Genomic DNA, 144,179 nt, shown 5'->3' on the forward strand with positions numbered 1-144,179 from the left:
AGAGGAATAGATATTTAAATCCATACTTGAACAATCTGCTAATGATCATAGTCGGGCGCGTTTGCGGAATGATACTTCTTGCGCCAAACCTGTTTTTAAAAATATTGAATGAAGTTGTGTAGTTGCCTATAGCTAAAATGATTAAACTAAGAAATTGGTTCCCTTGCATTTGAAAAATTACAATAATAATTTCATTGAATTTGAAATTAAAAAGGAGTGTTACAGGTGGCTTTTAATACCTGTTTCATTAATTTGCTTGCATGAAGGTTAAAAATGTTTGACACTAAGCTTACTTTACCATCCCGTGTTCTAAAAAACAAATTGATATAAACATTTCTAAGCGGCACGACTTTGACTTACTGAAACAAAACCTGCCTATTTTTTTACAGTGAGCACCTTTGAGGAATGTTTACCTAGGTAGAACTCACGTGACTATCAGTATTTTAAATAATTTATTCCACACATGGGTTCAACATGGGTCATACAGGTATATAGCTCTCACTTGCTATAGGAAAAACATTGTACTTTTTTTTTTTTATACATTTTTAATATTTTAAGTACGAGTCTAACCGTGTGCAAATTTCATACTTTCACACAAGTTTTATAAATGTATTATGCGTCTTTTGTCATTCGCACAAGTTTGCACAACGTTAGGCTCATAGTTAACAAAAGCTTTGAAATGAATGACCTTTCTCGATTTACTAAAGAAAATCACAAATGTCAGCTGACCACTACCACATTGTATAGTTTTGTTCTTTGTATATTCGTGGATTTCAGCGGTAAAATTTGTTGAATCGTATGGTTTAGATATTAATTAATGATTTGAGATGAAAAATTTTGCTTAATTTAATTGTTTATTTTTTCACATTTTACCGGGGACCATAAGTGCACTCGTTCTTTGTCAGTAAGATGCTGCTATTCCTTTTTAAGATTATTATTTAATGACGTATACTTTCAGGAAACAGTCTTCTTTATCACAATGGAATGAAATTTTCCACAAAAGACCAAGACAATGATCTCAGCAGTTATCATTGCGCGGCAGAATTTGAAGGAGGATGGTAGTATAAGAGTTGTCAATATTCCAATCTGAACGGAATCTATACTAAGTCTGCATTAAGTGCTGGAAGATACAATAGGTGGTATACCTGGTTTAACGAAGCACTGAAAAGATCAACAATGATGATAAGGCCATCAGTATAGAGAAACCTTCCACATGCAAATGTTTTTTTAAGAAGTAAATAAACTTCATGCAAACAATATTTTTAAAATCTTTTTAGATAACTTGCGTTCATTTACAATCTTTCATTTTCTATGTTCTTAAATGTTTTTTTCATGAAAACCAATCTGCCAAATGACGTAAGACGAGTGTTGAATTTAACAGTTTTGGATAGAGATCCGAGAAGCAAAGCAGATTTTTAAATGTTATTCGAATTTTTCAATATATGACCAACATAATCCAACCTGAAAGCTAAATATAAAAACATTGGAGTAACCTTCGCTGCAATAGAGAGAACATTTTCAAAGCTGAATATACATTTAAAAATATTCAATAAACTATGCACCAACAAAGCCCCTTAGCTTAAACCCTAGAGGTACAATTTTCAAACTTTTTATAGAATGTTCATTGCACATCATAATCATTCAATGTTTTGCCTTATAGATGTCAATGAATAGAGGAGAAGACTTTAAAAGACAAAAGGTATTTCTAGTCTTTGATTATCTAACCCTATTCTGGAGCCTAGGGCTTGCACCTTGAGGCCATAATTTCACAGTTTGGAATAGGGTTTCTGCTCATTATAATCATGTCAACATTTAAATTGACTAATATAAAGGAGTAAAGATTGTGATTTTGAAGTTCGTATTAATTTTATGGCTCTTGTTCCGCCCATAATTCCCTAGGGATGAAGAAATCAAAGAAATGTTCAACATATGCTCCCTTTACTCATAATTTCTAAGTACCAAAATTGGATAAAATGAATTGTTGTTCCAAAGAGGAAACTGAAAATAATCACAAGTTCACAACGACACATGTAGCACAACAAAAAAAGAGCAATTGCCTCACTTGAACTGAGCTACACATATGCTGATATACATTGATCAGTATCTTTGTTAAACACGAAAGTTTACAACAAAAACAGTAAGGCATTTCGTCATTAGTCTCTAGAGGTGAGCTTTTATCAAATGGTCATAAGACAGGATTTCCATGTATTGACTAATCCAATAGATGCCTGTTGAAATTGAAAACTAAAATCCTTTTGGTCGATATTGTAGCAGGCATACCGGGATTCCCTCTATTAAAATGCTTAACTTCGTTCATGAAAACTAGGCATGCGTGCATGACATGGAATTTGGAACCTCGAACACCCGTTGCCATGTATACGTATATTTTTATGTCCCTTAAATAAGGATTCATTCTAATGAAATAATCAAAATTATTTAACTGTTAAAGAGTTTATACATTTATGAGTAGTAATATTTCAAAGTGAATTATACAGGAATGGTGAACTATATTTAAAACAAAATAATTTGTATCTTCCAAATATCTGTAAAACACACAGACAAAATAACACTTCGTCACATTTTTTCTCCTTTTGAAAAAATGATATCTTTGGAGAGTTTGTGAACAAAACATGTAACATTTTTGTACTTCCCGCCTTCACCGAAATCAGTGGCGGACATCCTGGCTGCTACATCATTTAGTACATACAGGAAGTTGGTTCTATTTTTGTTTAGCCGACCTCCATTGTACTCAGTTATTACGGAATCGTATAAGTATTTCCACAAATAGCTGCCCGTTATTGTATTTCGAAATGCATAGTGTCCTGAAAAAGAATGAAATACTAGTATCTGATTTTGTTTCAACAAGAGGTCCATAGGTGCTGCTGGCCACCGGGTGCAGAAGTAAAAGAGGATACGATATACAGTAAAATAAAATTCATGAAATGAACAATTGAGCCCCCCCCCCTTTGGGAATTGTCCTCTTGTCTACGTTAATATTAAAAAAAAATCTTTGTAGAGGGTAACCTCCTCAATTAAATGCCGTGAACAATTATCCTGATACATGTGCAGGAGTTATAAAGATTTTCAAATTTGCTAATACAAAATGTAATCAATGACTCATTTGACCCCACACTGTTGCTTTAACCACAGAGCGGTCAAGTTGAGGTGTCTCGGGTGGTGGTGTCTGTGTGAACTTTATAAATTTAGATAGAGGCTTGACATATAAATGCTTTCCAGTAATTGCGCATCTAAGTCTTAATTTTGAGGCTAAACTCTGTAGCAGAGACATTAGTTTCAGTTTTGATAGAGGACATATTGCTCATCATAAATTAACATTAGCAAAAACTTTAACTGTTTCATGTTAAGGAGGAAGTGTAAGACATGGTCATATTGCTCATCATAATTTAACATTTGCAAACACTTTAACTGATTGATCATGTTGATGTCGGTAAAAAAACTGCCTTTGAATTTGAGTCGTGTTTTTATATATATGAATGAATATTGTAATTATTTTCTATAACTTGTAGTCTGACCTGCAGGAGAAGCAAACACGATCAGCATATCATTGTAACAGGGAACTGATGTGACGTGGAGTGCAGGTTGTGGTGGTAGATATCGAATGCCACGAGCAGGGTCTACGTCGTCACCGGATTCGTCTGTTTTGTCACCTGATTCCCGAGTATCTGTTTTGTCACCTGATTCCCGAGTATCTGTTTTGTCACCTGATTCCCGAGTATCTGCTTTGTCACCCGATTCCATTATTTCTGTTGCTGCTTGGGAGTCTGATAAAGCCTTTTCAGAACTAGTCCTGGTATCCCCTTTCTTATCGGCACCAGAGCGAGATGCCTAAATACAATGGGATAATCTACAAAAGCTAGAGCAGAGCTGTTAAATATATTTAAAGTCGAAAAAAAAATCCTTTTGAATTTGAGTCGTGTTTTTTTTTATACATATGAATGGATATTGTAATTATTTTCCATATTGGTAGCTTTATGTATAAACAAAATCATTTGAAAAACTTAATAAAAAAGGAAAGATTTTTTGCTCATGTTCCATTTTCGCAAGATTATGAAGATATAATATTCTGAAATAATTTTAAGACATCTTGTCTAAATGAAATAGAATATTCGGATAATTAATACATATTATAATATCAAATCTATGTTTCAAGGTGAACCGTTTTAACATAGACTCCATAATCATGAAAATTGCAACTAAGAAAAAAAAACTTTCAAGCAAATGTATTTTTTTTCTTTGATTACATTATGGTGATTCTGATATACACTTACTCAAAAGTCAGCGACCATGACTTATTTTATTACAAAAATTCTGCATACAAACAGCAAATAATTAAAATTCTCCTTAATTTTCTATGAAAACTTTTGAAACATTTTTTGATATGCTAACTAATTCATTTTAATGCAGTTAACTTTTGATGAACAATATATATATCCATGAAAAAAATGTTGAATTCCAAGTTTCAATTTAATTTGATTTTACAAAATTGCTGGGAATAAGGTTAATAAGGTTTCATTGACATTTATAGAGTTATTAATTTTCAACATTCGTTACGCATATCTAATGTTGTTTATATATCCATCATGGCTGTTTAAGAGTTCTTTTAAACGCCTTCTCATGCTGTGTAAATGTTTTATTTGGATGGAACTGTCGCCATTCCTTAGATATAGCATCTTTCAAGCCTTGTTACATCTTGGGGTTCTCTCATTCATTCTTAGACCACGATTACCAAGCACATGCAAATTTGGGTTCATATACATGGTGGGCCAAAGTAAAGTTTCAAAAACTTCATGTCGAAGAAAGTCCGTCACTATTCGGGCTCGGTTGGATTTATAGTGTTGTTAACCATTAAGCACAGACCGACTTGCTAGTGATTGATCATCCAAATGAGTAAAAAATAATGGGTTTAGAATGTTATCCCCGTCCTTTTCGCAGTCATGATACCATCAAGAATATATAGATCCAGGGAAACATCGCCGTTCTGCTTCATCACCTCCACAACAGTTCTTTGTTCCCAATATATTTGCTGTCTGTATGCAGAATTTGGATGTCTCGAAACTCCAACTCTGGCGTCTACAGGGTATAGCAAAAAAACTTTCATCTGAACACACAATGTTGTTTTGCCCAAACTAATCTTTCTCCTTTGTGTCCTGGGGATAACAGTAGACCTTTCATAGACAGACGTGATCGCATTCTGTCATTGTTTAGCCTTCTGCTAGCTGAGCTTCTGCTTATGGGTATTCCATATGCTTCTCAGCGTGTTTGCAGTGTCAATATGTGTTTTAATAGAGATACCGATGTAACATTATAAACAAATGTTCGATAAACTAAAACATCTGAAAATATTCGATAAAAAATATATTTTGAATTTTACATTAAAACTGGTGGCCCTTAACCTTTGAGGAAGTGTATCTTAGCATTCTAAAAAGTCACGAGAGAAATGTGCTTTTGATTATTGGTTTCTTACAGCATCAAACCCTGGAGTGCAATTCTGAAGTTGCACAGTTATAGCAGAAGTTATCGTGTTATTGACTGTGATAAGAAACCTACCATTGCAGTATCAGCAACATTAGTATCCATCGGTGATAAACTCTTTGGATCAGAATCTAAGTCTACAAAGAGAGTTTTCCTTTAAATTTATATCTACAGGAATGCATTTCACACAAAAACCTAACACACATCCTCTCCCACACCCTCTCAAAAGTTTTTTGATAAATAAATTCTGCTAAAAAATCTTCTCATTTTCGCTTTAAAATGTATACATGTACGTAATCTTTCTGTTTTGAACCTTCGCTTTTTAGGCCATTGAATTTAAGTCCATATGATATTGAAATTAACATTGTTTTTGAAACATCTATTTATGTAAAAGAAAATCCATTCAAAGTGATTTATAAGATGCGTTCCCCCTTTTCAAAATAACTTAACCTTGATTATCCGTCTTGTCAGGTTTTCTTTTCTTTTGAGGCGGTTCCGCGTGATCAACATGCACTGTGACACCTTCAGAAAATCCAAAACCCAGAGCCTTGTATATTTCAGAAGTCTTACTTATAGGAATTCTACAAGCCTAAAACACATGAAACTACAGTAATGCTATGGCCTCCGTTTCAAAGAAATTCAAAGGAAATATATCCATAAATGAAACATATCTTATTAGTAAAATACAAGTACATTTCTAAATGAATAGGCAATTTGCAAAGGTAAGGTACATACATGAATTTTCTCTTAATTTAAAAAAAATATATAGAACATTATCAACAAACAAAATACCCCTAAATGATTGAAGGTTTCCAAATTCAATTGATCGATTCGATTATTTACTTCACTTGGCTGTCTTTCAGGGCAATAACAGTAATGTCCGGTCCTGGCGACTTATTTTGTTTTGTTTTTTTTTTCATAAAAGGTTCCTTTCAATTTTAAAATAGATTTGTTCTGTACTTAAGATTAGTTTAAAGGCTATACCGTACCCCTATAAACATTCAGTGTTTTTTTTTTTCTTTTGAAATCCATTGGGAATCTAGAAAGTTCAAATATATAACACACGAAATCTTGTCACTTGGCGGTAGACTACATAAATATATATATTATTATAACAGTAACGAAGCGTCGAGTTTGATCTGATGATTTGCGCCTGTCAACGAGACGTGATACGACTCTTCGAATTCGGATCAAGATACTGTTATAATGATAAATTTATTATATACCCCCTTATAACAAGCAAATATAGCAGAATTAAACTTTAGAGATCAATTGTATAATATTTATACATAAAACAAAGCATCCGAAAATAAGATTCCAATGCTTTAGAGGATTCCAAAGAGTACTTGATTAAAAGATAATAATACTTATCAAAATTGGCAATAAAGCAATTGATTTCTGCAGTTTACAAATGAATACACGTAACTTCAATAAAATAAATAAACAACAGTAATTCAAAATAAGTAGCGCAAATACATTCCACGCCGATACCCATGATACAAAGTCAAGTGTAATGAATGTGAAGAATGTACCCTGGTGCTGGTGTCGTAGACATTAAAATTGAATATGGTGTATGCTTCATTATGAGTCGTTGGCAGCTTAAAACAATATAAGATCTCGGAGATTATCATCAAAGCCATCTATTTTTCTTAAAATTTCTTGTAAAATATCAAAGATACATAAGTGCTCTGAGAAAAAAAGTATATTAGTTTTATTACTTGGACGAAGAACATCTTTGGTTTAGCTTCCAGTGCTTTACAGTCCCTGAACTTTTCCAGAACTGTGGAGGTATAATAGTATTGGCCGTCATTCATTAGCAGGGCATGATGGTGGACTACAATATCATTCTCAACTTTCTCTTGTTCACACCCATGTGTACTGACTGCAAACACAAAGCTGTCATAATCTTTTAGTTTATCACCTGTAGCATCTACAAGAAAAATGTACCCTGAATTACATATGACATATTTTCTTTATTTCTTTTTAATTTAGAATTTTCATATCAGATATATGAAAGGATGTCTTAACATTCCTTTGATCATTTAGATTATCAATTCTAGTGAAGTGTGCCTTTTCGCATTGCATCACGAACTTTTTCACGCCTAGCGTGAGCAATTCAAGTCCCAGCTGTGTGATTGGTCAACTTATTTTATCAACATTGACACAAAATAGTCTGTTGCACGAGCGATCAATCAGATATAAGATGAAACTACCAGTCATAAAACTTGCGGTTAGGAGGCGTGTGCTATTTATCTCTAGAACAGCTGTCATCATAGGTAGTGATGTAATGCAAAATGGCACATTTAATTGGGATTGATAAATTTTAAGATAAATTTGAATCTTTAATAGGTTGCATAAAATGTGGAACATTATTATTTGAAAAGGAAGAAAATTCAAAACTACTTACATTTGACTACTACTTTGTTAAACTCTTTCTTGGTGAGATCTGTATAGATTTTAACTTTAAATCCCAGTAATTCGAACGTTATCCTAAGGTGCATAATTTCCTGTACGGAGCCACTTCTTTCCTTTGTAAAGTTTACAACCACCACTGCTAATCCCTGATACTTCCTATTAGGCCGAAACTTGTATTCATCAGAATCCATCATCCAAGTCAATATAAGAAATACCTACAAACACTAGCTACATTTATTAGGTAATTCACGGCAGAGAAGTCCATTGTGTCAGACACAGTGTAAGTAGATCGGAGAAGTTAAGTTAATTTGTGCATGATCCTGAAACTATAACTTTTTGTTCTTTTCAAATTGAAATAAGATGTGCTTGTAAAACACTGATGCCCCCGTATGGCAACATAGCAAAGATTAAGCTTTTCTTAAATGCAAATTTAATTAATTAGTATCAAAAGTAGGGTATTCTCACTGGAAAACAATTGTGAAATTTGAAAGTAAGCTAATGTTAAAGTTTTTTAAATACAAAAATCTCCAGGGTCAAGGTCAAAAGGTCAATGTAATTAGTATCAAATGAAAGGTCTTGCCATATAAAATACTTTTGTAGAGCATGAAAGCCCTAGCCCTAACCGTTCAGAAGGTATGGTCAACGTTCAATTTCTTAAAAAGTAGGTAAAACTCAAAGGTCAAGGTCAAAGGGTCAATGTTATTGCTATCAAATGAAAGGTCTTGTCATAATGATCAAATATGTTAAGTATGAAAGCACTAGCCCTATCTCTTTAAAAGTTATAGTCAAGGTTTGCTTTTTTAAAGTAGGTCAATCTCAAAGGTCAAGGTCAAAGGGTCAAAGTTCTTGGTATCCAATGAAAGACCTTCTCATAAGGATTACATGTCTGAAGCATGAAAGCCCTATCCCTTACCGTTCAAAAGTTATGGCCAAGGTTAAAGGTTTTCACAAGTAAGGAATTCTACAAGGTCAAGGTCAAAGGGTCAAGGTTGTTGTTATCCAGTGAAAGGTCTTTTCACAAACTTTTCTACAAACATTACATATGTGAAGTATAAATGTCCTGGTATCTACTGTTCAAAAAATATGGCCAAAGTAAAATTTTAAAATTTTCATGTAAAAGTGGGTCAAACTCCAAAGTCAAGGTCAAAAGGTCACATTTGGTGGTACCCAAAAAAAGGTCTTGTCATAAGGATCAAATATGTAAAGTATGAAAGCACTGGCCCTAACTCTTTAAAAGTTATAGTCAAGGTTTACTTTTTTAAAGTAGGTCAATCTCAAAGGTCAAGGTCAAAGGGTCAAAGTTCTTGGTATCCAATGAAAGGTCTTTTCACAAGAATTACATGTATGAAGTATGAAAGCCCCATCCTTTACCATACAAAAGTTATGTCCAAGGTTAAAGTTTTTTCACAAGTACGGAAATCTACAAGGTCAAGGTCAAAAGGTCAAAGTTGTTGTTATCCAGTGAAAGGTCTTTTAACAAACATTACATACCTGAAGTATAAATGTCCTGGTGTCTACAGTTCAAAAGATATGGACAAAGTAAAATTTTAAAAGTTTCATGTAAAAGTTGGTCAAACTCCAAGGTCAAGGTCAAAAGGTAAAATTTGGTAGTACCCAAAGAAAGGTCTTGTCACAAGGAATACACATATAAAATATGAAAGTCATAGCTCCACTAAATCAAAAGTTATGGGCAAGGTTAAAGTTTTTGCGGACAAACAGACAAACAGACAGAGAGACAGACAGACAGACGGACACGACAAAAACTATATGCCCCCGAAACTTCGTTTACGGGGGCATAATAAAAAAGAACTGTGAATATTATATATATTTTGAAGTATTTCTAGTTATGTTGAATATAATTTTAAGTTTTCATGAAATGTCAAAAAATTAATTTTTACAATAGCTTCAAATCTATGCGTGGTTTAAAAAGTTAAAACTTCTACAGTTTATGCATATTTCATTGATAAACTGATAGAACATATCTCTTGATATTAGATACTTTAAAAACTATTTATTGAAAAAAAAACTTTTCAAAAATGGATATAATTTTAAATGAACCTAATCCATTGGTTAGTTTTAGAGAAAGACATGTAACAGAAACAATAAACTAGTATCTTTATCAATAAAGGGTAAGTTGGACTTCGACAGCCTCTGGAAAGTTGTTTTCTCTCTATATTTTGTCAAAATGTTAAGATGTGAAACCTAATGTAAGTTGCAAATGGCGGATTTTATAGGGGTCTTGTCTTAACAATCATTGTTAATCGATGATATATTTATAAACTGTAAAAGATTTAACATTATAAACCACATAGATTTGGACTTATTGTAAAAAATAAATTTTGGACATGTAAACCTGAGATGAAACCTTAAGGCATTTTCAGTGAGATACAATATGTGTGCGTTCAGGTTTGGCGCTAGCGAGAGTGTTTGAATTAGTAATTTTTTCAGAAATTTCAGTCCTTTTACAGAATTTCTAGAATGTTTATAATCCAAAAACTGTTCATTTTTTTCGGGTATTATGGAAACTTTAAGGCTTATAACTTACTAAATGACCGATACACACCTTAAGGCTTTCTTATTGTCTGAAACCTTTTGACAGTTTTGCAGGATGTACGGCCCTGGAAAGAGGGTGTTGGCGTGCACATATTTTTTATGTAGTCGTTGCAATAATTGGAAAAGCCGTATCTTCTTTCCTGATCCAGTATTTTTATTGTCGTCAACGAATGAAATACTCAAATTCCCACATCAAGTTTAATGTTATTTTTAACATGAAACATCAAAGATGTGATCAGGTGCCAAGGAGGAGTGTGCATCCCCTGGCAACTGGTCAAACCTGCCGTGTGCTCCATGTCATAAAAGAAAAATAACGGGAAAATTCCGTCGTTTATTCGGTGTAAAATAATGGACTAATAAAAAGTATAAAAACAAGATGTGTTTGTAAAACACTGATGCCCCCGTATGGCAACATAGCAAAGATTAAGCTTTTATTAAATGCAAATTTAATTAAATTGGTACCAAAATTAGGGTATTCTCACTAGAAAACAATTGTGAAATTTGAAAGTAAGCTAATGTTAAAGGTTTTTAATAAGTACAAAAATCTCCAAGGTCAAGGTCAAAAGGTCAATGTAATTAGTATCAAATGAAAGGTCTTGCCACATAAAATACTTATGTAGAGCATGAAAGCCCTAGCCCTAACCGTTCAGAAGTTATGGTTAACGTTCAATTTCTTAAAAAGTAGGTCAAACTCCAAGGTCAAGGTCAAAGGGTCAAAGTTATTGTTATCAAATGAAAGGTCTTGTCATAAGGATCAAATATGTAAAGTATGAAAGGAACTAGCCCTAAGTCTTTAAAAGTTATGGTCAAGTTTGCTTTTTTAAAGTAGGTCAATCTCAAAGGTCAAAGGGTCAAGGATCTTCATATCCAATGAAGGGTCTTTTCACAAGGATTACATATATGAAGTATAAAAGCCCTATTTCTTACTGTTTAAAAGAAATGGCCAAGGTTAAAGTTTTTCACAAGTACGAAAATCTACAAGGTCAAGGTCAAAGGGTCAAGGTTGTTGGTATCCAGTGAAAGGTCTTTCTACAAACATTACATATGTGAAATATAAAAGTCCTGGTGTCTACAGTTCAAAAGATATGGCCAAAGTAAAATTTTAAAATTTTTCTTGAAAAGTAGGTCAAACTCCAAGGTCAAGGTCAAAAGGTCAAATCTGGTGGTACCCAAAGAAAGGTCTTGTCACAAGGAATACACATATGAAATATGAAAGTCATAGCTCCACTAAATCAAAAGTTATGGGCAAGGTTAAAGTTTTTGCGGACAAACAGACAAACAGAGAGACAGAGAGACAGAGAGACAGACAGACAGACACGACAAAAACTATATACCCCCGAAACTTCGTTTACGGGGGCATTAAAATTCACTCAGTATTTGACTAAATGATAATTGTGTATGTTTACAAGATCATTGTATCGACCAAAAAACCTATAAACTTATGACTTTTTTTTTGATTAACAATATTCATTTGGTTTTTGTAGACTTTGTCTTTCAACAAATATTTTGGAATTTCCGTGGGTACCAATTGCACTCCGTTATTAGCAGACCTTTTTGTATTTGTATGAAGCAGAGTTTGTGCAAATTCTTATGCGTGAAAAGAAAAAAAATACTTGCTGTGGCCTTCAACTCGACATATGCATTTAGATATATCGACGACGTATTGTCAATTAACAATGGTAATTCCTTTCATACGTTGATACGATTCATCCTGGTGAGCTTGAGATAAAAGATACCACCGAGTCCGACACATCTGTTTCATACTTGGATATTTTGCTTGAAAAAGAAATTAATTGTAATCTAACAACCAAGCTATAATATAAACGTGATGACTTTCACTTTTCTATCGTCAACTTCCCTTACTTATGTAGCAAATTAAATATACCTTCATTACCTGCATATATCATAAGTAGTGTAATATATATCTCTGTTGATTCGATACGCGAGAGCATGCTAAAACGAACTAAATTATTTACAATTAATTTGATAAAACAATAATATCGACAGCCTCTTTAAAGTCATCATTTCGTAAATTCTATGGTCGATACAATGAACTTGTCAGCAAATACAATTTATCATTGAGTCAAATGTTGACTGACGTTTTTCATACTTATTGTTAGTCCATTATTTATACATTGAATTGTAGACGGGGTTTTCCGTTATTTCTCGATCAGGGGCACACGGCGGGTGTGACCGGTCAGCAGGGGATTCTCACTCCTCCATATCTCGGCACCTTATCCCACCTCTGATGTTTCGGAGATCCGTGTTTGTTCTGCCCCTATTTTGTATTGTTTTATGGACCCTGATATTGAATGGTGTTCGTTATCTCCATATCCTTCATATATAAAATCCGTTTGCAGTTGATGAAGTTATACTGCTGCATAATAATCATGGCAAGTTGACCATTGAAAATTTATTTTTATAGAGCTTTGTTGTGAGATTGCTATTAATGTCTTTTTCAAGTAAAATATCCAGATTTCAGCCTAGTCTTCGTTAAAAGAATGTCATAAACCATTTTGTATTTTCAAACGTCTAGTTCAAATCTAGTCCAGTTCAAATGAAAACGTTAAAGATTTCGTCTATCTTAAAAACAGAACAAAATAATAAGCCCTTAGACAGTATAGAGTTTTTGTTGACATATTTCGCTTTCACATAAACTCTCATAAAATTTACCGAAGTTTTATAGTTAATGATTTATTGATCATGATTTATTATTATACCGTAGACATGAGTATGTAAAGCACCATGTCTACTTAATACGAACTGTTGTCAGGGTTTCATAAGAAGAAGGTATGAGTTAAACATTATAAGCGTAAACAGAATACCTCACCATTAAGTATGAAAAATATGCCGCTCTGGTCCTTTAAATACATTGTTTATTTGAACTCAATTATATGGAAGCAGGATCCCGTTTATCAATCGATCAGCATTTTTTATTTTCGAAAATTTCGAAATTTTTAACCGTTTAAAAATTGAATGAATACAGGGAACTTGATATCATTTCTGCAGAGGCTTTTCAAATACTTTATAATATTTAAACTTACATACTGAGTGGTATACTTGAAAATAAAATCTTACCTTGCTTGTAAATCCAGAAATTCTAATAAAGATATATTAAAAACTCTAGCCTTAATCTTCCTACTATATCCCTTACGTAATGGCTCCTCTATTGATTCGTTTCTCGGTAGAGACTCTAAAAAAACCCAGTTTCAAATTCGGAGAAATCAATTTCTGATCGGAATCCGTGACATCGTCGATTTCATGTTTGGGTTCATGTTTAAAATCCACACATACAAAAGAAACCTTTAAATATTTCGCTGAATAAGCATACAATTATGAAATTCTTTACCATAATTTACTATGCGATACCGGCAAATTCATCATGATAAAAGATATTGAAATCATTTCATAATTAAGCTTAGTTTACTCGATTTTAATGAGACAAAACATAAGTATATTTATCCTGCAACCCCCCTTGCAATGACCTTAAAAAGGTAACCTAATATACCAAAGCTTATTCGGTCACTGCCCTAATAAAGCCTTGTGGATGTATTCCGACGTTCTAAAAACATTGTGACGTCACGAATACTGTAATGTTTACGCCATGGCGTCTAAGTTTCTTCTGCAGAGATGTGCCTAAATCTTTCGAAAAAAGCTAGTTTTGGACATTCAAATGTAAAAAATATGTTGCAGGATAAACAAAATACATGATAACTGTCTTGAAATATAAGCGATATTTGGACCCGGGTTGAAAACGTAAGAGGGCTCGACAAGCCTCGCCCTCTATCACGTTTTCTTACCCTCGCCCAATATCGCTTATATTTCAAGACAGTAACCATGTTTTTTTTATATATATGCAGTAGAGTTTATAACAATTTACGAACAACTTCTTGTTCGTTGTCTTAATTAGCGATAATTATAAATTAACTATTTGGTAGTTTGGTAAATGTAGTTGGGCAAGTTGTTTTTTTTCTCCTCTCTGTCCTTTGTTTTTATTACTTCATAACTTTTTTCTTTGTCCTTGGGAAGGGACAGGACGTCCAAAGAATAAAACATATCATTTACTTTTTTATTTTTTTTTTTTATATTTATGTTATATTGGCTGTTTCGTTTAAAGTCATCATTTTGTAAGGTGCTCTTGAAAAGCGCTACGAAACTGGTCTCATACATGTATTTGTGAACATCATTTAGATTATATGATATATTTTGAGATACAGAACAATATTCAAGTTGAGAAGTCCAGAAACAATACAGAATAGGAGCAGAGCAAACAATTAAGGACCTCCAAAACATCAGAGGAGGGATAAGTGTCATTGATTATCGAGAATTTACCATTTAGTCAATTGCAGACTGACTTTTTTTATTGTAATTGTTTAAGGCCATTATTTACACACCTACTTGTCGACGGAATTTTCTAATATTACCCAATCATGACAAGGTGTATACAGCGGTTGTGACAGGTCAGCAGGGGGTGCTCACTCATCCATTGCTCCTGATCCAACGTCTGATGTTTTGGAAGTCCTCTTTTCCAATGTTGGATTGTTAAATGGACTTTTGAGATTGAATACTGTTCGTTATCTCTATGATTCTCATTGTTCTTCTTTTAGGTCAATTTTGGTGCTTTATATTAATTCATTTAATGACCTCATATAAAACAAAACTCAAGGCCTTTAACTATTTAAATTTCATGGAAATGCTTGATATAAGCTTTATTCCCCATATTATTGAATTGTTACTGACAACAACACCCCCCCCCCCCCCCCCCGCCCCACACTACAATAATGATACTCTGTACCTGTAAAGGTATGGTCGAAAATTGAAATACATTTAAAGCGCACCCTCACCCCGTTCTACATGTCTGATTTATATACGTGTATGCTCTGCTCCCATTTTGTATTATTTAGTTTAAGGACTTTTGAGCTTGAAAAATATTCGTTATTTCCATTTGTTTCATTTTCATGGAATACATAAATTGGCAAATTTTATTTCTAAATAGCTAAAATGTACACTTCTATTTTGGACAGGTTTTAAATTTGTTTTGTATAGGTCATGCAGATTAAGCTACGCCCACCACTCAATATATACTTGGTACGATTAACTTTGTAAAAGAAAACTTTATTGTATTCATATATAAAACACATACACACGTAAAATTTCCATACATATGTATGCAAATGAAATTATATATTTTGTGCACAAATCCGTACACTTCAATGTCCTTTAATAGGAAAGTTAGTTTACAAGAGAAATGAAAAATAAAGCAAAGTTTTCCCGAGGTTAGCATATTTTATTAATCAGAATGAATATACAAACACATATACATACAAATAATGTAATGGTTTATTGGTTTTATCAAAGAATCGATTTCTCTTGCATGAAAAGGGTATCATTTTTCAAAATAATGAATATATTGCCTTTTTTAACTTATGTATATAAAAGAACACCTATGAATGTACCGTGTAAAGGGCAATATGAAGTCTTTCATTCAGATAAGCTTGTGTGTTGTCGTTTTATTGGTTTACTCGAATGGCGATGAAGTTCCTCCGTCATTTCAAGGTAAATAATTAAAAAATTTTGTGTATTGTCGGTTACATTTTCATTACATTTATGCTTTTACTTGATTTTTACATGTTTTGTTGTTTTTATGTAATATAGCTTCTACAAAGTTCCAGCTTAAAAATTTAGCTTGTCAAAACTATGATAATGCTTTGGTAAGAAAAAGAGTACGCATAGCAAAGTAACGCACCTTTTTCGACTTGGTAGGTTGGAAATTCTGTGCTTACACGAATGTACTATGTATATCATGATTTGATATTAAGAGAACTTGATTTTTTTATAATTTTATTCGTTTTTAACCTAAGATATCTTCATTATACTATGGAGGGATGAGTTAAAAAAAAAAGACTTTTTTTCATTAAAAAAAAAAACTATGCCTATTTAAATTATATATTGAAAATTTATACTGCAAACCAACTTTTATTCGTGACGACTTTATTTCGCGATTCAGCATGGATAAACTAGTTTGCGACGATTAATTTTCGCGCTCAAGCCTTTTTGGATCTGTTATTTATAAACAAATAACACTCTAAGGGTCAGTTCGCGGCGAGAAATATTCGCGATGACGAGGCTCTCGCGAACTTCGCGAAAATTTCTCGCACGCGAATAAAAGTTGGTTTACAGTGAGTCATAATTAGAAAAAAATTCAATGTGAGGTATTTATATTTTTATTTTATTTTATTTTATTTTTATTTTTCAATATTTAAGAACTTTATCTGCTTGATTTGCAAGAGATAGTACTAGTCGTACATGAAAAAGTATTTTCACCTTAATGGAGTAATATATTTTGAAAATACCTAAACTTTTCTAAGTAATAACAGTAAAATATGTACATCTTTGCTTATAACTTCTGCTGTGAAAAAAAATTAAAAGTCGATGATTATTTTTTTTTTTGGGGGGGGGGGGGAGTGAGAGAAAAGCAAAATCTTAAGACGGCATATTTGGTGCAGCATAAAATAAAACAAGAGACTCGTTTCTTTGCTTCACACTTTGACTAATGCGGTACGAGATGATTGAGCTCTAAAGTGATTTTTTTTAGTTAGCTTAAAGTTACTAATATGTTTTCTAACTGACAAGAATACTTGTATTGGTTTGACAGACACTTTTGAAAATTTTTTTTAACTCCAACATTCAAATATTGCAGCTTTATTTTAAAATAATCATTTGTTTGAAATGTAATCTCAGCAATTTGTTTGTGTAAATATTGCAGCAAAACTTCATCAACATCTACAGCGTTCCCGCTGGTTTTGGAATTTGACCGGATCCCATATTAAGACTGTGCATCCTGTTTCCTTCAAAGTGGATGTTGTCTCTACATATAAAGTGACGAAAATGTCCAATGAATTTATTTCGAAAGGTAAATTAAGTCTTTAAAATATGGGTATTTGGTCTTTGTATCACAGAAATTTAAATGCTAGTTCGGAATAATAAATTGATATTCAATATCAACAATAATTGTTAAATTCTTTCTTCTAAGGTATACGATTATTTGTATAATGGCTTATTAAATTGTTCGATTCGGCATATCTACTGCACACGTTATAATTTTAAACAAAATAAGCACAAACGATTATGCAACAATTAAGATTATTTTCATTACCCAAGTTAAGTATAGGGACTGTGCACACGTTATAATTTTAAACAAAATAAGCACAAACGATTATGCAACAATTAAGATTATTTTCATTTCCCAATTTAAGTATAGGGACTGTGCAACCATACTAAAGAAAAATCTGGGTCGGAAAGGAAAGGATGGTGTATATACAATTTATCCGGATAGAAAACGAGAGAAGAAAGTTTACTGTGACACAAGTAACAGCTTTTTAAAAAGCTTGCCTGACTTAATCAATCAATATCTGCATGCGGAGTGATAAACTATTTGAGAAATACTGTCGGTTTAAAATATTTCCTTACTTTATATTTTGAGAACCTTGTGTAAATGAAATCTTGATATTATTTAACTTTTAGAAGAATATCATCTCTACACTGCATACTAAAGAGTTGTTATTCTGAGTGTGTGTGTGTGTGTGTGTGGGGGGGGGGGGTTCTGCAAGTGGAGTGATCTGCCCTTCGATCTAAATTGATTTCGAGTTTCATTGTAAAATCTGTTACCAAATCATGCCGCATTATCAACATTTTTAAAGATGGATATAATGAAATACTAGTACACATTTTGTTGAAGTGTATTTTCTCCACTGAAGTAAACATCAGTAATGTGTGTTCATTAATTTTTTTTCTTAAAAAAAAGGGGGGGGGGTAGTGCCACTATCATATATTGAGAATGAAATAAGTAAATTCAATACTTAGGCCTTTGTGGAAATAAAATTCCCAGATTTGCATTTGTTTCTTATTTATTGTATGCATCTGAACAGAGACGCATAATAGATCATGCATCTGGAGACAAGACTTGTTGAACTGCGTTGTTTATTATTATTGGACTAGTCCATTTATGGAATAAACCAACCGCGGGATCGGGAAGCAAATTAGAAAAATCATTTCTTTAGTGTTGTATGTCCGCATACTGATATATTATACGATATGTTGTTTAAAACAATGAGATAAAACATTAACTTGTAGAGAGAATTTCTGAAGCATTAGAAGGAGGTTAAAAGGATAAACTTTATTTAATTCGATGGAACTTGCTAGCACACCCATTCATACAATAGAACAATCCAAGGAAAAGGCGCGAAAAAAGCAGTGACATTTGGCGCGAAAATAGCGATTCACCCCTTTCGTAGAATGTAAATGGACTGATCCAGTAGTATAGAAATGCAGAAAAAAGGATGCACGGACATGTTGAAACGGTGAATCACATGGAATAATCTGTTCAATGCAAAAAGAGTAAAGGAAGTAAACACTGCAGTATTTTGCATCAGTAATATCATTCTCTTTTCTGAAATCTGTTTCTTTTAAAATGCAGGTAAAGAATTCCAATGTAAATCAGCTTGCATAAAATCTAGCTATCTAGGTATGATCGCATAGTTTCGGATTATGAAAATATCAATCCTTATACAGCCTGACGCCGTGACGTCAGGCAATGACTACAGAGGGAGGGGGATGGACGGTGGGGGATTAAGACTTAACTTTTCTTTAAATACATTACTTCTATCATAATACAACGTAATCTTATAAATGTATTTATCTTTTATTGTATTCATTAAAAGGTAATTCAAAAACGACTGAATTGGAGTACAAATTTCTATAGAACCTGGAACGAATATAAAGCTGGCTTTGGGGATCCTAGCAAAAACTATTGGATAGGTGAGAGATTTTTTGAAAAAATTAAAAATTTGAATCACATCTATATATAACCTCTTTCAAACATTGTAAAATAAGAAATATTGAGATAGTAATCAGTTAAAAATCTATTTAAACAGTATGAATAGGAAACAAAGGAATTAGATACCTGTTGAAAACATCAGAGTTGGGACCAGATGCCTCGAATAAGTATGCATCCCATGTAATCTGGTAAAACATGTTGACTACTTATTGTCAAGGTGGAACAAACGGGGAAAAAATATCCGTAAAGAACTCGGTGTTATAGTGATCAGCTTTTAAATTTCAATAACATTTTCAATCATATACTTGCAACCTATATGCAACATCCATGTCTCTCTGGGGGAAAAAATCTATATAAATTACAATGAAATTTCATTGATAAGATTAAGTACACTCTGATAAATGTTTTACTGCAATTATTTTTGATAACCTTAACTTTTCTATAGTCAACTTCCCTTACTTATGCAGTAATGGATATGTACTTAAGAGCTTGAATACGGTTCGTTTTCTCCCTTTATTAGTTCACCTGAGCCGAAGGCTCAAGTGAGCTTTTCTGATCAAAATTTGTCCGTTGTCGTTGTTGTTGTCGTCGTAAACCTTTTTACATTTTCATTTCCTTCTCAGGAACCACTTGGCCAATTTCAACCAAACTTGCTACAAAGTATCCTTTGATAAAAGGGATTCAAGTTTATTCAAATGAAGGACAATGCCCTTTCAAAGGGGAGATAATTATGAAATAGAGAAAAAAATATGTCATTTTTAGAACATCTTCTTCTCAAGAACCACTGGGCCAAGAAAGATGAAACTTATGTGGAATCATTCTAACGTAGCGTAGATTTAAATTGTTAAAATCATTACCCCTGAGGATAGGGTGGGACCAAAATGACTGATCAACATAGGAATAAACATGTATACGAAAAATATTTTAAAATCTTTTTCTCAAGAACAACTTGGCCAGGAACAATGAAACTCAAGTGGAATCATCATCAGGTAGTATTTATTCAAGTTTGTCAAAATCATGACCCCGAGGGTAGGGTAGGGGCCAAAATGAATAGGAAAAATCTTCAAAAATCTCCTCAAGAACCATTGGGTTAGGAAAGATGAAACTCATGTAAAATTATCCTCAAGTAGTGTAAATTCAAGTTTGTTCAAATCATGACCCCCGGGGCTAGGGTGGGGAGCAAAATGGCTGATTAAAGTTTTACATAGGTATATATAGGAAAAATTTTCTCAAGAACCATTGAGACAGGAAAGATGAAACTCATGATAAATTATCCTTAGGTAGAGTAGATTCAAATTTTCAAAAATCATGACCCCAGGAGTAGGGTCGGGTCAAAATGGTCGATCAAAGTTTTACATAGGAATATATAAGGAAAACGTTTAAAAATCTTCTTTTTTCAAATACTTCAAAGCTGCGATTAGTGATATTTATATGGAATCATACTCAACCTACGTATTGAATCCAAGTGATACACATGTAGCAGACCTGTTCTTGAAACTTCATATCGACTTTTTATTAATTAATATCATTTTCAATCGTACGTCTAACACACACACTGCACAGTTTTTTTTATTGGATCTGTTTCGTATTTGGATATTTATGGAGAAAGAAATTGATGGACAAATAAAGTGACGAGAATATCACCTATCCCACAATAGTAAATTCTACTTTTGACAAAAAAAACTTCTTTGTAAATATTATCCGTATTTGAGTCGAATATTGACTTACGTATACATATATATATATATTTAATTTTTGTTGTAATTTTTCAACAAACAGCTTTGACAAGATGTGACTATCCGACAGGAGATGCTTACTCTTATATGGCTTCTGATTCAGCTTCCGTTTTCAGAGGACCATTTTGATTCTTCTCGAAATTTGTATTATTTCAAATGGTCCCTAATCAAGATCACTGTTCGCTATCTTTACGTTTCATTTCAATTGACTTATAATAAGATTATATTTTCTTATATTTTCTCTACAGGAAACGACGCTTTACATTTACTCACAAAGAATGGAAAGCATGAGCTACGAGTGGATCTCCAGAGATTTAATGGTCAGAAAGGGTTCGCCAAGTACTCCAGTTTTGCTATTGGTGAGGAAGGAAGTAAATACAAACTCAGTGTGTCTGGGCACAGTGGCATAGGTAATGTAATTTATATATATATTTTTTTCATTTTATCCCTTACTTTAAAGCACTTTGAAATGTGTCCCCTTTCTAGACCGTTCATGGTAGCTCAGTAGGCAGAGCGTTTAATCCATGATCGGAATGTCGTGACTTCGAATATCGGCTGACCAAAATTGATAAAACTCTTCCATTGACGGTCGGCACTTTGAAGTAAAAGCTGTGGGTCCTTCGAATGAGACCTATAAAATCGAGGTCCCATGTCACGACAGGCGTTGGCTGAATAAAGATCCCTCACTGCTCAGTTGCCCTGGATGCCAAATGAAGGTAAAATAATAAATCTCTTTGCTGGTTTATTGTCACCTCTTGTATGGGACGTAAAACAACATACAATCACTAAATCAAATCACTTTCTAAAGTAAATACTCTGTTACTAAGATCGTGCTCAGCAGGCATGTTCACGATCTTACGATGTGTCCTAAGAACGTCTTAAGAAATCTCTTAGTCTTAAGTCAATTTCTCGAAGCTTTCCAAAGTTTAGGAACTTGCGTAAGTTTTCCCCAACTTTGGGACGACAAAACACTTCTCATAAGATCATCCTAAATTTGTTGTGATGCTTATGATTTTAAACATTGCAAGCGACAATTTCTTGTTTCTCTGCATTTCTTGTGTGAGCTGGTGTTTACACAAATAATTAAAAAAGGAAATGTTACCCAAAGGCCTCTTCTTTGCAACATTTTTGCATCGAGGTAGATCAGGGAGAGGTTAAATTTTTTGAGCTATAAATAAGTATAAATTAAGTATAAGTTGTTTGTTTCAATGCAATTTACAAGCGGTATTAAATATTTAATAATTTACAAAATGCTAAGATTAAAACATAATGAGGACACATGTACATTTAAATGGATTTCCTTTTTTAATGTTATGTGTTTTAAGAGGGGGGTGCTATAAATGTCTCCAAAATTATATATTTATCTATAAATGTTTTAGAATCAAGTGTTCACTGTAAGTTAGGATGTCCTAACTTAAGACGTTCCTAAGTTACCATCGAGATACATCTTATGATATGTCCTAAGTTGATCTTAGGATGTTCCCATCTCTCTTCCTAAGTCACATCTTAGGAATAATCTTAGGACTGATCTTAGGATCTTAGGATGCTCACTCCTCCATGGCACCTGATCCCACCTCTGATGTTTCGGAGGTCCGTGTTTGCTCTGCTCTTATTTTGTATATTGTTTAATGGACGTTGAGATTGAATACTGTTCGTTATTTCCATATCCTTCTTAGGGAAGTTTCATGAACATGCCTGCTGGTTTGGATTTCTTAGTAAGATACCGGTACGTCTATTGATTATAATGACATATATTTTCAGGTGACAGTCTCATTCATCACAGTGGAATGAGATTTACCACAAAAGATCAAGACAATGATCTTTACAGCTCTAACTGCGCGGTACTTTATAAAGAGGGATTGTGGTATAAGAGCTGTCATCATTCTGATCTGAACGGACTGTATGCTCAGTCGCCAATTCAGGATCCCAAATACAATACGTGGCGTGGTTGGTTTAATGAAGCACTGAAAAGATCAACAATGATGATGAGGCCATCAGTATAGAGAAGAAATTTATTCAAGGAGTAAATAAACTTATATATAAAGCAAATATATGTTTTCAAATCTTTTTAGATCACATATATCCATAAACGAGGATGAAGGTTACGGAGGTAAGGAAAAGTATTCAATATCAAAGTCCATAAAACAATACAAAATAGGAGCAGAGCAAACATTGACCTCTGAAACATCAGAGGTGGAAATCAGGTACCATGGATGAGTGAACATCCCCTGCTAACCAGTCACACCCGCCTTTGCTCCTTGTCATGATCGGGAAATAACGGAAAAAATCCGTCGTCAATTCAGTGTATAAATAATGGACTAACAGTTACATGTAGTATGAAAAACGTCAGTCAGTATTTGACTTAATGATAAATTGTATTTGCTGACAAGGTCATTGTATTGACCATGGAACTTACGAAATGATGACTTTAAACGAGAATGCTGATATTCATCAACTTGCTTGTCAATAATTTACCTCGTTCGAGAAAATTCTCATATATAGAGCATGCTCTTGCGTATCGAATCAACTGAGATAAAGTTTTCGTTTGCAAAACATTATTAACATTTTCTAATTTGAAAACATAGTATCACTAACATTTATCTATGATCATTCTAAATCTAATAATACTTCAATAATTCTGACAAAAACAATTCCGAAGAACTGTAAGATTCTGAGAACAGTACATAATTTGGTACTATTTTTTACTTTATTATGTGTTATTGAATTGAATACAAGAATTAAAAATGAGATGCCACGAATAGTTACCAAAAGTAATAAATCAACTTTGCTTTAATTCCCACGACACCCTGTTGTTATAAGAACTATGTTAGATTTCATATGAAGCAGAATTTAGTAGAAATACTGAGTAACTTTAAAGTGAAATGAAAGACGGAAACACTTGCCGTGCGCTCCAAATCCACATTTAGACGACAGATTCAACATTAACAATTAGTTACTTTCACTCATATGTGGAACTTGCTATATCACAGTGAGCTTGAAATGAAAAGTAACACACAAGCTGACACATTTGTTTCATATTTTGATATTTAACTGAAAAAGGGCGTTAATGATAAACTACCAGTCAAGCTTTATAACTATTGACTTCAACTTTCCCTTTTTATAATAATATACTCTTATTACATGTATAGGGTTAATGTCTATCAGTTTTTTTTTTAGCTCTACTGGTCAGAGACCAGAAGAGCTTATGCGATAGTAATGCGTCCGGCGTCCGTCCGTCTGTCTGTCTGTCTGTCCGTCTGTCTGTAAACAATTTTTTCAAAACGCTACTCCTCCTACAATTTTAGTCTGATTTCAATATTACTTGGCACACAAGTAGACTACACTAAGATACATAGAATAGTGCATCGGTTTTTAATTTCGATGAACGGTGTTGCCATGGTTAATAAAAATAGAATTTTCAGTGAAATATCTTAAAAACGCTACTCCTTCTACAGTTTTGGTTTGATTTCAATATAACTTGGCACACGATTAGACTTCACGAAGATACATAGAATAGTGCATCGGATTTTGATTTCGATGAACGGTGTTGTCACGGTTACTTAAAATAGAATTTTCTGTGAAATTCCTTTAAAACGCTACTCCTTCTACAGTTTTGGTCTGATTTCAATATAACTTGGCACACAAGTAGACTACACTAAGATACATAGAATAGTGCATCGGTTTTTGATTTCGATGAACGGTGTTGCCATGGTTACTAAAAATAGAATTCTCTGTGAAATTCCTTTAAAACGCAACTCCTTCTACAGTTTTGGTCTAAGTTGGCACACAAGTAGACTACACAAAGATACATAAAATAGTGCAATGGTTTTTGATAAGTACAAACCAGTAGAGCTACAGTCTAGACAGAGACTTCTGGTTTCAATACGCAGGAGCATCCTAAATTTCTTAAACGAGGCACGCTATTGTCAAACAAATTGAATGAAACAAGTATATCAACAGTCTCTTTTAAAGTAATCACGAATGACGTTTCAACCATATTAAACAGGTCTGGACGATTTCCAAATATGGAAATCAAGAAGGATAAACTAAAGTTGCTATAGATAAACATCGTGAAAACGCTATTATTTTTCCGTCCAATCAGAAAACAGCATTTTTACATATTCCAAAACCTAATTTAAAAGAACAAAAAGAAAACACGTGCTTTTGTTTTTTTCCCCACAAAAGCTTTTTTTTTAACAAAAAATCTTTAGAAGTAAGACGAAAGCATTTGAATAATAAGGTATTCCCCACATAGTTACCGTGAACAATCTTGATATTATTAACTCGGTAAAAAATGAGGCATCATACAATGTAATCGTTTTCGGAAGAATAAATCGCACCGGCAAGTTCTTATCAAATTCAATTATTTGCCGTTCACAGTAGCCTAATGGTAGAGCGTTCGCTTCGTGATCGGGAGGCCCGGGTTCGATTCTCGTTCGCGGCGCCGCGTCAAACCTAAGACGTAAAAATAGGTAGTGACTGTTCCTTCGCCAAGCGCTCGGTATCAGAAGTGAAAGTCACGGGTCTTCCGGATGTGACCTTAAAAACGTAGGTCCCGTGTCACGGTAGGCGCTGGTACAATAAAGAACCCTCGCTGCTCAATAGCCCTGAGTGCCGAGCATAGGTCTAAATTTGAAGCCCTTCACCGGCTTACGGTGACGTCTCCATATGAGTGAAAAATTCTCGAGAGGGACATTAAACAATATACAATTAATCAATCAAATTCAATTATAACATTTACCAGAATATACTATTTGTATATAAGTATAATTTTGCTAAGCCATCCGATTTTTGAGGGGTGTTCAATATTTTTTGTCCAAACCATATTACAGCAACAAAAACAAAATAGAAATTTAAATCTTTTATTGCATTCCCTCTAACTAATCTCCCTCGTATTTAATAAAGAGATGAAGTTGTTTAATCCAGTCAAAAAACACGTTTTTGAAAGTATTTTGAGGTATACCCCTTAAATACGGAAAAATAGCTGATCCCAGCGCTGACCGCTATTGAAAACGTCTTCCAGAGAGAGCTTTTTTAGGTTTTGGAAACAAGAAAAAGTCACAAGGCGAAAGATCAGGTGAATATGCAGGATGCGGAAGTTTGACAACTTTGTGACGCTGTAAATAGTCTCTAGTAACTTTTGCTTTATGGGCAGGAGCATTGTCATGCAGAATTTTTATTCCTCTCAAACATGTATTAGGTCGTCTTTTTGTAAAAAATTATAAAGTCCCGGAATTATACTTGAAGAATACATATTTCCAGTCACACTTCTGCACTGTAGTACTGCATATTGGACTACCAAGCCATTTAAAATAGTAAAAACACTGCCCGTTGAAATTCCTACACGTCTTGCTATTTCTTTGATGGTAAGTCGTGCATCTGTCTTAAGAATATCACGGATTTTAGAAACATTACTTTTGGTGACTGCTCTTGGTGGTCTTCCTGAATGCTTGTCGTCGGAAACACGTGTTCTACAACTCTTAAACTTGCTTACCCATCTGTAAACTGTCTTTTTTGAAATAATAGACCCAACATATATCCGAACAATTTCTTCATATATTTCATACCGTTCTATACCAATGTCACAACAAACAAGAATATACCTTCTTATTTCAAGTGACACCAAACTTCGTGTTTTACCTATAATTGATGTCCAGTGTATTCGGGTAGGTCAGTTGCAAATGTAAGTGTGTGTTTCAGAGTGCACGGACTTGTTCCAAATTTTGACACAATTTCAATAAAAGATATATTCATTCCTGGATGACCAGATCCCGAAACGACTGATCTAATTTATATTGAAATCCATAAGGGACAAAACATATTGAACGCCCCTCGTACTTTTAAACTATGTCTATAGATCCACCTCAAACAACGTTAATCGTATGGACTACATGCATGTAGTTTTAAAATATAACGGATTTCATGATCGCCGAATACAAAGATATGCAGACTTTAAATGGGCAGAAAGAAGTGCGTATAAAACGTTGAGAAAAGTCAATAATTAAACATGAAAGTGTTTAATCAAAATATCTTACCTCGCATGCCAAAAACTGTATGGACGGGTTTGTTATAAACACTCAAAAATAATGAATGCTTTTATCCATTCGATAAAATTTTTATGTCAGGCTCTACAAACTCAAACTTTTCCGTTTATATTAATTTTTTAACTTAATTTAAACTTTTGGGATTGCTACCTCCTGGTGACAGATTTTTAATCAAACTTAAAACGTTTTCTAAGCTTTCAAGTCGTGTTGTTCACGGTAGAATTGTCATAAATATTATATTATTCCTTGACTGGCTGAAATTTGTACAAAAATACATTCAAACTATAAACAAGAGGCCAAGGAGCCACATCGCTTACCTGAGCACATCGTCTAGGAAAAAGCACAGATCAGGTCAGAACTGAAAACTTTACTGAGGGTGGGGGGGGGGGGTGTCCTATCCTCCGTACCCTAAAGACCATGCCTTGATCAAATTTAAATCTTCAATACATGAGGATGCTTACATGTCAATATGACTTATCACAGCTTTCCTTTTCTTGGAATTTTTCCTTTATTTTATTTTCCCTTATTTTTCTAAGTAAAACTTTGATCGACCTTTGTGGCCCCACCTTTCCCGGGGGGGGGGGGATCATTAGCTTATGATTTGAGCAAACTAAAATCAACACTAAGGATGTTGATTCCATATAAATATCACTAATCATGGCTTTGAAGAACTTGAGAAGAAGATTTAAAAAGATTTCCCTACATATTCCTATGTAAAACTTTCATCGGCCATTGTGGCCCCGCCCTACCCCCAGGGGTCATTATTTGAACAAACTTGAATCTACACTACCTGAAGATGATTACACATGAGTTTCATTTTTTCCTGGCCCAGTGGTTCTTGAGAAAAAAACATTTTAAAGATTTTTCCTATAAACTCCTATGTGAAACTTTGATCGGCCATTGTGGCCCCACCCTACCCCCGGGGGTCATGATTTGAACAAACTTGAATCTGCACTACCTGAAGATTATTCCATATGAGTTTCATCTTTCATGGCCCTGTGGTTCTTGAGGAGAAGATTTTTTCTTTTCCTATATACTCCATGTAAAACTTTGATCGGCCATTGTGGCCCCACCCTACCACCGGGAGTCATGATTTGAACAAATTTGAATCTACACTACCAGAAGATGATTCCACATGAGTTTCATCTTTTCTAGCCCAGTGGTTCTTGAGAAGAAGATTTTTTAAAAAGTCCATTAAATTTTCACTTATTCATAATTATCTACCCTTGAAAGAGGGCATGGCTCTTCATTTGAACAAACTTGAATCCCTTTGACCAAAGGATACTTTGTAGCAAGTTTGGTTGAAATTGGCCCAGTGGTTCTTGAGAAGAAGATGAAAATGTAAAAAAAAAATTATGACAACGACAACAAAACAACGACAACGACAGACAACGGACAAATTTTGATCAGAAAATCTCACTTGAGCATTCGGCTCAGGTGAGCTAAAAGAAAAAATATTCTGACTGAGATTTCCACGATTTATATTTTGGTATACAGTTAGCATATATTTTTAGATATTTCTTTTCATTGTTTTAATTTTTTGCCAATCTTTCCAAAGGAACCCCTGCAGACTCCATACTGTCTGTTTTATTACGATCTTTTAGGATCAAATGCTGCGTATGTCGTATTTATTTTTTGATTATGTGATTAGTGCAAACATAAAGAACAAAAAACCATAGAAAAAATTAGAAATTTATCCTTTCAAAAAATGTTGGTCACAAATGGAACAAAATGTAAACACTTCTTCAAATGGCTTAAATACATAATATTTTGATCAAATTTTACGACTTTATGATAAAGATATATAAATAATAAATTAATGCATAATTAAATGCATGTTGTGTATATAATCTATACCTTTGCAGAAAAATGCTTTTGGAATGTTCCATAGAACTGTGCAGCTACAGAATTCGGCAGAGCCTTAAAAAAATCAACAAACAAAAAAAATGCAACTTGTGCTCTAATGTTCTCTCTACAACCATTTGTTGAGAAAATGTCTAATTTTGCACTTTTAAATGGTAATTTCAAGTTCAAAACAAGGTACTGTTGTCTTCAAAATGAGTGTAAAGAACCATTCATCTAGTTCATGGATAGCAGCACGTGGTCTATGTTTAGCACAAAATGCTTTTTGCCAGACCTCTTCTTAACATGGAGGTACATAATAATCTTAAAAAGTAGTACACAATTACAGTTGCAAATGTTTCAAATAATATGAACACTTTTAAAATAAGAATCGTTGATATTATAAAAAAAATCTTAAACTTTGATTGCAGGCAAGGAAAAATTAGTACCATCGAGGTTAAAAATTAAGAGTTTGTAAGTCTGACACATATAACGTACACTGAAAAAAACCACTTTTTTAAAACTATTTGCCCATGTTGTCAAAATTACAATTTTACGGAGTAAAGAAAAAAAATCAGCGTAATTAAATAATTTAGACCATCTTTAAAACGACGCTTGGTCAGTGGTCCTCCCAACTCAGGGAAAATTATTGGGCCCGTATTTATAGGTGAGAAAATGTTTTTCCTAAAGATTTAAATAATTTGTCGATAGAACAAAAAGGAAAAAAAATATCCTGTAATAACTAATAAGTTGTAAAGTAACATTGAGTTAGGCCATTTCTAGGCAGTAGGTCGCAAGGGAGGCAACCAAAAGCCAATTTTTTAAAAAGGTGGTCTTAACAATATAAGGCCAGTATATTTTCCATCACATACTTAGTGATGCAAAATTTCTGAAGCTTTAATTGGCACTTTTTTAAAAATATAAACATAGGTTTTTTCGGGGGGGGGGGGGGAGTGGTAGCATTCCACTTTTTATCGAAGATAGGCAATGGACCTTTCTTTGCAAACATTGTGCTCTCTTCTAATTTTGACAGAAACTCAAATATATTTTATCAAAATTCGTATGTTGGTGAGAGCTTACAACTTTGTCAACACAACTTTGTTACATGATGTGTTTTATGTCCAAACATATTACTACATACAATATGTGTGCCTTCCCAAACAATCTCTATTTATGTGATGCGTCTGAAGGAAATCCTATAACTGACTATTTTTCTATCTAACTGCTAAACAAAATTGACATACATGTATGTATACCAAGTTTTCGAATGTAATACATGTAATTACAATTTGTTTTCATGCACTGCATATTGTTTTACATTTTCAAATTAAAAGCTAAGCATCCTCCTTGCAGAGACCCATTTCAAAATAACTTCTATCGCCACAGAAAAGAGACCCGCCGTAAACACATACGAGGGTTGATCCAAAAGTTCGTGGAATTTTTTCATATTTTATTTATTTTTAAGTGGAACTGGTTGAAAATTACAAATAAAAATATAGACACTTGATGAATACTTGAAATTAAATAAAAAGTTTTTAATATCTTTGATAGTAACTTTATGGCAGTTGCCATAAAAACGCTTGTTTGGAAATGCGGGGGAGACATTAACGCTTTTATTTTCATATTAATTCTTAATAAGTGAAATAAGAATTAAACCGCCCTATGTTGTATAAAAAACGAAAATTACGTCATAAATTACGATTACTTGATCTTTTATAAACTTTGTGTGAAATTTTTACTGATTTTTCTGGATATTTAGTGTATGAGTTGATGATTTATTGTTCATCTTTAAGTTGTTTGACGACGTCAAATTTCGGTCAAGTCATACGTTTTGTGAAAATTCCGGGATCACCCTATCTTAAACGCGTATATCATTGGCAAAGGTTTGGGGGAAAATCCATTTAGTTACAGGTTTTCCAGTAACAAAAGAAACTTAAGAAAAAAGAACTTCCATGGACGTTGATTAAAGGTGTGGTCTTTTTTGGAGGCTCTGTTTTAAGTGCATATACCCTTAGACAAATTAAAAGCTTTAATGGACCTTGTCGGCTGCCGTTCTGTTCTTGACATTGCTACTGTGATTGGAACATCATATGGAAAGATGGGGAGTACTCGAGCTCTGAAATATGAGTGAAAAATGAAAATAAGTTGGTGCGAGAGGATACCCAGGCTTTTCTTGAGAAAAAAAAAATGGAGAAAAGAACAGCATTTAGTAGAATTATAATTCAAATTGGACATGAGGGTGAGTTGCTTCTATAACGTGACATGACGTATCTAACTTGACGTTACGTCGAAGTCTCTCGCGGGTTCACAACTATCCATTTTCAGAAAGCTCATGTGACTTCATTGGTAATTGGAAAGTGGTGAAATTTTCCATTCATGTTGCATTATGACTCTATATTATGAATATGCCTGTTGTATCCTTTCATCAAATCTCGATAAAATTTTAGAAAGAAATTCCACGAACTTTTGGATCAAACAACTTAAAGACGAACAATAAATCATCAACTCATAAACTAAATATCCAGTAAAATCAGTAAAAATTTCACACAAAGTTTATAAAAGATCAAGTAATCGTAATTTATGACGTAATTTTCGTTTTTTATACCACATAGGGCGGTTTAATTCTTATTTCACTTATTAAGAATTAATATGAAAATAAAAGCGTTAATGTCTCCCGCATTTCCAAACAACCGTTTTTATGGCAACTGCCATAAAGTTACTATCAAAGATATTTAAACTATTTTTTAATTTAAAGTATTCATCAAGTGTCTCTATTTTTATTTGTAATTTTCAACCAATTCCACTTAAAAATAAATAAGATATGAAAAAAATTCCACGAACGTTTGGATCAACCCTCGTATATATCAAATAAATTATAAACCAGTTTCGATAAGTAAAGTATATAATTCATTTGGTGGTGCGTTAGCAATTTTATCTAGTGTATTTTGAGACAACAAACAATATTCAAGCTTAGAAGTCCATAAACAATAGAAAATAGGAGCAGTGCAAACAAGGACCTCAAGACATCAGAGGTGGGATCAAGTGCCACGGAGGAGTGAGAATTTACCAATTAAGTTAAATGCAGACTGGTGACTTTTCTTTACTCTAATAAGGTCTTTATTTACACACTGAGTTGTCGCCAGATTTTTCAGTTATTTCCCGATCATGATAAGGAGCACAAAACGGGTGTTACCGGTCAGCAAGGGATTACCACTCCTTCCTTGGACCTGATTACACCTCTGATGATTTGGAGTTCTGTGATTCCTCTTTTCCAATGTTGTATTGTTAAATGGACTTTTGAGATTGAATACTGTTCGTTATATATATGATTTTCATTATTTTCTTTTTGGTCAATCAATTTCATCAATGACCTCATATATTTTATTTATACGCATTGCAAGTTCTTGGCACAGGGAATACATGAATGAAGTTTAAAAGCCAAATAGATATACCTGTTGAAAACATCAGAGTTGGGACCAGATGTCTCGAATAAGTATGCATCCTCATCCCCTGAAAACTGGTAAAACAAAAAATATCCGTAAAGAACTCGGTGTTATAGTGATCAGTTTTTAAATTTCCAAAACAGTCTCAATCATGTACTTGACAGTGTATGCATTAATGCAACCTCAGTGTATCTATGGGAAAAAAGAATCTATATAAGTTACAACGAAATTTCATTAATTTCATTGATAATATTAATTACAATCTGATGTATGTTTTAGTGCAATTATCTTTTGATGACTTTTAACTTTTCTATAGGACTTTTGAGCTTGAGTAGGTTTCGTTATCTCCCTATATTTAAGGTCAGACGAGACGTTCCTCAAAATCTGTTTTGTATATTTTCATAATCTATGAAAAATATTCAAAATTTTAATAACATTCTGGTTTCTAAACAAGTTTCTAAACATTTTCAAAAAATCCAAACACTTCAACATTTGAAATTGGAAAATTATTTTTCTTCTCCAAAGGATTATATAAGAAAAACTACCCCTGGTATCTTGCAGAAATGCCTGGTAAGGTACCTCACGTTTTGGTGAGTAAACATGTTTAAGTAGCAATACTTCAATAACAAACTCTTAGAAAAATTTATCTATTATTAAGGAACGTCTCGTCTGTCCTTAATCAAGAACTACAAGGAACTTTTAGAACTGACAATACAAAACTTTTTTTTTTATAAAATGACTTTTCGGTGTATTATACAACCATTCCCTTGATCATTTATAGACTGCTTTATCACATAAATACTTCTTCAAATACAAATAGAACTAGAAGATTTGTAACGGTAAATATACAAACTTTGTCTGTGGTCATCTCCAAATGCATTTTTTTAAAATATTGATTCTACTTCGGAGACGGATTAATTCTTTATCACAAATACTCGAACCGATACTTGAAAAACATTTAGTTTCATATAGGAGTTTTATGAAGAGACTTACTTTTACAATCGACGACTGACTTCTACAATTTAAACAGCTTCTCCGGAATTGGTTTTAAAAAAGTTATGTTAGTCCTCATGGACAATGCCTAGTATGTTATTTTCGAAATTTATGTCTTCCTTTTTCAATCTGTTCAAAATCTTACTTAATGGAACACCATTTTCAATCTTACGTTATAGACACTGCACAGTTCTTTCGAATTTGTTTCATATTTGGATATTTTTAGAAAGAAATTGATAGACAAATCAAGTGACGAGAGTGTCACTTATCTCATCAATAATAATTTCTTCTGTTTACAAAAAAGCCTTTTTTGTAAACATTATCCGTCTTTGAGTCGAATACTGACCTATGTATAGTTTTTTTTTGTGAATTTTCAACGGTTTTCCCGTTTATCCGATCACGATAGGAAACTAATAGGAAACAACATGTTTACTCTTATATGGCACCTGATTAGCTTCCGTTTCCAGAGGACTATTTTGATTCTGCTTACAATTTGTATTGTTTCAGTTGATCCCTTATCAAGATCAGTGTTCATTATCTTTACGTTCCATTTCAACTAACTTATAATAACATTAGATTTCTTAACTTTTCTCTACAGGAAACGATACTTTACATTTACTCACAAAGAATGGAAAACATGAGTTTCGTGTGGATCTCCAGAGATTTAATGGTCAGAAAGGGTATGCCAAGTACTCCAGTTTTGCTGTTGGTGGCGAAGAAAGTAAATACAAACTCAGTGTGTCTGGGCACAGTGGAATAGGTAAATTGTTTTTTATTTTTTTTTTATCCCTTACTTTGAAGCACATTGAAAAGCTTCTCCTCTCTAGACCGTTCACGATAGCTCAGTAGGCAGTGCGCTAACTCGGATCGGAAGGTCGTGAGTTTGAATATCGGCAGCGACTGACCTACGTCGATAAAAATAGATAGCAACCGTTCTTTTGCAATAAGCTTAGCATTTTGAAGTAAAAGTTGCAGGTCCTTCGAATGAGACCTATAAAACCGAGGTTCCATGTAACGACAGGCGATGACAGGATACAGATCTCTCTCTCTGTTCAATGGCCTTCAATACTTAGTAAAGGTCAAAATTTAGCCCTTCAAAGGTATATTATGACCTCTCTATATGAGTGAAAATTCTCGTATGGGAGGTAAAACAACATACAAACAATCAATCAATCAATCCAAACACAATCTAAAGTAAACACCCTTTTTCCAAGATGGTACTCTGGTTTGGATTTTCCAGTCAGATATAACTGCTTTTAAATGATTTTTTAATGGCATATACTTTCAGATGACAGTCTTATCCATCACAGTGGTATGAGATTTACCACCAAAGACCAAGACAATGGTCTTAGCAGCTCTAACTGCACGGTACATTATATAGGAGGATGGTGGTATGAGAGCTGTTATCGTTCTAATCTGAAAGGACTGTATGCTCAGTCTCCAATGAAGAGTAACAAAAACAACAAATGGTATAGTTGGTTTCACAAAGCACTGAAAAGATCAACGATGATGATGAGACCATCAGTATAGAGAAACAATTTACGTACACTTTTTCATTCCAAAAGCATTTAACGAATAAAAATAATTATAAAGCTAAGCAGAGATGTTTTGAAATCTTTCAAGATACTTATATTCATTAACATTATCATATGTGGAAGTACTATGTATAGTTTCCTTTTACAAAACATGGTTTACATTTTCAAATTTGATTGATTGATTGATTGTATACTGTTTAACGTCCCTCTCCAGAATATTTCACTGATATGGAGGCGTCACCATTGCCGGTGAAGGGCTGCAAATTTTGGCCTATGCTCGGCGCTTACGGCCTTTGAGCAGGGAGGGATCTTTATCGTGTCACACCTGCTGTGACACGGGGCATCGGTTTATACGGTCTCATCCGAAGGACCGCCCCATTTAGTCGCCTTTTACGACAAGCAATGGGGTACTGAGGACCTATTCTAACCCGGATCCCCACGGGGTTTTCAAATTTGAAAACATACTTTCAATAACATTTTCATTGATCATTCTAAATGTATTGAATACAACAATAATGCTATAAAAAAATAAATTTATAGTTTGTTAATAAATTATTTTAGTTAATGGAGAAAAAAATTCTACTTTGCTTTTCATCCCCATGGATGGAAAGTTGCGCCATACTGTTTGCAGATTTATTTTTTGTTTTCATATTAAGCAAAATTTATTTTAAAAAAATCTTGTACAGGCTGATTTCCTAATAATGCAAGCTATTGTAAAACAAGTTGCAGAAAAAAGGAAATCGACAGTCTTGATTGATATATAATCATTATGCAAATGTTTGACCGATACAATGACCTTCTAATTAAAATAAATTGCGAAGTGTTTGATCGATACAATGACCTTAAAGGCATCTATCATTGTGTCAAATGCTGACTGCCATTTTTCATAATGTTTAAACATTTTCTGTTTTCACCGTTGTGCCGATCATGACATGGAGCACATGGCAGATGTGTCTGGTCAGCTGGGGATTCTCACTCCTGCATGACACCTGATCCCAGAGATCAGAGACTGAGAATTCCCAGACAATGAATATTGGTAAGTCAAACATTTAACTCAGCAATTGTATAGTCGAAATAGTATGAAATAAGCGTTTTCACGTTTAACAGAATTAATTAATCATAACATTGTATATGCCTAAAGATGATTTTGAGGACTAGATTTACAATCACTGAAGACACTAGATCAAAAATCAATAAAACATTTGTTTTCTTACAGTTGCAACAAAATACATCTTGATGTCAAACAATTTTTTGTCGTCAATATTGATTGCTTACTTAAAATGTTAAGATTTTGAGGTAAGATCTGGAAATATATCTATTGTATATGAATATACAGTTAAAGTATATCATTGAGGGAGACAGCAAGATTCCAGTTCCCCAAGAACAAGTCTATTTCCCGAGGCGCTTGCGCGGAGGAAAATAGGCTTGCTCGAGGGGAACTGGAATCTTGCTGACTCCCTCAATGATATACTTTAACTGTTTTATTATACCGATACAAACAAGACATTTTAAAAAGTTATATTCAATACTCGCCATATCTGTTGTCGTTTGCTACCAGTAAACTGTTTTTTTTTTTTATTGATATGGGACGAGTTGACTCGCGATGCATTTCGATTCATTAATGAATATTCATAAGTTTATTCGGAACATTTCTAAGTTTGTCGTAAGTTTAAAGAAAATGCTAAGTGTTCCGAATAGGTGTGTATCAGTTCATAAAAAAACGAACTTTTTTTTTGCAGGGAATCAGTCTGTTTTGCAGGGAATCGGTTATTCACGATGATTTTCAGGAAATCAGCAAAATGTATCGATACACTTTTATATAATGAAAAATCAGTAGAGGTATAATAAGTAGTATTGTAGCATTCAATATATTATTAAACTTTCTTGCAATTATCTATATATACCTCAGAATCTTTATCTTCAAAGTAACTATTATAGCTTACAATGTCACATATTTTCTCCTTTTGAAAAGATTATATCTTTTGAGAGTTTATGAACAACACATGTGACATTTTTGTATGTCCCGTCATAGAAATCAGTGGATGACATCTTCGCTGCGACGTCGTTTACAATATACAGGAAGTTGTTTCTATTGTTTAAAAGTTGGCCTTCGCCGTATTGCTTAATTACGGAATCGTGTAAATATTTCAACATGTAGCTGCCCATTTCTTGATTCCTAAGAGCATAGTGTCCTGAAATGGAAAGGGGAGACATATCAGATTTTGTTTTGAAATAAGATCCATAGACTGTTGTTCACCTTGCTGTGTCTCTTTCTATGACCACTTTGGTCTTCTGTGACTTGTTTTAATTCATTTTCAAGAATTTAAAAACTTTGACAAAGACCCTACAGTCATCCTCCCTGGCGCTTTAAAGTTCAAAAGTAAAAGAAACAAGGTTTATGTATAATATATAAATGTCATTGTGTATTCAACTGAGCTGGACCTGATCATGATCGCTCGGCTAGTTTGTCATAATAATTCTGCGAAAATTTTGCTGCTACCTGCACATGATATATTAGTATTAATTTCAATAAATGACCAACGGGATCTCCGATTTGTGGTCCGAGGAGTGGAGTTAGGGGGTTGAATTTAACAATTATACTAGAGGTCCTTCGTGTAAAACAATTGTATACCAAATGTCTACTGCTTAATAAGATTTTAAAAGTGAAAAGGAATTCCAGTATTGGTATGAAAAACATAGTCCAGCATCGGTTTTGAAAGATAGACTCGGGGAATAATTTTTATAAGTAAAGTATAAATGAAGAACATTTTCGAATATTTTTTTTTATTTAATCAACTATTAACAAGAACTTTGTTAGCTAATGTTGACCCTAGGATATTTGTTAAAATCTAAGTGCTTCTTATAAAAAAATTGTCTGCTAGATGTGCATGAGAAACTTTAAAGGCTTTTTAGAGATAAAGCGAATTCCAAGCATTTGATGAACTTATTCCTAATTTAAGGACAAACTCTACCACAAAATGCCTTTACTTTCGTATTTTTATAAAGGGTTTATTGCTCATTATAGTCATGCCAATTAGTTGACTGGCTTATTTCCAGGAGAAAAAGAAATGTTTTCAAAATGGTTTTTGCATGGTTCATGTTCCATCCCTGAAACCCCCAAGAGACAGACACCAAGAAAAAAATAATTCAGACTTATAGATACCATGTACCAATAGTCTCAAAGGTTCTAAAGAAGATACCGAGTATATTCACCACTCTACGACCGACACAAGTTGCTCAACCAAATAATTATTCGTGAGACACGGGAGATTAATCACAAAAGAAAACGAAGAAAAACATTCTTGTCAGTTGTCTGAAATTTTGGGTTACGCTGAAGAAGACAGAGATCAGGTAATTTTGATCAACTGATGCTAACCATATATGTTACTGACTGCAGTGGACCTTCAGATATCTGGACGCCAGATATCCGGATGATTTTTCATGGGAACGGAATTTTTCAACGTTATTTTGTCTTGTTTAACTGGTAATTTAGGTATCCGGACGCTTCACATATCCGGAAAAATTGTCTAGGAACCAAAGCGTCCAGATAAATGAGGCTCGATCCACTGTAATTAACGCATTGCTGTTAAAATTCAAAAATTGTATACGTTGTTTAAAAAGTGACAGCAATTAACTGACTAATTAAGGTGGTCCTTGTAAATTAATATGAATTCTCACCTTGAGGAGAAGCAAATACGATCAGCATATCATTGTAACATGGAACAGCCGTGATATGGAGAGGAGACTCTACAGGTCGATATCGAATAGCACGAGGAGGGTCTACCTCGTCACCTAATTCTCCAATGTCTGTTGAGGGATCCAACAAGGCTCCTTCAGAAATACTCCAGTTATCCTCATTCTCGCTATTATCAGGGAAAGATGCCTGATATTAAAGGAATATTTCTTTAATAGAAAATATGTTTATTAATTATATGCTGTTTACATTAAAATATTCTGAAGTCGCACGGCTTTGGTAGGGGTTCTAGTTTTAATGACTAGGAGATAAATCTTACCACTGCAGTTTCAGTAGCGCCATTATCCACCTCTGATAGACTATATGGATCAGAATCTAAACCTACACAGAAAATATGCCTTCTTAATTTAACCCCCACAGAATTCCAATTCACACACATACACAACCTACATATCATGTTTGTTACTTGAAAAAGTTTTGGGAATATACAAAATTCCACAAAAATTATGAGTAATTTAATTTGAACCTTAGCAATTATATATGCCTTTAAAACAGTTAACTTCACTGTATTGAATAAAATATCTATTTAGTATTTTAATAAGACTAATAAAATATGTACACTGTTACCCATTCTTTTATTTTACATTCTGCATCAAAATTAAGTTCAAGAAATAAGGTTCAACGGAATATTCCTTCATACCATTGCCTTCCTCTCTCAGAATAACCGACTCCTCTTTATCGTCAGTCTCGTCACGTTTACTTTTATTTTTGTTTTGGTCCTCTAGATCAAGTCTTTGGAGACCTGTACCTGCATCAAATCCAATCCCCTGGACTCGTTGCTGTTTAGACGACTTACTTTCAGGAATTCTACAAGCCTGAAAATTAAGTAAAAGACTATATAACGTTTATCAAAATATCTCAAACGTTTTTTGTCTTGAGATAAAAGCACTTTGCCATTGACGAAGCTGTATATGTACAAAGTGGCACTGGTAATGATATTAAAGTCGATCAATTATTCCTATATAAAAAAAGTTTCTCTTATTTGTAACTTGATGGCCCATATCAGCCATCGTAGATCGATGCATTAAGGACAACCAATATCAAGTCAAAAAACCGTATACAAAATTTATTATCTTTATTCATTAGATTGACTTCGGTTAACCATACAATTTCTACAGAAAATATTATTGTTCCCTGTATTTTGACAGTTTTTAACAATGAGAACGCCTGTATATATTTATTTCATAAAAAACACTTTACTTGAATAAAGAAAAGTTTAGGTTTTCCTTTAAGTGCTTTACACTTTCTAAACTTGTCCAGCATTGTGGCGGTGTAATAGTACTGGTCATCATTCGTTAGCAGGGCGTGATGATGGACGACGTAGTCTGTCTCAGCCTTTTCCACCTTCTCTAGCCCCGCTCCATGTGTACTTATGACAAACACAAAACTATCATAGTCTCTCAGTGTACCATCTTTGGAATCTACAGAGAAAATATCTTAATTTAAGTTATTTACTTCACCACACAAAAAATACAAAAATATAGGATCAAACTAGGTATCTGATAGGATCTTGATTATGGTTAATCAGCATTTACTTTTAACATATTTGTAGCCTTTAAAGTTCCGTGTGTTCAATTTTACCAAAAATTGATGATCACTTACAATAGTTTATAACCTCGATAAACTTTCGTTTACTTAGATTTTCGTAGAATTTCACTTTAAATCCCAGTATTTCAAACGTTCTTTTCATGTAGGTGATGTCCTCCTTAGAGCCGCTTCTCTCTTCTGTAAAGTTTACAATCACCACTGCTAATCCCTGAAACTTCCTATCAGGCCGAAACTTATATTCATCAGAATCCATCATCTATGTCTTTTTAGAAGAGAAATACCTAAACACAACAGAGAAAATGCTACATCATAATCATTCCATAAAAAATAAATTACTTTTAAAAGCATATCAAGAATGTTATTTGAAGTCAATATATCTGAAATTCTATGGCTTCTAAAGTAGCATTGTTGGCAGTCACTCTCCATTACACAGAATGCTGACAGGCGTATAAGTACATATTGAAGAGATATAGTTTCCTCCTAAATTGTCTACAGATTAGTCCATTTATCCGATCATAATCCTGCACGTCGACAGGGTTTTTTTTTACTCTTCCAAGGCACTTGACCCCATCTCTAATGTTTTCAGGGGTCCTTGATGAAACATATGTAAATTAAGAACAGTATTCAAGATCAAAAATCCACAAAACAATACAAAATAATCAGAGCAAACACGGAATTGCAAAAAATCAGAGGTGGGATCAGGTGTCATGAAGGAGGGAGCATCCCCTACCGACCGGTCACACCATCATTGTGCTTCTTGTCATGATCGGGGAGTAACAGAAAAATAAAAAATATAAAGGAAAAAAAAATTAAAAATATAAAGGAAAAAAGAAAGTGTTTTTGAGTGAAGGAATTGAATTTAGAAATGTCATTCATCAGAGAACAATGGGGACTTTCAGATCCTGAAAAATATAATTAAAAAAATATCACGTATATTTATAATCGAGATATTTCCCTTTAAGGGATACACTAATAAGCATTATGATTTCAAAAGGAAAAGATTAATAGCTTTCAAAAATGTGTGTTAATAATCATTTTTATCCAAATAAAATACACAACCTAGTATAATGTTGTTTAAAGACGGAGAGTCAAATGCATTGAAAAGGAGTTTTCTTTGGAACTTTTTTTCTTGCAGAAGGATTTCAGACATGAATGTAAAATGTTTTTCATCAATCAATAGTGATTTCAATGCACTTACCTGTTATTTACAGTTATTACTTTTAGACAATACATACCTACAGTAAAGACTCAGATCTAACTTCAGAAAGTTAAAATTCACACTAGCAAAACAGAGACGAACGCAAGTTAGCATAATAAAAAAAAATGACAGCCGAGAAACTTCTTTGAAAAAGAATTATTTTCGTTTTGATCCTCCTCTGAAAGCCGCCTAATCCCACCTTAAAAGTTCAAACAACACGCGGCTAGATATTATTTGACTTGATAACAAAAACGAAAGCCCTTAGTGTTATTTAAAGGAAAACGAAAATGATCAGGCAATGTGCATTGCTTAAAGTAACTATTATACATCTAGGTGACCACTTTATGTATACGAGATACCTGATCTTGGATAATTACTTAAAATTAAAAGAATAAGCCATTACCTATCAGTAGGTCCATGGAGTTAAAGTGAAACTATTTCCTCATATCCTAACGTATTTATAGACTGGTCATAAGGGGAAGATAGCGTCATATACTTGAGTAGCTAGGTACTTTCCATACTTCAACAGCATAATGTATATGTTATTCGGTTGAAGGAGTAATTAAGTGTATGTGAATGTTCACAATAGTGCACGTCCTCTGATAAAGTCATTGTTGCAAAAGAATTTGTATTGTTTAAATGTCTGTACCAGAACAAATCTGAATATCCGAAAACTTGAAACTGTGAATCCTTCTCATTGGAAATGTCTTATTCGGGATTCTAGGATAATAATTGGAATTGGGTATTTTTCCCTTTTTTACCACGTAACTAATGTCATGAGAATAATTTTCGTTTCATTCTGTCCTAACAAATCACCTTCTTGGAGAAAATATCATAAAAATAAATGATTTTCTACTCATTTTTCCTGTTTACCCCCCCTCAAAAATGATCCATTAGTGTTTCTGCTGTACTTGAAGAAATTAAAGCGAATAGTTTTACTTACTTTTAGCAGATGTGCAGGAATATTTATGCACACATATTCAGGGATAACATCTTGATGTGCTCACGTCTCAGTGTTCCAAGATTCGAGGTAATCTCAGAAAACTAAGGCCATTAACAAAACCGAAAACAAAACTAAATATGTTGCTTATGTGCAATACGAATGAATGTATGAAGAACATTGTGTGGCCTTGCATTGTAATATTGAATGATGATATCAAGAAACTAGTTCAAATGTATGTTTTCAAAATACTTCTTTTCCACGACTTTGATATTTGACAAACTGTCTTTGCAAAGATATCTATTTTAAAAGTAGACATGGTCACTTTGCTGAGATGACAACTCGGTCAGCCGAATTGGTCTTTGTCAAGATAATAAAAATTGGGCATATGTGGGAAGTGCGCTTCATTATTAAATCACTGAAGAATAAATATGAAGAGAACATACTTTTACTACTAAACTGATTGTCTTAGCAATTAACTGGAGGAGGGATGAAACATATGGAGATAACGAACAGTACTCAAGATCAAAAGTCCACAAAACAATCAAAATAAGATCAGAGCAAACACGGGCCTCCAAAACATCAGAGGTGGGATTAGGTGTCATGGAGGAGTGAGTATCCCCTGCGACCGGTCACACCCGCAGTGTGCTCCGTTTCATGATTGGGAAATATACGGATAAATCCGTAAATTCAGTGTATAAATAATGGACTAACAATTAGTATGAAAAACGTCAGTCAGCATTTGACTCAATGATAAATTGTATTAGCTGACAAGGTCATTGTATCGACCACAGAACTTATCAAATGATAACTTTAAACGAGACTGCTGATATTCTTGTTTCATCAACTTGTTTTTGAATTAACCTCGTTTAAGGAAATGTTCGTACGTAGAGAATGCTCTTGTGTATCGAATCAACTGAGATACATAAACTCCGTATGCAAATGAGCAAGGTGTATTGCTACATTAGTAAGGGAAGCTGACGGTAGAAAAGTTAAAGTCATCACGTTTATCATAGAGCTTGGTTGTTAGATTAACATTAACGTCTTTCTCAAATTAAATATCAAAACATGAAACAGACTTGGTGGTACCTTTTAGCTCACCGGGATATATAGTATTGACAAAGGAATGGAAATTACCATTGTTGATGACAATACGTCATATCTTAGTGTCGAGTTGAAGGCCACAGCAAGTATCTCCAGATTATACTATCAAAATCAATGTATCAAATATATATATACTTATCACCTGCTATAGAACTTATGTCCCCGTTGAAACAGTAAATATAGATATTGAACCATTGTCTACTATAAAAGTGAATTTCTTTGCTAACGTGAAAAGAAATTTAAAAACATCATATATTTGGACTGTAGTTTCTTTTATCCATATATTTCTATATTCCAATAGTGCGTCGTTAAAGCGATTTCATTCATATTGCAACATAACCAACAGCAGTTAGCTATATATATAGTTTATCCTTGGCTTTTTAAATCGCATCGGCTACATGGGTAACATACATGGAACACATAAGATAAGCATATTCGCCCAGTCTCTGCAACAATGTTCCATGCTCTATTTTCACTGTAAAATAGTAAAACTATTCCTATAGTATGCCAATTGAATATTTCAAGAAGAGGTCACGATTTCAACACCATATTAGCGACAATTTCCGTCTTCATGGGTTAAATTCCCGGGTTTTATTAAATTCTTCCTCATGTGCACTATGATAGGCATGAACGCGAACATTCAAGGAAAAGAATGTCATGTTTCTTCATATGGTAAGTTTTGCTTTTGCAGCGCATGTTATTATTTTCAAAATGAAATAACCCTTTAAAAACATGCATTTTTAATTTTGTTAAATTCTCATACTTTTGACAGGAATCTGTTTTTAAGGAAAACACCTACGAACATAATTATCGGAAAGGGTTACATTATTGCAGCTAATCAGGGCAGACAAATTAATACTACACCATAGCGCAGTATGGTAATTTGTAGACATAGACAAATTATTAAGCATTCTGCAAAAGAATGATTGTTACTTATGAATATATAAGAAAAGTATTAAAAAATTATTGTAAATTGATTTTATGGGATCCTCTGCAATTGCTTGTTTCTTTTTCCCTTAAAACTGGCGTAGAGACGTAGAAATAGCTCAAGAACAACCCTCTTCGCTCCATGTACAAATCGTCCACTCCAAAACGTGCAGGCAGCAGAGACCAAAGTGATGGGCAAATCTGATGATTGTAATTGCCATTGTCTGTACCAGATATTAGGTAAATATTTAAAGAACTGCAATGTATTCTCCAAAGCCTTCGGCCTTATATCGTGTATTACGGAAACAAGTCATGGTATGCCCTACAATAGTACTTAATTGTTATAAGTCAAGATATCCACTCAATTCATTTTCATCTCGATAGAAGGTCCAAGACATTTTCTCAGTTGATATAAGATAAATATCTTCTCTATTCCGTATCAGACATTAGATTCATATAAAGCCTGGAAATCCTCAAAATTCCTCGCAAGATCTTAATTAACTAAAATATTCCCTGGGGTCGTATTCAGAATGATAATAATTAATTGGCATAAATTTGTTCAACTTACAGGGGTATTGGATTGCTTCCTTAAAATGTCTTTCTTTGTCTTTTTCGTTTTGCTGGCAAAGCAAAGCATTCTTTTCAACATTTTTTTAATACATGAAATGTAAGATACCTTTACGGAGATCAATTTCAAAGGTCCATGTAAACAATAAAATTTGTGGGCAGAGCAAACACGGACCTCTGGAAACCGACCAAGGATCAGATGCCATGGAGACCGGAAGTAAGCACACCGCTAAGTCCCGCCGTGTGTTCCTTAATTGTCAGGATAGACGGAAAACCTCAAATTCATTTTGATTGATTCAGATTAAATGATGTTTAACGTTCCAAGCGAGAATATTTCACCCATATAGAGAGGATATATGCTGGTGAATATCTTCATAGACTTACATGTATATTCGGCATTTTGCTGGGGCCATTGAGCAGTCAAGCATCTAGATCATGCCAAAAACCAACTGATACAGGACCTCGGTTTAGATCAATTCAATAAGAATATAATGACTTAAAATTTGCAACTATTATCACAAGTGAGATGCCATCGGAGCATATCATCGTTCACTTTCCTCACTGATTCAGTATTATTCATGTTTCCCAATTACTTTATTATAGTTTGCAGCTAACTGTAAAGTTGACGGCTGTGCTCAAAGTAATTTGTACACGCCTCCTAACCGTAAGCTTTACGACTGGAAATCTCCTCTTATCCCTGACTGGTTGCTCGTGCAACAGACTATTTCCGTGTCAATATTGATAATTTGAGTTGACCAATCATGTAGATTGTTTACGCTGGATGCATCTGACGAAAAAGATCGTGACGTAACATGAAACTTTACATTTAGCTACAAACAATATAAATACAAAGGGCATGCTCCGAGAACAATCGATTCATTAACCGATGCAAGCTACAGGTATTAACCAAAAATATTTTAGTTGGATTTAAACAACCGTGTTTAATGTCAACATCACGTAAATTTTATGGTCTTGCCTGATTTCATTTCTGTTATTCAAGGGATCTGTGTTTTTCTGTCATTGTAACGGTTGTAGGGTTTATTATCTTCATCATTATTACGTTTATTATACAATTTGTCAGAACGAAAGATTGTATTTGCAAAAAGGATCATTGTGCTGACTATATAGAGTTACTAAATTTGATGTTCAACGAAATTGTTGATATTCTTGTATCATCGACTTATTTGTCAATAGTTCGCCTTGTCTTAGACTTTGTGGAATATCCTCGTTTAGGACATCCTTTCGCATATCGAATCAACCGGCACGTACTTGTACACCCCATAGAAGATACATGAGATGATATTTAATACTGTATATTTTATCACAGATAATGCAAGGTGACAATAAAAAAGATCGTCAACAACCTTATCGTAAAGTTAAGTTGCTTGATTTCCAGTGTATTTCTATAGTAATATAACAAAATATTTTGCAGATGCGTCAAACTATGTTGTCTTTATATGGAGATCAATTTATTTTCCTTCATTTTTGAGACCTGTTAGCTACAAGTGTTTTACTTACCTGGCACTGTGGTACAACACCTTAAAATTTCTTTATGAATCCTTTTTCTTAGCAAAGATTAATATAGATAAGCATACAATATATACAATCCTAAACTTGACTTAATTTTTCTATTGTTCTTATTGCAGCGGCAGTCGGATGTCTCTTCCTTGTATTTGCCATGGTATTCGTTTTGATTCGCTTTCGGAAGCGAAAAAGGTCAGCATATTAAATGCATTGAGAATCTTGAAAGTTTCCTCTTACGTCTCTCATCACAATGTTAAAATGTTTCTTCTCAGGAAAAGTGTAGACTTTTACATGTTTTAAGACAATCGGTTTTTTAGTATAGTAGTGCAATATCCAATACACCTACTTAAGTGATTTAGGATGGAAATTTGTTGAGTCAGCTGGGTAAAATTTTAAAATATAGCTCCTAAAAAGCGCTATATGCACATTAATAATAGCTGTTGTACATGTAATTTTTAATCGCTGTATGAATAACTACGAAATAAACTGAAGTTCTACATGTATCAATTGTCAGCATATATAGGTTTCTTTCTCGTTATGATAGGAAGCGCGGAGGAATACTTAGTAGTAGCATGAGATACAGCATGCAGACGATATCCCGAGAAAATAGACTCTATGGTCACCAGGCAGCAGCTGAACTACCGCCGGAAGAAGAGAGCATCTCGGGATGTGAGATTTACGGACGGCGAGAAGAGATACTGACATATGGTTAACATACTTATTTATAGGCCTATAGTCTGTTCATTTAAGTATAAAGAATAATTCTTGCAATTTATACAACAAAAGTCGCATTTAATTTATGGTAAATATATGTAAATTTATATATCTTTTAAAACTCGGATTTTGAGACTTGAGAGGTCCATAATTAATGTAAGCATATTGATTCAAAAGTCCTCTTGCAAATTTTATGTTTATAAGGATGCTCCGCAAACTTAATATATTTAACTTTTTCTTCATCTATATATCTACTTTTAATTGTCCATTTATACTGAACAAATAGAAAACAAAAATATACAATGAATGTTTTCAATTTAAGGAAGTTTGCTAAAACCATACGTCACGTTAGATACAAAAAGGTGAAGATAACGAACAATTATCAATCTAAAGAAATAATTATAATATTTTCAAACAATACAAATATGTAAAGCGGGAACAAAACACAGACCCATGGATATTTAAGAGGGGAATCAGGTGCCAATGAGGAGTAAGCATTCCCGTTGACCGGTCACACCCGCCATGAGTACCGATAATATCTGAAAGCAATCATCTATCATCGGGAAATTAGAATAATAATAGACTCAGTTGAGGTAATAATAATGTGGGACAAAATTCTTAATAAGTCTGTCAGCGAAACTCTCTCATATCAATTCCCAGAGGAATAAAAAACAAAGATACATTTGTAAATTGATAATAAATAAAACTGCACAAACAGACAGGCACGCAAGACTTATTGTTTGATTGAATGATTTGTAGAACAAAAGAGACGCTTCGGGCTTTTCAACGTCCATAAGAGTACACAAACACCGCTGGAGACAGCGATCTATGGCAACGAGCAGGCAAGAAGGAGCATTAATGATCCATTCCAAAGAAGATTTGAAAAAAGGTACTTTCTTACGTTTGTAAAACCTTTTTTTCTGTCAAATCTTGAAAAAGTTCGAAAATGACAGCTAACCGTATACTTGGGTTGAGGTCACCGTTTATAGAAGCTTTTCCAAGTTGAGTTAAAGAAGGAAACATGAGGTGAAATTCTATTTTTAAGGTGTAGCATATTTTTGTTACAAATTGTCGAAATAAAACCGGATTCATTATTCATGAAATATTAGAGATAATGAACGGTAATCAAGCTCATAACTCCATAGAAACAATTACAAATCGGGAGCTGAGCAAACCTCAGAGGTAGGATCAGGTGCCATAGAGGAGTAAACATTCCATGTCAACCAGTCATGATCGGACAAACAGAAAAATCCATATCAAACACTACAGGTTATCAGCTATGGTGGCAAATAAGAGGGGGCAATATTCCAACGTCATTGGGAATGTTCAGTGAAATGAGCGACAGCAGATAATCAATAACTGATGCAAAGGGAGAGTCTTTTGATTCCCACCCCTAATTCTCACAGGATCTGGAATGTAAGTGGTAAAAAACTTCCATTCCAGGACCAGAAGACAAAATTTCTACGAAATTTGCTATAAACCAGTATCATTGGGTACTTTAAAAGTAGAGCATTGTTGGAAGGGTTCGTGTTTTATTATCTGTTAACGACTTTGTATTGTTTGTAGATTTTATAATTTAGATCGATCAATATTCGTTATCTTCTTTTTTCACATTTTACACAAAAAATCGTCGCGCAGCTATGCATTTGATAATTAACCTCTATTGTTAGAATTTTAAAATATTAAAAGTTATAACTCTATCTAGCAACTACCTTTTCAAATATTTTACTCGATTTTCAGACGCAGTGAACTGATCAACACAGATTATGACTACGCGTTAGGTCACCATGGTGTGGTTCGTTCTATCAGTTCTCAGACTAATAAATATTCAAGACCTGTCCGTCGGAGCAGACGATGCAGGTCATCTCGAAAGTCGAGGACATCTGATGGCGCCCCTCCTCCATGTGGGCGTCAGAGGTTGTCGAGTCCATGCAGCTCTGTTAGAATGGAGAGGATCAGCTACATAGACCCTGACTCGTGCAATACCTGCTCATTTGGTGAAGCTGCTCTCAGTCCGGAATCTGAACCAACCAGTGAAGCAGACAGCGATTATGACGACACGGAAAGTTCCGATTACGACAGTGACCCGCCGAAAATTCTCATCGACAAAAAACTCATAGAATATGTGAGGAAACTCGAGAAAAAACACACGGTTTTCATTGAAAAGTACAAAACTCCTAAAGGTTCTCACCTTAAGCACTGTTTTAAATCGGCGTCCATGGAGGTTCCGCCAGTTGGACCCAGAAGACGCGCCAACACGGGTGTACTGAAACTTCTGGACCGGAACAAGACAAACGTCGGCAAGACCTTCTCCATACCAGTAAATATCGAAACTGTGTCGTGTAGGCCGTGTTCTCACCGTCCGGCACCGACGCCATGTCTCTCCGAGGAGGACTACCTTAAAATATTGTCCTAACCATCCCATATACATAATGTTGTGCGCATGCAGAAATATGAATATGTTCATTTCAACAGACGTGATTTCATGAGACCATTTACTTATGCTACACATGTACATGCTTTATGGAATGACAGGGAAAAGGTTGCAAGAAATTGAGATTTTAATTACAATTTATCCTTGTCTGCAGAATTGTGTTATGTGTCTTTAAGCCTCACACATTCATTAATTTGTACCTTGACCTTGTTGTAGGGAGAGGGCTAAAATAGGCTGAGCCTGCTGCCCAATCCCATTCACATGAACATCAGTAAATAAAATTCTGTTTCAATTAGAAAGCCTCACACATTAAATACACTTGTAAATATTTTTTAAACAATAAACAAAGTTATGACTTATGATGTTTTTTGCAGTTTTGTTCTTCAAGATGCTGCATGCCAAAATTAGTTAAAATTGGTTCAGTAACGCATGTATTCAAAAGGTTATGCAAGATAGAAGAAAGTCATGATTCATTAGCATAAGATCACCTGACAAACTCAAATTAAGATGACAATAAAAGCTAATACTGCATATATTGTCTTTTCTTACTTCTATGACATCCATATTCCTAGTACTTAATATTCTCGTAAGGTTTTTAGTGTAAAAATAACTGAAACTTTACAACATATTTGTTTAATTTTTATTAATAATCACTTTTGACATGTTTTAAAGTATACAATCAAAAGATGATGTAAAACTAACAAAGTTTTAACCTTGCACAGAGTCAGTAATAAAATATCTATGTATACATTACATAATAAATATCACATTGTCATTATCATGTTTGTCAGCTTTAACAGGAAAATGAATTATAATACGAAATCTGCAACAGGAAGAACAGTGAGGTTCTGGAAATAAAATTGTAATTAAAATTAGAAATGTTTCTGAACACTATCACTACATGAATACATTCTAATCTAAATTCATTGTGTACCAAATACATGTATGACATATTAAATCTATTTCATGTTACCATTAGCAGAGCATTGATTAAATATTACATCAAAACACATGCTGAGAATAAAAATGTCTTTTTTTTAAATGACTGAAAACACACAAAAACCACAAATATAGGAAGTACCTGGATAATTGATTATGAAACGTTTCATTAAATACTGATTCATCATGTATTAAAGCATTATTGTCACTATGTAGAAATGTTTCTGTAAAAATCAGGATCAATACTAGCTGGCCGTATATATTATCAGTTTGTCATCTGTCACAGATTAGCCGGCCCTATATCACTCTGTCACAGGTTACAGCTGGGCAGGCAGTCCGCTCTGTAGGGTATGATAAAAAAGTATTAAAAACAAAAAACTTTTAGTGCATTTTAAGCATATGACATCTTTTTATAAGGTTTGGCAAATTGTTTATGACTTACTGCAGACTTATTTTTATATTCATATGAAGCAGATATTATGCAAAATCTTGTGCATGAAAAGAAGAAAACACTTGCTGTGGCATTCAATTTCGACATTTAGATATATCGACAACGTATTGTCAATTAATAATGATAATTTCCATCCCTACATTGATACGATATATCCTGGTGAGCTTGAGATAAAAGATACCACAGAGTCCAACACATCTGTTTCATACTTGGATATTTTCCTTGAAAAAGACTCTAATGGTAATCTAACAACCAAGCTATACGATAAACGTGATGACTTTAATTTTTCTATCGTCAACTTCCCTTACTTATGCAGCAATATACCTTCATTACCTGCATACAGAGTGTATATATCTCAGTTGATTCGATATGCAAGAGCTTGCTCTACGTATGAACAATTTCTTAAACGAGGTAAATTACTGACAAGCAAGTTGATGAAACAAGAATATCAGCAGTCTCGTTTAAAGTCATAATTTCGAAAGTTCTATGGTTGATACAATGACCTTGTCAGCAAATACAATTTATCATTGAGTCAAATGCTGACTGACGTTTTTCATACCAATTGTTAGTCCATCATTTATACACTGAATTGACGAAGGATTTTTTCCATTATTTCCTGATCATGACAAGGAGCACACAGTGGGTGTGACCGGTCAGCAGGGGATGCTCATTCCTCCATGGCACCTGATCCCACCTCTGATGTTTCCTGGGTCCGTTTTTGCTCTGCTCTTATTTTGTATTGTTTTATGGACTTTGAGATTGAATACTGTTCGTTACCTCCATATCCTTCTTACTAAAGTGATGGGTGACAACTTTGTAGCCATATGACTATTTTGCAAAATCTAATGGGTTATAACACATGATTACAATAAAAGTCAAGATAAAAGTATCCCCTAACTCACTGGAGCTGAGATGTAACTTGAAATTTGAGAATCCAGAGATTAGAGATATTGAGGATAAAAACATAAAGAAAACGAGATTGGGACTTTCTAATCACTAGAACAAATCCATATTATTGGAGATATCAGTGCTTGATACTAAAGTTCAACTGTATGTAACTGGTGACTATTGTTCAGTTATTAGGTATTGTAGATATGTAGTTAGTTTGCATAATGGGTTAAAAAATTGTAAAAATATAAAAATGTAACAATTTACAGATGGTGTGTGAAATCAAAGGTATTGCAGTTGAGAATTGTACAGATTGGTTATGTCATTTAAGGTATATAACTACTGTTTGTTTACATTAGTTAATTTGATTACACACTGAGGATGGTTAACGCACTGTATGTGTTAAGTGTCTTGTGACTATTGTTTAGATGTAACATTGTAGATGTAGCATGACTATTGTATGAGTTGGTGATTACTTAGAACATACCTTTGATTTAATCTGAGCCTTGAGTTTGTCCAGAACCTCCTGGATTCCACGTCCATACTCAGGATCCGCCTGGCTGAAATTCTTGACCACTCTCTTCTGCAGGAATTCGGAGGCATTGATCACATGATTAGCGATGTTTTCCACCAGCCTCTGTCTCTCGGAGGGCTTCAGAACCTGTCAAAATACAGAGCCAATCAGGTTAAAGAAGGCAAATCAAAGGAACCTGTGTCTCTCGGAGGGCTTCAGAACCTGTCAAAACACAGAGCCAATCAGGTTAAAGAAGGCAAATCAAAGGAACGATCAATATAAAGAACTATGTCATACACAGAACAATGCCAGGCATATGAGAGAACTATGGCATGATTAGTAGTGTCTGTCACATGGTTGTGTAGTGGCGTGGTTCAGTATAGTGGTTTAGAGGCGTCATATGGTGTAGTTAATTGGTGCCATTGGGTATGGTTTGGTGTTTTGGGATGTTATGGTTTAATATACTTTAGTGTGATTAAGGTGTTGTGATATGGTGTGCTTAAGTGGGGGGTATGGTTTAGTGTTGAGGTTTGTCATGGTTTAGTGTTATTGTATGATGTTGTATGGAGATTTTAGTTGTGCCAAGTGGTGTAGTATGGTGAATTCAGTGTAATAGTTTAATGGCTGACCTTTCTCCAGAAGACCCCGACTTGGGAGAAGTTGTCCTCGTCTGCTGTGTTGTAGCGTTTGACATCACCATTGAGGGAGAACTCGCTCTCTAAGGCGGAGGGATTATCCTGGGGCCCAGAGAAACTATTAGGGAAGTAGTTTGGTGCTCCACCTATAGGGTAGAGACATGACATATGAATCGTGATTATAGTTTCTTTTAAGGCTATATGTTACATGTACTGTAATGAAAGTTAAAGTTTGCAACTCTATCATTTGATTTCAAATCAATACATAATTACATATAAACAAATATAAAAGTGATCGCTTTATAAAGTTACACAGACAACAAATTTAAAGCATGTTGAAATAAAGGAACAATAGCACTGAAACTACTGTTATTATCATATTATTAGCTTATATCAAAAGAGTAACACATAGTTGATATTTCCACACATATTGTATTTCGTAAATCAGAATTAAATTTTCAAAGCGTAGAACTCTTGGAGTGTTCTGTGACCATTTACACTTGTTTATTGTCAACACATTGTGGCCCCTCCCTCTGGAAACTCTTGTAGTGTTCTATGGCTTACCTTGATTGTCGTCGACACACTGTGGCCCATCCCTCTGGTAATTCTGGCGGTGTTCTACGGCTTACCTTGATTGTCGTCGACACACTGAGGTCCGTCCCTCTGGTAATTCTTGGTCCTGGCATTAAACGGACAATTGACCGGAAGCTGGAGGTAATTACTGCCAAGACGATGTCTGTGTGTGTCAGAGTAGGAGAACAGTCGACCCTATATACAAGATATAAAAGTTAGAATTATTCCTAACCTTCAATTGTATAAATAAAACATTTATTTATCACATGAAACAAGATTATGTTACAGCTGTCATCACCTAAGAGCACCAAATATTTTAATGGTCTTGAAAGCTTTTTAAAGTAACCTGAGCCTGGCCAGTACATACCTGTAACATTTTGTCTGGACTGGCCTCTATCCCAGGAATCATGTGAGCAGGTGAAAAGGCAATCTGTTCCACCTCAGCGAAGTAGTTCTTGGGATTTCTGTTCAAAACCATTCTTCCAACTGGAATCAAGGGGAATTCTCCTTGTGGCCAAATCTTAACACAAAACATAAAATCAAATACAGTGAAGTTACTGCAGTCAGTTCATAAAATATTTCTGCTTTTTAATTGCAATGAGAAAAAATTTCTGTGAATTGTGACAAAGTGTACCTTGGTAAGGTCAAAAGGATTGTATCTGAATTTTTCTGCCTCCTCAAAGGTCATGACCTGGATTTTGAGGGTCCACGAGGGAAAGTCTCCTTCACTGATGTGGTTGTAGAGATCTCGGATGGCATAATCTGGGTCATCAGTAGCCAATTGGGCAGCCTTATCAGCCATAAGACTCTTAATGCCTTGATCACACTACAAGATCAAATATTGAAGTGTGAGGTTGATTTAGAAGGAAAAAAAAAAAACACTTTGATCATAAGACTCTGTAAAGTGTAGACATGTTCAGTAGGATTAAACAGCCACCTTCCAGTGGAATTTGCAGTAGACGGGGTTGCCTTGACTGTTGACCAGTTTGAACGTGTGACTTCCGTATCCGTTCATCCTCCTGTAACCGTCCGGGGTGCCTCTGTCGGAGAACAGGAAGGACACCTGGTGAGTGGTTTCTGGTCTCAGGGTGATGAAGTCCCAGAACATGTCAGGGTCCTGTAAGTGGAATGTTCATGTTAATCATGTATAGGTTTGGTCTGAAGATATTTTAAGTTTAGAATGACATGCAATTCTTTAAATGAAAAGAATTCAAAGAGAGATAACTCAGACCTTGAGATGTGTCTGTGGATTCCTTTTCTGTGTGTGGATAAAGCTTGGGAACTGAAAATTAAAAAAACCAGTCTAAAAAGGGCCTTTTAAAATGATATCACTTAACTTTAAAAATGAGAAGGACAATCTGCATTTGCTATTAAACTATTTTTTTTAACTGACCAGCATAGGATCTCTGATGAAGAAGATGGGTGTGTTGTTTCCCACCAAATCCCAGTTTCCTTCCTCTGTGTACATCTTCACGGCAAAGCCTCGGGGGTCACGGGCAGTGTCCGCTGATCCGCTCTCTCCACCTTAATCATAACATACATATTCAAAGTGGGTACCCTCCTATATTCTTTTTAGTTGTGTCAGTTAAAACAGGTGCTCTATTTCCTTTTATCTAATTCAGCAATTCAAATTAACTTGTTTGAAACTCAGAAAGCATAAAGAGCTGTATGAGGGCTCACCAACAGTTGAGAATCTAACAGCCAAAGGAGTCTTCTTGCCAACGAATTCAAACGGTTTGGCCTTGGTGTACTTTGTTATGTCGTGGGTGCACTCAAAGTATCCAAATGCTCCTATAAATAGACAGGAGGTAATGCTGTTAAAGAATCATTGATCAGGAATCTTTTAAAGAAATCTGAACAGTTGAAACTTGTTTTTTTTTTAAATACTAAAATTTTAAGCTGATAATTACCTACATATACTTGTAATGTGTTCCCCTTTCTAATACTGAATACTTTATAAGTTTAAGAATTACATAACCTGTTTGCAATTTCTATACATTTTAGCCGATAATTACATTACTTGTTTGCAAGTAATACACATTTACTGTAAACCAACTACTACCGCGTCATCTTTTATTCATGATTCGTCAGTTTGAAATCAATCCGTGACTTTAATTTTCACAGCCAAGGAAACATTCTCTACAAATACTTATCAAAATTATTGGCGATTAAGAAGAAGGTCGCGGAATTCGCAAATATTTCTGGCAGGCAAATAAGAGTTGGTTTACAGTACACTGGGGATTATGTTACCTGCTCCTTTAGCATGAACCACTCTCTCTGGGATTCTTTCACGATTGAAGTGAGCCATTTCATCCGTAAAAACAAAGTCCTGGAGAAGAACGGGTCCCCTGGGGCCCACAGTCATCGTGGCTGTCTTTAGACCCACTGGGGCCCCCGTTCCTGTTGTCAACACATCCTCCTTCTGCAAAATAAAAAAAATTGCGTTATACTAACAATAAATTTCCTGATGAATTTAGAAAAACAATGAATAAATTTTAATAATATGATTATAAATACGTAAAATTGTTCATGACATAAACGTATAACCTTTATATACTTTGTTTTGTTTTGACTTGAGCATATATATTTACTGAATAATAAAAACTATCAATGTCATTGTCTTTTCTCCTAACTAGTTACTGTATACTTTTAAAAAATTTAATTTTAAATTGGCATTTAATGGAAATGGAAAGTCGAAGAAAAATCAGAAATGCTACTGATTCATGACAATAATCACGTCGACCACTTTTGATAGCAGAACAAGGGAGATAAGAATGAAGACGTGCAGGTGCTCTTTCACTTACTGTTTGGGTTTTCTTGAATTCTTTGAGCTGGTCTGACGCTTTGTCACGTCCTGCCATCTTGTCGGTTGTGTTAAAGAGACGGTGCAAAAATCAAGGAGATACTACGAAGTCCAGGTGTAGCGTCCTACTTTATGTAACTCTATTTACTGACAGAAAATGTGTCACAGGACGGGTCAGAGGTAAATTGACTCTTCTATGTTAGGAGGCGAAAATATTATGTTGTTATGAAACTACTGCTAGGTTGTACAATAATTATTCGATTATGTTTCTTTAAGGATATTTATTTCAGAGCACTGGCTTTTAATTTTATGATGGGTATAAATACAACATACAAATGAGGTGTAACTTAAAAAGAAAAAAAAGCTGTAAGGTGTAAAAAACTGGTTTTCAAAAGAAATATCTGATTCTCTGAACATTGTTCAACTTATGATGTGAACCCCCTCCCCCCCCCCCCCACCCCACCCCACCCCTCGATATAGACCCCTGAGCCTTTTCAACCTTTTTCTCATAAATTATCTTTCATTGACATATTTGTGATCACAGGGAATTGAGACAATCTTAGCAAAAACGGGTATATAGTATAATAGCGAGCGCAGCGAGCGTCGCAAAGCGACGCTCGCGAAGCGAGCTCAATAGACTAACGTGTATAAACAGAGGAAATTCGGATTGAAATCTGTACATACGTCAGCCAAATTTCTCTGTGCAACATTCCCAGAATTCCTGCACTACCCAATGTCCTTTGCGCGAATAAATCAAAAATGGTAAAAAAATTAAAGGAACATTGTTTCTTACCGAAATCTTAACGAAATGATTTTGCCTTACCTTATTCAAAAAAATACCCCCATGCCACAACACCGGCCTTCACCTTTCCCTTCGGAAATGATACAAATGACGTCACCGGAAACTTACGAATGTTGACGAAGTTATGTCGGTTGCTTCCGTGAAACTCGGAAAACATGTTGCGGTGCATAGCAACATGGTGGCTAAAACATAGCAACAACTTACTTGAAAAGAACGATTTAATGCAATCTCTTTTCCATAAAACTAGCGTTTTCGTCCTAAGTCAACAGAACTTTTTATCTGACGTCATACTTTCGTCACTTCAACGGTTCGGGTATTTCCGATTTTGTCGGAAACTTCCGAGAAGTTTGGAATATCGATCCCGATGCTTGGGAAATGATTTCTTTTTATTGTTTTGTTTTATTCTTTTTGCTTTCTTTTTCTTGAACGATAGACAGTACATGTGTAGGTGTATGATAGTAAATAAACTGCGCTCGCCCCAACGGTCACACCGTAAAACATATTAGGGGAGACTACATATACCCGATTTTGCTAAGATTAATTGTCTCCAGTGAGTCCAGTCCCTGTGTTTGTGATAAGATCTACACCAACAAATTGTAAAATTACATAAAACAAACGTTTTGTAAAATCTACCCTACATTCTATATTTAAATATATTTACATCCAGTGTAATTTTCATTATAAAATCCATTAGAAATCTACGACGTTCAAATTTCTATAACACACGCGAAACCTTGTCACCGCGCGTTAGAATACACAGTAGGAACTATATGAATTTTCAATACTCTAGAATATCAAAATGTACATTATTTTGACTGAATTTAATTCAAAAAATATAACCCTCTTTAATTAACGATAAAATACAACAAATGTGCGTTTAAAATTAATTTGTCACTTTTTTTTTTTTTTTTTTTTTTTTTTTTTAATAAAATGTTAGTTTTACTTTAAGCAAATTTTCTGAATTGATAGGATAGATTATATCACTGACAAATGCGTCATCAAAATATAATTTATGGAAGAAGTCTAAAAGGCCAGGGTGCCTATATTGGGGCGATCCTGCCCTCAATCACCTGTGGAATATCCATGATATTTCTTCAAAGTTCATTATTTTAGTTATTCGGGGAATATCAATATACATTTTCAGGAAACCCGAATAAAAGGTGAGATTATGCATTTTTCATCTGTGAAGTAGACAACGACCGTTGTGTGCTAGATCCTTGTCAAAATAAGTGAAAAATATAATATTTGGTTCGGTAATTTGCATGAAATAACTTGATCTTAGCTCTTAAAAGCCTCAGAGTGGACAGACATTTGCCACATCATGAGGGCGAAAACACCAGTCAACACTTGATTTAAGGTTTAATGATAGATTGTGTTTGCTTACAAGTTCATTGTATCGATCATAGACTTTCCAAATTGTTAACTTTAAACGAGACCGCCATTTAAAGCACTGTTTTATCGACTTATTTGTCAATAGCTGGACTTGTCAGTGAAGTCTCTTTTAGAAATATGTAAAACAAGCTCTTACATACCAAATCAACTAGTATAAATAAACTCCATATGCAGATGATAATGGTTTATTGCTAAATAAATAAGTGAATAGTTAACGATAGAAAAGTTGAAGTCTAACAAGTTTATCACGAAGTTTTGTTGTTAGGTTATACGAGTAAAATATCCAAATATGAAATAGATGCTAATATATGTCAGCATCCATGGTATCATGCCTTTTATTTCGAGTTCAAAGAGAAAAATAATCTCTAATAAAAAAAATGAAAGCTGACCTTTCATATATAGTTTTATTTTAACTATTTAATACATGTATATTCAAATATGAAAGCAAGACAAGCTTTGCTAATGTGTATACATTACTTCACATCCAGGAATCTTTTTGAAAATATTAGCTTTTTTCAGCAAGTTTTTAGTTCACGTCTATTACTGACACAATTCCACGGTATATAAACCGTATATTTAACCAATGTCGAGTTTGCGGGGTTTTATATAAAGCAATTAAGCACATTAAATCTACAATGAATGCTAAAGTATAATCAAAACCACAAAAGAATATAATTAAATATATAATCCATTGTAGAAATGACTGTACAGGTCTGGGTATATATATGCATTATACATGTCAAGTACATAAGAAAAATGTTCCATGAAAATGACAAATTGGGTTTTTGAATCACATGACCATGTCTCTATAAGCATCGTTAATTATGACACATGATGATGTTCACTTATTCTTTGGTTCTGTTTTGCCGTACAACTGTCTAACTCTCTGTCACCTTCACGCCATTCTGAAAAAATACAATATTACGCCACTGTTTTATAAAAGAAGATAGTTTTTGTCCATTTGTTTTAATTAAGTTATAACGGTTTGCGTTTAGATTTAAATTATAATCAATAATAATTCCTATATTATATTATAAATAATTATAAGACTCAATAACTTACCAGCACGACATTGACTTTATTTTTACCGCCTCTCATGGAATCCAGATACGCCTGTAGCTTTTTGCCAAACTCTGGATCCGCCTGCCCAAAGTTCTTAACAGCGCGGTCTTGTAAAAATTTCTGAGCGTTGATCACGTGGTTTCCGATGTTCTCTACAAGGCGATCTCTTTCTTCTGGCTTCAGGACCTAAACATTTAGAAAGTTATTTTATTTTATTTAGAAAAATATTGAAAGTTTATTATTAAAAAAAAATATCTTTTGCCTAACTATTTTGAAAAGTGCAACACCTTTTTCAAGTAAGGTACCTTGTTCGATCTTTTAAAAACCAAATAATTTCTGTAGCTGCCCATATTAATTAATATGCAGTTAATAAAAAATAAAAATCAAAGTACTGAAAGTACTGAAAAGCGGTTAGCATGCTTTCATCGAATATGTACAGTGTACAATAACAAAAAATGCATTGAATGATGATATTAAAGTAGGCATGCATATCTTTTTCCAGTGTCATCAGCGAAGAAGCAGACACACTGAATTTTTGTAGTACTTAACTAAATGGTATAACCAATAAGATCCCAGACTGATGTCACAAATGTTTGTTTCAAAATATCAACCTGAGGTTTTCAGTTTGAAAGACAGGAAGTTCAATTTCAAAAATTTCTCCCTAATTGTCTCCATTGGTGGCGTCCAAAAGTGCTCAGAACGAAAAAAAATTATGTTGATGTTGCAAATTTAATTGGCTCTCATGCTCTATTGATTCTGAAATTAGGTAACTGTAAAGGCTACTATAGCAAACAATTCAAAAAGAAAATAAAATGATAATTCAAATTCTTTAGATTAATTGATGTGGAGTACTGTACATAGATCTTTAGCTGGCTAGTCTGAGAAAAACGGATGGACGAGCAGAGAATTAATTAATTTCAGAGAGCTTCAGTTTCGTAGGCTCACTGCGGATCAGCAGGTGTGACCTGTCATTGGGGATGCTTACTTCTCCTAGGCACCGGAACTTTCAAGGATCCGTTTTTCTTTTGAGACCGATCACTGTTCATTCTGTATTTTAATACAGATACTGAGTACATCTGTTTATTAATATTATGAACTATTTCTCTCACAGGAAGAAAGACAAGAAAACAAGATAATAAAGTTTTAAGAAATGTATACATTATTGACTTTTCATACAATTTAATGTTCGAATAAGTAAATGGAATATGACAATTATTTTAAAAAGAGTCTTGCACGATATGTATAAACGAACATATGGGTCATTTTCAAAAAATGTCCAAATTCCTGTTATACAAGCTTTTTTTGAAAATTTTGCAATAAAAATCATTTTTTTTTTACCCGAAGAATTTAACAACAATCTACAAGTGTAGAAAAAAATTAAGTGCGTTTAAAAATTGACTTGAATACTGAAAAAAGTCCTTCAACCTGAGTAAAATTAAAGAGAATTGCTTGTGATTTGGCCGGATGTTTGACTTCAACTCTGATTATTAATGTAGTAAATATAATTATGCAGTGTAAAATGACCTTTATTGTGTTGTACATGTTTAATACTGTCTAAATGCATGCTAAAATGTGATTGAAAAAGAGTAAGAATATGATTTTTTTTAAGTTAAGAGTGTGTTATTTTGGCCGTGTCCTTGGAGTTACCAGGACATAAAAGTTATCTGTAACAGTTATCTTTCCTAAAGAAACTCTTCACTATCAGCCTCCTTCTTTTGGTCTTGTTCCCGCCAAAATATCATGAGACACTTTACACAGATCTTTTATACCATAGGCACAATATGTGGTTGAAGGCAAGTTTGATTGCAATAGTAATTTATTTTTGAGTCCTAGGAGTTACTTCGATATTGTGATGATAAATTAATTTGCCATTTCTTTGATGCATTGAGCAAGTTTATAACAAAATACCTATCATCTAGGAGCTGTGCTTTATGTTCATAAGTCAGTTATTGCTTTTATACTTCCAATTATTTATATAATAATTCCCTGGTGTTACTGTCCATTTTGTTACTGCAAGAAAAGTTACTCTAAGGATGTATCTAGTTACTCCATGGACAATTTAGATAGAAAATAATTAAAAAGAATGAAAGTTGGAGTCATATGTTTTATTTTCCTCCCTTATTTAAAACTATCCAGTAACTAATTTTGTTTTAAAATGCCAAATTATTTACTAAATGTTTTTACCATTTGAAAATCATATGATTTTGCAGTCTTGGTTATGCAAAGGACAGAATTGGGTAACTCCGGACCAATTGAAAAAAAAACCCTTTAAATTCCCAATTTTAATACAACATTTGTGTAAAGTTTATTACAATATAAAATAACAGAAATATTTTTATCAAATTGGCATTTATTTTTCATATTATGTTTCCATGAGCTATAAATTAATTCAATAAATAATTTGAGTAACACAAAGGACAATGTTTGGTAACACAATGGATGTAAAAACGATTAAATATTTATGTTATTAATATACTCTTGCATGTTCTTTTGTTTCTGTAGGAAAATATACAACTTTTATTTCTTTTGAATAAATTGAAATATCAAACTTCATTATGTAATGCAATCATATCTCCTTTTATGCTCTTTAAAGTAACCTATGGTAACACCATAGACAAATTTAGTTACTCAAGGGACACAGCAAGGATTAAAGATAGAAAAATGAAACAAGCGTATTGCATATGGAGTGGTAATTGTGTTCATTGTATTGCAGAAAACAAATGTGGTGGGATATTGCAATTCAAGTAACAATAAATAATGAAGTGCTAAAAATATATGATGGTTAAAAATGGTAACACAAAGGAAGTTTTAGGTAACACAAGGGAATGTGAAATAAGGCAGAATATGATTTGTTTTCTTTAGTCTGAGGATTCTAGTTATGTTCTCTTGATGAAGATGATGTAAACAAGACACATTAAAAAATTGCAATGAAGCCAATAGAATCCAAGACGTGAAAGATAGATTTATATCATTGAATTGAAAATACCTTTAAAGTTATATCAGATTCGGAACATTTCTTTGCAAATCATGTAAACCCTTAAATGAAAAAGTCACAAATTGTTCATAACTGTTCTAAAAGGATTTCAAAAGATTTTTTTAAGGAGACAATGTACCAGTCATTACCCTAGAATACAATTTTGCATTTAGTTGAGGATGTTCTTCAGATTTGTCCAACTGAAATCCCTCATGACTGTTCTACATCCTGTAAAAGTTTTTGCTGAAAGAAGTTTTTAACCTTGGATGTACATAAGCTTTTGGAAAGTGGTGGTGAAGATTATATAGTCGAGGCAGCATTGGACAACAACAAGACCAGGTATGGTGGCAGACCACTACATTTCAAGCCACTTTGTTGGATTGTTACCTTGAAGAACTGTCAATGAAAGTTTGGCAAACGATCAGTGGATACAAGAGTAAAAAGGGCAGGAAAATATCAGTGAAAAAAATGAAAAAGAGTACAGATTAAAAAAAGTCAAGAGTTCCTGATAGGAAATCCCACTAAAGAAACTGAAAAGACTGACACCCTGGAAGAGAAAGAATTGGAGTCAATAATGAACATCAGACTACAGATGAAGAGAAATCAGATCCTTTGGAAGAGAGGCTGGATAAAGATACAGAAAAAATGAACTTAAATGTATGCACGGGATTAGACAGAACCTACAACCATGTTCCTTTTTAACAGGCCAAAAACTGTAAAAGATAAAAGCTGGTATAGCATTGCTAATGTTTTAATAACATGTCACCATCATATCTTGTAGATGTGTATTATGTAGAGAGCTCATTGTGGAAAGAGGCTAGCTGTAGATAAATGAAATGAAAATGTAAAATCCATAAAAAGATTAATACATTCTATATATTTGAAATCTGGTCATTTACAAATACATGTACATGTTCTAGTTTCACGATTATTTCTTCATTAAAAGTTAGTTCTAGCTGATCTAAGACTCATCTATGTAAACCTTTGAATCTTTTAAAGGTGTCCTTTGTGTTATTTTTTGTCATTGGTGTTACAGCTTCTGCTTGGATATGTAAATACACTAACAAGTACTGATCAATGATTCAAAGTCATGTGATAGTAATTATTTATTATTCGGGCATAACAATTTGATTTCATTTTTCTACTGTCATATATCTTATGATTGGATAGTTATGTCTATGTCGTTACTGTTTTATCCTTGGTGTTTTTAGTCAGACTCAAAATGTATAAATAAAGAAATCCCCCGCCAATTTTTTATGTTAAAACCATATACTCTTATATTCACCTCTAGGGTAATTTTATTACTATCTTTTCGAAGGAAGGAGAACAACTTTATTATTTCTTTCTAAGTATTACACAAAATATCCTTAGTGTAACCTTTATGTCCTTTGTGTTATGCAAATATCCTTGGTGTTACCAACACATTTTTCCTATATTTATGTTCTAAATCTTTATACAATTTTATCGAAACTTGCAACACAATACTGTCGTTTTCTAATACTAAGTTTATCTGCAAAGCAAGTATTTTGTGCTGAGGTAAATAATGTATGCCTTAAGTAAACGTGTAAGATATATACAAAAGTTACAACACTTACAACTTCCAGCTATACTTTATCTGATAATTTTCTGTTATGAAACTTCAGTTTGATTCAATAGAATAATTTTATCACTATGTTGAGATTGTTATTCTAAAAACCTTAATTTTTTTTTTAATTATGATTTTACTATGACTTTTAACTAAGTAACACCATGGACATTTATTGTTGGGTCCATGTACATATAATGTTTTTTTTAGTATATGTTAATAGAATTCTTTGTGCTTTAACATTGTTTATGCATCTATGATGTTTGAATGCTAAAATAAAACTTTAAAAATTTTAGATTGCCACATTTATTTTTGCAAAATACTGGTGTTGGAATTTGGACAAATTTTGAAAATGACTCATATACTGAGTATTTGGCAAATATTTTTCATGAAATATTGTATTAAAAAAAAAAAAAAAAAAAAAAAAAAAGCGTGTGAAAAGGAAAGTTGTTGTTTAATCCATCAATACTAGTATTTTTAAAATTCAAAGGTTCACTAAAAGTCAGTGTATAACAAACAATTAAATTGTCCATTGCAAGAATTACCTAGGTATCATTGTCACTTTCTTCAATATGTCGCATAAGCAATACATTGTTTTTTTTTTTTTTTACTAAAAACAAGTATGCGAATTTCTATCAATATGTCTGTAAGCATCTGTATTTTAATTTTTATTTCTTCTCAAAGGCTCAAAATGATAATTAACAAATTGGACAAATTCAAATTTAAAAAGTATTTTTACAACTTATACCTTGCATAGGAATTTAGCAAACTTTCAAAAATAATCATTCATTAGATATAATTTTCAATTTGTGCTTATCGTCAAGATTTTTCATGCCTCTTTTTTTCTGTGCATATTTTATATCGGCTGATTTTTAGAAAAGGATCGAATGCCGATTAAATTTTTTTCTCCAATTTTTTAAAATTAATTTTAGTATTTTCAGGCTCCCATTATTTTTTTTTAAAATAAAAATGTGATCGTTTAAAATCGTTTGTAATAATTAGACTGAGTACAGAATTTATCCCTGGAAACAAAGCTTTTATCATCTTTTAAATAATTTCAATTGAGAAAAAAAGGAGAAGAAAACAAACGTTTCATTATGGAAGTAATCCATAACTGTACAACTTACAGATGTATTCAGTATTTTTATATAAAGGCTTTCTTCGTGTACTAGTATTACTTAAGTTAATTAAAGGGATGCCTTAATATTTTGGCAAGGAAAATGAAACTCGATCGAGAGATTCTCCGGTGTTTTGCAGTCAACCCCTTTAGCCAGTAATTAACCCGTCCTCCCTGTGCCCAGTAGCATAATTCGGTCAAATATTTATTGTTCATGAGGGGTGGCTTATAATTAATCACAGGCACCTGAATTTTTATCAGTAAGTCTCTAAATTAGCCAAATATCGAAATATTCTACCCCCTCTATATATGAATACACAAGGTGTCCAACGCCATTTTGACCACCTGTTCGATTCAGGCTTCAATTTAACACATAAATCGGAAATGCCTACTGGTTTTCGTGTAGCATTGGGTTCAAATATGATATTTCTCGCTATACATTTCTTCCTAAAGTTTAATCTAACGCGTTGATAATGTTATCAGCTAAACTTCATGCTGACTTCGAATTTCGTCACAGGGCCCGATCGCCATCAGCTGATGTCACGGAAATTTAATCTCGGTACCAAATGCTCCTATACATAAACTTTTTTTAATACAACAATTATAAATTTATTTCATTGACAAACAAAATCAGCAAAAACATAAAAAAACCGAAAGATTATGTTGTTTTGATAGTCTTGATTTTATTTAACATATGTTATATGTGTTGGTACTAGGTAGAGGCTTTGTTGAAGTTTCCGTTGTCGATAGGTAGCGCCTTATGGAAGTTTCCGGTGTCGATAAAAATCGGACACATGCCATAAAGCGGTTAGCGAAGCTAACCGCTTAAAAATGAAGAAGTCATCGTAATCCCCTATTTCTTGTAAACCTCCATCTCTATCTTGCTTCTTTGATCGGAATCATAAAAATAAAAATCATAGCCTCATATCAATGGAACCCCCCTACTTGAGGAATCATTACGTACCTTGTTCCAGAAAATGTTGACCTGTGAGAAGTTATCCTCGTCCGCCGAGTTGTAACGCTTACACTCCCCGGAGATCGTGAAGGGGCACATTTCACAGCCCGCGGGGTCATCCTTAGGCCCGGAGAAACTGTTAGGGAAGTAGTTCGGGGCCCCGCCTACAAAATCGACAAGACGGAAACTAGTAGTGATTAAAACGAAATTATTTATGATCAGAATGGCACCCACGTTTATGCAGCTTGGAGACTTTAATCCACGATATCTGACGCTTCTCAAGGTTTTTTTCACGATTTTTATAGTCTACAGACCTCTTGAATATCAAAAACGTGAAAAAGCCAGGAAAACGTCAGATATTTCAGACTAGGAAACCTAAGCACAGTTGCCTGACCTTGGTTGTCCGTGACGCACTGCGGCCCGTCTCTCTGGTAGTGGAAAGTTTTGGCTTTGTAGGGGCAGTTGACGGGAATCTGTAGGTAGTTGGCCCCCAGGCGGTGACGATGTGTGTCCGAATAAGAGAACAAACGTCCCTGCAGAAGGAAAAATATTGAACATGAAACACAAGGGATATATTTAGATTAACAGTAGAAGCGTCGCCGGCGAGACACATTGGTTACTGTAAACAAACTCTATTCGCATGCGAGGAATTTCATCGTCATCGTGAACATTTCTCGCTGCGAACCGGTCCTTAAAGTCTATCTATCAAAAAAAAAACCAGAATAAAAAGCTTGATTGCGGAAAGTAATCGTCGCATATTAGTTTACCTCACCGGCAAATCCCGATATATAGAGTCGTTGCGAATGGAAGTTGACTTACAGTATCTAAAGTCTAGAGCGTTTGCTCTAGTGCCGCGGAGTAAGGAGTTGTCCTATCAATCACACAAAGGTTTGAATCACACTGCGGGTCATGGAGACAATTTCTACAGATGAGATGGTATATATCGAGGTACTGTTTCACATTAATTAAGCGTTGGCACCAAAAATCTCTCGCTGCTCACCGGTAGGCGGCGAGTGAGTACGCCATGCACACAAACCAAAACAGTAGAAACTATAATCTATAACGTGTCACGGAGAAAAAGACAACTTCGTTGTTTTGGTGTACGTGAATTATAGTACATTATTTTGTGAATTTAAAAAAATCCCTGTATTCGAGCTTTTCGATGACTCGGCATTGTCAAATGAAAGGATATAAATATTTTGTTCCTTATGATTAAACACTTTGTTGAGTAAAAGATAAGCAATGGATGTAATTAAAAGTTCGATGTATATTTAGTACCTTAGAAATTATTTCAGGAACGTATAATGACCTATCCTGTAAAGCATATTTGCATCTTTTCTGAAAATTGTGTGATAGATTCACTTCTAACAAGATATTCCATGACGCAGTTTCCAGGCAATTTAGAATAACTAGTAAAGATCAAATATATTGACTATGTGCATGCTCATACACAATTGCCGGTAGCAATGTGCCGAGTTTCACATTTTGATAAACGTGTCCTTGGTCTGCTTTCTGAACTTAATATGTATAGATGAACCAATAAAATACACGCCATACTGGAACCTGTAGGAGTAAATTAATATCTGTTAACAGTTATACCGGGAATTCAAATGATTAATCATTTCCTGCGAGAGTAAAGTACAACAAAGCCTCTTTGTTTTAAAATTCCATATATTTAAAAAAAAAGAATAATTCCGTATTTCGAAATTCACCGAATATTAACCATATAACAGAGTTAAGCAATTCTCCCGCCAGTCTGCTATATCCCTTTATCTGAAACCTTTTCCTAGCCTAAGGAAATACGTACATGTACCTGTACATAGAGATACTAGGCTAAGTAGAAATTCTCGAAGCTTCGCGTTATTCTGTTTTGTCCCAAAACTAATGCATAGAAGAACCATAACCACATTTTATCATTGTTACAAAAGGGAAAGGGGAGTGACTGAGTGAGTTATATGGCACACACCTGTAACATTTTGTCTGGACTGGCATCTATCCCCGGGATGAAGTGAGCGGGGGAGAAGGCTATCTGCTCCACGTCAGCGAAGTAGTTCCCGGGGTTCTTATTCAGGACCATTTTCCCGACCTCAATCAGCGGAAAGTCCTTCTGGGACCACACCTGTAAGAATATCATAATAACGGAATTACATTAATAACGGGCCCGCATTAACAAGATCTCAATCAGCGGAAAGTCCTTCTGGGACCACACCTGTAAGAATATCATAATAACGGAATTACATTAATAACGGGCCCGCATTAACAAGACCTCAGTCAGCGGAAAGTCCTTCTTGGGCCACACCTACAAGTACTTCATAAGAAAGGGTTTACAATAATAACGGGGCTGCATTAACAAGTATACCATATAAGGAATGCATCAGCAAGTTTACCCCCACCCCCAGAAAGACCACTAAAACTTTGTTGTTCATTTAGCATTACATTTTTTTCTTACAAAATATCCAACTACAAAACAGAATTGTCAGACTAAGTATGTGGTAAACATCTACAAGTATATGCAACTATACCAGTAAAGGGGATTTTGAATTTTACCTTGTAAGGGCAACTTTACCTTTGTGACATCAAACGGATTCCATTTATATTTCTCTGCTTGCTCAAAGGTCATGACCTGTATCTTGACGGTCCAAGAGGGGAATTTTCCTTCCTCAATGTGATCATAAAGGTCCCGGATCGCGTAATCCGGATCTTCAGCAGATAGACGATGGGCTTCGTCAGCCATCAAATTCTTGATGCCCTGGTCCGTCTGTTGAAAATAAAAATCTTAAATTGCTTGGCAGGTGACGGCTTAAGTGTACTTTTAGATCAATTTAGGTACAATATGTATGGAAACGTGCACTGAGACATTCTTGTTTTAAAACTATGTTGTAATAATGTGAAATACCATGACATATAAACCATGTATACATAAATGCAAATCATGTTCAAGAATTATTTCTGAAACATACTTACGTCAAAGAATTACTGTAAATCAATTTTTATTCACGAGATCTTTTATATGTTCAAGTGATTTATTACGCGATAAGTGCGTGAGCGAAAATTTCATTCTCGCATATATTAGTACATGTATTCCTTAAGTTCTAATAACAATTCGTGGAAAGTTTGCTTCGCTTAAAGAGTTTTAAAAGGTTTATCGCGATAGTATTTTAGTGTCGCGAAAATTTTTCAATGTACGAGTACGGTTACATGTATACATTTTTGCGAAATGATTATATATGTAACTATAGATGATTTATGTTAAAAAGACCTGGCTCTGCATTGTCTAAATTACATGGACAATGACTTTTTATCCCTTCTTCTTTAATTTCAAAAGTGACATTATATGTAAATCATACAATAATATGTCGTGAACCTTAAAGTGGAATTTGCAGTAAACTGGTTGATTGTCCTTGTTGACCAGTTTAAACGTGTGACTTCCGTATCCGTTCATCCTCCTGTAACCGTCCGGTGTGCCCCTGTCGGAGAACAGGAAGGACACCTGGTGAGTGGTTTCTGGTCTCAGGGTGATGAAGTCCCAGAACATGTCGGGGTCCTGTAATTCATTATAGTACATATGATGGCGACAGTATTATTGATTCCCCCTGCCCAAATCCCCACTTCCCTCCCCTCTAGGAACTCGATCTCTCATTAGTTCTGTTGCATCCCATTGACCTTTCTACTGACTAGGTATAACATCCAGAATCATAAAGGATAATTTATTACACACATGCAAATAGTGTAAAACTTAAATTAATGATGCAATTTTTAACTTGAATCAATATACACTGCAATTCATAATTACCTTCAGGTGAGTGCGAGGGTTTCTCTTTTGTGTATGAATAAAACTGGGAAACTACAGAAAAACAACAGTATCGTTAACATTGCAAGAAAAGTTATTAAGCTTTTTTCTAAGTCTTCTGTTAAGAATACATTTGAGAATGTTGTTCATATTTATTATTTACAAGGATGGGGTCCCTGATGAAGAAGATGGGCGTGTTGTTTCCCACCAGGTCCCAGTTTCCGTCCTCTGTGTAAAATTTCACCGCGAACCCCCGCGGATCTCGGGCTGTGTCGGCGGATCCACTCTCGCCACCTACAAAAAGGTAGATAAAGGTTACACTGTATATATTATCACTGAGAGAAATGTCATTTTGTGAAAAATTCTGAAAGTTTAATGTGCAAGGTTGGTATAAATCAATGATTGAATCAATGGTTTGAAAGGGGGAAACATTCATCATTCTCACAATGAAATGGGAGGTCACCCAATAAATTTAAAATTTTGGCAATGATTAAATAAATCATACAAAAAAATTATTAATAAATATTTTTCCCTGTTTCTGTTTTCCAAATTCAGATTATCAAATATGAAAAACAATCTACAAAAGACAATTCTCTGAAAAAATAAAATAAAATTAAAATGACAATAAAACACTAATTGTTTAAGTCTGAGTTAAATTGTTCTAAAATAAACCACATCGAGGTCCATCATATATCACACATGACAGGTATTTATTACACCTTATTTACCTGATAAAGGTTCAATGACATTTATTTAAAGCATTTATTAGTCTAGATATGGGACAATACGTACGGAGAATTATTTTTTATAATACTTCGAATCATTGTTAAAATCCAGAAATTCTTTAATACAATGCGTCCAAAGTTGCTAAATAAAAAATGCTTTTTAAGTTTCTGTGTTTTAACAGGACTTAAGCATTCCAAACATGGTCTTAAATAAAGGCCACCTTGCATCTTCTAAATTGTATTCATTCTTTTTTTAAAACAAGTCTATTTTTCTTAACTTTTGATGTAATGGATTCATGTTCTCGAAATTTTTTGTTCTGTCTTTGTATAAACTTGGCTGTGTCCGAATGGCCAAGGTCACTTTTCTGATGTACAAGCACTTGATTCTATGATCAATTTTTAATCCGTTTTTATACCATGGGTTAAAAAATTATCATATGAGCAAGTGCATACGGTCTGATGTCATTAGAAAACTCAACACAGTGTGATAAAGAGGTGAAGTACAACTCAGTTATAACGAACTTCAAGTCACTGGAACCTGTGAAATTTGTTCGTTATATCCGGAATTCGCTAGATTCGTAAAAGACCTTGGAATTCGTTAAACTTATTTAGCTGGGGATCCAAGATAACTTCGCTTTATCCGTGAATTCGAAATATCCGTGTTCATACGAAACAAGTTTTACTGTAATAAGAATTAAGGCAAATTATCAGGTTAAATTCCAAACTTCTGGATGTGAAAAATATCGTTTTGGAATATTTTCTGCATATTTAACACGCTTGAGGTTGATGAATAAAATAATGGACCGGTGATTAATGCACCATCTTACCCACTGTAGAGAAGCGGACTCCCACCGGTGTCCTTTTGCCGACTGATTCAAATGGTTTAGCCTTTGTGTACTTGGAAATGTCATTGGTACATTCAAAGTAACCGAAAGCACCTACAATCAAAACACAAATGTTTCATGTATAAGTAACACGTCCAGTATATAATATCCGGAGGACATGATTATATTTCACTTTAATATACATGTATGCTGCGTCAGTATGACCCCTGACCTGCGCCCTTGGCGTGTACGACCCTCTCGGGAATTCTCTCTCTGTCGAAGTGCGCCATCTCGTCATTAAATACAAAGTCCTGGATAAGGACAGGTCCCTGTGGACCCACTGTCATGGTGGCCGTCTTCAGACCAATGGGGGCACCTGTTCCCGTGGTGCATTGTTCCGGGGTCTGACAAAGAGAGAACAGAAAGTCTGGGTCTGTTAAAGTCAAATCAACAAACAGTTCTATAGGGTCAGATAGAGGAAACAGTTCCTGTGTCTCACAAGCAGAACTTGGTCCTAACAAAGTAAAACATCAGTTTTGGACTCTGCTAAATGTAACACAAACGTTTTATCACTTGAATGAGCTGAAAATGTTTTCTTTACTTTTCTTGAACAATATTGATATCTTCATGCATTTCCGACCACAATCAAATAAGAAAATAACTCTTCTTTTAAGAATAAAAATGGTCATTTATTGAAATGAGAAATAAAGGACAGTGAATCAAAAGCAATTGATATAAAAAATGTACAAAAGTAACCTAAGTTAAATACATCAACATCAAAAGTTAAGACACAAATAAAATCAAGTTTGTACCTGAGAGGAACAACAAGTTACATCAAATGTAAAGATACGATAATGGCATAATTGACATAAGATATATAACCAAATGGGTCTCAAGAATGGTGTCAGATATTGCTAACCAGATAATATGGAATCAAAGAATTACATGTTCATATGTATATTTTATAGATTCTTTTAAAATTCGACACCAATTAATGCAAGAATTTTAAATTTTCAACCTACACTTCAAGAAGGTATATAAAACGCAAATCCAAATGCAAAACATCGACTCTTATGTACTTTTATTAATAATTTTTGAGTATTAAAAATAATTTTTAAAAATGTCTTTACTTAAATGAAATACTTTGGTGTAAATTTTTATTTAGGATGGATTTTACTCAGAGAATTTCAACAATTGTACTTTATATCCTCGCAAATTGTAAGTATATTACTTTATAAACGATCTGAAGAACTACTTGAATGTACCTGGTACAACATAAGTAAAGAACGGTTTTTTCAAAACATATTGTCGGCCCGCACAACTTTTTACAGCACAAATGTATCAGTATCGTAAAAAGAGACCTAGTTCTATGACCTGATTTTTGGCGTACACGTGTACTTACCTTCTGTGACGATTTAAACTCATTCAGTTGTTCTGCAGCCTTGTCTCTGGTTGCCATGGTGAATTATTTCTTCGGTCTGAAACAATATAATGCACTGTAAGAGGAATATTAACACAGACACACAGACAGACAGACACAGACTTTAAACTTGTTTATGTATCAGGCGACCGGTTTTTTCCTATTATCTGAACAAAAATCGTCAGGCATGTGAGCTGATAACGCAATACACTATAATCTTAAGTCAGATGACTTTTTTCTTTTCAAGGCCAGCAGCATCGAGTTACAGTGTTCTACTTAGATTTGACAATGTACCAGTATTAAATAGCTCCATAGCTCTGATATATATCGTCAAAAATCCTAGTGTATAGCAAAGAAAAAAAAATGAAGATAAAAACTTCTACAAATATGACAAAATATATTTTGCATTTTTACAACTCCCCCCTTTTTAGTTAATTGCAAGTTTGTGTTTCAATCTTTATGAAAACCTAATCTACCATTGCGTTTTGAGGGTACAACCAAAGGAAATATTAACAGCCCAGAGCTTTTAAACCATTTTTGTGGATACGGCTAAACTAGAATTTGCCCGATGCCCAATCCAATTCACTTTTTTTTTCGATAAAGGTTTTTTAATAAATAATATTTGTTAACCGTCCTATACAATATACTGTAATAATAAAACTATAATGAATGACAGGCAAGAGGAATTATCCTATTTAATCCACATATCAGTAGAAATTTAGCATTGTTCTTTTGCCTTAACGTTGAATTGCACTCATTGCTATTTCATGGAATTTTATCAAGAAAAACAAATAATCTTGGATAAATTGTAAAACTTAAAACCAGCAATCAAAACGGAATAAAATCCGAGATACTGTGTAAACACAAAAATACCATAACCGCGTCTTTATATTCATGTCATTAAACACCACTGTTGCTCATTTCTAATTGATTACAAAGTATAAACTTCTAAATTTCATCTTCCAATTATCAATATTAATACACAATCATTAGTTGGGGCGGATACCTATTAAAATTCAATTATTAATTCTCAATCCCGTCCAAAAATCGGAAGTTGTGGACAATAGATATGGATGTTATTAAAATGAAACCTCAGTATAACATTGTCATATTTTATTAAGTGTTTTTCCATATAATCAAAGGTTAATTGAGAAAAGGACTCGGGTAAGGTTACATGCATGTCATAGAAAAAGTGTACGGTTAGCGGATAATTCAGCACAAACCTTGATCACATGAACATTTTTTATTGTCGATGAGTAACACTACATTTTCGTTGCCAACAGTGAAAGGTGTTACTTTACATACATACTACATGTATCAGGAATAATGCATGTGTGGATACATTTTTAATCATAAAAGACTTGTTGACTATGGGACAGTAGTACGTGCGTGACAATTAGATCTTGAGTTCACTGCCAGGATAAGCGACCATACCATCTGTAGATTGGCGTAGGTGGTACTGATTATAAAATGCAAATCTGGCAAAATTTTATTTCAAATCTATATGACCTAAAAGAGATCAATTTCAATGTTTTGGGTGTTCGTTTACTTGACAATAGATAAATAAAGCAAAAACCCAATCCCAAAAGTATGATTCTACAACCTCCTTCATTAATAATTACGAACTTAACAGAAAAAATCAAATTAGAAAATATAAAGTAATTTTTGAGGTAGGCAAAATCTAAGGAAGAGCTGCTTTGTGTAAACCCTAGGGTCAAAGGTCAGTTACAAAGCCTATAATAAACTTTCTTTTTGTATACATCTAAGAAAATTAAGCTTGAAGTCTGTAGATTAGAGCAATCTTGACTGTAGATTATTGCAGCGAAATAAACACTTGTTTGGAGGTGGGAGTGACTAGTCGCCGAAATCGACGTAAGAGGCATTCATTCAACAATCTCTCATGAGCCTCGTTTGCTGATAGATTGCTTAAAACAGACATTTCAAAAATCAATCCCATCAACCCCTCGCTTCCCTCAACCAATCAGAAGTTTTCTCTTCTGATCTAGATTCGATAAGATGGAAAGCATTTTAGGAAGATAAGCCCCTCATTTACGTAGTTGCCATTTCGAGCAAAATGCAATGAATACGCAAGTAGGTACAAACTGAGTAATTATAAAATTAAACAGAATTCCAAGAAAGAACGAGGTATTATGATATTAATCAAGAAGTTTGGAGAGAACGTCATTGCAATTCGAATTTTTATTTTACCGATCAAATTCCTAATTAACACTTTTTATCAATTTGCAGTACATGCATATGATAGCGGTTACATCCAAAGTACGGATTGTATTAAATTTGAATTTACACTCTCTTTTTTTAAAAAAAATCTTATATTGCGTCATAATTGACGTAAGAAATATGATTATCCAACCAAAGTGCCCTAAATTTTATTGTTTCAGAAGACATTGCTGCCATTTCCCCCATTGTGGCCTGAGATTTACGCAAATGTTTCTAATGTGTTAATATGTGTATAATACCAGAGGCCACTGGGAGTCTTTTTCCTTCCAGATCATTATTTCATAACACTGAAAATAGGTGGAATAAATAAATTAATCGAATTGTCATTTGTGTATATTGTCCACTAGTATAGTATTACATACATGTATTTCAGAAGTTTGCATGTTGTAGATGTAGCGAGAAGAATCGACAGTTTTGTTAGATACAGACAATAAAGAAATAACTTATTTCGTTTTTATAACAATCTTTAGAACAATGCTTATGATATTTCACACCGATTCTGCAGAGTTTATGCATTATCGTCTATTTACAAAGCATGACGTTTGAATGCGGGTTTCAGCATTATGTTTTGAATGCGGTGCCCCTATATTGTTGTACGTTTTTGTTAAAACATTGGATATTGTAAAGTGATTCATTTCCGATTTTATGTATTAATTATCAGTTTGGTTGACTTATGTATTTCCATTCACCACGTATCAATGCATATTCATTACCTAACCGTGACGTCACACACGGAATGGACACAACAGGGTTTGTGACAGGTAGCAGGCGTACTTGGAGGATGACGAAATAGAATTGAATCGGATGCGGGCTTTATAATTCCGGCAGCTGCACCACGGCTAATCAGTGGAACTGTCTCAGATGGTGGACGGTAGCTATAAATATTCATAAGCCGGGAAAAAAGTAAACGACATTCGACCATTTGCATAAAATAGCTGTGGAATTTCCTTTTCCCTGACAATCTGTCTTTATTGTGCTTCTCGGTAGGATGGAATACAGTTGAAAATTAAGATTTATCCCGGGAAAATTGATAAAAAATTATATATAAAACAAACAAAAAAATTAAGACGGTTTTTATTTGAAGAAAAAAAAAAGAATTTGGAAAATCGAGGGAATTTACAATAGCAAAACTGGGGAACTGCATCGAAGCTTATAAAATTGCCATGCGCAATTCCTCAATTTGTGGACCGGATCTGGAAAATCCGGAAGAGAAAAGAGACATCTGTAAAATGGAGCAGTTCCGGCAAAAAAGAAGATGCAAGAGCATCCGTGCACCTACGGAGGCGGAAATAGCTAATCTAGAGGTAAGAATTAAAAATATTTTTATTTCGCCCTAGCAGTCGCCGAGTATCTCTCAATGCAGATATTCTTTGAATAGCATTTTTGGCAAAATCGTATTATAATTTTTATCATTATAAAATTATATATATTCTTCAAAGAAAGGATTTCAGTATGAGACTTGTTCTGGGATTCCATTGCCTAAATAATAGAGTTGGAAGTAGTACAGATGAAATGGATAAAATAGATTTTATTTTGAAATAAAAAATATTTCTCAATATGATAAAAAAAAACCCACTAAACCCCTCATTGAAATTTCTTCATTCTGTCGGTAATAATTCCTATGTGATAATGATAGCACCAATAGCCTGCGGGAGCCAGCCTCAGAAACGGTCAAACCTTTGTTTGTGTTTATTAATATTCTGTGTTAATTAGCCCATTATGATCAGATAAATTACGGACTTAATGTGCGATAAACGACGATATGTGTAATCCATATATGGGATTTACATTAACTGTTTATCTCACATAAGGAGTAAAATGTCCACTGTAGCCTGATGTGCCGCTGATTTTGCAGAATCAAACCCTTTCCATCAATTCCGACTGAAAGCAAAAGCGAAGGACATGTATTGAACTACTGATATGCATTATGTACAGGTATCGGCACGTTTTTGTGTGCTCAATTTGACATAAATACTGACAGTCAGTATAATTCAGTACCATAACGTTCTCAAGCAAATAATGTACTATACTTTTTTGTCGAAATTGAGAACTTGGCAGTGTAAATTTTGAAACAAAGCACTTGCAAGTTCAACTCAGACAAAATATAAATGAGAAAATATTGCATTCCAAAGAATTCTACTACAGTTCTATAGCTTTTAGTGATGAGAAGGACAACGCTATTTTTAACAAACGTTTTGCCGAAAACGGAAAAATAAACACAAAACAAGTATAAAATGATGAAGTTTGACTTCAAATTTTGTTGAAAAACAATCATGACAGCATTGCAGAAGAAAGAACTTGAGAAAAAAACAACAATGATCTTTATGTTTAATTACATAGTGATACACGTATGACCTTGAGGATTGCACTTATGCATTAGACCTTTCGTAGTCCTTAATGAATAAGAGACATGGTGCTAAGAGTCTGTTAATATGACTTGTCTTTCAGGCAGTTTTGCATACTTTAAGTACTAAGTAGATTGGTGCCATTGTTAAGAGTATTTAATTTCCACTTCAACTGTTTAATTGTAAATGAGTCAGTGAGATTTCTTACAAAAACTGAATTTACACAAAATTGTTCATCAAGACTTCAGCCCTTAGCCATCGCCCGATTAAAGTTTCGAACATTTTGTTAAGAAAAACCTTAGAAAATCACATTTCATTAAATGTGTGATTTTACTTTACATGCATTTTCTGTTTATTCCACTGAAAAATTCCATGCCTGATAGAATATGAACATGAATTCAGAAAACATGAGCTTTAATTTCTTAAATTTCCATATTTTATAAAAGTAAGTTTAATTAAACATTTTCTGATGATCAATAAAAGCGTCATACAGCCTATGTACATGTAAACGTATATGGTACTGTATTTATAATGTACAGAAGCGGTCGACATACCATACCGATTTTACTGCATGTTGAAAAAATGTTTTTCGTACGTATCAAGTGAGTAAAAATTATAAATTACAATTGTTATTTAATTTTCATATAGTATATAACAAAGTGTACGTTTATAATCTGCTTTTAACCTTTGTTACATTGTATGAATATTTCAAAACTGGTTACGATATGGAGAAAATTTACACTTTTGTACTGAAGTTATTTAGTCCGTTCATACGCTCGCAATTTGACATTATTGAAGAAAGCAATCCACATGTTAATTGATGAACACATTACACTTCTAACGTCTGGTCATTGCTTACTTTTACTTCAATCATGTATTAATGGTTGACAATTTCCGCGTACAATGTACGGACAAATTCGTAGAAATTCTTATCAATTCCGATCAATTATTGTCATGCGCAATATTCCGCTGTTATTTTAAAAGCATTCAGGTTCTCAAGTTGTTTAAAATAAAAAAAAGTCATAGTCAATTAAAGGAAACCATCTTTCAATTTTTTTTTTATTACAGCCTTAGGCATGTTAGGATATAAACGAGCAAGACAGGATGCAGAAGAGTGCTTAAGTGTTTTCAGTTCGTTTTGACATGACATATGATTAAAACAATTGACGACAGAGAACATCGAGACGCTAGTTGATTATTAAAAGTGTATAGAACCGATTTAGCTGATATAAATTGAATCTTTACTGTTTTTATTGTCTAAGATATATTCCCTTTTAATTGCAAGTTCAAGTACCTATGGTTAATATTATAGTACAATTTATGCTACATATGGAAATAATTATAACGTTTTGTGCTACTTATGGTGATTATTGGCGCGGTTTGTCCTAGCCATGGTAATTATTGGCACGGTTTGTGTTACTGTGGTAATTATAAGTACGGTTTGTGCTACCTACGGTATTTATAGTACGGTTCGTCCTACCTGTGGTAATTATTGGTGCGGTTTGTGTTACCTGTAGTAATTATTGGGACGGGTTGGGCAATATAATAGATATACCTTTTTTATTTTTTGTGGTAATTATTGGTACGGTTTGTGCTATATACTTGACATGTGGTAATTATTGGTACGGTTTGTGCTACCCGTGGTAAATATTGGTACGGTTAGTGCTACCCGTGGTAATTATTGGTACGGTTTGTTCTACCTGTGGTAATTATTGGTACGGTTTGTTCTACCTTTGGTAATTATTGGTTCAATCAAAGCGTTATATATAATCAGTACCGATGGGTACCTGTGGTAATTATTGGTACGGTTTGTGCTATATACTTGACATGTGGTAATTAACTTACATATTCACATGCTACCCGTGGTAATTATTGGTACGGTTTGTTCTATCAATCAGAGCGTTATAATCAGTACCGATGTCAGTTCTTACACACATGCATCATCCACATATGATCATGAACTGCGTAAATTTTGTTTGATGTAAAGCTTACTCTAGCAGGTTTCAGAAAATCAATTTTATTAAAATATAAGAATCATTATAAACTTCATCCACATTGTACCTGCATTTTTAGACAACTTTATCATTTGAGGTAATTATCAAATACCTGCATCTCCCACAATATGTCAGCTCGACGCGATAACCCCCAGCCGTAGATCTTTTTTATAATTTTGTTTAATGGATTGTAAATTGGCATTTGAAAATTCAACCTTTGTATTGTAAAAACTCTTAAAGTATTTTTATAATTCAATAAAGTTAACATATTTTAAGTCGAAAGTTTCTTTTTTTAAAAAGATATTTCAAAACGCCCTTACCTGTTCTGTTTTGAGCGCTTGTAATCAAATGACAAGCGAAGTTTGCAGTGTTTGACACAATACGGACGTTCCTCTTACTAGGTGAAACAACAAACTGACGGCAGTTCACTTTTGTCGAATTCTTGAATCAGACCGTAAACTGGGAGCGAGACTTCTACTTATCTATGTCTACATGTATCTATATATATATACATAATGTGTATATCATAATTTACAACGTTTAAGATAGCAATATCCTTGATTTATTTTAAAGTTCCTACAGAATGTTTTGTTTACGTACATCAGTACCAAACTGACGATTTCTGAGTAATTTAGGGAAATGAGTTATTGATAGTGTGTGTTGTATCATCTTGTTTATTATATTGTCACACTGAACATTATGAGTCATTTTCCCCCAATGTCTTGATCAAATTTGACTTAAAATATAAGTTTTTAAAATGTACCTCGTTGACTTTTAAATGAAAATTTCATACATAATATTGCAAAATAAGTACATGATGTTCAAATGATGTAATGATTAATCTCTATCTACTTAAAAATTATCTTGAATTCACCACATTGAGCACGCAAATCAGCCTGATTCTCTTTCTAATTTTGAAGCAATCCCTTTAATTTTTTTTCACTTTTACTTTGACCACATTGTGATCTTGACCTGACTCGTTAACCTTTTTTGTTTTACAGGAGAACCTGAAGCAGTTGGACGGAATTTTTAGTCCTTCCGGTATAGGGAAGACCACTTCCGTTGTGTTTACGCTTCAGAATAGAGTGGGGAACCTGGCAAACGCTCTCAAAATATTCCAGGTGAAAACTCCTCAAACACTATGTTTGTCATCCTCTAAAGCTACATATAGGACTGTGTTTTATCTAGATGCAAAAGAGCAAATAAACATATACAATCTAAAATATTTAAATGAGGTTTAGACACTGAAAAAGAGGAGTTTGTATTCTTCTTTTAGATAAGTGCTTTTTACTGATGTTCAGGATATTGTTATTCAAGCAAACTAATTAGTGTAAATTACTGGCGAGGAAATCATGCCTGTTTATTTGTAGGACAACCACATTAACGTGGTACATATAGAATCTCGGAAATCCCAGAAGAACGAATCGGAAGCGGAAATTTACGTGGAGCTGGAGACGGACAACATCCGGTTACAGGAGCTTATCAAACGTCTGAAGAAACAGGTGGCCGGGATCTCCTATAACGACATTCCCGTCCCGCCGTCCCCCGCCACAGCCGCTAGGGTACCAGCCACAGGTAAGATAAAACAGGTGGCCGGGATCTCCTATAACGACATTCCCGTCCCGCCGTCCCCCGCCACCGCCGCTAGGGTACCTGCCACAGGTAAGATAAAACAGGTAGATCCACTCAGGTAAGATATATGACAGGTAGATTTACTCATGTAAGTTAAAAAAGCCAAAGGTAGCTGGGTCAACGTCATTCAGGTTTAGCCACAGCTATTCTACCTTCAGCAGTTGAGTTAGGTTTACATAGTTCTTCTTTCCACTGGTAAGTCATATGCCATGGATCCAAATTCTCTGTACAGATAAATCATTACACAAACTTCCTGTTGTTTATTTTTTTCTTATTTTGGTTATAACCAATGTGTTTGCTGGTGACTGTTCCCTCTAGTTAAACTATTCCCAAAAAGCTTTTATAACTAACTTGATTCCATTGAAATATGATAATAAAAAATACATCATATTGCTACATATATTGTATCTCTTCTATTCGAATAACCTAATCAAATTATTTCTAAAGCGGAAGCTTTAGCCAGTGCGCCATGGTTCCCAAGGAAGATGTCAGACCTGGACAAAGCTGCCAATCGTGTGCTTATGTACGGCTCTGAGTTAGACGCCGATCATCCAGTAAGGCAACAAAACTTAAATTGTGTTCTGATTCTCATGTTCAATGTATAGCTTTAAATAATACAATTAAAAAACATTACATTTTTAAATTTACGATAGGGATTCAAAGACAAGATTTACCGTCAAAGAAGGAAGATTTTCGCTGATATTGCAATGGCCTATAAACAGTGAGTATATGATGAATAATACGGTGGCCATTTTTCGTCTGACGTCATATATTGTCGTCTGCTGATGACAGAACACTTCCACATGACAAAGCGTCTATCTTCACCTTTTGTCTGTAGTCTTTGAATTGCTAAGACCCCCTAATTGTATCTTTAATGCAGATATCAGAATGTGGAATTTATTCTTTTTGATTTCTGTATACAATAATTTTGGGGGGATTGAGGTTCTGCGAAGCAGGCGGACGGTCGATACAGGGTGCCCGAGCACGCAGTAGTCCTGTTCGTGGCTAGGTTAATACCCTGCTAAATACTTATGTTTATTTATTGTCTATAATAAGATTGGCCGCTATGGTGGACGTGCTGTTACACCAGAAAAAACGCACTCTGTTATGCAAAACAACAAGATTCACAACTCAAATAGTTCAAATGTTACTTTCATTATTTCCTTTGACATTAAATGAATCCTTTCATGAATGAATTGCGTTCTTGTCCTTGAATCTTCAGTAAGATTTGCCGAGCCTGCAGTTGTCTCTGATTGCATATCTTACTGGTATCTAGATTAATGACGATACTAGGAGTCATTGTTTTATAGGTTATCTGAACACAATATGCAAACATCAGCATATTGCATACAGATTGGGAATTAGTCAACGAAATTATAAAAAAAAATGTGTTTCTTATAATTCACTCATTTTTTACCGACTGTACGTGTATTTCTTCTTTTGATTCATATATACATAAAGTATTACATTCGCAAATAGGCACAATTGCATGAATAAACTGATATTTGTAAGAAAACAAGTTTAAATGTACAGCGTCTGTAAATTCTGCTTTTTACAATTATCTTGAAATAACCTTTTACATAAATATGTCTGAACATATTCTACAGATTAATTTCTAACATTAGACTCCGATTCCTTTTCTAGTGGACAGCCCATTCCTCGAGTGGACTACACTCGGGAGGAAATCGACACCTGGTGAGTACACGTAGAAAGCGGCTAGAAACGTCACAAAATCTGATAATGCAACACCAATATCAATATTTTTACACAATGTTTTTTTTATCTTATTCGGAACAAATTCGTATCATCAGTTCTATACGTACAATCTTTTGAGTGTATAACTGTAAAAAAGATAAATTACTGAACAAACCTGAATAGAACGAACAGCAATTTATTTCTCAAAGATTATAACTTAGGAATGAAACATATGGAGATAACGAACAGTATTCAAGTCCATAAAACAATACAAAACAGGAGCAGAGCAAACACGGAACTCCAAAAACAAAAGGTGTGATCATGTGCCATGGAAGAGTGAGCATCCCCTGCTGACCGGTTACACCCGCCGTCTACTCCTAGTCATATGATATGAAAATAACGAAAAAATCCGTCGTCAATTCAGTTTGTAGATAATGAACTAACAATTAGTATGAAAAACGTCAGTCAGCAATGATAAATTGTATTTGCTAACAAGGTCATTGTATCGACCATAGAACTTATGAAATGATGACTTTAAACGAGACTGCTGATATTCTTGTTTAATCAGCTTGTTTGTCAACAATTCACCTCGTTTAAGAGATTGTTCATACATAGAGCTATGCGTATCGGATCAACTGAGATACATAAACTCCGTAAAATCCGTATGCAGGCGATGAAGGTAATCATATTAAAGTCATCATGTTTATCATAGATTGGTTGTTAGATTACCATTAACGTCTTTTTCAAGTAAAATATCCATATATGAAACAGATATGTCAGACTCTGTGGTATCCTTTATCTTAACAAAGTATATACTCTTACATAGTAGTGTTAAAAGTAGGCAGAGTCATTACCCCTCAGAACCCCTTCACATCCCGAAAATGTCTTTCTAAGAAGGATTTCCTCATCGTATATTGTAATGCATTGCATCCTCATTGAAGATGGGAGCCAGTTGATGAATGAATATTGAAATGTTTCCATTTACTTAGGGGTGTCGTTTTTCGAGAGTTGAACAAACTGTACCCCTCCCACGCCTGTCGGGAATACCTGAGGAACCTCCCCCTACTGATCGACCACTGCGGTTACAGGTAAGTCTGAAACACCTGAATGAAAGAAGTACCTGAGGAACACCCCCTTTACTGATCGAACACTGCGGTTACAGGTAAGTTTAAAACACCTGAATTAGAGGAGCATTTAACCCCCCCCCCACCACCACCACCACACACATGCACACACAGACCGACGACTGCGGTAACAGGTAAGTTTGAAACACCTAAATTAGAGGCGTACTGCATTTTAAGAATCTTTTTATTAATATATTAAACCATCAAAAAAATATTGCAAATTTACAAAAGCTGTTCATCAAACACTAAAACTCAAAGAAATACAGTTGTATAAGCATTTTGCTTTCGGATTTTAAGATGATCCGAGTCATCAAAATTAGGGACGGTATGACAAAACTTACAGCGCTACGAATATATGAACTCCAAATTGTGTTCCTGTCTTTTACGGGTTGCCCGTACTGTACCTAACATTCAGCAAGGTACTTGTATACCATATTTATGGTTAAATTATATGTTAGTTTTTATGCACATTTATGTCAAAATTCATTTTTTTTTAAACGACAGTGTAATTTTTGTATGACCAAATCATTCTCTGTTTTCTTGATGTTCAGCAGGTAAACTGAAAGTAAATTCAGAAAAGACAAATATTAAGACAGCATTGAAAATTTAATGATAAAACACCATGAAAACAATAATTAACGTTTCAAGGTTAAAACAACTTAAGGGTTTGTTAAATGTCAAATAAATTATTTTTACAATAGCTCCAAAACTGTGGATCATAAAGTAAAATCTTTTACAATTTATAAATAAATCATTGATTAACAGACAGAATGTATCACTTGATAACAAATACTTAGAAACAGATATTTATCGAAAAAATGCTCAAAAAATATATTTTTATAAAATATGTGTTTTGTAGTGATACTTTTTGTGGTTTATTTATACACTGTAAAAGTTTTGACTTTATACCTCACAACGTTTTGAAGCTATTGAAAAAAAAAAATTTTGGACATCTTGACCTTTGAAATATTCTGAGATTGCAAGACAACTACCTGACAATAATACTTGAAGGGTAAATATTTTTATCTCATAAGTTTTTTTTTCTCCAAAAGCCCAAAAAACTTGTATGTACTTAGGAAAATAAAAACCTTTTGATATAAACACTGATGTCATGCTTCCCTAACCTTTGTCACGTGCAGAGTACAAATTTTGAATGTTAAATTTTTATCGGAAACACTTATTTGTCCAAGTTTTACGCTTCACTGATTATTGTCACGTGCAGAAATTCCGATCAGAGCTCCCCTTGGTATTTCCAGATTAATATTAATTGTCAAAATATTCACAATAAAAGTGCAAATTATCAAGGCTTGTTTTTATATCATAAATTCTGATTTATAAATATGTAGATCACCATGTGAATGCAGAAACAACCTTTATTATTTCTTTGTATATTTTCCTAACCACGACTCAACATGTTGTATGAATTTTAGTCTCAGTATCTAGTTATATATTACAAAGATACAGAAATTTTGTCATTCTATACATTGCATATGTTACAATTTAACATGAACTCGATTTTATTGTTCAGTTTGTTTCAGTTTATTATGTACTGATGGTTTTACCAACTCCCGTACATATATCTTCTTGCTTTTATTCAAAGTTGTTGAATGTGCATGTGTGTTTTGTAGGGCTGGGCAATAATATCGATATTTCAATATATTGCAATACAATGACAAAAAATATCGTATTGCAATACGATTTTGTAATATCGATATATTGGCAATATACATAGATTAAGGAATTTTGTCATTAAATATAAAAATGGACTTATAAAAGTTTGTTATTAAGCCAAACAGTAAGTCAGAAGTTGTTTTGTGGTAAAATTTCAGAGCATAACTTAAATGAAATCAACAAGATTTTTTTCCGTGTTGGTTACTTATCATAGTTGTGTACATTCTGCATATAAATTAAAGTAAATATAGTAAGAAAATGCCATTTTTATTACATTGAAAATATTGCAATACATATCGCAATACATTTAAAAATATCGCAATATATCGCAATACGAATTCTCAGGCCAATACCCAGCCCTAGTTTTGAAAGGTAGGTGTGTATGCGTGTGACAATATAACCTACAAGTAATATAGCTTAAGTTGAATTATATTACTAGTACCTGCCTGACGTTTTGTTTTTTCTCTTGTTTTTGTAGAGATGATAATGTACCTCAACTACAGGATGTGTCCGACTTCCTTAAAGGTAACCCTTGTCATTAAAAATAAAAGGTAAACCTTGTAAATTAAAAAGCGCTCGTGTTCGTAAATTGTAAAGGAATTCAAAACAAGTGCAAGAGATATAGATATAGAAACAGTTAAAATGTTCTGTATTTAAGTCTGCATCGTCCTGTGCAGTATAACATGAATTTCCTGTGTCAAACACGACACAAACGAATTCGTGGAAATGTTCCCGACAGATCATTTGTTTTATTATTTAAAGTTCATGTTAGGTATTACCGGTATTTGAACTGAATTGGATGATTTTTCATCAATTAACCATTATCTGTTACAAAACATTTCATTTTTAGCAAATAGAAAAAAAGCTTAATTAGATGTAATTTTTGATTGTTTAAGCAGCAATATTTTATTTTAGAAGAAAAAAAATAATTATAGTTTTGATTGAAAATTATCAGTTCTTACACAACATGTTTATGATTTAATGGGTATTGAAGGTGTAAACGTTTTTATTCACTACAATGTACCATTTCTTGATATTTTCATTAGAGTCAGGAAAGTTGCTATTACATTTCACAGCTAACTCTAATAAATATTTAAGTTTGATAATAATCTTTATTTCTTGTTAATTATGCTTGCTCTGCAAAAAAGTATAAGTGTCATCAAAGAAAGTTATTCAACAGCAAACAAGAATGTAGCTCAGTACAAATGTAACATTTTACATGTATGGATTTCAATTCATATTGAGCGGTTACTTCATTCTGTCAAAGTTAGAAGTTGTCTTCCGTCAATAAGGTACAGTAGTTCAAAAACACACAACTTGTGCTCATTAGTTTGGACAGTTTCGATTTAAACCGACGATTACACAATCGGTAACTAAGTATGACAAGTATTAAAGGCATGTTTTATATTTATCAGTTTTAGATCATTTTATCATATTGTTTTGTGCAAATTCGTGTGCGTGCAAAGACGAAACACTTGCTGTGGCCCTCAACTCGACATTTTGATATATCGACGTCATATTGTCAATTAACAATGGTAATTTCAATTCCTATGTCGATACAATATATCCTGGTGAGCTTGAGTTAAAAGATGCCACAGAGTCTGACACATATGTTTCATACTTGGATATTTTACTTGAAAAGTAATAGTAATCTAACAACCAAGCTCTATGATAAATCTAAAACACTTTCCTGTCGTCCAACTTCTCTTACTTATACAGCACTATACCTTCATCTCCTGTATACGGAGTTTATATATCTTAGTTGATTCAATACATAAGAGTATGCTCTACGTATGAACATTTCTAAAAAACGGTAGGTTATTGACAAACAAGTTGATGAAACAAGAATATCAACAGTCTCGTTTAAAGTCATCATTTCGTGTAAGTTCTATGGTCGATACAATTACCTTGCAGCAAATCCATTTATCATTGAGTCAAATACTGACTGACGTTTTTCATACTGATTGTTAGGCAATTATTGAAACACTGAATTGACGACGGATTTTTCCGTTATTTTCCGATCATGAAAAGGAGCACACGGCGGGCGTGACCGGTCGGCAGGGGATGCTCACTCCTCCATGGCACCTGATCCCACCTCTAATGTTTTAGAGGTTCGTGTTTGCTCTGCTCCTGTTTAGTATTGTTTTATAGACTTTTGATCTTGAATACTATTCGTAACTCCATATGTTTTATTTTAATGTTTATTGAGAAATTTAGTTTGTGAAGTCATTTAACAATATCTTTAAAATTGATGTTGGACTGTTTGATAAGAGATTTGATCTGTCTTTTAGATGATGAACCGCTATGATTTTCCTTATATCTCGTTTCATTTATTTGTATTTGTTGGAGTTAAAAAAATCATATAACGACTGTGCTCTCAAGTAACGTGTATTTACCGAACTCGCGAATAAGACTGTTGCAACTCTCATTCACTCGTCGTCAGTTATACTCTGTGGTGTCTAGGAAAGCAATGACCTTTGCTTGTCTTGGGCCAGTCATTCTAGCGATCCAAAGAGTACTGCATAGTTCTTTTCCCTCTCTCCACTGTAGTTTTCCATTTTGCTCTTGGTCTTCCTCTCTTTCTCTTTTAATCTGGAGTCCAATGGTGGAGTGCCGTTCTTGTGATTGATCGAGGCTCCCTCCGAAGGTCATACCTTATCCATCTCTATAGACTGCTTGTTATGATGTCCTTCTGTCAATATCACCAGTCTTCATTGGAGATCTCTTCTGACCAGAATATTCAGAGGGTTTTACGAAGACATATGATGTGGAATGAGAGTGACTTGTTAAAGTGGATTTCTGTCATTCTCCAACATTCAGATCCACATATACGGAAATGTAGATATGTCGAAGCTCTCATATAACGTTAGCTTGATGTTGGTGTATTTTGGTATATCTTGTTGATGCACCTGAAAACACTCATGGCCTTTCCTAGTATGTCCAGAGGTTGATGCTTCCAAGATTAAGCAATCTGTCTGATGACGTTCATTTCCTTTAATCTTCAGAAGAGTACACGTATGAACAGTAAGTGCATTTTTCTGTCTTCTTGGTGATGATTTTTATTTTTATCTATACCTGTCCTTCCATACTGTTTATTCTACAAAACCCACACTCTTCATTTTTAAGAAAAGGGTGTAGTGAAATCTTCTTAGAGTATCTTTTGTTTTCCTTTACATGTTCTTGAGCTTAAGTTGTTGTGGTTTTAAAGGCTTTTAATCAAAAGTATCGGCTTAGATTAAATGCCACAGTGTCGTAGGATGTTTCTTAGGCTGTGTTAATCTGTGTGTGCTGCCGAATGCCTTCTCAATGTCTAAAATTCACAGACAGTTGTAGCTGCTACTCTGTGACACTGACCCATGATGTTGCGGAGTGTAAAATTCTTATCAGAACAACCTCGTCCCTCTCTTATTCCAGCTTGTTTTTCCACAATAACTTGTCCTAATTTCATGAAGTGAATAACGTGATAATTCGCATAAACGCCGAAGGCGTTTATGCATAAAATTATCACGCAAGCCAATCGATTGATCATCTTCATGAAATTGAAAAATCTGACAATACTTGATATCGCGATTACTTAACTTAGCGGAACTCTTTCGCGATGGAGGTAGGAAACGTCTGTTGGCTGGGGGCAAATGTGCTTTTCCTCGATCATTGAAGCATTTATGATAAGTAAAAAATCCATGCCTTGCTTGTTTTTCCACAATTTTAAACGATATTTTTGTCATTAAATTTTCATTGTAAGTTTTTGCTTCAATATCTGGCAAAACATTGTGTTGTTGTTGTGTTTTCTTAAGGAATAACTGTTATTATTATGCTGACGTGAAAATTTGCTTAAACAGCGCACCTGCAAGATTTCATGCTTAGTTATTTTGGTTATAAAAAGTCCCAAAGCAACACATCTTTATTTTCTGTTTTGTTGTAAAACGTCGATTCTCATTGATAATTTTCTTTTACATCCTTCAATCAAGCGTCATATAAAAAAGCGTTTTAATGACCGTATAAAATCAGTTCATCTAACGATCTGTATGTAATTAGTTTGAAAGTTTGTTGTACACATTAATCTAAAGTTCCTTAGAATAATATAACTGTTTTCAAATAATAATTCAATTGTATAAATTAAGTTTATATATTTAATAAAAATATACCAAACAGTGATCGTCTCTATGGCGTAATCGATAAGGCATCACGCAAGCACTAGCTATTGATCATCTTCTATGCGAGAATATGTTATTGAAAAATCTGACAATTATTCCTTATATTTACATGCTTTGATTGCCTCAATCCACGTGCTCCAAGCACTGCTTCTGTCTAGCTGTTTGTTCCGCCCTGCACGTGGTTTTCTTGGAACCGCGCCAATTCATTGATGGGGAAACAAAGTACATTTACAACTGGTAACTTTATCTCGGACAAAGACATTGGAAATGTAAATATTTCTCTATAAACTGTTCAATATTACGTTACATGGACGAATACTAGTAATATATCCACTCTTCGTTTATCCTCATGTTTCACTCCAACTTCGACCCCTTCTCTTTTTTTTAGAACATAGGTTTCCAGATGCCACCAATAAGCAACAAATATCTTTTTGTATTGATTACTGGGTTTTTCAATACAGTTCGTAATCTCCATATATTTTACTGATACATCCAATTCAGCCACTGCTGCTAGCTGTTCAATAGCCTCATTTGTGTCGAAAATCTGGTGTTTAAATATTTCATATGTATTTTAAAGGTGCATAGACATAGATTAGAAGTTAATATTTTCTGTATAATATCAGGACTTATATATTGTAATAGCATTTCACACGACAATAAAAAAAAACCCATTTCATCTAAAAGTTGTTAAAACTTAATTTTTTTGGACGGGTTTGATTGACACATCCTTGCATTCTCATAAATTTTAATTCTTTTCTGAAAGTGGCAATCTTATTCTTTATTAATGAAAGATATTAAAACTATAACAAGAAATTTCCAAATTCAGGTTTAACAAGTCCAGCAAGTCATATGTTACACTCATACCCAGTCAATAACCGTATTGTACTTGTTGCAGAGAGAACTGGTTTCCAGCTTCGTCCAGTGGCAGGATACCTCTCATCACGTGACTTTTTGGCGGGTCTAGCTTTTCGCGTGTTTCACTGTACACAATACATTCGTCATAGTTCGGATCCTTTCTACACTCCAGAGCCGTGAGTTATTGAATATTATTAAGGATTGTTTCACTTGTGCTAATGCATGTATATCAAGTTCTCTCGAATTGATTCTACTGTGTATTTTATTTGATCACAGCAACAATTTCATTTATGGAAATACAATACTGATTCAGTTACACGCGCTCTGTGAAGTTGATGTTAAGAAATGTTTGACAATATTTATATAGTTTATTGAGAGCAAACACAAACTATCATTAAGTCGAATTGCAGAAATAGGTGAGTCCTATATTTTTTTAGTGACTGCTGCCATGAGTTGTTGGGACATATGCCACTTTTGGCGGATCCAAGTTTTGCACAGTTTTCACAGGAACTTGGATTGGCATCCCTTGGTGCTTCTGACGAGGAAGTTCAGAAATTGGCAACGGTATCATGCTAAACTTCTCTTTTTTTTTTTATTAGAGCTTATTCTTTAGTATCAGATTGGCCTATTTACGGGTGATATGATCCTTTTATTCGATTCTTTTAATTACAGTGCTATTTCTTTACCGTGGAATTTGGCTTATGTAAACAGGACGGACATCTTCGGGCTTATGGCGCTGGTCTCCTGTCATCAATAGGAGAACTAAGCGTATGTTTTATATAGCAGGATTTCTTAAGGAGTTTTGCACCTCAGATATTTGTAGTGGAACGGGGGGAGGGGGTGGTCTTATTCGTAAGATTCTTTGTGAAAAGGGCTACAAATATGTTTAGTAATAACAAAATATTTCTACTGGGTATTACTGGATACTAGTATTATTAAGCTTTCGTATTGTAAATAGAATTCAAGATGCTGAATCTTCCTTTTGCTACTTGTTGGCTAATTATACCTTAATTATCCCTTAGTCATGCATTTATATCGGTTGATTTTTAAGAATGATAAATAAATCTGTTTTAAAAATACTGTTATCATATCTACTTGAAGTTTCACTTTTTTAAAGGATAGGTCCATGTTTTGTTTTTATTTTGTAGCATGCTTTGACAGAGAAAGCCCGGAAGATTCCCTTTGAGCCGATGCGCACTTGTCGCCAGGAGTGTCTCATCACTACTTTCCAAGATGTCTACTTCTTCACGGAGTCATTTGAGGAGGCAAAGGAAAGGATGAGGTATAACCAACAATTATTGAAATAAATACAATTACAGTACCCTAGTAAATAAAATGTTATCTTTAAAATTTATATCTTCACTGTCATTCACAGACAATTTGCCTGCACCATTAAAAGACCTTTTGCAGTACGCTACAACCCGTACACACAAACTGTTGACGTCTTAAACAACACGCGTTGTATTGCGTACGCCGTAAGCGATCTACGTGGTGATCTGTGTATCGTTAGTGACGCATTGCGTCGTCTGCAACAACTGGAGTTTCAGAAAGAAGACGAGGAACGGATGGAGCCCTCCACCCCGAGATAACAGCGCTCAACTCCAGTGTAGAGGTCTTAATGCTATAAATCATTATTCTTTGCAGCTAATGGTTAGGAGTAGTATGACTTTACAATGTATATAGTGTATTTATTAATATTAGTAAGAGTTTTCCTCTACATATAAGTCGGTCAGTTAGGATATCATTGTATGGCATAAAATTTGGTGAAAATATCTGAAAATCTTAGTAGCCTAAAAATTTTTTATTTCATGCAATTCGCTAATTGAAAAAGATAATCATTTTTTAAAAAAATAATGCTTTATACATTAACAAAACTCAAGCTTGAGTCAAACTGTGAATCTTGTAAGTGTTACCAGGTATATTAAAAACTATTACAGATTTCAGTCGCTCCCAAGCTCCATATGACACCCCGATCATGTAATATTAATGTGACTTTAAACTGCATCCTCCGGGGACTATGAAAACGGAAACTGAACATAAAAAGGCTCTACCAAGTTGTGGGCTATAGTTTTGTGAAAATTTGAGTATTGCTGTGCTATTTTTAAACAAAAAAGCAATATCTTTATGCTGTTATTGTAAAACATTAGGAAGTTTTCAACAATCTGTATGAAAATATTGAAATGCGAATTTTAAGCATTGCCTGCTACAAAGAGTTTACAAAGCGACGATAATTCCAACTAACATTCTTTGTGCAGTATTATTTTTTTTTTAATTTGATGTTTACTTTCCTTTTAAAGAAAAAAACATCTCAATATATTTTTCTTGTCAATTCTTCCTCTTCTTAATGTTGTATGTGTCGATTAAAAGTAAAAAAAAAAAAAGATCCAGAAAAAAGTGTGATAAATAAGACAAATATTGATACAATGTTAAAATTAAAAGTCAAGCACATTTTGCTATATTATTAGATTAAATTATGCTATTTGCTTGTTGTGTTTTATTGCTGGACAATAAATGATGGAAAATGTTAATTTTTCAAGTATATCTTGGTTTTCTTTTTCAAGGAATAGTTTTCTTTGATCGTTCCCCAAACACAGAACTCGCGATCGGAAAAAAATCGGAAAACAAAGGATACTTTTCATAGTTCAGTAAATGTTCTACAAAACCTTGATCTTTTTTCGTCGCAAAATATTATAACTGCTACGAAGGAGAAAATTAAAAAGCACTGTTTAACAACTTATTCTAAAAGTTTTCTATATCAAATGCGAATTCTTAACAAAATAAACCAAACAAAAACTAGAGGTATACTGTGAGCAATGAGCGGACTTGTATTCATGGTCCGGAAAAATCCTGATTGACAATATTTATGTTGTTTTTAGAGATCAGGTCTACTAGTAATTTATTGAAATTCACTAGGGCACTAATCGACATTTAGATATATATCGACGACTTATTCTCAATTAACAATTAATGGTAATTTTATTTTTATTTCGATACGATACATCCTGGTGAGCTTGAGATAAAATATACCACAGAGTCTGACACATCTGTTTCACATTAAGAAATATTACGTGATAAATACTTTTATGGTGATCTAACTATCAAGCTGTATGATAAACGTGATGACTTTAACTTTTCTATCGTCAACTTCCCTTACTTATGCAGAAATACACCTTCATCGCCTCGATCATACGGAGTTTACATCTCTCAGTTGAATCGAGCTCTGCGTATGAACAATTTCTAAAACAAGAACATTATTGACAATTAACAAGTTGATGAAACAAGAATTTCAGCAGTCTCTTTTAAATTCATCATTTCTTAAGTTCTATGGTCGATACAATGACCTTGTCAACAAATAATTTATCATTGAGTCAAATGTTGACTGACGTTTTTCATACTACATGTAGTTATGAGTCCATTTTTATACACTAAATTGGAGACAGATTTTTTTCGTTTTTTGACAAGGGATGCCTACTCCTCCATGGCACCTGATTCCTTTTCTGATGTTTGGAGGTCCTTGTTTGCTCTGCTCCTATTTTGTATTGTTTTATTGACTTGTGATCTTGAATGATATTCGTTATCTCTGCATGTTCCATCAGAAAATCCGTCATCGATTCAATGTGTAAATAATGACCTTACAATTAGACTAAGTATAAAAAACGCTTTAGTTAGCATTTTACTCAACTAAGGATATTTTTTGGCTGACAAAGGCATTGTAATTCTATTGAAACAAGAATATCACCAGTCTCTGAAGTCATCATTTCGTAAGTTCCATGGTCGATTCAAAATCCTTGTTGGAAAATACAAATTATCATCGAGTGATTCGAGTCAAATGCTGACTGACATTTTTCACACTGATTATTAGACCATTATTTACACACTGAATATATGCGACAACTTTTCCCGTTATAACTTATTTCTCTATCATGACAAGGAGCACACGGTCGGTGTGACCGGTCGGTAGGATGATTTGGAGGTCCTTGTTTGCTCTGATCCAAATTTGAATTGTTTCATTGACTTTTGAGCTTGAATACTTTTCATTATCTCCATATATTTTATCAACCATAGAATTTACGAAATTATGACTTTGAATGGGACTGTTGACATTCTTGTTTCATATCAACTTGTTTGTCAATAACTTTCCTCATTTTAGAAATTATCTCTATTTTGAGTATGCTTTTGCATATCAAATTAACTAGGAGAGATAAAAACCCCGTTTGTAGGTAATAAGTGTTTAATGTCATCAGGTTTTAATAAAGATTTTTTTGTTTGTTACATTAATAAAACAAATGAGCCAGGCTCTGTGGTATCTTTTATTTCAAGCTCACTGGGGTATATCGATCGTGTCGAAATATGAATAGAAATAACTATCGTTAATTGATGATACGTCCTCTATATATCTAAATGTCGAGTTGAAACCATACCATGTATACAAAAGGTGTTTTTTTTCTGTTCAGGTATGAGATTTTGTACAAATTCTTCATGCGATTACAAAAATGGGACTGCTTACAACGTGGGGCAACTACTACCCGTGGTACAAACAGATTGTTGAACGACCTTATCTTTACAATCTGTAACGAAGCTCCCTCTTTTATATCTTTTTTATTTTGTTCAATTTTATTGAAATTTTGTGATTTCAACTTTTCCAAAGGTTCCTTCGAATGTTTGAGTATCCACATCTGGTTTTAACCACTCCTCAAATATATTGTTGTACAGTACTCCCGAAGTTTCCCCACTGCTATAAATATTTTAGAGAAGAGTAAAGAAAGTCTGAGCTTGGTGGTTATGTAGATAAAAAAAATACTGAATCCCGCTATGTATCTTCCTTTGCAAGAAATTTATGAAATTTCGACTCCAATATAGTTATGGTAATCCAAATTCATTTTACTTGTTTGGAATATTACAAATATTCAAACCTGAAGAATTTTCTCCCCAGGAAGGAAGCTATGGGTATAAGTTAAAATTACCACTTGTAGAATTACATCACAGATCCCCTAAACACAACTAATATAATGAGCCTTACAAACAATCAAAGTACTGAAAGTACTGAAAAGCGGTTAGCATGCTTTCATCTAATATGTACCGAAAAAGTGCATAAAATGATGATATTTAAGTATGCATATCTTTGTCCAATGTCATCAGAGAAGAAAAACCCAGACATTCTGTTTTTGTAATACTTTACTCAATAGTAAAATCAATAACATTCCAAACTGATGTCACAGATGGATGCAATCTAATTAAAATTAGATGTTCCGAATCCGCTACTGCTTCTCAAACATCTAACAACATCCTATTTGGGGTCATGTAAGAGTGAATCTTCGATTAGGCAAAGAAAATGGTTCCTCCGAAATCCTGGCTAATAGTTCAGATGGGTTTCTTGTTTTCACCACCCAACCAAAACACCCGAGGAGTTTTGAAGTAAAAAGATATGCATTGCAAAAGTTGTGTTATGTATGACGTGTGGGGTATCTTGTATAGTTTGTGCTCTTTCGTTTGCATTATTCACGTTTAGATGCCAGACTGCAGAAGATACATGAAATTTATTCCAAAATTACTTTAATTCAACGTAAGACAGTATCAATAATGATGATATGTAGCCGTGGAATTAATTTGAGAACTGTTTACCGAGGCTTGAATCTACATGGCCAAAGTGTTTGTGTTTACTTGTACATGTATTCATAATTGAAAGGTCACTCTGATGTGACCCCAAATGGGATGTTAGATGTTTCAGAAGCGGTAGCGGATTTGGAACATTTAAATAAATTTTAATAAGATTGAAATGCATGTTTCAAAATTTAAACATGAGATTTCTTCAGTTTGAAAGACAGGAAGTGCATTTTTAAAAATTCTCTCTTGATGGCATCCAATTGTTCTCTGGATAAAAAAAAAATTATGTTGATGTTGAAAATTTCATTGTCTTTTATTCTCTATTGAATCTGAAATTAGGTAATTGTAAAGCCTACTATAACAAACAACTAAAAAATGACAAGTTAAATTCTTTAGATTAATGGATTTGGAGTAGTGTAGATCTACAGCTGGCTAGTCAGAGAAAAAAGGATGGCTGAGGAGAGACTTTGTAAATGAATTGATATCAGAGAGATTCAGTTGTGTAGGCTCATCGCGGCAATATAATTAACCTGTCAACGAGGGATGCTTACTTTTTCTAGGCAACAGATCCCACCTCTTGAACTTTCAGGAGTCAGCTTTTCTTCTAAAATCGATCATTGATCATTCTGTATTTTGATACAGATACTGAATACTTCCTTTAGTAATATTATAAACTACTACTTCTACGGGAAGACTGGCGAGTAAACAAGATTATCAAGCTTTATGAAATATATTTTATTGACTTTTCAAACAAGTAAATGTTCGAATAAAGTAAATGGTATATGAGAATCATTTGAAAGAAGTCTTGCACAATATAAGGCACAATATCTAGATAAGGACATATAAGGTGTTTTTATCATATACTCTTCATGCAATATTGTTCTCAAATAAAACATGAAAAGGAAAGTTGTGTAATCAATCAATACTAGTATTTAAAAATTCAAATGTACATTAAAAATCAGTGTAACTTAAGAAGTTATCAGTGTCACTTTCTTCAATATGTCGGTTAAACAATATACACTGATTTCTTTTCTATCAATGTGCCTCTAAACACCTGTATTTTAATTTTATTCTTCTCAAACGTTTAAAACAATAATCGACAAATTGGACAAATTCAAATTTTAAAAGTATTTTCACAGCTAATAATACGTTCCCTAGGAATTGATCAAATTTTCAAAACTTATAAATAAGCATTAAGTATAAATTTTAAATTTTTGCTAATTGCCGAAATTTTTCATACCTCATTCTTCTGTGAAAATAATATCGGTTGATTTTTAGAAGAGGATCACAATGCTGATTAAAATTAATATACATGTATATTTCTCCATTTTTTTTTCAAAATTGATTTTACTACTTTAAGTGCTCCATTATTTTTTACAAAACTAATAGTAAGTAATCCCTTATGATCGATTAGATAAATTATCAAAGACGGAGTAGTGAATTTATCCCTGGGAGCAAAGCTTTTATAATCTGTTTATTAGACAGAGAAGAAAAGAGAAGAAAAACAAACGTTTCATAGTGGAGGTAACCCTATTGTTTCCATAAAACGTTACAAAAAGTGTAAAACTTACAGATGCGTTCGGTGTTTTTTATAAAAGCGCTTTTCAGGTATTAACTTAATAAATGGTGTTTCTTAATACTTTGGCGAGGAAAATCAAACTCGATCGAGAGATTTGCTGATGTTTTTGCAGTCTGTAATAACCTCCAACCTGCTGTTTAATAAACTTTCAAAAATAAACTAACAGTTGCCAGAAATCGCGATCGCGCGATACACATGTAATAAGGACCAAATTCTCAGTTCTTAAAAGTAAGTGTAGTAAGTATTGTCAATGCTTTGGTAAATATACTAATAAGAATTCGATATAATCGTTATAATAGCCACTCTTCATACACAGCATATACTTCGTTAGTACGAAGTGATATAGTAGGGGCTGGCTTTAGTCAGACTTCACAGCATATTGTCAATCTCTAACCAGGGGGCGTATTACACCGACAGTATACAAATCATTTGCTGAAGTTACCGTTGTCGATAGGTAGGTCCTTGTGGAAGTTTCCGGTTTTGGTTGCAGAAGGATAAGGTTACGAGCGATAAAGCGATGCCGATAGGTAGCGCCTTATGGAGGTTTCCGGTTGCCGACACATGCCATATAGCGGCTAGCGAAGCTAACCGCTTAAAAATGGTTTCTTCTTTGTTATATGGACCAAGTACATAACACTGATTGTGTCATGTATTTTTTTCATCCGAATCATAATGCCGAAAGATGCATAGTTTTCATGTTGCCTTTCAATCACTTATGTGAGATTCTAACATACATTTAATTGATAGATACATGTATAATCCATTCTGACAAAGAGCCAATGTCGTCTTTTCATGTCTGGCAAATTGCCTGGTGTAATTTTCCATAGAATTCATAACATTTTCGCAAGTTTGGTCAATAGAAGTCTTATGAATGCTTTATATAACCTGCTTTCAAAACTTTTAACTTGTACACTCATCTAGAAAATTTACATTAGATCGAACATCAGAAGCAGGCCTGGTATTGTGCATGCTTAGATGCATCATCCATGCAAGTTTGGTCAACTTAGGACTTAATTACAGTTACTTAGAATTAAGACATCCACCATAAAGTATAACCTGTTCACACATCAAGAAAATGTAGGACTGGCCCCAGGATCATGAAGCATCTTAAGCTTAAGTCAAAATCTTCATGTTGTACTTAAATATTGTGGAAGTCAAGTGGATCAAAATTAAAATCTGTTTAAATATCGATTCACAGAAGTTCTGTAAATAGCAAGTTTTGAATTTAATTCAGTAATTAATATTTTATTGGCATTTGAAAATTTGACTTAAGTCTAAGTCTGTTTCATGATCCTGGGGCCAGGTCCAGCGTCAAAAGCAAGCCTGGTAGCGAGTATCCTTAGATAAAACTTTCATGTTAAGTTTTGACAACATAAGAGTTCAAACTCACTTGGAAATGAGACCTTCACAATAAACTTGAACCTTTTGACTCATCCAGAAATTGTAGGTCAGACGCAGCATCAGGAGCAAGTCTGGTAGTGTGTACCTTTAGATGCATCATCCAAGTAAGTTTGGTCATCATACGGCTCATAGTTACTTGGAACTGAGACTTGCACCTGCTCCAAAAGCATTAACCTGGTCATTCCTTTGCTGAGATTGCAGCATCTGAATCTTGGACTGGAACAATAAAACACATTAGAAGCATCTTCCATGCATCTGTTGTCAATACAGGGCATGAAAATACTTATAAAGAAAACTGCTCCCAAACCCTTACCTGGCATGCCAACACCGGCGGTATCACATAAGCTCCCCCCCCCAACTTTGTTGAGGTAAGCTAAAAACATAATGACATGCTAAAAGCTACAACATAACCCCTTTGTTTTCATCCACAATAAAGTCTTTTTATCATTATCTTTTATTTTAAAGTTTAATTCAAACAATACATATAAACTACTCTTGAAAAAGATAAAATCAATGAGTAAACCAGTATTGTTGTGACATGATTTCCATATCAAATGATAGATATAAACATTGTCTAATCAAACTGTACAAAGAGCTGTACAAATTTTATACATATACACTTGTACACACATATCAGAATCCAGTCTCCTCCTATTTATACAACAACACACAATGATAAAGAAGTAAGGGGTTCCCCTAGTGTCAGAGTCTGTGAGTTATTGTATAAAGAAGTCGGGGATTCCTCTAGTGTCAGAGTCTGTGGCATCCTTCAGTTTATGTTTGCTCATTTCCTTCTCCTCTCTGTTAAATTTCTTTGTGTACCCCTCCGTGATCCCAGCAGGAAAATCAAAGGTTGTACCCTCCTACAAAACAACACACAGTGGATTTAAAGGTGTGAGCCTGTCTATATTGATGTTATAGAATACATCAATATCAATACAATTCATGTATTTAAGGAATGAAAGCTATTTCAACTTATGTTACACAAGACAATTTTTCCTCCAGAAAAAAAGATTCAAATTGAGCATACTGTATGTGTATTTAAAATAGCTGGCTTCATATATTAGCGGCTTTGGCACAGAGGAGGATGCGCAAATTCATGAATATTGCTAAGAATTCATTTATAAAATAAATAGAATATGCGACATGAACATGTGTAGCGCAAGTTCATGATTACACAAACAACTCCATATACATTGATTGCGCTAAATTTTGAATAAGTCAAATTTTGTACACATACAGTATTTTGAAAGTAACGTCAAGCTTATAAATATGTTTTTGACGTAACTCATTGTTACGTAGGCAATTTATCTTATACAAAATGGATTAAATCTTTTGTAAACCCAATCGGATGATGTGTTACAACTAAAATTAAATTATATCCTGACATTACTGTCTGTCCTTATAAATTTAGTATTACGTATTGTACTAATGTTATGGTCGATTCCTTACTTAACACATGTACTTTATTTATTTTGTGAAATGGCCATTACTAGAGTGATTTTTATGTGACATTTTTATAGATATTTATGTTATTAACTCCCTTTTTCAAGTCTTACTAATATTAATTCTGTTCTTATTTAGTGTATTCATGTAAATGTCTGTCCTAATTACTGTAAAATCACACATTTTCAAGGGGTCAAATTTTTGTGGATTGAGAAAAATATATTGGTTGAACAGGATTTGATTTCGTGGTTGAAAAATATATGTGATATATCATGTGAATTAATTAAGGAATGAATCAAATAGCTACCCATTTTAAAACTGTTCCAACCCCCAGTTTATACCGTATAAAATGGGTAGCTATTAAATTCATTGCTTATAATTTAATTTTCATTCATTTGATGTAAGAAAAAAAGATGATTATTCACACAAAATGACTTGAATGTAACGTCAGGCGGATTGATACATTTTTGACGCAAGTCATCGTGACGTAGGCAACCCATTTTATACGATATAAAGTAAATTTTTTATCCAATCAAATACAGCATTACAACCAGAATTAAATTATTTTATGTGAAAAATTGCATTTCCTGGCGAATATAAATTGGTGGGTCTCTTTATACCTTGAAACCCATGAAAATTTTTGATTTCACAGTAATTGATACTTATGTTTCTTGTGTATTAGTAAATTTTCTTTAGTTCAGGCAAGCTAAAAATGGTATACAAGCCACTCACCAGAGTAACATAGGCAAACTTTCTATCAAAGTCGGTTGTTATAAACGTTGACCTCAGCCAAGATTCATCAATGGCTCTCTCCTTGGCATCCTTTCCTACAAAATTAAAGCCATATCTCAGTTAAACATGTTTATAATAATAATCAGCTCTATGTATTTCACTGATTCCAGAATCTACATAAAAACAAAAACATTTTTTAAACCGGTTTCACAATGAAAATGATATCTCAATATTTAAAACAGTTCCTAAAACCAAGCCCAGTAAAAACCTTATTTTTCATTTAAAGCTAAAAGGAACATTTCAATAAAACTAGGATCTTACTAAAGGAGTTTTTAGCACTTCATCAGACTAAAGCCAAGCTTTAACACCAAAAGAATTTGAAAAGAAGTTTTACCTTCAGTAAATAAATAGGAAATCAGCTTTTGGTTAACTCTATTAATCAACAGTTTCTTAACTTTCTAATAAATTCACTCAATAAGAAATATTCGTGACTCAACAATTCAAGTGCAATCAATTAAGTGCCACTGATTTCAGTTTCTCATTAAACAAGATTCTTGATTTTTTAAATCTTCTAGTCCAACCCAATGCATCTGGAGCCAAAAAACCTAAGTAAACCTTGCATCTAAACAAATTAGCAATTTTAGGGTAAATACATGCTAATAATTCATTTTAAGAAGTGAGTTTTTTTTTAATTTAAATAGACCTGTCCTTATTTTGTCAAGTACTGTATACAGTGAAACTGATCAAAAGGCATGTAGTCCAAAATTTCTTTAATAACATGCTTAATGCATTTTAATTAAAACTGATTGACTCAACTAAATTTATTTCTTTTTCCTACATTTTGTTTTATCAAAAACTTCACAAACTTTGCTAAAATTTCTCTTTTTTACACCTCAAGCTTAACCAGCTGTTCTCAGGATTCATTAATGTCATTGTTTTAACTCTCAGATCAATCACAGAAAACTTCAAACAAAGAACATCTCTAGGACAGTTAAGATTTGACTTGTCTGTGATATCCCCTTACCCTCTATTGTGTACGTTCTTATCTTCAACACTTTGACTTGATATATCTTCTCCAAGTATTGCTGAATGTCACTTTTTCCCATTCTAGAAAGAAAAAAGAAAAGATAAGTCAGTGTCTAGATTAAGTGTCTAATTAATTCAAACGACATTTTAATATGATATAAACAATAAAGAATTCAACCACTGGCATTACCTATATTTAGTTCTCTTCAAAAGAATTTTAAGGATTATAGACAAGTCCATTATCCACAGATATTAAACATTTACCATTTCATACTTTAATCAGGAATGCTTTTCCTTTATATTTCAATATTGTCTTATTTTGTATGCATAATTCAGAGTGTAAAATGGTATTCAAGTTAGGTAAATAAATAACTAATAAATAGGTACTTTTTTTATTTTATGCAGTGTATTTTGTGACTTTAGATTTGGACTGGCTTATATTACATTCAGTTGGACCTGCTGATCAATTGTCCACTTGTTAGTTTAAATGACTGGTTATCTCTCAAAGATTTTCACAATTTAGAATTTCTGACTTACTCTCTATGAACTTCAAAATGGACTGAGTTTGGAGGTGCCCTGTTTCTTTCATCTCGTAAGATTTTCATCCAGAACTGTGGCAGAAATAGACGAGTTTGTGGGTTTCCAGGCCGATAAAGAGGATACTTTGGGGCAGGCCTCTCCCATAGTGGACTGAAAAAGACCATTAATTAATAGTATAATGAGCTATAAATATTCAAACATTTACAGAGACAGCTAAGATTGCTATATTGAATGGGTAATATGATATATTATATCTCCATCATTGGCATGCAGTATAAATTTTCATTATTCAAAATACTTAGAATTGTAAGAATTTAAATATTAAGCCCAGCAGGCAGCACAAATTGCTGCTCATCACTGCGGGCTCTTAAAACATTGCTGGGGCAAAAAGAAAATTCAAACTTGCATTCTGATAAAAACAACTTTTTTCCCGCAGTTACCCGTGGTCCACTAATCCTTACTGGAATGCATTTTTCCGCAAACTATGTTCTTGCAGTAACAAGAGGTTCCAAGTGAAGAAAGAAAAAACACTCCTTGATTTAAATGGATATTTACTATTTAGCAGATAATAAATAGTAGATTGAACGTTTCTGATCAAATTTGGCTCTGCTCAGATTTCAATGTAGTAATGCAACAAACGTACGATGTCATAACTTACTCTTTATGGAGAGAACGATCATAGGCATTTATGCTTGCTGTTCAATCCATTTCTATGAATAAAATATATATTAAACTAATAACTTACTCGTAGAATATAGCATGTGCAGTTTGAAAATGCTGATTTAAGTTGACTATCGGTGTTTGGCCTTAATCATAGTTAATGTCGCACCATCAACATATTAAAATAAAATGTATAATTCTAATGTAACCTAATTCTAATCTATAAATCTATTGTGTTACGCTTAACGTATTATAAAAAAAAACGCAATTGAAATTATTGATATTTAAGAAAATGATAAAATCAGAGACATAAAAATTCTTAAGTTAAAGAAGTAAACATTTAAAGTCAACTTTCAAACAGGACAGGGGCATTTAACCCCAGCAAGGCCCTGCGCATTCACCAATTTTGATACACCTATGAAAGAAAACATCAATTGCCATTTCCTGTGGTCAACATATATTTTATATAGAAAGTTAGAAACAAGGGTCCTTAAAAATTCTTACATGTTCTTCAAATGTCGAGAAAGAGGTCGCAAATCGGGTCTTTTCCTCATGTCATCACAGTCCTTTTCGCTTTCTGTTGGTATCCAAAAATTATCCTTCACGAGGTTCCGGTTTGCGGTTTCAGGCTAGCTCGTTCTTACACATATTCGTAGAAAAAAATTCTCAGTTGTTTTCAGCTTAATTAGGCTAATATTCAATTCGATGAGTATATACTTATGATAAGCTATCGTATTTTCATGAGGCAAAGTATAAAAATTTGTTTTGTCGAGTGTAATGCGGAAATTAATCGCCATGGAAAGTGAAAGTAAGTTTCAAGTAAGTGGAAATTTTAGTGCGCACCGAGTCAGGTAATATTTTGTCATTCAAGAAGCGTCAAGAGGAAAAAAAGAAAGTGAGATATTTATTATACCCCTGCTCTGAAGGAGATGAGGTATAATGTATACCCATGTGTTTTTGTCCGTCTGTCCGTACCAATTTTTTGTCATAATTTTCTCAGCCGCTGCTTGAAATTTGAATATATGTCATATGGTAGAATTTATTTAAGCATTGAATTCATATTTTTGGCTGTCTTCGGTCCTATAACACACCTGGCCGTGCCGACAAATTGAATACCGCGCGTTAGCGCGGTATGATAAATTTGTCGGCACGGCCAGGTGTGTTATAGGACCGAAGACAGCCAAAAATATGAATTCAATGCTTATATTTACATTCTCTAATTTTTGTTCTTCATAATTGCTTATTTCGTTATCATTTAATGTGAATTTAGCGCCCTTCAAAACTAACGTGGTTAATAGACGTAAGAGCCGTTTGTGACGTCAGATGACGTTAAGTGACGTTGCAAAGTTAAATTACGCAAACAAACATTGCGATTAAAAAAGTGACAAATTAATTCTTAACGCACATTACGCTAATTTCTACGTTAATTTTTCAGGGTTGTAGTTTTTCATTTAATTGAAATAAAATATTTTACATTTTGGTGTTTCTAGAGTATTGAAAATGCATATATAGTTCCTACTGTGTATTCTAACGCGCGGTGACAAGGTTTCGCGTGTGTTATAGAAATTTGAACGTCCTGGATTTCTAATGGATTTGATAAGGAAAATTATACTGAATGTAAATATTTTTGTTTGAATGTGTTGTTTTAAAGTGAATCTATGTTTATTCACATGATTGTTGATTGATTGATTGATTTAATTAAGCATTGAATTAATATTTTTGGATGTCTTCAGTCCTATAACACACCTGGCCGTGCCGACAAATTGAATACCGCGCGTTAGCGCGGTGTGATAATTTTCGGCACGGCCAGGTGTGTTATAGGACCGAAGACATCCAAAAATATTAATTCAATGCTTATATTTACATTCTCTAATTTTGTTCTTCATAATTGCTTATTTCGTTAATCTTTAATGTGAATTTAGCGCCTTTCAAAACTGCCGTGGTTAATAGATGTAAGAGCCGTTTGTGACGTCAAATGACGTTAAATGACGTTGCAAAGTTAACTTACGCAAACAAACATTGCGAGGAAAAAAGTGACAAATTAATTCTTAACGCACGTTACGTTAATTTTTACGTTAATTTTTCAGGGTTATAGTTTTCCATTAAATTGAAGTAAAATATTTTACATTTTGGTGTTCCTAGAGTATTGAAATTGCATATAGTTCCTACTATGTATTCTAACGCGCGGTGACAAGGTTTTGCGTGTGTTATAGTAATTTGAACGTCGTGGATTTCTAATGAATTTCATAAGGAAAATCACACTGAATGTAAATATATGTTATTTAACGTCCCTCTCGATAATTTTTCACTCATATGGAGACGCCACCACTTGCTAATGGAGAGGCTGAGCTACAAATTTTATCTTAAACTCGGCACTTAGGGCCATTCAGCAGTAAGGAATCTTTTAAAGTTTTTCATGCCAGCACCTACTGCGACACGTGACCTCAGTTTATAAGGTCTCTTCCAAAGGACCAAGTCTCGATCCACTTCCCACGATGGGATTTGAACCATCTAACCACTGCATCTTGCACATGAGAGTACATGTATATTCACATCAGTTTGGGGTACAACTGGTGTAACAAGAGAGGGGGAAAATGCAGTTGACCAGAGGTGGATTAGAACCTGGGACCCCTGAATCTCTAATGGGTCCTCTACCAACTGAGCTAGCTGGATCACCTGCTATCAAATGATTGTAAGCCAATGAAGAAAACTTGTCTTTGTTTTCAAAGTTTATTCCAAGTTTACAATTTCTCCGTGATCATATAGGTTTTTAGTTAATAACGGACTTGTAATCAGCATAGACCAATACGTACACTTTGTATACGACTGTTTGTTAGATCCCAAATATATAAGAAGAGCTTAGAACTAAAAGTCCGAAAATTAAGAGTCCAAAATATTTCAAAAGAGTCAAAGAATTTAGAAGTTAGTCTCGAATTTAGAATAGAATAGAATGCCGTTTTCCGGCCAAACAGGGTATTTTGTACTCAGAGGGTATTCATGGTCCCGGATGTACAAAAGTACTTTCCCTTGGCTGTCTTACCATTGCCCTGCCACCTACGCTTTTTCCGTAGGTCTGTCCGTTGATCTATGAACCCCAACATGGCACCACCCTCAAATACAGGTAAACATACGTTAGTAATAATTATGGATTCAGTCCCGATGATGATCGATCTCCGCACCACAGGAGTTCTAGCACTAAGCTCATTTACTTATATCTACTTCAAAGTTCCCAGTTTTATTACTTTTGATCAGGAATCTTAATAGTAACTTTGCATTTCCGTTCAAATTTTATTACTTAGTATCGAAGGACTGGATTGGTCTATTCTGATCAATTTCCTTACAAAATGATTTACAAAATTATAGTTCATTGTACCAACAACAACATCCAATTTTTTCTGATAAAATAATTATAGTTCATGGAATTAAAGTCTCTTTTCCAATTATAAAGTCACTGTATGTGGTACACTTATAATGTACATCCTTGTTTAATAAACTTTCATTTTATTTTACTACCATTAATAAGTTCGCTATTAATAACTAAAATGATTATGATATTAATATTGTTTAAGTTTAAAATGTTCAAACAATATGTCTGTGCTAAACCCTATAGGTTTACATGATCTGACCGTCATATTCCTCCCCCTTAAGATGCCAACCCAGTTATTCCCTGGCAGGTCTTTAACTTGTCACTTCCAGGGTGTGGCTTTAAAGGTAATGGGAAAGGATAGAAATGCAGCCAACCAGACCGGGATTTGAACCTGGATTCAAAATATCGTGGGGTTCAATATATTGTATGAGATCGGGGTCCTCAGAATATCCAGTCAGGTATCACCTGAGCTAGCTGGGCCACCAGTGATCGAGTCCATCAGACCGCAACACTAGTGAGCAGTGGCTAACAGACTTAATCTTGTATTGATTAGACCTTTACCTACTGGTGGATAGAGAAGGAATGAACCTCACTTCCAGACTTCATATCCATTTTATATAAACCTAAGCACATTATAATGTCATTATTATTTAATTACTACTGGAAGAAAATGAAAAAGAAATAAACAAAATAGTTTCAGCACATGTTATGTGCCAGACATTGGCACTTTCCTGAATAATAAATTCCACCCATTTATGATTGTTCTGTGTAATATCCTTGTTTCTGGTTTCATAATTAAAGTGCACGCTAACACATGTGAATCAGGTACAAAGTGGCGCTTTGTACCATTCACTTGTGTTGTGGTTTCTCACACCTTATCCTTTTCTTATTTTGGCGATGGGTACTAACTATCTACATACAATCATGTAAGACATATGTGTTATCTTATACCTCCCTTGTGTAATAGACGAACCTCTGATGTTTTTTATTACATCATGTGCATGGAAGTGTAACGGGAAAGGAGAAAATGCAGCGGACCAGACCGGGATTTGAACCCGGGCCCCCTGAAACTCCGGTCAGGTGCTCTACCAACTGAGCTATCTGGCCACCGGCGATCGAACCCGGCTGACCGCCACAGAAGGACCCATACCTAGCCTTAACTGTCTTGTACAACCCATATAATTCAAATAGCCTTCAAGGGGAGCTCTTTGATTTTTTGTTTCATTCAATACTTTTTTAAGCTAGAGTTGTCTGACATGGATATAGACCACGATACGGATAGATATCCATTTGGAGTCAGTAGGAGATACCAGGGAATAGCCCTCGTGATCTCTAACTTTACCTCAGGGCCACACAAGAGGAAGGGGGCCAATATTGACCTCAAGTACATGAACAAAACATTCAAACGACTAGGATTTAAAGTAGATTGTCATGAAAATTTAACAGCATCCGAATTTTTGTCACTTTTGAACTCATGTAAGTACAATTACTTATAAATTGAAACACATATAAACTTTTATTTGTTTTCCAAATTTAATTTAATTTAAATTTAAATTTCTTGCTTTATGAATCAGAATGAGACATTTTTTTTTCTCTTAATCTGTTTTTTAATCAATATTGCATATTATGCTTTTTTGATTATTGTTATTTTTTAGATTCCAAAGACAAGAGTCTGAAAGCGTATGATTGTTTTGTATTTGCTATCAGTTCACATGGGGTTGAAAAAGAGGTGAAAGGAAAAGATCAAGTGGTCCATCATCATGCTATACAAATGTTTGATGATGAATACTTTGACACCCAAAAGGTTCTGGATTACTTCAGCCCTAAAGCATGTGAAGCACTGAAAAACAAACCAAAACTGTTCTTTATTCAGGTATTGAAATGAAAAAAATGTTCATGTTTTTTTTTTTATCCTGGGAGAAAAGTAATCTAGAGTAGGCAACAGTCTTAGAAAGATATTTCAATTAGAAATCAAGGTAGACAACTCTATGAGACAAATATCTCAGGGTTTGAATTATCAAGGCTGAAATTTTGTATTTCCTGTAATTTTATTTGATAATAAGATTCAGGTAGTTCTTACTTCAACCTCTCTTCAAGTCCAAGTGCAACTTTACTTTTCCTTTGTTACAAGTTCAAACCAGGGACGCCCGTGGGGATCCGGGTTAGAATAGGTCCTCAGTACCCCCTTGCTTGTCGTAAAAGGCGACTAAATGGGGCGGTCCTTCGGATGAGACCGTATAAACCGAGGCCCGTGTCACAGCAGGTGTGGCACAATAAAGATCCCTCCCTGCTCAAAGGCTGTAAGTGCCAAGCATAGGCCTAAATTTGCAGCCCTTCACCGGCAATGGTGACGTCTCCATATCAGTGAAATATTCTGGAGAGGGACGTTAAACAGTATACAATCAATCAAACAATCAATCAAACCAGAGCTGCGGTCTCATGAGAAGCTTCTGGTTTCTCTTTAAAACCATGAGTGCACATTTGTCTATTTATTTCCTCTTAACATAGATTTACATCATTAGTATACAGCTCAACATTCTAAACTTTTCAGAGAAGTATGACTGTACTTTACAATGATGAGTTGTTTTTATTGGAAGTGAATCTTTCTTTTCGAAAAAAAAAAAAATGGTTATATGGTAGACCTTAGAAATTTTGATCTGTGATGTATGTGTTTGTTAGGCCTGTAGGATTCCCGAGAGTAAAGCAACTGAAGACCAAAGAGACGCAGGCATAGGGTTTGATCCCGGCACCGGAGACAAACAAGGGGGAGGGGAACCAGGCCATAATGAAGATGGACATGATAAGATTGACTATCAGGACAATGAAGAGATCTCTGATGAAGGTACATTTATTGTTACTTGATGTATTCTCAAATCATACAGACTCTATGTCTATGCATAATATGGTAGTTTTAAGGAAATGTTTCAGTATTCCATCTTGTGAATAAGGTTGCCTCGGAGCCCATATAATTGACACATACAATTAAGAACTTTACAGGATGTTAAAATGATTTAAGATGATAATATGCTGTAAACCAACTTTTATTCGCAACGACTTCATTTCGCGATTTACCAGGAGTTAACTAGTTAACTAGCTGACGATTAATGCTCGCGAATAAGCCTTTTTGAATCTGATTTTAATAGACACAGAGACTTTAAGGACGGGTTCATGGTGAGAATATTTGCGATGACCAGGCTCTGGCGTTGCTTGCGAAAATTCCCTGCACTTGAATAAAAGCTGGTTTTCAGTACTATCCATTAGAGTCAGTATGTACATTGTATATAATTTACTATTATATATTGAAGATGAAACTTTTCTATTGTAACTGGAGAAAAAAATCATATCTGAAAGCTTCATCTGACAGAAGAAGTGTTGCCAGAAAAACTTACCTGGTGTTTTTTTATGGTTTTCTGCATACAAATTTAACTGCACACTGCACGATGTAATTTTTGTCATGTGTAGAGTCTGACACAGAGGAGGGAGATGTGTCTGATACAGACATCGAGGACTCTAACCTTGAGGGTGACAATGACCTCCCCACAACCAACAGTCAGGATACTGACACACGGGGGGTGAGTTAGACATTCAATTTATCGGTATAGTTGACATTGTTCATCAAATTACAGAAATTAGAAGCATGTGTAATACATCTATTAGAATAGGTCAGCTTTAAGTAAAGTCTTTATGTTGATTACAAGTATTTTGTAAACTATTTGTTTTAACAGGAACAAGACACATCAGAAGTAGAAACATATTTGAAACAACGACAGACAGAAATTGTCAAAAATTTAAAGAAATTACAAAATGACGTCTGGCAGCTTGGTAGAGTTTACACCCAGGAGGCCAATTATAACAAAGAAACAAATGCTCACAAAGCAGCAGGAGGAGGGGAAGGGGTAAGTCCAGTCTGGAATATTGGTTTTAGTTGAAGGACATTGTATAAACATATACCATCAATAATGCAACTTTTCTGGTCATAAATATTTTAAAAAAGATACATCCATTGTAAAAAGGTAACCCTGACCTTGCAGCATTGGAAATGATTTAATGACAGTCAAGTAAAATTTTGGTGACAGCTTGTGCATGCTCTGGTAAAATGATAATAGAAAGATTTCCTGCTTGAATATAGTAAAGAATGTGAGTGATGAAGAAATATATTAAGAACTCCAAATATTGCATATGGAATGCTGGAGACCTAGATCTGTTTATGAAAAAAAAGACGTGGCAAGAAAAGTAAATTCTGCAGAAAATGTGCATGTTCAAGTGCTCTCTGAAAAACCAACATTTTTGCTATAGCTCAAAAAAGATTAATTGTCCTTAGAACATGTTTTTATTTATTATTATTTATGTCTTTTGGATGAGTTATTTACATCAAGCGTATTTTCTGTTGGACAACATAATAAGGAACTATCAATGTTCATGTTCCCATGGTTCTCCAACACAACTGTATTAATTGTATTTTAGGCTCTGTCACCTGAGATGGAACAAACAGGAGATGAGCTGGACCCAGCAAGGGGAATCAGATTACGTCCCCCAGCAGAGAGGGGAATGCAGGGAGATGAAGTGGATCCACCTAAAGCCCGACGTTATCGGCCGACAGTGGCCCCTGTCCATATCACGTCTGTCCCCTGTCACAACGATATGCTTATCATGTTCGCATCACCACCAGGTCTGCTTCTGACTTAATTGACCTGTTACAAGATTTTGTTGTCCTGTTTTAAGGTTTTGATGTTCTCTTTTTAAGGTGTAATATCAACTTTTTTTCCCATTGTAAGATGTGATGTTGACATTTTGTCCTGTTGTAAGATGTGGTGTTGACTTTTGTCGTCACAATGTAAGGTTTAGTGAAGTTTTTTTGGCCTGTTGTATTAAAAGTTTTGTTGACTTTTGTTGTCCTATTGTAAGGTATGGTTTTGATTTTTGTTGTCTTGTTATAAGATCTTGTTTTTGACTTTTGTTAAGGTTTTTTTTTTTACTTTTGTTGTCCTATTATGATCAATAGAAGCACTGAGTTTGATAATTCATCAAATATTCAGAAATATAAATGACATCAGTACTTCTTTAAATGATTGATTTTTCAACTTCCAGAATGAATTCACTTTAATTAAGACTGATTGAGATATATCTTAACTTAATTTAATGGAAAATAAACTTTCAAATTCCTTTTTCTTCTTTTAGGAATGTATGCTTTTAGGAGTAAAGAGGATGGCAGTTACATGTTGCGGTTCTTGTATGAAGCTGTGGAAAAATTTTATGGAAATGGAAAACTTAAAGACAATAATACTGACTTCCTTGAAGTTCTGAGGGAAATCACAGCAGTCATGTCTAGCAGGTTGTTCTATGGTAAAAAGAAATACACCAATGTTCCCTGTACCATACATAAGCTCTCCAAAGATATTATATTCACTCAAGGAAAAAACATGACTGACTCCAAGTTTTCAAAGAAACTGTCCAACATTCTAACATCTTTTTTTGCCGATTGGAAATAAGAACATATATATATATATATATTTAAGAGTTGCTGTAAATTGTGCTTTATAAATAATAAATAATTTCATTACAACATGTTTTATTAACCCTTACCCTGACGATTCCCTGCTAAAAAAACTAATGTCCAAAAAACTGTATCTCACTTCTATTCTCAATGACCGTGTAGCGTAGGACAGCGCCGCGAGAATTCCATCGGCATCGTTCGAAAGCAAGTTTTTTGACTTGCCTAGATAGCCGAGCGGTCTAGCGCGCTGTTCCTGCAATGCTTGGAGACAGATTCCGAAGGTCGAGAGTTCAACCACGGGCTGGGGCGGAAGTGGGTATCCATGTAAAAGTGAATTTCTTTGTGCTTTATATATATATATATATATATATATCAAAAATTCAATATCCTATACCCCCTAAGTTTTCAAAAAAACATTTTAATATCATTTTTTTGCTTATCGGAAGTAAGAACATAAATATTTATAAAAAAAATCACTATCCTATAACACACTCCCTTTCTATCAAACCAAGTATTTCAGTGAATTTCTTTAAATTGTGAAGTAAAACAACAAGGGAGCTATCTATATGACACAACATTGTGACTGTAAGTCTGTAGTTTCAGCTGTTAAATGGAATTGACTTACTATTGATCATGATTGACAGGTCCTATAGGTCAGGATATTTAAGATGGACTTACTATTGGTCAAAATAAACAGGTCCTAAGGGTCAGGAAACCTTATATGTGACAGTGAAGCTAGTAAAATTTACCCTGAAAGAAATTGGTGTAATTATAACACTATATTATGTTTAAATTTAAATGTGAAAACTATTTATTGTAATACTCAAGACACATTACCTTTAGCTGTTTAGTACACAGCTTAAAAACTGCTATGGACTTCAATTCTTCTGTTGTGCCATATAATCATGATGATTTTATAATTTAAAATTACCATCTCTCATACTAGTATTTAAGCATATGATCAAAAAGTTAACTTTTATATCACCTTCCATATATAAGAATATGAACAAAAATTTTACATGATATTATATATCTGAACTTGTATTCATCTCATTGCAGTTTGTTACATTGTATGTAGATCTTGAAAGTATTTTTATGCAAAGGAAATATTATAAACATGTATAAATATTATATATATATATATATATATATATATATATATATATATATATATATATATATATATATATATATATATATATAGCACTAAAAATGACCAACGACACGAACAATAAAAATTGTCAAATTTTCGGGACGCCCTGTCCCTTCCTCAGGACAAAGAAAAAAGTTAAAAAGTCATAAGAACAAGGGAAAAAGAGAAACAAAAACAACTAGCACTACTACTAAACACTATATATTTACATAGTTACATATTGAATTGGAAATTTTTAAGAACACTATTAAAGAAAGAAATCCGGACCGCTATGAAATACGTCCGGTCTATCGGGTATACTCGGGTGAAGTGCGATTTACATAATAGAACGAATTAATTATGCTAATTAATTACGAAAATCAGTAAATCGTACATTGTTTCATTCTCTCAAAATGGCGTTACTATGCTTGATAAAGAATAATCAAAGAAAAATAATATAGCAGGGATATTCTAACATATGAATTATGATCTATTATAAATTTTGAAATATTTTAGGACTTATTATCGGGAAAAAATAATTAACAAAGGCGGAAGCATTACATAGTTATGTGGGTTGTTCGAGATGTTGGTGACGCAAATTAACTGTAGAATTTACACTAAATTGAGAGAATAATCTTGTTTAGTATCATCAGGAATTGGGTCGTGTCGTTGGTCATTTTTAGTGCTTAATATAAATTTCCATCCATGACCTTGTATCTACTTGGTAGATCCGACATTTAGGATATACAGTGTTGTTGGTTTTTTAGTGCTATATATATATATATATATATATATATATATATATATATATATATATATATATATATATATATATATATATATATTGAAACAGAAAAAAATCCACAGTGCTCGGTAGTTTACAGGTAAATCTTTTTAAAAAAGAAACACGAAAACCTTTAGTTTAGCTTAAGCGCTATCATTTCAAATCTTCAGAAGCTTTATAATACGTAACATAGCAACGTCATAATAAGCGGAACATTACATACAAACGTCTATTGTGACGTCATAGTCAAACTTTGCGGGAAAACTGTAGAATGAAAATAATAAGTACAATTTTTACAACAACTATGCTTAATTGTTCAGTCTAGGTTTGAACAAATATATAAAATGTTTTTCTTTCTCACGTCTCTGAATATCACTTTCACTTGAAAGTTTGTAAAAAGGAAATACAGTGAATTGTTTATTTCCACAAGTATCCAAATGTTCACTCAGAGGGATTTGCCGATATTCCGGAGAGTTAATATGTTGTCGGTGGACACGCACCCGGGCACGCAATTGATTGCTCGTTTCCCCGATATAAAATTCTTGGCATCCAGCACACGTAATTACATATACTACATTTTTAGTGGCTCAAGACATGTTTGCATTGACTGTGAATTGTCTTCCATTAAAGTCATAAGTTGATCCTTCCATTATATGTCTACACGTCCCGCAACGCGCGTCTTCACACTTAGTCACTTTGTAACTATTCTTAAAATGGGACGAACACAGAATTCTTCTAAGATTCTTGGGCTGTCTTCTGCTGTTAATAAATTTTACATCTCTATACATTTGTTGTGTTGACCGGTCCGTTTTCAAAACGTTGTTAAGTTGGTGTACTACAGAGGTCAAATTATGATTCCTTGGATTGTGGGTATGCACAAATGGAATTATATCCGTTTTATTTTCCTGGGTTTTTGTAGACAGTAATTCTGACCGTTCATATCCTTTGGCTTTCAATATCCCGTTATCTATCAGGTTTTGAGGATATCCCTGTTTTAAAAGGTATAACTTGAGTTCTTTCAGTCGGATATCTCTGGTGTTTTTGTCACTAACGATAGCACATAAACGTCTAGCCAGATTGTATGGAATTGCTGTTTTTGTGTGATGAGGGTGACAGGATCCAAAATGTAAATACTGGTGGGTGTCAGTTGATTTGTAGAAGATATCCGTTGAAAGTTTGGAAACTTCTTACCTCATGCAAGAAAATTTATTCCCTTTATTAAATTTTTTTATAATTATAAAGTATCTGTATTTTTTGTTGCTTCAATTTTTGTGAAAATATTTATGAAATAATTATCTCATATTTTTGGAATCCGGACCAATTTGTTTGCGTGATTATTTGCATAAACTCCAAAGGCATTTATGCATAAAATTATCATTTAAGCTCATTCTCTAATCATCATCATGAAACCAAACAGTCAACAGTACTTCCTTAAAAAATTACTTATTTCAAATTGAAGACTAAACCATGTATTTCCAACAAATATACATCGATTATTGCGCCCAAAAGTTTTCTTTACATGAAAAACTTTACAGAGCCTCTAGCTGCACGGTGGGAAACATGAACACGATGGAGGATTATGTTTCAGATGCTCAATATCCTAGTCTTGCTAGACGCGTTACATGTATTACCGTTGACGTAAAAATGATTACACATTGCCAAGTAAAAATGAGGACATTCTTCACCGTGCAACTATAGTCTTGCTTGACACGTTATTACTGGTGACAAAAACATAGTTACTTAAAAATGAGGACCTTAATTGACTTGTTTTAACAGAGCTAAATAATAAGGAACCCCTATCTATTAGCTGGCGTCAAAATTTCATAAATATGAATTATTTTAAGACAAATTGCACCAGTCGATGGTCCAGACATGAAAAAGAAAATAGCGTAGAACCTACGTCATATGACATCATATCTAGTGAATTTGAAGAACTTGTAAGTTGCAAGAACTTGTTTCTGATCCTTTTGTGTTAAACAATAAAATATGTTCAAATCAAATCAAGTTAATGTGTTTAGCCTCTGCTAGATCCATAATGACGTCATAATTAATTCAATGACACTTTCCCCTGTACTTTACAGCTTCAATAGAAAATGTAGAAATACTGCATTTTGAAATTCATAGAATTCAATTTAAAATTATGCCGAAATAATCTTAATTCAATTTATATATTTTTTGGTTAAAATGCTGTATGACAATATATTTCTTGAATTAGAGAAACCTGTAGGCACCTTTCATTTACTAGATCTTGACATTAATTAAGTTGACAAATCCAAGACTATCTTGTGTAAAGAAATTACAATGTATACAACTTACTACAAAAGTGTGAATGGTCTGTAACTATTTTGAAGGAATGCAAAAATCCTAAGAAATCTTTAGTTGCCAACTAAATATTGTAATCTCTTGATGAAATGTGTCTAAGTCAAAGATGTACGTGTTGTAGATCGTGTGATCGTGTGTACATTATTGTGATATCTATCATGAAATGATTTCATGATGTGCATTCCTTTACATCATTTGTAACATTCATATTTTTAGTGTTTGATTACAATTTTTCTATTACATTTAAATATGATCTTTTTTAAATAAAAAGTACAATTTTGATAAACATTTTTAATCTGAAAGTAACCCCAAACAGTCATATTATAATTAAATCCCGTGTAAGTGCAAAAAGGTCAAGAATATTAGAATGGGTAAATTACCTATCTCTCATTAGTTGGAGGCGAAAGGTATATATTTTAATCACTTTTTGTAATCATTTGGGTATGTTCTTCATCATATTAAAGATTGAAAACATTGTGACAAAGACTTCTGAAGAATATTTACAAATGTAGGATGGAAAATTGACTAAAAAAATTATAAAGTCCATTTGCCTATCTTTTTTTTAAAATGCAAGCTAATCTTTTTTATCAATTGAATAAAGAAAATATATTCTTGAGAAATATTGCTTAATATTGTTCAGTTAATAAAGTCTATAAATGACAATGTTTGAAGAAGTATTTTTTGTGATTTTTTATACTCACTTCTTGACAAATACCCCTAAAAATAACTGAAAATGTGTAGTCACAGTATGTAATTACCATTCCAAGTTTCACAGACTGTACTTCATTTAAAAACAAGGAAACATATCATGAGCTTTTAACTGATTGATAAGAAACTACTAATTTATCATTTTGAAAAGTTTGAAAATCTTGTGACAAAGACTTTTCCGACATAGGTCCTACCTTAAGCCTTGACACTTTGTCAGAATGAATTAATTCTGTTTTTAACTATTCAGAAGTGAAAAGAGAACTACATAGATTACAGAGTCAGTATGTACGTACTGGTCCTAGCTGAGAAAAGTATGTAACGTTGTCTTTGTTTGTATAAGACTTTGACTTTTTTGTAAGAAGAACTGGAATTTAATTCTACAAGTAGCAATCCAACTTACATGTATACCTATATCTCCTGTTTTAAGATAGAACTTCTATAAAGTCAAATTGACTATCTCTAATACTTCATATAGTATTCTCAACAACCATAATGAACCTCTAATACTATTTCTATATTGGATTCGGAAGTTTCATAAAAATCATTCCAGAAAGATATATTGCAGATTCCATTGAATTTTCAATCAAGCCTCTTTATTCCTCACTAAAGAATTTTAAAACAGTAGTGAAGGAGAAGATTCAGGAGTGCTGTGCAACAATATATTCGAGAAGTGGTGTAAATCATATGTTAATACACGGACTTAAAAATCCTAAGGAACTTTTGGAAAATTTCGAATCACAAAATTCTACGAAAATCAATAAAAAACATTAAAGCTCATGATAAATTGAAGACTTTCTGAAATCGTTGACATCTGCTTTTTCAATAAAAATAGAACTTTTTAAATTTACTTACCTCGTTATTGGTTATTTGCGAAATCATTTTGTTGAAAACATTCTGATTGTACACACAAGTACTCTGAAATTAATATTTAAAAGTTGCCTGAGTTTCTGATTGACAATATCTATGTGGATTTTGGAGACCAGGTCTTCCAACAATCTGTTGGAATTCCCATGGATACCAATTGCGCTCTGTATTAGCAGACCTTTTTTTGTCTTCATATGAGGAAAATGTATTTTGAATCCTGAACATGAGATGAAGAGTAAGGAGAAAAAAACATGTGGCTTTCAATTTGACATTTCGATATACCGTATTAATTATCAATTAACAATTGTTGTTTCCATTCATATGTAGAAACGATAATTCCCAAGGACCTTTAACATGTTATAAGCATGAACTTTAAAAACGAGGTTATTGTTATTGACGAACAAATTGATGAAATGAAATATAGGGAGATAACAAACAGTTTACAATCTTAAAAGTGCATTACGCTGTACAAAATAGGAGCAATCCAAAGCATTGGAGGTTGGATCAGGTGCCATGGAGAGGCGAGCATGCCCTGCCAACCGGTCAAGAGTATCAACAGTCTCGTTAAAAATCATCTCGTAAGTTAGTCGATACAAGGATCATGTCAGTAAACGCAATCTATCATTAAGGTAGGATTCTTCTCTAGCTTCTGACCAGATGAAATATTCAAAGTATTTTTGCTTATATGTCTTATATATTTAGGTGTAAGAGATTTTAAAGACCATATTTTTCTTTCCTCGTCACAATTGTACAACTTTAAATAGGAATGGTAAACTGCGTTTGAAAACTAACAGTAACTATATTTTTGACGGAATGGTGGCGTATGAAAATATCTTCTTTTCTGCCTCTCAAAATTATTATAAAACATTGAATTTAGTTATAATTTGTACTCAATCAAAGACTAGAAGAAATTTTCAAATGTAAGTTAAATTATTAATAAGAGACTAAAGTTTCAAAATATATCAAATAAATAAGATTTTTCACACATATTAGAACTATGTTGTCTTTTAAATGCTTCAAATCTAAGTACAGATGTGAGCCAAAAATCCGTAAAAAGTGTTATTTCTCTCTTAGTAAACGATCAAAACTTTTAGTTTTTGTATCATTTTGTATCTTTTTGTGACAACTTTATTATATGTGAAAATGAGAAAAAGTTAAATATAGTATTTTTTCTCTCAAGTTTAATAAACGATCAAAACTTTTTGTTTTTGTATCATTTTGTGTCTTTATGTGACAAGTTTACCATATGTGAAAATGAGAAAAATTTAAATATAGGAAGCATATAAAAGTAACTAATATATCATAAAAAATTTAGAAAAGTAGAGAAAATTCGGATTAGAGAAGATCCATTTTAGTTAAATTATTTATGTCAATTTGGTAATATTACCTTATAGGCCCTTTATGGTAGTATTTTTTTAGGCAAAAAGAAAAACATCCAATCTTTTGAAATACAAGTAGGGAAAGCATAATTGGTAACAGTAATTGTTTTATTATTAATGTCCAGGAAAAAGGTAATAACCTTGACCTGACCTTGCCTCTAATATTAAACGGTCAAATTTAATCTCACTGATGCCATCACTTAATGATATTGTCCTCTTGATTCTGTGAAAATTTCATTATTTTTAAATACAAGAAATGTGAGAAGAATCCTACCTTAAGTCAAATGCTGACTGACGTTTTTCATATTAATTGTTCGGCCATTATTGCACACTGTTGTCGACTGATTTTTGCGTTTTTTCCCACTCACTGGTGATCAGTTCAATGGTCAGTGCTGGATTAGGATGCTCATTCAACCATGGTATCTGATCCCATCTCTTATGTTCTAGATATGCAATGTTTGTCTTGCTCTTTATTTGTATTGTTTGAATGAACGTATATACATGTATATTTAATAATGTTCATTATCTTTCATTTCACAGAATTGTCCACGGATGTTTTTCCGTTTGTCCTATCTTAAGGAGCAAGCAGTTGTAAACGGTTGTTTGAGGTTGATAACAATTCGTTATCTTCATATCTTCCCAGATAGCATGACTACGTTGGCCCAACGTTGGCTAATGGTTGGACCGTTGGCCGATGGTTGGCGTTGGGTTTACAACGTTGGCCCAATGTTGGGCCAATGTTAACATTACACTATTTTACTCAGAGGCCGGGGTTGGTTGGGGACACAACGTTGGCCCAATATCGGGCCAATGTCAACATTACAATTTTACTCAGAGGCCGAGGTTGTTTGGGGACACAACGTTGGCCCAACGTTGGGCCACTGTTGTTGGCTTGTCACCACTAAGTTGACAGATTTTGATGGGAGTACAACATTGGCCCAACGTTGGGCCACTGTTGTTGGCTTGTCACCACTAAGTTGACAGATTTTGATGGGAGTACAACATTGGCTCAATGTTGGACCATCATTGGTGTATCACGTTCTTGCTTTGTTGTAGTTTGATGGGCATACAACGTTGGCCCAATGTTGGGTCAATGTCAACATGACACTATTTTACTCAGAAGCTGAGGTGAGGACACTACAATGACCCAACGTAGGATCACTCTTTACAACATTGGGTTTACAACATTGGCCCAATGTCGGGTCAATGTCAACATTACAATATTTTACTCAGAGGCCGAGGTTGGTTGGGGACACAACGTTGGCCCAACGTTGGGCCACTGTTGTTAGCTTGTCACCACTAAGCTGACAGATTTTGTTGGGAGTACAACATTGGCCCAACGTTAAGCCAACATTGGTGACCTTATTTCGATACAATGTTTTGTATGGACAACGTTGAACCAGAGTTCAGGAAACATGTGAACTGTTTGTTATAAAATAGGACAAGAAGATGGAAAAGTGAAAGAAAAAGAAATAGTAAATTATGTACATTTAGTGTTACATATATACCAACCATTAGTACCCAAAAAACATGCATGATGATGTATCAAGTTATATATAACTGTTTATAGTTTTTTGTTTAATGTGAAACTTTAAAATATGTGTAAATGTTTAAACACTACTAGTTCTATAAAGTAAATGTTTTTGAGAATAACATAACATCACTTTAAATCAACTTGCATATTTAAAAAAAAATATAAGACGAACAAGACACACACTTTCTAAAGTGTTGCATTTAGGGAGCATATTCTAAGATAAGAGAACATTTTCTGACCAAACAATGAGGTCAGGGTTTTGCACAGCGTGAGACTGGCCAGTTTCTATGGTAATTGTGATATCTGATAGGACAGGATGGTCAAATCTGCATCCTTTTAGCACGCCTAACATTTTAATCTCGGATGTTTCCTACGGCAGAACGTTGAAGATTTTATGTTAAAAGAAAGCTTTGGAATGTATGTTCTTTAATGTGGATTAATTTTTAGAGCTATTTCCAGACATTTCAATACGGATCGAAATGTAAGTACTATATTTACCTCAAATAACATGTATTTCAGATTTTAGAACACAAATTTCAAAGTTTGTTTCATGCGATCTTTACCTTAATTTTTCTAAGCTTGCTTTAGTTTTAAATTAAATAAGTAACTAGATCAGTCGCTATAATCACTTTTATCCTTTCTGTATAAAACTTATAAAATAGAATGTATCATTGATCTATGTCAATTATTATTACCTTAATCAAAATCTAATTTGTAAATTTTATTTTTGAATATCTTTGAATTTTTGCCTGGGTCAGTTTCGTTTCATAAATTTCTCTTATATTTCTACCATTAAGAAGACAAATTTTGGAATTGTTACTTTGTGTTTCACATGTTTCTGGGAAATCAAATCTCTTATGATTAAAGTTCTCATTTTGTTTAATTAGTGGAAATAACTTGGTGAATGAAGAGGAGAGTATTTGCTGCCATGTTTTAAAAAATTCCATTGGAAGGCAACTAAATCTTTTTCAAAGATGATGAGGATTTAAAAAGTAAGTATTAATATACGTGCTCTGTTCCTCTGACAAATGCTATAGTTAATACATTATAATAAATGCAGAAAAATATAAATAAATATATCTAAATTAAAAGAAAAACACCCAAATTTAAACATGTTAAATCTACAAATAATCGAATATCCTATGCTGTATATAGTAATAGTTTCCAATACACAGAATCAAAAATACTGTAAACTTGCAATTGTGTTAATTAAGTACTGCTTATATTTATTTTTCAGCATTTCTCTTTCTTTGTTTTTGAGATTTGCTTAATAAAATGGATTTAATTTTTTATTTGAAGGAGCTGTTCGGACTAACCGCTTGTAGGCCGAATCAATTTCTATGGAATTTCACTGAGTACGATCATGAAGGAAAAATAAGAACAAGCAGTACAAGAAAGAAGAAAATGCGTTCAAAAATACAATGGAGGACAGTGATTGGTTATAAACCTGTTAACAAAAAGTATATATAAGATAAACGAGTGGAAAACTTTTGAAATTTATTCTACTAGATACAAATTTCAATCTAAATCAGGGCAAATTATTTATTGTTTTAACTGTATCAAAACACATTTGTTATTTTATACTTTCATTTACTTTTCTTGAATAGAAACAATAAATTTAATCACTGATAACTTATTTTGTTATGATAAATTGTAAAAAGTTTAACAAGCCTTGTAGATTTATTTTAGCTAACTTGTATTTATTAAGTAGGATTGGTGGTAGATTTTTCTCTGATTTTAGAGACGATCGGATTTGTTAATTAATATACGAGTTTGTAACAATTAAATGTTTATACACATTGGGCCAATGTTGCCAATTGCCAACATCGGCCCAATGTTCTTGATGACGTTGGGCCAACGTTGGCGCAATGTCGCATTTGTTGGGCCAATGTTGGCGCAACGTTGGGCCAATATCTGCAGAAATAACACTCTACATTGGGCCAACGTTGGCCCAACATATCGGGCCAACATTGGGCCGATGAGCAAACTTACGTTGGGCCAATGTCATTTGCCAACATTGGCCCAATGTAACCGATGACATTGGCCCAACGTTGGCCCAATGTTAGCATGCTATCTGGGTTATTCCTATTCCATGTAAATTAATCTCTAACTAAATGAAAGCATCACTAAGTTCTGATTCAATATGTAAAAACTATCTGATTTTAATGTTAAATGTTACCGATCAAGTTCTAATAGACGGATTATTCCGTAATCAAATTTAGTACAGTGTACAAAACAATATCCGTTAGAGCAATTTCTGCAGTCAGATCATTTTTGTAGAGAAAATATGATTAAAAATATCGCAATGAGTTCAGATTGAGAATTATCTTCGGCTGAAATATTGACTTTACACTTCCTTTTCCCTTTTTTAAATTCCGTATTTAAAGTCAAATATCACACTTTGTGTTATATTTCAAATAGGCCATTGACAAAATTTGTTAGTGAAATATGCCAAACAGATGGATAAGTTTTGAATCTTAATATGTGTAAGAGGCTAAATTAAGACAACTTTCGAAAATCATGAAAAAAGGGTACAGATTACCCCGTGGAATATTTTTGACTGAAATTGAATCATTTACTAAATACAAAGTCTCGTGTTAGGGCTTGTCCTCATTACAAATTCCAATGAAAGAGGACTGTTAGATTACTCAACAGTTACATGTACAATGTATCAACGAGGAACGAGTTTATTGAAGTGAAAAGAATTTATTTTAAAATGCAGAAAGATTTTAAAACACCCAGAAAAATCATCTGAAATCATATTAATCATAAAATGTTTGACAATCTCATTCACCATGTTCACTAAAGTAATTGCGAACCCCTATACAGCGGCGCCACAGTAATCCGGAAGCCATTCATCCGAACTCCGCACCTTCTGGACGATAATTTTTGGAACCAATTTTGAAACATGAATTTTTTCTACCTTAAAATTTAATCTGTCCCCTTTATACGAAAATTTTGCGCTCCGCATCTTGATGGCCTTCACGTTTGACACCACATTATGCATATGTCATGCTTTTTAACTTTTTTTTTATATCCGGAATGGAGGATTCATTTATCCGGATGAATATTTTTGGGATGTTGCGTCCGGATTAAAGAGGCACCACTGTATATCAATCTTATCTCTGGGATACAAATACAAATTAAACGATAAAGCAGGGGGCATCTGTATACACCTTGCACAAAAAACGGTACCAAAAAACTTGAAACATGATAATAATAAACATATATATAATGTGCACAATCATGACCAATATATATTATTGATAATGAAAAAATCAAACAAAACAAGACAAAACAAAAAACATGAATGAAAGAGATTTCGATAATTATGCTTAGACTTTTTTAAATCTTAGGTATCCCATGAACTGATAAAATTTTGACATGATTGTTTAATTAAAAATAATTATTTTAAAAAAGAATTATTTACAAATAGATTTTAAAACTGCTTGTTTGATTGATAAATATGCTAGAAAGGCATGCAATTATGTTATTTCTGATCACAACGAAAATATTCTTCTTTGGATATTAATTAGGTAAAGGTAAAAGTTCTAAATTCTGTAGAGAAATGGGGAAAAATTCATCAAATCTTCATATATGTACAGTATTATAATAGTTGTAAACATCAATGACAGTTCATAAGGTATCACAGACTTGATGGATTTCCTGTGAAGATGTTGATGTCTTCAACAGTCCAGCATATTCTCCATCATGTTCTGTATACCCCCTCACTGTCTTGACCTGTTTTTATGGCACGCCAAATTCGCAAAAATGAGCAAATCATAGTTTCACAATCGATAAACTAGGTTTATCGGTTGTAAACTATAGTTTACGGACTGTAAATTATACTTAACAACGTTAATCTATATTTTACATCCGTAAACTATAGTTAACGCGATTATCTATGTTTCACAACCGTAAACTATACTTAACACCGAAAACAATCATTTGCGATTGCAAAACATAGATTATCTGATAAATACAGTTTCACGATTTGTAAACTATAGTTTACAAACCGTTAACTATAGTTAACGATCTGATAAATATAGTTTCACAATTTGTGAAACTATGTTTAACAACTCTTAATTATAGTTTACGATTGTAAACTATAGTTTACAAACGTGAATCTATGTTTATCAACAAAATCTATTGTTAACGCTTATTACAGACAGATAAACTTAAATTATCATTCGTAAACTATAGTTAACAACCGTTAAATATAGTTTTACAGATGAAAACTATACTTAACGATCGTTAACTATAGTTTACGGTTTGTAAACTATAGTTTACAGTCGATAAACTTAATTTATCAATTGTGAAACTATGATTATCTCATTTTTGTGAATTTGGCGTGCCATATGTTTTAACCCTATTGTCATAAATAGGTAGCACGTCAATTTACACATTTTTGTCATGCAGAAAAGTTGCAGAATCATAAAATGGTATTAAAATGTGTAAGAAACACGGCTACTGGCATGAATTACACTAGTACTACAATCGTGTACGGAGACAGTTTTCTATATAATAAGCAGACAAATCCTTGCGCCTCTTGTTCAGAGCCTCCACCATGTTTCGCCAAGTCGACATCAACAACTTACAAAAATCAATCACCGAGCTGTGGCACTTGAAAACATGTAAAGCATTCCGTCTTCTTTTTAGGCTTTATAACACAATCAAGACTGATGGGGTACAGTCAAGAAATCAAATCTCATATTCTTCAAAAGAAAAATAATCCGAACTTCAGCAGGAATACATGGAATAGGTAAAATAAAAGTTATTCATCTTGGCATCATCCCGGAATGAATACTTTCCAAAATCTTAACAAGCAAAATTTAATGAGTGTCCATTTCTAATTATACATGTAATAAAAAATCATGAGACTATAAGATTAGTAGAACAAAAAAAATTTGATAAACCCAAGATTAAAATGACAATGATTATTAATTGTTGAAATAATATTCTGTAAAAATCAAGTTAAGACTATTTACAAAAATATCAAGAACAAAGGGAAATAGTTGTTGCTTTGGGGGACAAAATACTGTTCTCAAGCCAGAATACACAAAAGATATGCAAATAGATAATTTTAATAGTTCATCTTAGACTCTGTTAGATCTGCATGAAAATAAAAATAGTTTGCATTACAGAGGTACAATTTCAATAAACACGATCAAATAAAAATCTTTTTGCATAATTTCAAATATTTAAAACTTTTAGCAGAATAACTTGGAATCATTCAAGAGACACATGTATGTTAGAACCTTATTTGAAGTATATTTTACAAAGATTGTCAATATCCAATGTGTTGCAAAAGATACATGGTATTGGTATTTGATGAAAAAATGCATTGGTTAAGTGGTAATAATAATATGAACCTATAACATAATCTAGTGTCTGATTTTTATAATACTGGTAAACACACTTTTAAAAGCTTACGTTGAGCATTAGATTCATGTTTTTTTTCTGTTGTAGGGTAAGCATTACCTTTTGAAAAAAAAGTATGTATGATGCATTTCATTGCAACATTGAACATATCAAGAGTTCATACAAAGTTTTGACAATAAGGTTACAAATAGTTTCACGAGTGTAACCATCAATATATAATAGAAAAAAATTTGTATAGCTTTCTAAACCGTCATTTCTTAGCGACATCGACCCTGCTGAAAAAATAGTTTTGAGAGTAAATTGGCTCATCAAAGGGGCCCTTGTCCTTAAACACTTTGTATATTAACATGATATCCATAAGATAAATTTTAAGTCTTAAAAAAAAAGAAAAACTGAAGGACATGTTTATTTCCCTTGAGGAAAGCTACGTTTTTAAGGACAGATGATACAAACAAAAAAAATGAATGCCTGGATTGGTATATATTTCTTGGCCTATATTAATTGAAAATGATTCAAATGATAAATTTTTAGAATATAAAAAAATTGTAAACTTTCTATGATGTTCAAAATTCTGCCTCTCTGAAATCATCCTTACTAATGTATACAAATATTTTTCACTTTCGAGCAAATCTGAGTAAAAATTTAAAAACTACGCGGTGAAACATGTTCATTTTAGTTATTAAAACATGACTCAAGTTGTTATTTTCATATTTTCTGACAAAAGTGTGTTTGTATCATCTGTCCTTCAGGTTCAATTTTCTCTCAGAAGTGTGTTTCTGTTTCATCATCAAATGAGCTCTGAGAATGATAGACGCTTCTGTTCTCCAGCAAATCTGTGATGTTTGATCGAGTCTCTTGTAGCGAAATACTATCCTCTGTGAGATCCAGGTAAGGGTGAACATTGCAGTAAACGGTCAAGTTGTTGGTGGCTTTATTCACATCCAAATAGGGCCTCTCCGCATTGTTTGGTACTGTGTATGACCCTGTATTACTGGGGCCTGGGAGGATGTGCATGGTATCACCTTCCCATGGTACAGGCAAATGTTCGTAATGGTTTCCCTCTTCTTCTTCTATGTCTACATAATAAGGATCGCAATACGGGCCTTGCGAATGGGTTTCTCTTAGTTCATATATAGGATTCTCTACCTTTGGAATAGCAGGGAGCTGCAGTAATTCTGTCCTCCTTTTCTTCATTAGAATTGCTCTATGATAAAGAAGAAAAAACTATACTAGTATTTGAAAAAGAAGACAAAATAAACTTTCACCACTATGTTTGTTTTTCTTGAACTTCATATTCAATAAACACTTGCGCTCAATATAAACATTTGATGTGGGATCAAAATATTTTTTTTATTATTTCAAATAAACTAATTTTCGATAATTGAATTGTAAATTTAGCCCAGTATGCAAATTATTTCATATTTTCTACTGTTGTTGATGCCCTGGTATACACAACAAACTAGACAGTGATTCCTTGAATATATTTGGTTTCATTTCAAAAAAAGAAAGTACGCTCACATACCTCATTTTGAACAAGCTGAATATCAAACTCGAAACGAAAAGTATAACAACTGCAAATCCTATAGCCACTAAAAGAAGAATCATGTTTACGTATGATTGCCTTTAATTAAATAATTGAAACAAAAAACTTTATTTATAATTGATGTGAGTAAGAGCGCTTTTTTTGTACATGGATTGTTTTGAATTGGAATTGCACGAATAAAATATTACCAAACATTTTGCATAAGTCAACTCTACAATGTGGACATAAATTGTTTATAATTGTTCAAAAAACAGAAATGTACCGTAAAGCCCATACTACAATAATGAATATAATTATAAAACGGCATATAATATATACTATGCTGCAGTACACCCCCATTACAGCAATTTTAAAACTTACTCAAACTTCTGCATTTAACCTACGCATACATACTTGGTCTATGGTTGTATGTAAATTTTGAAAACATTTCTCATGAAAATAATGACAAAGAAGTTGTATCTTCACCAGGTTACTACTTGTGTGTCAAATTGATATGAAGGCATGTTAAACAAATATTATTCTGCAACTTTTCTTCTTAAAAAATTCAAATATTTTTGAATTTTTTAAGAAGAAAAGTATTTATATGATAGGAATTCAAAAACAAATTCGATTTGCCTGATAATGACAAACTTACAGAAATATTGGACTTGAATTGTGTTTCTGCTCGACTCTTTCTCGATTATTTGTGTCTCTGGAAAGAAAGAAATATGAAAAAAGTCTTTAAAATGATATCAAAACAAGATATAGTCTTATGATCGATTTCTTTTACATTAATGCCAACTTGCTGATGAAACCAAGCTGTATTGACTTTCGTTTCTATAGAAATTTCTGCTGGGGGGAGAAACAGGAATAAGAAATGGTCCTTACATGTAACTTGAAAACAAAGATGAAAAGGTCCCAATACAGTGGATTGATTGATTGATTGTATATTGTTTAACGTCCCTCTCGAGAATTTTTCACTCATATGGAGACGTCACCGTATGCCGGTGAAGGGCTTCAAATTTTGACCTTTACTCGGCACTCAGGGCCATTGAGCAGTGAGGGATCTTTATCGTGCCAACGCCTGCCGCTGACACGGGGCCTCGGTTTTTAAGGTCTCATCCGAAGGATCCACAACTTTCACTTCAAAGTGCCGAGCGCATGGCGAAGGAACAGTTGCTACCCACTTTAACGACTAGGTCAGTCGCGGCCGAGATACGAACTCACGACCTCCCAATCACGGAGCGAGCGCTGTACCGACTGAGCTACCGTGAACAGTCCCAATACAGTGGAAGCGGATGATTGAACTTAATATAAAGTCAAATAGGTGTTTAAGATATAAGGTTTGTTCCAATAGGAAAACTCAAGCAATGTGTGATATCGTAGACTCTTATCTAAGTTAATGCTAATCTAACAACAAAGCTTTATGATAAACGCGATGACTTTTACTTTCAATCGTCAACTTCCCTAATTTATGCAGCAATATACCCTTATCACTTGCATACGGGGTTATACTATCTCTCAGTTGATTCGATACGCAAGAGTATGCTCTACGTATGCACAATTTCTAAAGTAATCATTCCGTAAGTTCTATGGTCGACACAATGACCTTGTTAGCAAATACAATCTATCATTAGGTCAAATGCTGACTGGCGTTCTTCATACTAATTGTTAGTCCATTACTTACAATCTGAATTGTCGATGGAATTTTCCGTTTTTTCCCGATCATGACAAGGATCATATGGCGTGTGTGACCGGTCGGCAGGGGATGCTCACTTCTCCATGGCACCTGATCCCACCTCCGATGTTTTAAAGGTCGATGTTTGCTCTGCTCCTGATTTGTATTGTTTAACTTGACCTTTGAGGTTAAATACTGTTCGTTACCTCCATATACCAGTATTTCATATTTCTGTATAAAATCAGAATGCATCTCATTGATTTTATACAAGAGAATAGAGGTTGGTTCAATAAAGAAATGGGCTTGATAGACCAATCACTTCATCCAGCTTATAATATTCATATTTTCGTGTAAAACATCAACGGCTAATATTGCTGTCCTTCCAAAATTTGAAACAGACCTTCAAATCAAGGTGAATATTTATCTCTTCTATGAAACCGTTTAAGCTTCTTATTGTGTTCTAGTTGGTACATGGGTGCTGGTTTAAAAAAAATTGCTTACGCACTTCATTTCTAACATATAAACATAACTCACCATACGACTGACTTTCTTTACCAGCAGATTCCAATTTAATCAAATCCTGGTCCCAGAACTACCGCTGTGCGGCAATCAGATTTTTTTGTTTTAAAATATAGTAAAGAATAAATATCTGGAAAGATCTGCTAATTAACAGAATTGACACATCCCCTGTAGTGTAAAAGCACGTCTTGATTTAATTTAGATCTGATTTTGCAATACATGCTGATGCCTGCACATTATTGTAGCCGATTTGAATGTTGTGAGAATGAAAATATATTTTGAATTTAAACTCTGATGAATACTGTAAACAAACAAAAATGTGGAGACTGAAAAGCGAAATGTAAATTGTAACTAAGGTAAAATTACCAAAACAAGATACAGTTGCATCTTGACTATGATCACAGTTATGAGATCCATACACGGAATGTGAGCACATGTCTATATCAGTCTCTGTTCCATTACATCTAACGTCATCAAGCCAGATTCCACCTGTTCCTTCTCCAAAAGTGATAGAAGAGTTTGTATTTGCACGTTCTCTAAAAGAACAGAATAAAAGTCATCAAAAATTCGTATTTCAATCAACATCAACAAAGTATAATTGAATCTTCTTTACCATTGCATCAGCGTAAAACAACAATAATCAACCTCTACAGTTGCGTATGGAAACAGAACATGTAAGCTTTACATATCAATGACTTTTTTAATTTCAGAATTTTCATTATGTCCACTATAATGAAAATTTTAATATCAACAAATTAAAAAAAAGGACTGTTCAGTTTCTTTCTTTCTTTTTTTTCATAATTCTACTATCCTCCACAACAGAAAGTTTACAACAAGAATATAATATTCTACAGCAATACTGCAATGATTGGTGTCTCTGTGTTAACACATCTAAAACAAAGATAATTGTTAAACGTATCTTGTGACTCTTTGTAAAAGGTAGAGAGTTACCGAGTTCAGTCCTGAGTTATCAGCTGGTATAATCTACATGTAGGTTAGGGAATCCCTCCAATATCCGAGCAATAATTTCAATATAAATTAAATCCTTATCAAACAAGGACAGGTAGAATATTGACATACATTTGGCTGGGTCCTTATCTGGTACAAGGTACAGGTAGGTGCAGGAAAAGTTTGAGATCAGGGACATATTTTTATGTTAAACATGTCTTGTGACTCTTTGTAAAAGGTAGAGAGTTACCGAGGTTGGGGAAACCCCATAAGATCAGAATAATTATTCTAATCTAAATTTATTCTTCATTTTTTGTATGACAGGTAGGATTATGACGTAAAATTTGCTGATTTCTTATCTGGTACAAGATACAGGTAGGTGGAAGAAAGCTCTGAGATCAGGGTAATATCTTCAGGTTAAACTTATTGTTGGGATCTCCATAAAAGCACTACTGGACGAAAAAAGTGCTGAGAATCCCAAATTTTACTGATAATGTTTGATAATTACTGATACTGTGCTGTTCTTGCTGATAAATACTGATATTTACTGTTATTATTACTGTTGTTGCTGATAATTTTAGTTGTTTCTGATAAATACTGATAATTACTGTTGCCTTTTACTGTTGAGTCTGATAAATACTGATAAATACTGTTGAGGTGCTGTCGCTGCTGAGAATTACTGATAATTACTGTTGAGGTGCTGTCGATGCTGAGATTTACTGATAATTACTGTGGTCATTGTTTTTAACATGGTAATTGATTTAAAATAATAAATAGAGGGCTATAAAAACCTTTAATTATTACTTTCTTTTACTTGAATTATCATGACAAAATTTTCATATTTCTTTAAATGTTCTGCTTGTGACAAAATTACATGTATGTATGCTGATCTCAATTTTTACATTAAGTTTGTAAAAATTTTGACAATAATCAAATGAATTATTAATAGAATAAATATTTAGAAATAGATTTAATTAAAAAAAAATAACTGCAGCAAAAAAAATGGAATTTTATTTTTGCATAAGATCTTATTGATAATAAACTGTAAATAAAAAGAAAATTATGCCATCTTAAAAAAGATTCATCACCGCCTTTCCCGACTCCAAGAAATTTATGTAGGGAGATCAGTGATTTTTTTTTCAATAATAAGAAAAAAGTTCTTAATGGATGGAAAAAAATCAGGATAAAAAAGTTTCCTGCAGGTTAGAAAAGTTGGATTCGTACCGTTTTCACTAGGTCAACTGGTTAGGTTTGGACAACATTTTCTTTTTGAGGGCCTTTTTTTTAAAAATAATTCTTATCTTGGTAAATGTTCAATTTTCTGGTCTCTTTTTGTCGAAATGTTTGAAAATTTGCTCGAAAATTAGAAATTTTTATCCCTTTTAAAAAGTAACTAAGAGGTGAAAACAGGTTTGAATATGTTCAATCTGTGGGCACTGATTTTAATTAATAATTTATTTATTCATTCATTTATTTTAATGTTATGTAGACGTTTTTAGATTGTCCAAGAATTAAACTTCTCCACATGTACATATGTTCAAGTACACACTGTATGCATGTGCAACCGGCAAATGGAGCGAGCTGATTAAAAATTAGAGGTTAAGAATCCTAGTGCAAAGGTGCATGTGTTTAGTTTGTCTCTTAAAATTTAAATACAAAATCATTTTTTATTTAATCAGTTTTGAAATCTCATTAATTTTTTTTTATTTGATTTTATGGAATGGGAAATAAGAACTGAAATGAGACTTAATTTAATATGTTACTATTAGTATATGATCAAATTGATCGATTTTAATTTTGCATGGTAAAAAGTTGAAAGGAAAACACCTTTAAATTGATTTCAATTGATCAGAAATCAATGATCGACCTGTGATTTGCCTGTATTGTGTACATGTCTTCAGCCCCGGGGTAGAACGGGGTACAACTTGTATATTCCATGCAAATTGTAGTGGTCAGCGTAACAATGGGCACTAATTACCTATTGTTCTTCGTCTGCGGCTACCGGTGTTATCAATAAACAAACTACCTACACTGTACATGTACTCGCTACTTTGGAACAATCTTAAAGTTTACGGTCGCACAAAAAAAAAAAAAAAAAAAACCGTAATATTGAATTTGATGAAGAATAAAATTGATAGAAAAAATATTTGGAATTGAACACTTTGGTACTATAATAAAAAAAAGAAGATATATACATGTACATCATGTACGTTGTACAGACTTATTTTAATTATTATTTCAATTCTCAAAGATCTTTCTTCAGTATTTAATTTCATTTTTTAGTTTTACGCATATTTCTTCAATCAATCATTCATTTATTTGAATCTTTTTACCATTTTACAAAAGTATACATAGACCACAAAAACATATAAAATGTAGGTGATTTTATACATCACAGTAGGTCTAAAAGGCATGCGTGAATAAGAAACTAAACAAAAAATTTTGTAGGTTGCTGTAAATGCGAAGTAAGGGTATTTAGGCCGGGGAGTATATTTTGTTTATCAGATAAAAGAATATCCCGGGGGAGGTGGTCACATGTATTTTCAATTCTGAATCTCTGTTAACGATGGTTTGTGACCGGTAAATACGTAGACGAGAAATTGACTTCACTTTTGTAATAAAATTAAAGTGTGCAAAATATACAATCATATAGATATAAAGAAAAAGATTGTTTAGTGAAGCACTTTTTGAAATAATATTAGCATTAATTGTTCACAGTTCAGATGCAGGGAAACTCCACTTCGCTTAATCCGAGAAAAAAAACCCTGAAATGTATGGATTTTGAATGTCAGAAACATGACGTTGTTTATCGCACTCATGAATAAATGTTATAATTACTTCAGTTCTGAATTTTGTATCGTTCATTGCAATTGATTCTCTAAAATAATTTTATTCATGCATATAAAAAATTCGATAAGTATAATATCATAACTTGCATGACTTATAAAACACACAACTAAAGAACAGACCTTGCCCTATCTGCTATCACTTAAATGTAAACAGTATTTCACCCCCTCCTTTTTGTGCTACAATCAAGTAAAATCATATAAATAAGCACTAAGTCTGTACTGTTTGTTTATACAAAGGTCTCGGACAAAAAATGGAATTTAAAAAAAATATAATCTCTGCACAAAATTCTAATTTTACAAAAACGCAAGCCGTAACAACAAGCACAATTGCATTAATGGAAAAAGTTAATTCAAGTTTTGATTTATTTTATTTTGTTTTTAACTGACTGACCGCATATAACATGTTTAAGGAGTGGCGCATAATATTAGAAGCCATATGCCCATAGACTTAAAACTGTATACAATGAAAAAAGCATTTGCCTAAAGAAAGACCTGTATTACATTTCACTGAAAATCACACTGCATAAGATTTATGTCATGTAGTGTATAATACTTAAGCCTTAACAAATAATTTTAAAGAGAGAGAGAGAGAGAGAGAGAGAGAGAGAGAGAGAGAGAGAGAGAGAGAGAAGAGCTAGAAAGCGACACAATATAAAATTCGCAGGGAGGACATCGGAGAACTAGAGCGCGCTGTCTACGTATAATATATAAAAAAAAAATAATTAAAGATGCTTCAATTTAATTATTAAACCCTGTCACATTCTTCTATAAAATAACAAAGTGTACGCTTCAAGACTAGATTTTATGACAAATATCTAATACTGTCTTGTTAAAATGAGAGCTTAATTTAAAGGTAAATGGAAAAGGGGGGGGGTGTTTTCAACTTAATGTGCTCATGCATTTTCGGTTCTCCACACGGTAAAATAAATTGATATTTACAACCATTGACTGTATTGAAGTATTAAAGATACCCACGAAAAGCTTTTGATGACAGTACAATTACATGTGAGAAAAAATATGAGATAAGATTTTTTTAACCTTTATGAACAAAAATTAAACTTTTTAAAAAAGTACTTGGGAAGAAAAAACACTGCAAATACAACAGAATAATTTTCCTCAGATAATGTCATCTACGTGTAAGGAGAATTTTTAAGAAAAAACATAAACATTTATGAAAGCTTATGTTAACATTATGGTCTAAAAATAATTATAATAAAATTAGAAGCTGAAAACTGAAAACAAATTAATAAAACTTGACTTTTTTTTATTTAGAATAATTTATTTTGTAATTGACTGTAATGAATTTGTTAAACTACTTTAAAAAAAAAAAAAAAACAAATAATCATTTCTCAGGCTATTTTAATCCATTCCCAGTTTAAAAACAATGACCACAGTAATTATCAGTAAATCTCAGCATCGACAGTACCTCAACAGTAATTATCAGTAATTCTCAGCAGCGACAGTACCTCAACAGTATTTATCAGTATTTATCAGACTCCACAGTGAAAGACGACAGTAATTATCAGTATTTATCACCAACAACTAAAAGTATCAGCAACAACAGTAATAATAACAGTAAATATCAGTAATTATCAGCATAAACAGCACCGTATCAGTAATTATCAAACATTATCAGTAAAATTTGGGATTCTCAGCACTTTTTTCGTTCAGTAGTGAAGGTAGGGAGTTGCCAAGTTCAGTCTGGAACCATTAGCTTGTACAAGCTATAGGAAGGCTTAAAAACCCTGAAGAATCAGGGTAATAATTCCAAACTAAAAAATAAATCAGCATCTAGGAATGACAGGTAGGATTATGACGAATATTTAACTGTATTCTTATCTGGTACTAGGTACAAGTAGGTGAGAGAAAGCTCTGAGATCAGGGACATATCTTCAGGTTAAACCTATCTTTTGAATCTCCGCAAAAAGTAGGGACTTGCCGAGTTCAGTCTGGAATATTAGCTGGTACAAGCTACAGGTAGGCTGGAAAAATCCTTTAGGATCAGGGTAATAATTCCAATTTCAAATAAATCATCATCTATGAACGATAGGTAGGATTATGACGAATATTTTACTGCATTCTAATCTGGTACCAGGTACAGGTAGGTGAGAGAAAGCTCTGAGATCAGGGACACATCTTCAGTTTAAACCTATCTAATCTGGCACAAGGTACAGATAGGTGAGAGAAAGCTCTGAGATCAGGGACATATCTTCAGGTTAAACTTATCTTTTGAATCTCCGTAAAAGGAAGGGAGTTAGGGCGTTGCCGAGTTCAGTCTGGAACTATTAGCTGGTACAAGCTACAGGTAAGCTGGAAAAACCCTGTAGGATAACTGCAATAATTCCAGTATCAAATAAATCAGCATCTATGAAGGACAGGTAGGATTATGACGAATATTTTATTGTATTCTAATCTGGTACAAAATACAGGTTGGTGAGAGAAAGCTCTGATATATCTTCAGGTTAAACCTATCTTCTGAATCTCCATAAAAGGTATGGATTTGCCGAGTAAGATCAGGGTAATAATTTCAGTATAAAATAAATCAGCATCTATGAATGACAGGTAGGATTATGACGAATATTTTACTTTATCCCGCTTCAGACAAATTTGTAGACTGCTGATTGGATAAAAGCTGATCACGTGACGCCCTGAAATTTTCCGTATTACGTCGCTGTCAAGGAGTAATATGATAATCGCGCTTCGCCTCGCCCAATACGAATTTCCATTTCACACCCTGTATGAATCAGTATTTGGCCACTAACTGACTGTGTAACTAATAGTATTCTTATCTGGTACAAGGTACAGGTAGGTGAGAGAAAGCTATTAGATCAGGGACATATCTTCAGTTTAAACCTATCTTGTGAATCTCTATAAAAAGTAAAGAGTTGCCGAGTAAGATCAGGGTAAGAATGTCAGTATAAAATAAATCAGCATCTATGAATGACAGGAATGGTAGGATTATGAGGAATGTTTTGCCGTATTTTTATCTAGTACAAGGTATAGGTAGGTGAGAGAAAGCTCTTAGATCAGGGACATATCTCCAGGTTAAACTTATTGTTGGAATCTCCGTAAAAGGTTGGGAGTTGCAGAGTTCAGTCTGGAACTATTATCTGGTACAAGCGACAGGTAAGCTGAAAAAACCCTGTAGGATAAGGGCAATAATTCCAAAATCAAATAAATCAGCATCTATGAACGACAGGTAGGATTATGACGAATATTTTACTGTATTCTAATCTGGTACAAGGTACAGATAGGTGAGAGAAAGCTCTGAGATCAGGGACATATCTTCAGGTTAAATTTATCTCTTTAATCTCAATAAAATGTAAGGGGTTGAGGAGTAAGATCAGGGTAAGAATTTCAGCATAAAATAAATCAGCATCTATGAATGAGAGGTAGTAATATGAGGAATATTTTACCGTATTCTTATCTGGTACAAGGTACAGGTAGGTGAGAGAAAGCTATTAGATCAGGGACATATCTTCAGGTTATACTTATCTTTTGAATCTCCCAAAAAAGCTTTAGAGTTGCCGCGTTCAGTCTGAAACTCTTAGCTGGTACAAGCTACAGGTAGGTTGGGGAAACCCTCAGGGTAATAATTTCAGTATGAAATAATCAGCATCTATGATTGACAGGTAGCATAATGAGGAATATTTTGCCGTAGTCTTATCTGGTACAAGGTACAGGTAGATGAGAGAAAGCTCTGAGATCAGGGACATATCTTCAATCTTAAATCTATCATCTGAATCTCTATAAAATGTAAGGAGTTGCCGAGTAAGATCAGGGTAATAATTTCAGTGTAAAATAAATCAGCATCTATGAATGACAGGTAAGATTATGAGGAATGTTTTGCCGTATTTTTATCTAATACGGTTCTTTTCCGTATTAAAAAAGTGGGGAAAATACCCTTTCTTCAATTCTGTGAATCCGAAAGCAGAGTGCATCTTGGCCAGGGCAAACGGTAAAAAATTATAAGAGTCCAGGAATTTCAATCCACAGATCTGCATGGATAAGATTTTACTGCCGTTCATGATGACCGTAGCTTTCAGTCAGGCGGAATGTTCCAGGTAATTCAAAATAAACTGTCCGTCGTATCCTTTGAAATTGTGGGCAATGATGATAGCCTCGTCATGTAATAAAGCAGAATTCTTATTTCCTGTAGTGGGTTATAATAACCACTCCATGAACTGCTTTAAGGTCTCTGGCCCATGAAATATGTTGACGGGGACCGATGTGTCGACAGTTAGGATAGGGCTGGTCTATAGGTAAGTGACCACAATGTTGAAATACGCGGTGAGCCACACACAGGTTAGGGACGTGGATGCCGTTTTCTTGAGTACATTCAAAATCGAAATAAATGTAAAACTGTAAAGTCTCTTTACCCTTCTTCTTTTTCTCAGGCTTCAGCTGAACGTAGCACTGATGATCAGAGTCTACAATTTTCTTACAGATCTTGCACTGTTTCTGTCCCCTGCACTTGTGATTAGGGAATAATTTCATAGGCATCCATATCCGACACTGCTCACATCGCCCGATTAAATTGCATACGGTGGTGGTGTTATTCTTACTAGGGGCAGTAAATGATTTTCGTAGCAAGTCCTGTTCTTATAAAATCCCTGGCACTGATGACATTGAATGAGGTTCAGGGCATGGCATGTCTCCGAGGCAAAAATTACATCGGTGAGGGCACTGGTCCCGATGGTCTGTGACGCTCCTGTAGCCCACATCGCAATGATGACAATAATAGGGGTTCCCCGTTAATCCTGGGATTGATAGGATGGAATCGTGGTGCTTCTTATCTAACAGGACATTCAAATAAGTTCCGTCTCTGTACCCTTTGTAAATAGTCTCTAAGGTGAGTTTAGAGGAGGTGGACTTGAACTGAAATATTTTCAGTCGATAGCGAGGAGCTAACACTTGTTGTAATTTCCCCCATTCTTCGGGTCTACAAGGTTGATTGATATCACACCCGGCTTGTTCCATGGGCGCTATAGCTTCTCGATTCTGGTCTTTAGCTCTTACATCTACTTTCCGCATCCGTAGCCATCTTTTTTCCCATTGGGGGTCTGGATGTTCTGGTTTTTGACTATGCAACCGGGTGACCACGATGTCTCTTGCTAAACAAAACTTATCCCAGGGATTATCGATATGAGCGATGGATTGTTTCATCTTCTTAAAATTCTCCTTATTGACCATCAGGTGTTTTGTTTTGTCTCCACCACTCCTTCCATGATACTCGACCCGAAACATGTCAAATTCCATGTCCCCCTTTCCCAGTTTAAAATCCTTCTTGGATTGTTGCACGGCTTCTGTTTTGTCTAAAATGAGGTCCTCGTTCAAATATTTACATTGAGTAAACTCAAACCAAATGTCTAAATCCAGAGAATCGTGGCGTATGTTCAGGCGCTAGGATTACACTGCATTTCAGATTTGACAGTTTGCAGCATGTCTCTAAATAATCGCCGAACAAATCCTCTGTTTTCTTCCCCTGGAAACTCCTTAAAATTCACAGTGTAAAAATCTTCTTGAGCTTTAAATTTTCTGGAGTGCTTGGTATCATTCAGTCTGACTTGATAATATTTGGAAATGGCCTTGGGATTCTGTGGACGATGGGCTGGTAAGTTTGGTCCCCCATGCACCCTAGTCCTTTGTTGTTGTTGTTCTTGCTGGGCTCTCTGCATTCTCTCTAATATTTGCATTTCTTTTTCGGAGGGCTAATTCCCTCGTTCTCTGTCGAGAAATAATTAGTTCTAACTCTCTCTCCCGCCTTAGCCATTTCATCACTTGTTGGGCATGTAACAGATTTTTCATCTCGGAATCTATATCGACAGCTGATTCGTCTGACAACAGAATGAGTTTCAGGGTAAAAAATGCAATATTTATACAGTGTGTTGCGTCACAATGCTTAGCTTGCAGTGATTTGAATCGTTGCCAGGTTTATTTCTAGGTATGGGGATTTTCAAGACAGGTCTAGACCTGCCCCTTTAAAGTGCACTCGCTTGACCACCCTGATTGGCCAGGGCCCTAAAGTGCACACAGTTGAACCGCCTATCCCAACCCAGACCCCAAAAGTGCACTCAGTTGACCCGACTAGCTAGACCCCTTATACTACTTAAGTGCATTCAAGCAAAACATTGGTAATTTTCCTCTTTTATTACTCCCCTACCGTTGAAACCGGAGGGACCTTAGGTTTCCTCTGAGGCCGCCCGTCTGTATGTCTGTCTGTCTTCTGTTCGTCCCTCCCTCTGTCAGTCTGTCAATCTGTCCTACTTGGTTTTCCGCACATTTTTCCTAAACGCTTGCAGATATTGAGCTGATTTTTGGTATGTGACTTAACCTTTATTAGTTATAGATGAAGTTTTCATTTTGTTTCCGCTTCATTGATCTTTGACGGGATTACTGTATTTTCAATTTTAATGGCAACCAGATTATACTTGCAGGGTAATGCATGGACTATTATTGCTAATGCATTACACTCAGAATGCTTGTTTTTATATGTAGGACACTATATCTATTTTTTTCATTTTTACCCGCGGATGAAACGAATATTGCGATCCCGCGGAATTATAACCCCGTAGAAAAAAGTACGTCTACAGTATATAGAAACCTGGGATATCCCAGCATGACACAAATAACTCCAGCCTCTTCTTTTCCCCAGCCATCATCACAGATCGTCCCCCATTCTCCAGCATGATAGACTTCAACTCGACCACTCCATGGGTTGGACCCATCAACTAGTCTAATTTTGGCTAAGAAAATAAAATAGTTAAAAAATACTATTACTTGCAAATTTAACACTTAAAAAAATAACATCATGGTGTGAATTTATGGAATTTACAATGGTTAACTGCAGTAAATTTCTGTTAGGGATGTAAAGAGTTCCTATAATAGAAAACCACACACTTTCATTCAATCAATTCATGTTACATATGTAGGTTTTTCATTTTATTTTATTACTTTTTTGGTTTTTTTGTTTAACGTCCCTCTCGAGAAATTTTCACTCAAATGGAGACGCCACCACTTGCCGGTTGAGAGCAACAAATTTTGTCCTATACTCGGCACTAACGGCCATTAAGCAGTGAGGGACTTTTCCGTACCAACACCGTTTGCGACACTGGACCTCAGTTTATTCGGTCTCATCGTAGGACCGGTCTCTACGTCCCTCAGTGGATTCGAACCCAAGCAGAATGCAGATGCTCTAACCACTGCGCCAAGCCAGCGACAATTCCTGTTTCGAATTATATACAAATTCTATCTAGGGGACAAAAGGCTATTTATCTTATTTAATTTTTTTGTACAACAAACTCACTTTCCTATAGATCTTTTTAGTCTTTTCAATATTGTGGCTTAATTTCTTGGGTTCTCAATGTATGAAAAATGTAAACGTAATAGAATATGTAATTCTTGCACAACATATTTTTGTCCCTTTGGCGAAGGTGGGGCGGGGGGGGGGGGGGGTGGGGCATTAAATCTCATTCGATTGTCAATCTGTCTGTAAGTCCGTCCGTCTGTCTGGCACAAAAACTTTAACCTTAGTCATAATTTTTGAATGAGAAAAGATATGGCTTTCATATTTCATATATACATTACCTGTGACAATACCTTTCCAAAAATGTTTTTGATTGTTACCTTGACCTTGAAGTTTGACGTACATTAAAAAAATTAACATGACTGTAAATTGGTCATATCTTTTGAATGAGAAAAGAATGTTTTTCTACTTCGAAGAGCGCTTGGCTCTTTATTTGATCAAACTTGATCAAACAAATTCCCTTCATCCAAGGATGCTTTGTGGCAAGTTTGTTTGAAACTGGCAAAGAAGAAGGTGCAGTTTTAATACAAATCTTGCCCTGTGATTTTCTTAGAAATGAAACTGATGTAAAAAAAAAAATGAAAACTCATGTATTTTGAATTATTGAAATTCCATGCATAAAAAAATTACACAAATCCTTTTTCTCACATGCATTTCTAAATGCTAATTGTGACGTCATAAACATATGCATTTTCCCGTATTTTCTTAAAATGTTGCAGAAGACAACAATTTTCAATGGAATTTTCTTTCAGAAAACATTGCCCACAGGCATCACCCACAAAGATTTTTAGATATGTAATTTTTCATTGTTTTTTACACAACATATCCAAAAATTAAAGTGGGCGACGGCTGTGGACAATATTTTCTAAAGGAAAATTCCCCTTGAAATGGGTCATTTTGAAGCTTTTTCTGTTCGAAATAGACAAATACATCAAATTAATAACGTCATATTTCCAGAGTGGTGCTCCTTTATGCCAATTTTTTCCTGATCTTTCAAATTTATAAACTTAACTTATATTTAGGCCAGTTTCAGAACGTTTTGAAAACATTTAATTTTTAGGGCACAATAAAGCTAATACCATACCTTCTTCTTGGTTCTAAAGAAGAATCAAAATAGGGAATAGTGAAAGACAGAAAGACGGACGACAGACAAAATCTGATCAGTTGAGCTTTCAACTTGAGCTTTCATTTTAGGTTAGCTAAAAATCCACATATAAAGCATAACTGACGACAAAGAAGTCGGCATACCACAGTAGAAAAAAAAATATGTGTTTGTGAAATACTGATGCTCCCATGTGGCAACTTAGCGAACGTTAAATTTTCTCAAATGCAAATCAAATGTATTGGTACCCAAAGTAAAACCTTCTCACAAGAAATACATGTTTAATTTGAAATATGAAACCCTAGCACCAGCTGTTCAAAAGTTATCGCCAAGATTAATGATTTTTAAAGGTAGGTCAAGGGTCAAGGTCAAACAATAAAGGTTATTGGTTTCTAAAGAAAGGCCTTGTCACAAGAGTTACATTTGTGAAGTATGAAACCCTAGTCCTAACCGTTCAAAAGTTTTTGCCGAGGCTAAAGTTTTTAAAAATTCAACAAGGTCAACGGGTTAGACTTCTTGGTATCCGATGATAGGTCTTAGCACAACTATTACATATGTTAAGCAAGTAAGCTCCAGTCCTTACCGTTCAAACATTATGGCCAATGTTAAAGTGTTTTAAAAGTAGGTCAATCTCCAAGGTCAAAAGGTCAAAGTCGTTGGTATCCAGTGGAAGGTCTAATCACAAGAATACATATGTGAAGTTCGAAAATCCTAGCACCAACCGTTCAAAAGTTATGGCCAAAGTAAACGTTTGGAATTTTAGTGTTAAAGTGTGTCAAACTCCAAAGACTAGGTCAAAAGGTCGAATTTGGAGGTACCTAAAGAAAGGTCTTATCTCAGGAATACACTTGTGAAATTTGAAAGCCATAGCCCCACTCAGTCAAAAGTCATGGGCAAGGTTTTTAAGTTGTGCCGACAAACAAACTAACAAACAGACAGACGGACGGAGATGGCAAAAGGTATATATTCCCGAATATTCAAATACGGGGGCAATACAAAAAAAAAAAAAAAAAACAACCCACGTAGTAATTTATTATTTTAATTATTTTTTGATTCAATTTTGATGAAAGAGGTCTGTTAACTCTTAAGAACTATGCAAGAAAAAAGTATTTAATTAATTTTATGAAAATGATGAAGAAATATGAAAAATGTAATTACCGAAGTCCTTAAATAATTTATTTTACAAATGGAGACTAAATCACCTTGTAATAATTATACCCCCAAAACACATTGATTGTGTACACATACAAATATTTACCTGAACAATGTACTCCTACATCTTCATCATGACTGCAGTGACTATGGGTATCTCTCAAAACAGAGTATGAACACATTGATATCTCAGTCTCCCACCCTTTACATTTAACATCAGCAATCCAAATCGGCCCTGATCCTGTTCCATACTCAGCAGAGGAATATAATCTGGAGTTATCTCTAAGATGGAAAAGGAATCAATATTTCAAGTTGTGTGTATATTTCTTAATTATAAATGTTGTTGTTGCAACCTTACCATCTTAAGTAATTATCGTTTATCGTAATTAACT

General features: G+C 33.8%; 10 protein-coding genes and 1 long non-coding RNA gene across 18 annotated transcripts; 6 read left to right on the plus strand and 5 right to left on the minus strand.

The window, feature by feature from the left end:
* Window positions 1-1,442: 1,442 nt before the first annotated feature.
* On the minus strand, window positions 1,443-13,757 carry LOC134229066 (uncharacterized). Of its 3 annotated transcripts, XM_062710769.1 has the most exons (8): window positions 13,540-13,757; window positions 7,901-8,123; window positions 7,212-7,423; window positions 5,944-6,082; window positions 5,569-5,630; window positions 3,534-3,846; window positions 2,571-2,822; window positions 1,443-1,461 (listed from the first exon to the last, which is right to left on the minus strand). In XM_062710769.1, the coding sequence occupies exons 2-7, from the start codon at window positions 8,100-8,102 to the stop codon at window positions 2,575-2,577; spliced, it is 1,176 nt and encodes a 391-aa protein (XP_062566753.1). In that variant the 5' UTR covers window positions 8,103-8,123; window positions 13,540-13,757; the 3' UTR covers window positions 1,443-1,461; window positions 2,571-2,574. The 3 variants fall into 3 exon arrangements, with proteins under 3 accessions (XP_062566753.1, XP_062566754.1, XP_062566752.1); XM_062710770.1 differs by lacking the exon at window positions 1,443-1,461 and having other exon boundaries at window positions 2,339-2,822; window positions 13,604-13,757; XM_062710768.1 differs by lacking the exon at window positions 1,443-1,461 and having other exon boundaries at window positions 2,340-2,822.
* Window positions 13,758-19,054: 5,297 nt separating this feature from the next.
* On the plus strand, window positions 19,055-23,530 carry LOC134229068 (ficolin-2-like). Its single transcript, XM_062710774.1, has 4 exons — window positions 19,055-19,081; window positions 19,182-19,278; window positions 21,282-21,443; window positions 22,795-23,530. The coding sequence occupies exons 1-4, from the start codon at window positions 19,055-19,057 to the stop codon at window positions 23,034-23,036; spliced, it is 528 nt and encodes a 175-aa protein (XP_062566758.1). The 3' UTR covers window positions 23,037-23,530.
* Window positions 23,531-32,925: 9,395 nt separating this feature from the next.
* On the plus strand, window positions 32,926-34,885 carry LOC134229055 (ficolin-2-like). The gene is made up of 3 exons (XM_062710756.1): window positions 32,926-32,932; window positions 33,954-34,115; window positions 34,644-34,885. The coding sequence occupies exons 1-3, from the start codon at window positions 32,926-32,928 to the stop codon at window positions 34,883-34,885; spliced, it is 411 nt and encodes a 136-aa protein (XP_062566740.1).
* Window positions 34,886-35,423: 538 nt separating this feature from the next.
* LOC134229067 (uncharacterized) lies at window positions 35,424-41,764 on the minus strand. 3 transcript variants are annotated; one of them, XM_062710772.1, is made up of 7 exons: window positions 41,391-41,764; window positions 40,247-40,454; window positions 39,845-40,065; window positions 39,285-39,459; window positions 38,904-38,965; window positions 38,569-38,773; window positions 35,424-37,082 (listed from the first exon to the last, which is right to left on the minus strand). In XM_062710772.1, exons 2-7 carry the CDS (start codon window positions 40,446-40,448, stop codon window positions 36,838-36,840), a joined length of 1,110 nt encoding a protein of 369 aa, XP_062566756.1. In that variant the 5' UTR covers window positions 40,449-40,454; window positions 41,391-41,764; the 3' UTR covers window positions 35,424-36,837. The 3 variants fall into 3 exon arrangements, with proteins under 3 accessions (XP_062566756.1, XP_062566755.1, XP_062566757.1); XM_062710771.1 differs by lacking the exon at window positions 41,391-41,764 and having other exon boundaries at window positions 40,247-40,988; XM_062710773.1 differs by lacking the exon at window positions 41,391-41,764 and having other exon boundaries at window positions 38,904-38,959; window positions 40,247-40,987.
* A 2,270-nt stretch (window positions 41,765-44,034) lies between these two features.
* LOC134229049 (uncharacterized) lies at window positions 44,035-49,962 on the plus strand. Its single transcript, XM_062710753.1, has 7 exons — window positions 44,035-44,106; window positions 44,207-44,312; window positions 44,466-44,601; window positions 46,575-46,644; window positions 46,997-47,160; window positions 47,926-48,055; window positions 48,907-49,962. The coding sequence occupies exons 2-7, from the start codon at window positions 44,310-44,312 to the stop codon at window positions 49,580-49,582; spliced, it is 1,179 nt and encodes a 392-aa protein (XP_062566737.1). The 5' UTR covers window positions 44,035-44,106; window positions 44,207-44,309; the 3' UTR covers window positions 49,583-49,962.
* Window positions 49,963-50,224: 262 nt separating this feature from the next.
* Window positions 50,225-56,613, minus strand: LOC134229071 (catalase-like). Its single transcript, XM_062710779.1, has 12 exons — window positions 56,405-56,613; window positions 55,851-56,022; window positions 55,281-55,391; window positions 54,994-55,124; window positions 54,832-54,882; window positions 54,538-54,717; window positions 54,235-54,426; window positions 53,968-54,120; window positions 53,657-53,795; window positions 53,022-53,173; window positions 52,366-52,539; window positions 50,225-50,880 (listed from the first exon to the last, which is right to left on the minus strand). The coding sequence occupies exons 1-12, from the start codon at window positions 56,459-56,461 to the stop codon at window positions 50,857-50,859; spliced, it is 1,536 nt and encodes a 511-aa protein (XP_062566763.1). The 5' UTR covers window positions 56,462-56,613; the 3' UTR covers window positions 50,225-50,856.
* A 2,374-nt stretch (window positions 56,614-58,987) lies between these two features.
* On the minus strand, window positions 58,988-80,147 carry LOC134229069 (catalase-like). 2 transcript variants are annotated; one of them, XM_062710776.1, is made up of 14 exons: window positions 79,947-80,147; window positions 74,484-74,558; window positions 73,032-73,107; window positions 71,862-72,033; window positions 71,633-71,743; window positions 70,244-70,374; window positions 70,084-70,134; window positions 69,655-69,834; window positions 68,857-69,048; window positions 68,257-68,409; window positions 66,685-66,823; window positions 66,300-66,454; window positions 59,660-59,845; window positions 58,988-59,502 (listed from the first exon to the last, which is right to left on the minus strand). In XM_062710776.1, the coding sequence occupies exons 3-14, from the start codon at window positions 73,086-73,088 to the stop codon at window positions 59,476-59,478; spliced, it is 1,554 nt and encodes a 517-aa protein (XP_062566760.1). In that variant the 5' UTR covers window positions 73,089-73,107; window positions 74,484-74,558; window positions 79,947-80,147; the 3' UTR covers window positions 58,988-59,475. The 2 variants fall into 2 exon arrangements, with proteins under 2 accessions (XP_062566760.1, XP_062566759.1); XM_062710775.1 differs by lacking the exon at window positions 74,484-74,558 and having other exon boundaries at window positions 79,947-80,145.
* Window positions 75,771-92,563, plus strand: LOC134229070 (tryptophan 5-hydroxylase 1-like). Of its 2 annotated transcripts, XM_062710778.1 has the most exons (14): window positions 75,771-76,591; window positions 80,628-80,747; window positions 80,997-81,128; window positions 81,216-81,288; window positions 81,706-81,812; window positions 81,912-81,979; window positions 82,903-82,953; window positions 83,943-84,041; window positions 86,227-86,273; window positions 90,798-90,933; window positions 91,195-91,321; window positions 91,430-91,525; window positions 91,906-92,039; window positions 92,133-92,563. In XM_062710778.1, exons 1-14 carry the CDS (start codon window positions 76,451-76,453, stop codon window positions 92,344-92,346), a joined length of 1,545 nt encoding a protein of 514 aa, XP_062566762.1. In that variant the 5' UTR covers window positions 75,771-76,450; the 3' UTR covers window positions 92,347-92,563. The 2 variants fall into 2 exon arrangements, with proteins under 2 accessions (XP_062566762.1, XP_062566761.1); XM_062710777.1 differs by lacking the exon at window positions 81,216-81,288 and having other exon boundaries at window positions 80,997-81,201.
* A 7,216-nt stretch (window positions 92,564-99,779) lies between these two features.
* Window positions 99,780-104,408, minus strand: LOC134229072 (large ribosomal subunit protein uL23m-like). Its single transcript, XM_062710780.1, has 5 exons — window positions 104,250-104,408; window positions 103,083-103,235; window positions 102,544-102,626; window positions 101,520-101,614; window positions 99,780-100,204 (listed from the first exon to the last, which is right to left on the minus strand). The coding sequence occupies exons 1-5, from the start codon at window positions 104,297-104,299 to the stop codon at window positions 100,058-100,060; spliced, it is 528 nt and encodes a 175-aa protein (XP_062566764.1). The 5' UTR covers window positions 104,300-104,408; the 3' UTR covers window positions 99,780-100,057.
* A 170-nt stretch (window positions 104,409-104,578) lies between these two features.
* Window positions 104,579-112,626, plus strand: LOC134229073 (uncharacterized). 2 transcript variants are annotated; one of them, XM_062710781.1, is made up of 8 exons: window positions 104,579-104,679; window positions 108,354-108,588; window positions 108,768-108,985; window positions 109,792-109,954; window positions 110,575-110,684; window positions 110,838-111,008; window positions 111,577-111,781; window positions 112,291-112,626. In XM_062710781.1, the coding sequence occupies exons 2-8, from the start codon at window positions 108,369-108,371 to the stop codon at window positions 112,599-112,601; spliced, it is 1,398 nt and encodes a 465-aa protein (XP_062566765.1). In that variant the 5' UTR covers window positions 104,579-104,679; window positions 108,354-108,368; the 3' UTR covers window positions 112,602-112,626. The 2 variants fall into 2 exon arrangements, with proteins under 2 accessions (XP_062566765.1, XP_062566766.1); XM_062710782.1 differs by having other exon boundaries at window positions 104,587-104,679; window positions 108,358-108,588.
* An 8,930-nt stretch (window positions 112,627-121,556) lies between these two features.
* LOC134229050 (uncharacterized) lies at window positions 121,557-122,889 on the plus strand. Its single transcript, XR_009984121.1, has 3 exons — window positions 121,557-121,810; window positions 122,217-122,321; window positions 122,629-122,889. It is a non-coding gene; the product is annotated as an uncharacterized LOC134229050 (long non-coding RNA).
* The last annotated feature ends 21,290 nt before the right edge of the window (window positions 122,890-144,179 follow it).

The sequence above is a fragment of the Saccostrea cucullata genome, unplaced genomic scaffold, assembly GCF_032062105.1.
Source record: "Saccostrea cucullata isolate Sc308-1 unplaced genomic scaffold, CSIRO_AGI_Scuc_v1 ctg1369, whole genome shotgun sequence".
In the NCBI taxonomy this organism is placed as follows: domain Eukaryota; kingdom Metazoa; phylum Mollusca; class Bivalvia; order Ostreida; family Ostreidae; genus Saccostrea; species Saccostrea cuccullata.

What these genes read in the sequence shown, in the direction of transcription:
- LOC134229066 (XM_062710769.1), bottom strand. Translation starts at nt 8,102, where the DNA reads ATGATGGATTCTGATGAATACAAGTTTCGGCCTAATAGGAAGTATCAG. An exon ending in TGACAAGACGGATAATCAAG is followed by an intron (nt 5,631 to 5,943) that starts GTTAAGTTATTT and finishes CTCTCTTTGTAG; the next exon opens with ACTTAGATTCTGATCCAAAG. An exon ending in ATGTTGCTGATACTGCAATG is followed by an intron (nt 3,847 to 5,568) that starts GTAGGTTTCTTA and finishes CATTGTATTTAG; the next exon opens with GCATCTCGCTCTGGTGCCGA.
- LOC134229068 (XM_062710774.1), top strand. Translation starts at nt 19,055, where the DNA reads ATGACTACAGAGGGAGGGGGATGGACG. An exon ending in TAGCAAAAACTATTGGATAG is followed by an intron (nt 19,279 to 21,281) that starts GTGAGAGATTTT and finishes TTTTCTCTACAG; the next exon opens with GAAACGACGCTTTACATTTA. An exon ending in GTCTGGGCACAGTGGCATAG is followed by an intron (nt 21,444 to 22,794) that starts GTAATGTAATTT and finishes ATATATTTTCAG; the next exon opens with GTGACAGTCTCATTCATCAC.
- LOC134229055 (XM_062710756.1), top strand. An exon ending in GTCTGGGCACAGTGGAATAG is followed by an intron (nt 34,116 to 34,643) that starts GTAAATTGTTTT and finishes ATATACTTTCAG; the next exon opens with ATGACAGTCTTATCCATCAC.
- LOC134229067 (XM_062710772.1), bottom strand. Translation starts at nt 40,448, where the DNA reads ATGATGGATTCTGATGAATATAAGTTTCGGCCTGATAGGAAGTTTCAG. An exon ending in TATCGAGGTTATAAACTATT is followed by an intron (nt 40,066 to 40,246) that starts GTAAGTGATCAT and finishes TTTTCTCTGTAG; the next exon opens with ATTCCAAAGATGGTACACTG. An exon ending in GCGCTACTGAAACTGCAGTG is followed by an intron (nt 38,774 to 38,903) that starts GTAAGATTTATC and finishes CTTTAATATCAG; the next exon opens with GCATCTTTCCCTGATAATAG.
- LOC134229049 (XM_062710753.1), top strand. An exon ending in TTGTCTGTACCAGATATTAG is followed by an intron (nt 44,602 to 46,574) that starts GTAAATATTTAA and finishes TTCTTATTGCAG; the next exon opens with CGGCAGTCGGATGTCTCTTC. An exon ending in CAAAGAAGATTTGAAAAAAG is followed by an intron (nt 48,056 to 48,906) that starts GTACTTTCTTAC and finishes CTCGATTTTCAG; the next exon opens with ACGCAGTGAACTGATCAACA.
- LOC134229071 (XM_062710779.1), bottom strand. Translation starts at nt 56,461, where the DNA reads ATGGCAGGACGTGACAAAGCGTCAGACCAGCTCAAAGAATTCAAGAAA. An exon ending in ATCCTTTTGACCTTACCAAG is followed by an intron (nt 54,121 to 54,234) that starts GTACACTTTGTC and finishes TTTTGTGTTAAG; the next exon opens with ATTTGGCCACAAGGAGAATT. An exon ending in AGGCTCAGATTAAATCAAAG is followed by an intron (nt 50,881 to 52,365) that starts GTATGTTCTAAG and finishes CATACCCTACAG; the next exon opens with AGCGGACTGCCTGCCCAGCT.
- LOC134229069 (XM_062710776.1), bottom strand. Translation starts at nt 73,088, where the DNA reads ATGGCAACCAGAGACAAGGCTGCAGAACAACTGAATGAGTTTAAATCG. An exon ending in ACCCTCGCACTCACCTGAAG is followed by an intron (nt 69,835 to 70,083) that starts GTAATTATGAAT and finishes AATGAATTACAG; the next exon opens with GACCCCGACATGTTCTGGGA. An exon ending in ACTGCAAATTCCACTTTAAG is followed by an intron (nt 69,049 to 69,654) that starts GTTCACGACATA and finishes TATTTTCAACAG; the next exon opens with ACGGACCAGGGCATCAAGAA.
- LOC134229070 (XM_062710777.1), top strand. Translation starts at nt 76,451, where the DNA reads ATGCGCAATTCCTCAATTTGTGGACCGGATCTGGAAAATCCGGAAGAG. An exon ending in ATTGCAATGGCCTATAAACA is followed by an intron (nt 81,980 to 82,902) that starts GTGAGTATATGA and finishes TTCCTTTTCTAG; the next exon opens with TGGACAGCCCATTCCTCGAG. An exon ending in CGGGAGGAAATCGACACCTG is followed by an intron (nt 82,954 to 83,942) that starts GTGAGTACACGT and finishes CCATTTACTTAG; the next exon opens with GGGTGTCGTTTTTCGAGAGT.
- LOC134229072 (XM_062710780.1), bottom strand. Translation starts at nt 104,299, where the DNA reads ATGAGGAAAAGACCCGATTTGCGACCTCTTTCTCGACATTTGAAGAAC. An exon ending in AAGAACGTACACAATAGAGG is followed by an intron (nt 101,615 to 102,543) that starts GTAAGGGGATAT and finishes TTAATTTTGTAG; the next exon opens with GAAAGGATGCCAAGGAGAGA. An exon ending in AGTTTGCCTATGTTACTCTG is followed by an intron (nt 100,205 to 101,519) that starts GTGAGTGGCTTG and finishes GTTGTTTTGTAG; the next exon opens with GAGGGTACAACCTTTGATTT.
- LOC134229073 (XM_062710781.1), top strand. Translation starts at nt 108,369, where the DNA reads ATGGATATAGACCACGATACGGATAGATATCCATTTGGAGTCAGTAGG. An exon ending in TGAAGAGATCTCTGATGAAG is followed by an intron (nt 109,955 to 110,574) that starts GTACATTTATTG and finishes TGTCATGTGTAG; the next exon opens with AGTCTGACACAGAGGAGGGA. An exon ending in AGGATACTGACACACGGGGG is followed by an intron (nt 110,685 to 110,837) that starts GTGAGTTAGACA and finishes TTGTTTTAACAG; the next exon opens with GAACAAGACACATCAGAAGT.